The 132083-nt window shown below is 36.7% G+C and overlaps 6 protein-coding genes and 4 pseudogenes across 19 annotated transcripts; 4 read left to right on the top strand and 6 right to left on the bottom strand.

Annotated features, from left to right (window-relative positions):
• Positions 1 to 448: 448 nt before the first annotated feature.
• On the top strand, positions 449 to 6310 carry LOC113698764 (putative disease resistance protein RGA1; annotated as a pseudogene).
• Positions 6311 to 11142: 4832 nt separating this feature from the next.
• Positions 11143 to 16781, bottom strand: LOC113688351 (putative disease resistance protein RGA3). Its single transcript, XM_072049543.1, has 2 exons — positions 13044 to 16781; positions 11143 to 11507 (listed from the first exon to the last, which is right to left on the bottom strand). Exons 1-2 carry the CDS (start codon positions 16779 to 16781, stop codon positions 11433 to 11435), a joined length of 3813 nt encoding a protein of 1270 aa, XP_071905644.1. The 3' UTR covers positions 11143 to 11432.
• A 44369-nt stretch (positions 16782 to 61150) lies between these two features.
• LOC113688342 (probable caffeine synthase MTL2) lies at positions 61151 to 62993 on the top strand. Its single transcript, XM_072083840.1, has 5 exons — positions 61151 to 61237; positions 61426 to 61686; positions 61764 to 62022; positions 62747 to 62838; positions 62952 to 62993. The coding sequence occupies exons 1-5, from the start codon at positions 61151 to 61153 to the stop codon at positions 62991 to 62993; spliced, it is 741 nt and encodes a 246-aa protein (XP_071939941.1).
• A 5675-nt stretch (positions 62994 to 68668) lies between these two features.
• On the top strand, positions 68669 to 71306 carry LOC113688574 (probable caffeine synthase MTL2; annotated as a pseudogene).
• A 1089-nt stretch (positions 71307 to 72395) lies between these two features.
• LOC113698713 (putative disease resistance protein RGA3) lies at positions 72396 to 80763 on the bottom strand. 14 transcript variants are annotated; one of them, XM_027218645.2, is made up of 8 exons: positions 76065 to 80763; positions 75559 to 75725; positions 75188 to 75383; positions 74761 to 75064; positions 74003 to 74116; positions 73632 to 73746; positions 73292 to 73479; positions 72396 to 72865 (listed from the first exon to the last, which is right to left on the bottom strand). In XM_027218645.2, exons 1-2 carry the CDS (start codon positions 79720 to 79722, stop codon positions 75709 to 75711), a joined length of 3675 nt encoding a protein of 1224 aa, XP_027074446.2. In that variant the 5' UTR covers positions 79723 to 80763; the 3' UTR covers positions 72396 to 72865; positions 73292 to 73479; positions 73632 to 73746; positions 74003 to 74116; positions 74761 to 75064; positions 75188 to 75383; positions 75559 to 75708. The 14 variants fall into 14 exon arrangements, with proteins under 14 accessions (XP_027074446.2, XP_071905804.1, XP_027074430.2 ...); XM_072049703.1 differs by having other exon boundaries at positions 73292 to 73405; XM_027218629.2 differs by having other exon boundaries at positions 73643 to 73746.
• Positions 80764 to 88789: 8026 nt separating this feature from the next.
• On the top strand, positions 88790 to 90915 carry LOC113688333 (butanoate--CoA ligase AAE1-like; annotated as a pseudogene).
• Positions 90916 to 91128: 213 nt separating this feature from the next.
• Positions 91129 to 101688, bottom strand: LOC140007511 (uncharacterized). Its single transcript, XM_072050197.1, has 9 exons — positions 101618 to 101688; positions 97544 to 97591; positions 93420 to 93461; positions 93225 to 93273; positions 92982 to 93129; positions 92615 to 92881; positions 92469 to 92531; positions 92262 to 92363; positions 91129 to 91656 (listed from the first exon to the last, which is right to left on the bottom strand). The coding sequence occupies exons 2-6, from the start codon at positions 97585 to 97587 to the stop codon at positions 92664 to 92666; spliced, it is 501 nt and encodes a 166-aa protein (XP_071906298.1). The 5' UTR covers positions 97588 to 97591; positions 101618 to 101688; the 3' UTR covers positions 91129 to 91656; positions 92262 to 92363; positions 92469 to 92531; positions 92615 to 92663.
• On the bottom strand, positions 101415 to 106292 carry LOC113698625 (transcription initiation factor TFIID subunit 7). The gene is made up of 6 exons (XM_072050176.1): positions 106251 to 106292; positions 105952 to 106071; positions 102991 to 103124; positions 102778 to 102897; positions 102264 to 102333; positions 101415 to 101860 (listed from the first exon to the last, which is right to left on the bottom strand). Exons 2-6 carry the CDS (start codon positions 106067 to 106069, stop codon positions 101697 to 101699), a joined length of 606 nt encoding a protein of 201 aa, XP_071906277.1. The 5' UTR covers positions 106070 to 106071; positions 106251 to 106292; the 3' UTR covers positions 101415 to 101696.
• A 17612-nt stretch (positions 106293 to 123904) lies between these two features.
• Positions 123905 to 127672, bottom strand: LOC113736627 (G-type lectin S-receptor-like serine/threonine-protein kinase SD1-13; annotated as a pseudogene).
• Positions 127673 to 130677: 3005 nt separating this feature from the next.
• Positions 130678 to 131139, bottom strand: LOC140038470 (uncharacterized). Its single transcript, XM_072083835.1, has one exon. It carries the CDS (start codon positions 131137 to 131139, stop codon positions 130678 to 130680), a length of 462 nt encoding a protein of 153 aa, XP_071939936.1.
• Positions 131140 to 132083: the final 944 nt, after the last annotated feature.

Raw genomic sequence — 132083 nt, 5'->3', positions numbered from 1 at the left:
ACTCCTGCATTGGTTTAAATCAGCAGTGTGTGTGTTTATTTCGTTTCCGAAAAAAAAGTAAATTGAGATCACAAGTTTGGTAACTGAGACACAAACCTATGAACCATCCACTTTATGTCTCTATTCTTAACCAGCAAAGAAGCAAGGTAGCTGGTCCAAAAAGAAGATTCCCTGTTTGTTTGTAATAAAAATGACTCCCACCGTAGAATAAAGCAGGAGCACTCGAAGACTTATCTTAGAAGCACTTCAAATTCTTTTCTTCTCCTTAACATATTTGCTTTTAGGTGATGCCGCTGAAGAATTCCTTCTTATCTCATTGCAAAAGGCATCCTGATCATCACCTTAACTGATACCAGAATACTAAGCCTCATGAATGAGACACGAAGCTGATCATCCAAAAGAAGATCCAAAATAACTGTTAATTATAAAGTACTAATTGGGCAATGTAGAACCCTGGAAAAGCATTCAATCAGAAAAAGGTGAAAACCCTAGCGACAAGCTAAGCACCAATTCCTTTGGAAATTAAAGCATCCCACTTTGCCAATGAAACACTACTCCACACGGATTGAGGGCTCATTATTTGTCACATAATTATCGTCATTATCATTAAAGGTGAAGACTGTTAGCTTCCTTATAAAACCCCCGTCAATAAAAAAAAATTCATCTCACTCTTCCTTCTCTTGACCACTAACACTCTGGTGGAGCGAAAATAGAGAAACTATTTGTGCCGTCTTTTTACTTCAAGATCAGGTAACCTCCTCTTCTATTCATAGTTTCTTCATAGTATTATGGATACATTGACATGGGGTGTATGATGGAATTCTTTTTTGTCATATGAATTTCCAAAATTCCTTAATGAATTAAATTTATACTCTTTTTAGTTGTTTTCTGGATACTTGATTGTGCTTTTTCTTAAATACTTGATAGCTTATTCTTTGGTCTTCTACATGATTATATGAATAATTATACGGCTTCAATGATTTTTCAAAATTATCCCTATTTAACAATCCTGGACAAGTAGGATGAGAGATTATGATATATGTATTGCTAGGAAAGTTTGTTAATTTGCATTTAGATCAAAGTTTAAACAAGTTGGATAATTGATAATTTATTCCCGTTGAATCATCTTAGACATCAATTTATGCTGCACTTAGTACTGATCTTAATCACTTACAACTATGATCAGATTATCACCAATTAATGGCTTGGCATAATCCCTCACAACAACTTTTGCCGGTTCTTTTAGACGGAGCAATATACTCGTAAGGCAGCATACGACATGAAATAATTGATTTTTTTTCCAACTAGTATTGGGTGGCAAACTATGATCATATTTTAAGGACCTCGTATATATAGTAAGGTTGTCTGATTAGCAACAAATTTATTATTTTAGTTACCTACTGACTCATAAAAATAAATACACTAACATTAATACTTTCAGATGGATAAGAAATCACACGAAGATTCAAATCAGTTTCACATCCAACAAAAACAATGACAATTAGTTGGTGTTGACGTTATTTACCATGTAACAAAATTGATCATGCCTCTAAGGATTTGTTGCACAAATTATGTTGAATGACCCATTGGGTATCGATCTAAACAAAGTCAGAATGTGCGAAAGGAAATATTGATGCAACTTAGAACAAATCAAATATGTAGACTCGACAAACATTGACAAAAAATTCCTAATTTTGGCCAACTTGGATATATAAACTTAAATGGTGATGTGAGGTGAAAAATTAGGGGCAACATGGAGGAACACTGGTCTAGGGGAATTATATGATAATTGTAGTTTTGATGGAGTAAAATAATAAGCTCTTGACTTAGGTTCCGTTTGATAAAACTGAATCTGAATTTTGAAGTCTGAATTCTGAAATCTGAATACTGAAACAATTAATTTGCTGAATTTTAAGTATTGAAAAAAATATGTGAATGTCTGAATTTTAATGCTAAACCTATTTATACTATTTGATAAATATTTATAGCTGAATGCTTAATAAGTTTAATTTGACAATTTTGTCCTTATATCCTTTTATTCAAAAAAGAAATAGAATCTATGATTTAATTAGTTTGAAATTGTTAGGTATAAAAATGACAATATTTATTTTTAAATCAAATTAATATAAAAGATGAAATATATTATATAAGGAATATGGAGAAGATGTGAAAGTCATTAAAAAGGGAGAAAAGAGAAACTAAAAATCGTTAGATAGAGAATATTAGGTTGTTTAATTAGATAAGAATTTTGAATATAATTAACAAACAATGGTAGATTTGGTAAATAAAATAAGGTAGTTGAAGTAATTCTATTGATTCTTATCAGAATTAAGCATTCAGTTAGGATTCTTGCACTGAAAAAAATACACACAGGTTCAGCACTGCTTAATAAGTTTAGCAAATAGATTTTCATTTATCAAACACTCAAAACATCTGAATGTCTGAAAAAATTCAGATTCAGCACTTTTTTATGTTATCAAACAGACCCTTAAACCTGAAGGTGTTTAAATTTCCTTTGGCTTAAAGGCGTTTAAACTTGAAGCTGTCAGTTTTGTTGCAATTATTTACTTTAGAAGAACTTTTTAATATAAGGGCACGGTTGTAAAACTAACAAGGAAGACAATCTTTTCCTTTCACTCCCTCCCAAGTCTCAAACAAAACCAAAAAAATCATTTCATTTCTTTTCTTTTTTAAGTTCCCAAACAACATTGAAGGAAAGTTGTCTAACTTAATTAGTCAAACATTCTTTATGTTTATATATATATATATATATATATATATATATATATATATATATATATATGACTCAATCCAAGGTTATGCAAAATTTAAAAGATTTAATAGTCAACAGTTCTACAATTTGGACAAAGAATCTCAAGATTTCATTATTGACCAAAAGCAAGTAATTTGAGAACACAAGCCTCACTACCAAGACACTAAGGTAACCATCCGCTACACCTCTCACAATTTCTACTACACAGGAGGCAAATTAACTGGTTTAAAAAGAGGGTCTGATTTGTTTATTGATTTGCTATATAAACTTTTTGGTCCCATTAATTTTCGCTACCTTAATTCCCTAATTGAGGAACACTCCGATAAAAGTTTCACCACCTACTCAGATTGCTACAATTTATGAGTTCCAATTTTCTTTTCATCCGACCACAGTGGTTTAATTTCTTCCACAATTAAGGGCCCCACCAGTGATAAGTCAGATTGCGCTAAAATTATTTTGAGGTGACCCACACAATTTGATTAATCACAATTATACTAATTTAAATCTCATAGATCACCCACTAGAATCGTTTAACTCATCTCTCTCTTATTCTGGGCTTCTATTCTGATTTCTACCATTTGTTGCTGAAACATTCCTTCCATCTCTGATATCAGAAAACCTTTCGATCCAAGTTCCAATTCCAAGCAAGAAACAATGGTTGACTCTGCTATCAGTGCTACTGTTGAGGTTGTCTTGGGGACAGTTATTTCCATTGCTGCGGACCGCATTGGTATGGTTCGGGGAGTCAAAGCGGAGTTGGAGAGACTAAGCAAAATTGCTGCAATGATCCAAGGTTTCTTGGCTGATTGTGACGAGAACATGCATACCCAAGGGGTGCGAGAGTGGCTCAAACAGCTAGAAGATGAGGTTTTTAAAGCTGATAACGTGCTGGACGAGCTCAACTACGACAATCTCAGTCGGGAGGTGAAGTACCGAAATCAACCAATGAAGAAGAAGGTATGCTTCTTCTTCTCCTTCTTTAGTGCAATTGGTTTTAGTTCCAGCTTGGCTTCAAAGATCCGAGACATCAACACCAACCTAGAGAGGATCAACTGGCAGGCCAATGACTTGGGATTGGTCAGAAAGCACCAAAAAGAAGCTGATGCCACTGGTTCCATGACAAGCAGACCGTCCGACTCTATTGTTGTTCCAAACGTTGTAGGAAGAGCTGGCGATGAGTCAAAGATAGTGGAGATGCTATTGACCCCATCTGAAAGAGTTGTCTCAGTTATTCTCATAACAGGCATGGGGGGCCTGGGCAAAACGACTCTTGCTAAATCAGTCTACAACAATACAAAAATTGATGAGAATTTTGGCATAAAGAGTTGGGTTTGTGTGGTTAGAGAAATTAAAATAGTGGAGCTGTTCAAACTCATTTTAGAATCGTTGACAAGAACAAAGGTTGAAGTGGATGGTAGGGATGCCATAGTTCAAGAAATTCGAGGAAAACTTGGGGAAAAAAGATTTCTCCTTGTTCTTGATGATGTGTGGAATTGTGAACAAGAATTCTGGAGTGACTTTTTCACCACGTTGTTGGGACTCAGCACAACTAAAGGAAGCTGGTGTGCTCTCACTACGCGTCTAGAACCAGTGGCTAATGCTGTGCCTAGACATCTGCAAATGAATGATGGTCCTTATTTCCTAGGAAAGCTATCAGATGATGCATGCTGGTCTATCCTGGAAAACTGGTAGTTGCAGGGGAAGAAGTACCAAATGAATTGGAAGCATTGAAGAAGCAAATTTTAAAAAAATGTGATGGCCTCCCACTTGCAGCAAAGTTAATTGGAGGTTTGTTGCTTAACAGTGGGTTAGAGAAGTGGCAATCTATCGTGAAAGAGAGTCTTTTGAATGAATATCAAAGCCAAATTAATCAAGTACTTAAGGTGAGCTTTGATCATTTATCACCTCCATCAGTTAAGAAATGTTTTGCATATTGCTCAATTTTTCCCCAGGACACTGAATTAGGAGAAGATGAACTAATTCAGCATTGGATTGCAGAAGGTGTTGTTCTAAAGAATAATAGAGTGATGGAGGAAACAGGAGGCGAGTATTTGAGGATTTTCTTGCAAAATTCCTTACTGGAAAAAGTCCAAGGGTCGTGGAGAACATACTATAAAATGCACGATCTCGTGCATAATTTTGCAAAATCAATTCTCAATCCAGAAAGCAGCAATCAGGATCGCTACCTTGCATTGAACTCTTCTGAAGGTTTGGCAGAAAATACCACAAGGACAATACCAGCATCAATTCGCACGTTATTTCTCCATGTAGAGGGTGGAATATCTGTTGACATGCTTCTAAGATTCAAGTATTTGCATGTTCTCAGATTGTATGGTGAAGAGGTGATTTTCGGTTGGTAACTAGACCGACCTGGATCAGTCCTCTCTGAGATGAAGTGAGGTGAACTCCTGTGTCCGAAGTGAACCTCGGTGTCCGAAGTGAGTGGCGGGGCTTCTCCCCTGGGATCACTCCGACGATCAAGTTAGTATGAGAACGAGAATAATGAGAATGAGTTAATGAACAGTGTATGCTTACTTGTTGGGAGTGTGAGTGAGGTATTTATAGAAGAGAGGTGGTCAAGACGGAAGGCTCATGCTAGCGGGACCCACTCTCTGGCATTACGGCTCTGTCTCCTGTCAGGAGGTCTGACTCTGACACTGTAGCCGCCTGGGAGTGATGACGGAGGATATGGTGCAGGTGCCATTAAGTGCCTCCAGTGCTTTTCAGATAAAGTGCTGGTCCTGGATGATGTCAGGTGGGTTGACATCATCAGCGTGCAGCCGAGGTGGATGTGCCGAGGTCACCTACACGGTGAACTAGGGATGAAGCCGAGCTCTGGGGTTGTGCTCAAGACAGGGATGAGCTCCGATGAGGGACGAGACTTGTGTTCACCTCGGACACCCGCGTGTCCGAGGTGAGCATCCTCAATAAGCCCCCCAAGCCTCGGGAGCTTCGGGCCAGGGAGGTACCGAGGCTTCCTTCTGCCGAAGTCGTGAAGAGTCGGTGTCCCGAGCCTGCTCCGGAAGGTGCGGGGACGTGACACGTGGGCATGTCAGTTGAAGGGACCTGGAGAGTGAGTCGGCACGTAACCGTCACGTCGTGAAGTAGTGGAACGTTTCGTGCAGAGAGTGTCAGTTACAACGAGGACTCCAAGGAGTTGTGCGACCGGATGGCTGAGGGCCTCCAAGCTGGAAGGAACCTGGCCGAGGTCCTGGCCGAGTTCAACAAATGGCTGTCCGAACTCGACGAAGTGTTCGAGGAGGTTGAAGAGGAAGAAACTGGAAGAGAGGATGCCGAGGGAGACGAAGCCGGAGGGGACGTCGGCAAAGAGCCTGGAGATGAAGTTCACCCCGGCGGAAAGGAGACCGAAGAGAAAGATGCCCAGGAGGGAGCCAAGATCGGGATTGGAGCCGATACAGGGATGTAGGCTCGTAGGCTCTAAAGGGGTGGCCGAGGTGAAGAGTGTTTAGTAGCACTCTGACATCGGCCTTGTATTTTTTGTAACACTTCTGTTGAATGAAAGTCTATTTCTTCTCATCTCAGCTCTTTAATTTCTTGCTTTGTTTTGACTTCATCCCTTGCTTGTCCCCCTTATTTTTTGATAGCGTAATAACCCTATTGTTCTCAGGTCGTTAGCCGAGGTAGTAAAACGGGCAGATACCACCTTGATTTATAATGGGCCGAGGTGGCTCTTCGGGAGGTGCCACTGAGTAAGGCCGAGGTGGTAAAACGGGCAGATACCACCTTGATTTATAATGGGCCGAGGTGGCTCTTCAGGAGGTGCCACTGAGTAAGGCCGAGGTGGTAAAACGGGCAGATACCACCTTGATTTATAATGGGCCGAGGTGACCCTTCGGGAGGTGCCACTGAGTAAGGCCGAGGTGGCCCTGCGGGAGGTGCCGCTGATTAAGGTCGAGGTGGCCCTTCGGGAGGTGCCACTGAGAAAGGCCTGCCACTGAGTAAGGCCGAAGTGGCCCTTCGGGAGGTGCCGCTGAGTAAGGCCGAGGTGGCCCTGCGGGAGGTGCCGCTGAGGAAGGTCGAGGTGGCCCTTCGGGAGGTGCCACTGATTAAGGCACCTCTGAGGAAGATCGAGGTGGCCCTTCGGGAGGTGCCACTGAGTAAGGCCGAGGTGGCCCTGCGGGAGGTGCCGCTGAGTAAGGCCGAGGTGGCCCTACGGGAGGCGCCACTGAGTAAGGCCTAGGACTGTCCGGGCCAAAATGACCATCCTCACTACCCGTGCCAAGACCTCGGCACTAATGAGCTATCTCGGTAACTCAGCTTACAATACCCTTTAGGGTCAGATTCCACAACTCTGTAAGGGCCTTCCCATTTCGGGCATAATTTCCTCTGCGGCTCAGCTCGGCTGACTGACTTTTTCCTCAGAACCAAGTCTCCAGGCTGGAATTGAGCGGTGTCAGCTCAACGTCCGAGGTGGACGATCTTCCTTTCACTATTCGATCGAAAATACTCCGGCGGTCCCGGAGTTGGGTTGAAGTGCCACTTGGGCCGGGTTCACCTCGGCCGGTGTCTCTCCTCCGGGGATCTGGCCCCGTACGAGATGCTTGGGTTTCTCGCTTCATGCTGTTCACATCCTCACTTCGGATTCCCTGGTCCACTCTATCCCAGAGTTCCCGAAGTGTACGGGAGTACTCCCGATGGATTTCAGTGTTGAAGATTCCCGCCACCAATCCGTTGGTAAAGGCCGCGATAGTTACCTGCTCGTTCTGGTCAGGTATCTGCACATTCTCCTCGTTGAACCTTTGAGTATACGAGCGAAGGGACTCGCCCTGACCCTGTTGCAGGTTCAAGAGGTAAGCTGAAGTCTTGGTGATTGGTCGAGATGATACAAAGCGGTGGATGAACCGGTCTATCAGCTCGTCCAGGGAGGAAATGCTCCCTGGTTCCAGACTCCAGAACCACTTCCGGGCAGTCCCATGTAGGAAGATGGGGAAAGCTCGGCAGATCACAGCGTCGGGGACGCAGTAGAGTCGGAATGCGGAGATGAAGGCGCGGAGGTGATCCTCGGGGTCACCTCGGCCATCGTAGGTATGCAAGTTTGGGAGCTTGAAGTTCGGGGGAACCATCTCCCCGTTGATGTCATCAGTAAAGGGCGGAGCCCTCATGTAGTCAGAAGCTAGGCCCCCGGGGCGCCGAGGTGGGTCCTCAGCTCGTTTCCCTAGCAGTCCCCGGGAAAACGCCCGGGAGATGGAGGCAAGTTTAGACGTCGCCTTGGAAGAGGCGCGCCTGGAGGTACTCCGAGAGAGACGCCCCTCATCGGAGTCCTCACCCGAGGGCACTTCGGGAGACTTCGTCGGCCTCCTCTTGGAAGACTCGGCCTTTTCTTTTCCCTGCCTCTTGAGGTACCTTCCTAGCTCCTCAAAAATGGTAGGATTGTGTGATACGAACTCGGCCATCTTGGCGATGGCCTCCTCGTTGTTAGGCTGGGTCCTCGGGGACCCTTGCTCTTCAGAAATGCGATCTTGCTGGGCTCCCGAGGTCTGTCCAGCCCCAGTTGAGGGAACTCGACCACTTCTGGAGCGCGTGGATCTCATTTTAGTAATAGTAGTCTCGTTCCCACAGACGGCGCCAATTGAGGAGGTGATTTTCGGTTGGTAACTAGACCGACCTGGATCAGTCCTCTCTGAGATGAAGTGAGGTGAACTCCTGTGTCCGAAGTGAACCTCGGTGTCCGAAGTGAGTGGCGGGGCTTCTCCCCTGGGATCACTCCGACGATCAAGTTAGTATGAGAACGAGAATAATGAGAATGAGTTAATGAACAGTGTATGCTTACTTGTTGGGAGTGTGAGTGAGGTATTTATAGAAGAGAGGTGGTCAAGACGGAAGGCTCATGCTAGCGGGACCCACTCTCTGGCATTACGGCTCTGTCTCCTGTCAGGAGGTCTGACTCTGACACTGTAGCCGCCTGGGAGTGATGACGGAGGATATGGTGCAGGTGCCATTAAGTGCCTCCAGTGCTTTTCAGATAAAGTGCTGGTCCTGGATGATGTCAGGTGGGTTGACATCATCAGCGTGCAGCCGAGGTGGATGTGCCGAGGTCACCTACACGGTGGACTAGGGATGAAGCCGAGCTCTGGGGTTGTGCTCAAGACAGGGATGAGCTCCGATGAGGGACGAGACTTGTGTTCACCTCGGACACCCGCGTGTCCGAGGTGAGCATCCTCATATGGCAATGATGTCAAGTTTCTGCCGAGCTCCATTGGCAAACTACCAAGTTTGCGGTTGCTCGACATATCATCTTCTGGAATCAGAAGTTTGCCGGAATCTCTTTGCAAGTTATATAATTTGCAAACACTAACTATGAGAGATGATGTACTTGAAGGAGGTTTTCCAAAACGGATGAGCGATTTGATCAGCTTGGGACATCTAAACTACAACGATGATGATGCAGAATTTAAAATGCCGATGCAGATGGGACGATTGACTCGTCTTCAAACTCTGAAATTCTTTAATGTAAGTCAAGAGAAGGGTTGTGGCATCGAAGAGCTTGGGAGCTTGACATATCTGAAAAGATCGTTGAGTGTAAGAAATCTTGGACTAGTGAAGGGCAAAGAAGCAGTAAAGCAAGCAAAATTGGTCGAAAAGCCAGATCTGTCTGAGTTGGAGTTTGAATGGGAGAGTGGGGATCGGGAAAGTGATAACTGTGATGAGGATGTGTTGGAAGCCGGAAGGTCTCCAACCACACCCAAATTTGGAAAGGTTGAAAATTCGATATTTTATGGGTAATAAAATTTCACAATGGCTTATCAATTTGCCAAAATTGGTGGAGTTGTGGATAGAAGATTGCGAGAGATGCAGTGAACTCCCCTCATTAGGACAACTGCCATCTCTCAAATATCTCTATTTGATAGGATTGGACAACATTCGATCTGTTGGAGATGAATTCTACAATATTACTACTAATGAGGAGGAGAAGGAAGAGGGGAGGGCAGATCACGAGCATCAGGGAGCAGCACTAGAAGACGAAAATTCTTTCCTGCCCTTGAAAGCCTCTGGGTAATAGCTACGGGGAATTTGGTAGAGTAGAAAGGTGTAGACCAAGTGAGGTCAACAGTAGGTGAAGTAGAAGCAGATGTCTTTTCCCATGCTGATGGATTTTCACATTCGAGGTTGCCTACAACTGACCACTCTTCCATGCTCGTGTAAAAGTCTAGACGTGCAGAGGTGCCATAATCTAACAAGTATAAAAATGGGTTACGGCACTGCTTCTGTTGAGGAGTTGAGTATCCGCTTTTGCGACAATCTTAGGGAGCTGCCAGATCTGGATCTGTTTGGACCGAGTTTGCAGCGATTGACCATCTCATTTTGCCCAAGATTAATTAGTCTAGGAGTAAATGGACAGAAATGCCCCCTACCATGTCTTGAGGAATTGAGAATTGATCATTGCGAAGGGTTGACCACTATATCCGACAAAATGTTCTAGTCATGCCGGTCTCTGCGGTCCCTGTCGGTGAAGTGTTGTCCCAATCTGGTATCATTTTCGCTTAATTTGCAGGAGACGCCTTCTCTCGAGAAATTCGTCTTAGACGACTGTCCCAAATTGATCCCTCATAGTTTCAAAGGATTTGCTTTTGCCACCAGCTTAAGAGAATTGAGTCTCTCGAGAAATTCGTCTTAGACGACTGTCCCAAATTGATCCCTCATAGTTTCAAAGGATTTGCTTTTGCCACCAGCTTAAGAGAATTGAGCATAAACATTCCCTTCTCCTCAGATGACTCCTCAGTCGATGATTTTGATTGGTCTGGTTTAAGATCTGCATCAACACTCCGTGAGCTTCGCTTATGAGGGTTGCCTCACACGGAGTCCCTGCCACACCAGCTTCAATACTTGGCTACCCTCATTTCACTAAGGCTGGAGAACTTTGGAGGAATAGAAGTGCTACCGAATTAGATTGGAAACCTTGTGTCCCTTGAAACCCTATCGCTATGGTCTTGCCAAAAGCTTCAGTCTTTACCACCCGAGGCCGCCATGAGACGACTCACAAAGTTAACTTGTGTCGACGTCTTTGATTGTCCTCTATTAAGACAATGATACACTCCCCAAAGAGGCATCTACTTGGAGGAGGAGATTTCAAGTGATCCGGTGAGATTTTCCTATCTAAAGTTCACACTCATATATATGTGTATAAATTTTTTGTATCTGCATCTCATTGACATATATTTGCTCTTCAGTCTCTTGTACTCTTTTTCTCCATCTCTTTTCTGCAAAGTTATTCTCTGTAATTCTCTTCTTTTGGGCAGACCTTGGTTTCTTTTCAAAGATTAGTTTTAACAAAGCCTGGTTTTGAGCAAATTGGAAGAGACCAAAATTCTGGATTTTCTCTGCATCTCGCCATTGCAAGATTTTGAACATCTTAAAAACTCAACTTGTTACCTTCTATTTGGCCAAGCATGAAATTATTAGCAACGGTGCATACACAATTACATTTAGGCCCAATTACATGACTTAAACAAACTTGGACCAATTCCCCTGTACTTCTAGTAAGTTGGGTGGAGTCATTTCCAAACCACATACCTCCTCATCTTTCTTCAAAAATGATGGGAAACCACAGCCTGATGTTGCAGTTGGAGAATGTGAAAAGTGCAATAACATGCTCTAGAGGTTCCAGGCTGACTCTGCCTTGAGCACACTTTTGAGCCTTTCACAATGTTTCGGCACCATCACTGCTTGCTGCTTCATTGACACTTGTGGCCAACAAGGCCATAATACGCTCAATCTAATTCACAAAACAGAAAAGTAGCTAGTTATAGTATCTGAATTTTAAAAATTTTAAAAGATGATAAGAATTTATAGTTTTAACAGCAGCCTAGTTCCTCTGCAAACAATTTCAACTGAATCGACATTGAGCTAATTTAACGGCAATCATAATTCAGAGTCTTACAGAGAGATAACAGTGAATATTAAGGACATATCCACCCGTTAAATGCTAGCGGTAAAAACAAAAATTGTCACCTTCAAGTGCTGTTGGGTGTAGTGGGTTTTTAAAGATATCAATTCGACATCCAAATTCTATGGGCTTTCAACGAATCAATTCAACTTTTGAATGTGTTTCTTTCCGACACTACTTTGGTTCGGCCGAAACCTCAGAAGTACATATTGGCTATTTCAGAAAAGATTTGTTAATTTATTTGTATGAATTTCTTTATTTATTTGTAATTGCTAATGATTTTAGTTCTAATTTATGATTTTTTTCTAGATTTAGAATAGAGTATATTAGTCATGTGATTTGCAAATTTATTTTACATATTCTTAACAATATAAGTAGTTGTATCAGATTGATAATTATTTGTTGTATGTATAATGTTAGTAGTTTTTATCTAAGTTTTAATTTAGAAAAGTTATATGTTACAATTATTTGGATAAGTTAATGTTCCAAAATTGTCATTCATTTATTTCTGTTACTCAAGTTAAAATGAATTTTAGGAATATAATTGAAAATAAGCAAAAAGGAAAATTAACTGTTGAAATTTAGGTATAACAGCAAGACACTATCAATACTTCTTTCGTGTATTGGGATTCTTACTGTGTTATATAAGATATGATGGTTTTAATCTTATACTTAAGTTTTAATGTCAATATATAAAATAGGAATGGAAGGTATACTCGATGCTAAAATCATTTACTATCAATGATTATAGCAGCATTACTGTATTTAAATAATTAGTGACCATATATGATTACAGGTGTAGGTATTCAACGATACTAATTTAATTATTGTGCTTGTTATGGTGTTTTCCTATTTTTAGTAATTTTTTGGAAACTCTTATATGCATGTTATAATGTGTGTATCACCCCAAATTGCTATTTCATTGGTTTTAATGTTGTTTGGAAATATCACTGACAAAAAAAAAAAAAAAAAAGAACATACTTGCAATGTTTACGAATTTCATTGAAGCTGAATGTTTACGCTTGCAATGTTTGCGAATTTCATGGACAAATAGCCAGTACCAAGTTCACATGTAGTAGTGAAATCCAGAATTTCGTATAGCAGATACCAAGCTCATTAACCCTTTTGATGGTTCAGAAAAGCAGATGAAATCCAGAATTTTATTGTCTTTCAATTTGCTCGTAACTCTAATTTGTTAATGACATGAATCAGCTTAAAAATATATTGAAAGAGAGAGTAATCTTTTGCCAGAAGAAGTAGAGGAATAGATATTTATGGAGAAAAAGAGTGAGGGACAAATACGGGTAGAGTAAGATGATCCAATAATGAGAAGCAATTAATTAAAATTTTGAGACGAAATCTTACGAGATCAATTTCACGCTCTGGAATATTAGAGATCTTGGACCACTCGGAGCCGCTTTCAGGAGTGCATCTTGGTTTTAATAGAGGACAACTACGAATTACCAGACGTCTTAATTTGAGGCGTTCCATGGCATCTACGGAGGGTAAATATTCAAGCTTTGGGCATCTACGGAGGATTAGCTCTTCAAGAGACGCAAGGTTCCCAAGCCAATCTGGTAAGGCTTCGATTGCTCCGAAGTCATGTAGATACAGTGATGTGATGGTAGTCAAGCATTGAAGCTGATGTGGCAGAGATTTCGTGTCACGCATTCCCTGCAAAGACACGTGTTGCAGTGATGATGAAGATGCTAATCCAGCCCAATCAAATTCGATTGCAGAGTCATCTGAGAAGGGCCCAATCTTCACTTTCCTTAAGCTGGTAAGATAGCCAAATCCACTAGGCATCTCAGTAATCAAGTCGGAACACTCGAATAATTTGAAGCTCTCGAGAGAAGGGGTTCGTCGCAAATCAAGGGGAAAGGAGACCAGACTGCGGCAATAGGACAACTTCAGCTCTCGGAGAGACGTACACGACTCGAACATCTCCACTGGTAACCTTGTCAATGCATCGCACTCAACGACAGTAAATCGCTCAAGAGACTTAAGGAGGCCTTTCTGTCCAAATGAATTTTTAGGATTTGGATACCCAAATGAATTAATTCTCGGGCAACCCCATATCATCAAGTACTCTAAAGCTTGAAATTGATAAAAATGTTCTGGAAACTCCCATAAATTGTAACAACGAATGACTGTCAATCTCTCAAGACAAGCGGCGCAACTCATTCCTCTTAATGTTGTTACATTAGCGGCATCCATCAATTCTACATGCTGAAGAGTTGGAAAAAGACACAGTCGCTCAAGCATATCAGTGGGTAGACTGTCACAGCCATAAATACTCAAGCTGCTCTCTGATCGTTTCACTAATTTTAGAGACTCGAAGCGTTGACGAAAACTACCACTTAATGTAAGGGACGAGAGATTGGCTATATTGCTCAAAACCTTTTCTGCCAGCAAAACATGGCAATTCCTTTTGATTTCCGATACATCAAGACTCGGGAAGTGACTTGGAGTTGGAATGGTGGTCAGCTGGGGGCAATCACTGATAGACAACTTTTCCAGCACGGGAAACACATCCATCACATGTACTTCACCTGCGGTTGACATCATTTCGTGTGCGTCCTTCCACTCTTCCAAATTTTTCATGCTTTCAAGAGAGAGTTTTTTAAGGGCTGGAAAGAATGTTTGTCTGCTTGAACCTTCTGATCCGCCGTCCTCCTCAGCACTTATATTGTAGAATGAAAGCCCAATGCCTCTTATGTTTTCCAATCCAGTCAAATAGAGGCGCTGGAGGAATGGCAGCTGTCCTAGCGCAGGGAGTTCTCTGCATCTTGTGCAATCCGCCACACGCAACTCCACTAGTGATGTCAATGTCAAATTCATGAACCATTGTGGAAACCGATCACCCATGAACTTCAAAATTTGTAACTCTTTTAAATTTGGGTGAGGTTGGAGGCCTTCCAACACATCTTCATCACAATTATCACTTCCCCAATACCTATTGCGCCACTCATATACCAACCGATGCAGATTTGGCTTTTTAGATAGCTTCGCCAGTTCAGCATCATCTTTGCCATTTACTAATTCAAGATTTCTGATCTCCAAGGAGCCTTTAAGATCTTGCAAGGTTCCAAGTTCTTGGATACCACGACCTTCCTCTTGACGACCTATGTTAAAGAACTCTAGCGTTTGAAGACAAGTCAATTGTCCAATCCTGGATGGCATTTGGATTTCGAGTCCTTTATCATAATCAAAATAGTGAAGATGTCTCATGCTAATCAAATTGCTCATCTCCTTTGGAAAACCTTTTTCAAGCCTGTCAATTCTCAGTGTTTGCAAACTATAAAGTTTGCAAAGAGATTCTGGCAAAGTTCTGATCCTGGAACCTGAAATATCAAGTAAGTGTAAATGTATTAGTTTGCCAACGGATTTCGGCAGCTTTTTGGCATCTGCTCCAAACAATTTTAGGACGTGCAAGTATTTGAACTTTGATAACGTTTCATCAGCTATGCCACCCTCCAGAAATAATGTGCGAAGTGATGCTGATGATTTTTCGTTGATGTTTTCTACCATTCTTTCAGATGCCGCAAGGTAACGGTCCTGATTGCTGCTGCTACGATTCAAAATTGATTTTGCAAAATCATGCACAAGGTCATGCATTTTATACCATGTTCTCCTCTCCTCTTTTACTTCTTCCAATAAGGAAGTTTGCAGCAAAATTCTCAAATACTCGCATCCTATTTTCTCCATCGTTCTTTCATTTTGGGAATCCGGTTGAAGAAAGCCTTCAGCCATCCAAAGCTCAACTAGTGGATCTTGTTCCAATTCAGTATCTTGGTGAAAAATTGAGCAATATGCAAAGCATTTCTTAACCGGTGCAGGTGACAGATGATCAAAACTCACCTTAACTATTTGCTCGATCCCACCCTGACCTCGATTCAAGAGGCTCTCCTCCAAAATAGATAGCCACTCCTCTTTTCTCTTTTTAGATAACAATCCTCCAATTAACTTTGCTGCCAGAGGTAGACCATCACATCTTCTTAAAACTCGCTCCTTTTTGTCTTTTGGTACTTCTTCCCCTACATTTACCCATTTATTAATGATGGACCAGCAATCATTATCGCATAGCTTTCCCAGCTCATGGCGAGTAAAATTGATCTGCGGATGTCTAGACAGAACAATTGCCACTTCTTGCAGACGAGTGGTAACCAGACACCAGCTCCCTTTCTTCGGTTTGAGTGCCTTCAATGTGGTGAAAAAGTCATCCAACAATCCTTCTTGATCATTCCACAAATCGTCAAGAACAAGCAAATATCTTTTTTCCTTAAGTTCAGTTTCAATTCCGTCAACTATTACTTGCCTATTATCCACTTCAGCCTTTCTTCCTGTTGACGATTCTAGAATCATTTTGAAGACCACCTCGATTCTATCTACTTTTTCAGCCACACAAACCCAAATTTTTTTGTCAAAATGATTATCAAACTGTGGAGTGTTGAAAACGGCTTTAGCCAGAGTTGTTTTGCCTAAACCACCCATGCCAGTTATGGAAATAACTGAAATACTATCACTTTCAGATTCGCTCAACAAGTTCTTAACTATTTTTGATTCATCCTCGTCTCTTCCTAGGACATCACTTCGAACAATCTTAGAGTCGGTCTGTCTGCTTGTTGTGGATCCAGCAGCAATAGTAGGGAATGCTTCTTCAACTTGGTGCTTGTAGGCCAGTCCCAAACCTTCGGCATCCTGATGGATCCTTTGAAGGTTCGCGTTGATCTCCCTGATCATTGAACCCAACCTCCAACGAAAACCAATTTTATTAAAGAATGAAAAGCAGAAGAATACCTTCTTTTTCGTGAGTTGATTTTGATACTTCACCTTCCGACGAAGATTTTCATAGTTGAGCTCGTCCAGCACATTGTCAGCTTTGAAAACCTCTTCTTCCAGCTGCTTGAGCCAATTTTGCACCACTGGGCTATGCATTTGCTCGTCGGCACCAGCCAAGAAGCCTCGAATCATTTCAGCAGATTTGTTGAGTCTCTCCAGCTCCGTTAGGAATTCACGAACCAGATTAACATGATCACCGGCAAGGGAAACAACCGCCTGCAATGCAACCTGAATAGTAGCACTAACAGCAGCATCAGCCATTTTTTCTCGCTTGGGATTGGAATTAGGATGAAGGTGTTCTGCAATGGTGATGGGGGAATGCTTTCTGCGATGAGTCAAGGAAGGATATGGTTCAACTTTGGCAACTAAGGGCAGCAAAATCTGTGGAGGCTAAAACTTGCGGGACTGAAAATTTTTCCACACAACTTTTTGCACTTCCAAATGTTTCCACTTTTTGCAATTTGCCCCCCGGCTTCACTCTGCAAAGCTACACTCCAAAGACGCCACCAACGAACTTTTCTTTTACCGCTTTACCGTGACTTCCTGGAAGTTGCCGACAATTCGTAGCCACAGCTTCTTGCCGACAAATTGTCGCATCTGCAGCATATAGCCAACCTTCAACTTGCAGCTAAGACATAAAGAAGGCACTCTGATTCCTTCTTATCACGGTGCAATAAAGCAGGTCTAACTCGTCACTGTTTCTTACTGGCTTAATTAACGTCTAACTCATCATCTTCTAGTTTCTCTTTTATTCGTTTATTTTTTCCTCCTTCTCGATTTACTTTTTTATTTTAAAATGACTTAAAATATTTATTATTTTATTAAACTCAAATTTACTTTTAATCTCTTTTTTTTCCATCTTATTTTCACATTAATCAATATTTGACACTAAATTCAAGTTTCAAATTTTGTACAAAAGAACAATTCTTACTGGCCTAACGTCTAACTCATCACCCCGTAGATTAATCACTAGAGGGAATATTTTGTACAAAAGAACAATTGCTAACTGCTAATGATATAAATACACACCAATTAAACATAGTTAGTAAAATGGACTTGACTCAATTAAAATACTCCCTTCGTTCCAAAAGTTTTGCCCCATTTCAGGACCCTGCGTTTATTTTCAGGTGGGCATGCGTTTTTGAATGATAATCACAAGATTGTGACAAAATATGTGGGACCCAAAAGGATAAAATTTCCCCAAACTACTTTTGAGGTGCAGGTGACAGGTTGGCATTTTCACTTTAATTGCCTTTGTTGCGGGGCCTTCATGTTCTCTGGTTGAATGTCTGCGTGGGCACTGATATATCTCACACACGTCACAAATAATATATTAATTATATTATCAACATATTTTTTAATTATGTGTTGCTAATGAACTTCTTGCTAAAAAAATATATTTTTTAATTATCTTTTTATGTTATATATATTATATTTAGAAGAATATCATTGTGCTCTTTTTCAAAAAAGTATTTCAAATAATCTATTATCTCAATACGCTCATACTATCCACCCAAGAGCAATAAGAAATTGCTTTTGTCTCCTCGCAATCAAATTGAAATAAAGCAAAGGGTCAGTTAGCAATAATCTCCAATGTAATTAGGGATAAGTTGCACTTTGCCCACTTGAGTTTATTTTATCATCACTCAACAGAAACACACCTCTTCTTTTAAGATTAGCTATTTCGCTTCTTGATTCAAAATAGAGACGCACAATGATAATCTCCTTAGCGTCTCAATAATCAAGCTTGTGATCTCAAATTAATTGAACTTTTATCTTTTGAAATAGATAATAATCATTGAATTATTGAAACTTCTACTCCCTCTTTCAATTGCTCATGTTATGTTTTTATGGATAATTACACTTACCTCTCTTGGTATAGTAAAATACCTATAATGCCCTCTACTTGGTTGAAAATTTTAAATTTAAGGCAATAAATTTACAAAACTCAAAAAAATTTATTTTTCTGTCTCTTGTCTATTTTCACTCATCTCTTTTTTAGTTAATACAACTTCTTTTTATTATCTTCAATTTTGTGGATATTAGCAAATTAAAATTATAAAATCAACAGAAGGAGTAGATTATGTGTCAAATTAGAAGAAAATAAAGAGAGTCATAGTGATAGAGAAATAAATAATGAAATTGATAATTGAAATAGGAAAAAGAACTAAAGATGTTGAATTTAGCATATTTTATTTATTTTTTAAAAAAAATTTATAAAATGTCAATAATTACATAAGGATTTATTTCATTTGATTAGAAATCTTTTATTATGATTTTATTGTGGAGGTAGAATTTATTTTCTATATTTGAGGTATTAATATTTTTAAGACCATAGAAGGATTGTAATAGCAGTTTTAAGTGAGAATAATTTGTATTGAAAATGTATTTGAGCATTGATATTTAATTTTGGGATATAAAATTGGTTGTCAACGGGGTTTGTGTGTGTGTGTGTTTTTTTTAGGTAGCAACTATTGATACTATACATGTAATTTGGGATCCTTTGGACTGCTATTTAGTTTTAAAACTTATACTTGAATTATTGCTAAAAATTAGGTTTATTGATTTGTGCAAAGTGTTGAAGAAAATAATTGAGTATACTATATTTTTCTTAGTTTAAAGGGCAATTTAGGAATTTTGTGAGAAAAACTATATTGTTGGACCTATATTGTTACTAAAAAGTAAAAATAAGGGAGGTATATGTAATTTTTAAAACCTACAGGGAGCTCTCTATAATTTTTAAAAACCTTAGGGGAGATTTGTGAAATTATCCCTTTTTTAAAATGTCAAGAGTGTATAATATATTTGAAAGTTGATCAAAGTTTTTTGTAAGTTACAAAGATAATTGGGTCTGCCTGGGTGGTTTTATCTGAATAATTATGTAAAAAAAAAAAAAAAAAAACCTTACCCCACACGTTTTGATCCCACTCAAATTGATCAATTTATTTTGAGATCGTTCTAAAACTCATTTGGATTAACTAACAGAGCTGAGACTGGAAAAGTGTGAAGCATTTATCAATTAGTATCATGGACAAAGAGAAACAAGTAACGAAATTTTTTTAAGAAAATCGCAATCCAAATGCAAATGTTGACGTTTTCTCTACTTCAAATATATGTGTTTTGAGCTAATTTATAAATCATTTACACATTTTTTTATTTTTTTAATTTAGACGTCCAAATCGATGGTTTGACGACTAAAAAGATACAACATGCTAAAATTTATATATATAATTGTTTGTATTATTTTTAAGTTAATGCAAAAGGTATTCTCATGGTTATGAATTATTGCAAGTTATTTTTAAGAGTAGTGTAAATGATTCATAATTTTAAGTAATTTAACATTTTTTGTCCAAACAAATGACACAAAAATTATTAAAGAGTTTTTTTGATCTTGTTACCAACTCTTAGATTTTCATTAAAGAACTACATCAATCAATTTACAAAAAATAAGCAACAAATTTGGTGTGTTATGACAATTAAAAAATCGCAAGAAAGGACAAATTTGGAATGAAATTGTACTCTCTCTCTCTCTCAAAATGAGTTTTTTAATATTATATTTTGAAATGGATTTCAAATGTTACATAAAGTTTAAAACAAGAGAGCCAAATGAGATTTTTTAAAGTTTGAGGGCACTGAGTGAAATTGTCAGGTTTCTGAAATTATCCTTTTTAATTTGCTGATTGCCTGGTTATTGAAAAAAAAAAAAATTTGGTAAGTATTGCGAAACTAGTTGGAATGTCAAAAATGATTTCTACCTTCGTTTGGAACGATGTCGTCTGGGCATTTTCGTCTCAATGGATCATTCCACAAGATGTTGAATAGCGGGCCATGGATTGACATTTCAATGAGCCCACAAGGGACCAATTCAGTGACTTCTAGTAGTCCGAGGTATAATTATGCAATTTATTGCTGCTACTCAACTCTAAATTCGTATAACTCTTTTATTTTGTGAAACAAAAGGTCACATAGATATAGTGGGGGAAGCGGGATTTGGCACCTAATGCAACCACATTACTTGAAACCTATAAAAGACACACTGACCTATCTATCAAGAAGCTATTGAGCGTTTGGAGCATTATAGCATCTATAATAAGCAAAGAATCCAAGTATCTCCTTGTTACATTGCTAATAGTTGATATGCGTTGCATTGGGTGCATATCTTCCGGTCTGTATTGCTTAGTGGTCCGCTTCAATTTAAGATGTCACTATGAAATTGCAGGGTTTGGGGTAGCTATGGTTAGCAATAGGTGCGGTTAGTGCGGTTGTTTTACTTTTTTTAATGATTTGATGTACGTTCACACAACTTTGATGTATTTTATAACATCTATTTTTTACTATATTAAAAAGTCTTGGCATTGTAAGTTGCATGCACTTTTTGATCTTAGTTTTATTGTGCCCATATTATCTCTATCTTTCAATTAGAATTATTGCATTCTAATTGTAGTAGTAATTAAAAATATGAAACATTCCAAATAACTAAATCTCAATAATAATGGTAATTAAAATGAAAAAGTCTTGGCATTGTAAGTTGCATGCACTTTTTGATCTTAGTTTTATTGTGCCCATATTATCTCTATCTTTCAATTAGAATTATTGCATTCTAATTGTAGTAGTAATTAAAAATATGAAACATTCCAAATAACTAAATCTCAATAATAATGGTAATTAAAATGAAAAAATCCATATTAAAACTATTTAGTGACCCTTACACTTCATCTCCAATCCTTATGTGTGTCAAAGTTTCTTAGCCAAAATAATTTCTTATTCGAAATAGTGTGAATGATTGCATTAGCCGCAATTTTAAGATTGTAAAAAATATTTGTATAAAAAAAATATGCTCTTGGAGCAAAAAAGAAATATATAAGAAGAAAAGAGTCCATATTCATTTGGAGAATCTTGACATGAATATCACAAGACAGATGTATAATTATGGGTTTTTTTTATCAGTATGAAGAAATACTAAAAGAAAAGAACAAATTATTTCTATCAATTGAATGTCCATTGGCAATTAAATAGACAGTCTACGATAATTAAGCAGTATAAATCATTTACATTCTTTATTAACCTCAATGTAAACAATCCAAATTCAATAATGCACCTCACATTATTCAATTCAAATTCACAAAAGAAAAAATTGAAAAGTTCAGCTAAAAGATATAAAGTAGAATAATTAAATGTTCATGTGAAGTTGGGCATAAGCACAGCTCATATATTTTATTCTTAAATAATTAATTCATTCTAATTGTACAATTCCATTTTGTTTGTCTTACCAAGGAAAAAATAACATTCAAAATGTTATGGCAAATAGCATTCAAAATGTTGATACAATTTTTTTTCATTTTTTAAATTTGTTGATTTCATTAGAAACTTAACTATGGGTTTTATTTTTAAGTGAAAAAAAGGCGCATCTAGATTCTGGCTAGTAAATGAACTTTTCAAGAGGTAAAAGAAGGGATGAGTTTGGTGAAAATAATTATAATGACAAAATCTAACAAGCCAATTTATTTACTCTGATACACTTCCAGAAATTGATTTTACAGTTTTAATCTTTACTTTGCTAATAATTATGAATTTTATTTACTAGGCTCACACTTGACATGTATACATGCATTTCCTGTTTAACAACATCTTTTGTACAATATTAAAAAATGTTATTGTGATTTAATGGTAAAAATATTGTGAGTACACAACATAACCATATTAAGAATTGTTTATCAAAATTGAATCCATAAATTACCAAAAAGCTCAAAATAAATTAAAAAAATCAATGGATCAAAGAGTTCGTATTTAGATAGTCTTTGTAACAATAATTGATTAAAGAAATAGAAAATAGAAAATATTCTATTATCATGTAAACAATCAAATTTCACAAAAAAAAGATTATATATAAGAGATGTTATATTTAGTTTAATATAATTACATGCAAAGTACATGAACTATTACTAGCACAATAAAAAGTTAGATAAATGCACATCAAAATTATTTAAGTGTACACTAAATCATTAAAAAGGTAAAACAACCGCACCTATTGCTAATTGTAGCTGCCCCATTCCCGAAATTGCTAACCTTATGGAATTGTGCATTTGTGACCAATTTTGGTTTCTCGGTGACCATTTACGCCAGAGTTCGTGGAAACGTACGCTACAAATAGGTCTAATCTTGATATCTGGAATTTCAGGTGCTTTGTCAAGTTTGAAAGTATCTTGGAAGCATCTTGGGTGCTAATATCCGTGCGCTTTAACCATTGGAATATTTTGGCAAAGTTGTTTTAATCCTGCAATCTAGCTGATAGGTTGCAATTTTACTATTTAATTTATTATTAATTTCTCCTATTACCTGATCTGGTGTGGATTAATTGTTGGATGACAGGTGTCGAACCTGTACAATAATAAATATCTACTCGAGAAAATTACAAATTTTGTATATAGCGGTGAGTAGGGTCGAATCCACAGGGATTGGGAATAATTCGTTTCTTCTAGAGTTCAGAGTATGGGGGGTTTTTGATGGGAGGAAAATAAAAATAAAAATAAAAGAAACAAAATTCAAAACTAACTCACAAAGCACAATTTACTAAAAATAGCAATTAATAAAAGTTCTACCCAAAGGATCAACTGTTCAGACACGGTCCGAATAAATGCTCATCGATGCAAAGATATTTCATCCATTCATCACTAGATTGGTTATAGTTATCAATAAGCTCTGACAACCAATTCTTCCTTACCTTTTCGACAGTCAAGGTACGACCATTGACTGCTTCCCTAACCAGATAACAACCCTAGGTACGACCGTAGGAATTTAATTACCCAATTGCATTAAACCTAGAAGAACCCAACCCTAACCAATAAACACGCTAAGAGGGTTTATTTAAGCTAGATCTTGCGTTTCCCCATCATAAAACCAATTATGGTGGTTGCCACGAGGTGTTAACTAAATGAACAATTACGGATTCTATTTAATTAACGTGGCAGTAGACTATTAAATTAAATCAAATACCCGGCCGTTGATATTCAATTAATAAAATACCCATGATCAATTAATTCAGGAAACGCACGAATAGCAATAAATTGGAAGAAATAATGAAGATTCGATTAGATCTCACAGATATTATGGACCGCGCCCTCGCGTCAACCTTTGGGTAGAGGAGAAAATTAGCCGCTCCTCATCGTGTCAATCCCGCGTGATTTAATTGAATTCATTCAATTAATTGCCGAAGAATTGGAAAAGATGAATTAACGAAGGAACGGCTGAAAAACCTTTGCTTCCCTTTGTTGGGTTTCGTGTTCGTACCACTGGAGCGAAAGTAGAAGCAAAAGTCGAATAGAAAAAATTGTACAGAAGCCCGGAGCAAAAGCTACAGCAAAGGAGGAAGTCCCCCAATGTCTGACCCAGAGCCGCCGAAGAAAACAAAAGAAAAACAACAGCGTCTGACAAATCTTGCCCCCAAAAAGTCGAAAAAGAGAACCTAGGCTAAAAGTAGTTATCTTGAATCTTGCTTTCCTTTTCTTTATATAGCCGCCGCAGGAGCCTTTTCACGTCTGACCCCTTTCTTTGCTTTTTAATTGAAGCCTTTGGAGTCTTAATCCTGTGCTTCTCGCGGTTCACGTGGACCATGGTCCGTCTTTCGGTTTCGTCCACCTTCTAAGGCGTGGCCACGCCCTGAGACGAAAAGTCTTCTGGAAATTTATCTCGCGAGATCATTTTCCATGCCTACCACCTACAATTCACACAAATATCGAATATGAGTGAAATTCCAATTCTTAGCACCGTGAATAGCCAAAATTAGGACAAAATAACAGTGTAAAATACGCCAAATAACCGTTCTATCAAATCCCCCCACACCTAGACAATGCTTGCCCTCAAGCATTTCGGAGCTCAGAAGTACAACCAAGAGAGCAGAGGTCATGTAGTAGTCTAAACTAACACAAGCATCTAGGGTCCCTGACAATATCACCAAAGGTGGAACACACCGGACATGTTGTAATTCAAAGAATATATATGAATACTAGGAACGCTCAATTCAACATCACGGAATGCATTACCATAGGCTTGCACATTTATCACATCTCCACCACTCAAAAGTGAACTAAATACACAAATCAAAGGGACTTTAATAGGGTTGCAATGGGGTTTAGATAAAAGGCGGGATAAGAAGGTAAAAATAGGGTGTAATGTGTCAAGAGAATGTCCAATATCCACTACATAACCACAATGCTTTACCGGGGCAATTTCGCAAGTAGGGCGTTTTCATTTGTTGTTTTCATTGTGCAAGTGTCGAAAATCGTTCCTCATTTTTTTTTTTTTTGGAGAGGACGTCTAGCAAGGCGTGGGCACGTCCTGGAAGACAGAGTCTTCTGCTCACCAGCTTTTTGCCAATTTTTCCCCTTTTTTTCTTTATTTTTTTTCTTGGCTTTTCTTTCGATCTCAGATGTACAGAAACAGCACCATACAACATCTTTTTGACAACACTTGCGCCCATAGATTTATTTGCCTTGCACAAGTAATGAATTTCAGACATCCCTTAATGACACAAGATTGAACAAGAAAGTCTAAAAAGGTCATGGGTTATCAAACACGGCTAACAAGCAAAAGTAAAGGATAAAAGCTCAAGTTGGTTCACTATTGGGAAATAAGATGAAGGCATGGTTTATAGAAAGTTAAAGAAGGTCAAATCCTAAATGCCCTTATCATTTCAAATGCATCCAGTTCAACAAAATGTGGTCTCGACATGTATAAAATAGCAAGTTCTAGAATGCCGATACCATGTGTGATACCCACTCAATCAAACAAAAATAGAGCAAATAAGAATAATGTGCTCATATAAGGCTCAAAAACTCCCAAAAGTTTCAAAAATGGGTCAATTCCAACATATTCAACATTCAATGACATTGCCAAGGGAAGCAAGATGCACAGCTAGCATATCCGACCACATAACCACTCACTTTGATTGTGTCATTCATCACAGCAACATGCCCCAACACTAACAAGCATAGAAATAACCAAAAAGCCGACTAACTACAATGTTTTTCATTTTTTATTTTTTTTTTCAACCCATGTTTTTTTTTTCTCTTTTTTTCGAGTAACTAATGAAAAAGAACCAATGGAATCCACTCCCCCCACACCTAAGACCTACATTGTCCTCAATGTAGAAGAGACAAATAAAGTATCAGGAGGAAAGAGGAGAAACTTCCCTGACCACCGGGGAGTGAAAATGAGATACTAAGGCGGAGGGGGGTGAGACAGCTGCGTGCACAAGGTGGTGTGGTTGCGGCGGACGCAACACCAACAGGAAGGAGAAGACTGAAGTTTCTTTTTCGGAAGGGTTGGAAGGCGTGGGCACGCCTTGGAAGCTAGAGTCTTCTGACCATCAATTCCAAAGCTTCATTCCTTAGGCATGATCAACTAGAGTGGGCATGTCCAACTGCCAGCTTCCTGCCACAAAACAACAATCCACTAAATGACACTAACACTTAATAAAAATTTCAAAAATATAAGAAAACTAAAACAAAAAATTCCTTGGGTTGCCTCCCAAGCAGAGCCTTTCTTTAATGTCTTTGGCTAGACATTGTCCTGTTTATTCACGGAGGATAAAATCGTGTAGCTCGTTTCAGTGCTTCATCTTCTATGTAGTCCTGATAGCCCTCGTAAATAGAGTAATTCTTGAGTCCACGAGCTACGGTCTTCCATGGATTAGTAGATGGCACCAAACAAACAAGTGATGACCTTAAATCTTCAGTCACTCCTCCATCACGAGCGCTTATTGCTTCGAGATATTTTGTCATCGTGACTCTTAACTTATTCCTGGCATGAAATTCAAAATCGTCCGGTATAATAAAATCAATCTCACTAACAGGAATTAAAGAATAAGAGTCAGGAAAATATTGATTAAGGAATGGAAGAGATGTCACCGCATTTGGAGATTGTTCATTAGATTCATTCATTTGAACAATTTGATATTGGGGTCTCATGTCTTGCACTTCAACTTTCTTTTCAACTGCATCTTTAGATCCTTCTTCATGAGACTCTTGCAGTTCCATGTCATTTGTCAGGATAATTATACCCTCATCTTCTTCATGGTCGATAATAGTCGCTGAGGGCAATTCTTCACAAAATGGAGAAATCAATTTGCTCATTGTAGATGCCAATTCACGCCTTCCATCTTCCATCTCTTTAATCAATCTTTGTGTCTCCTGTTGAAATTGACGTGTCTCCCGTTGAATTTGATGTGTCTCCTGTTGAATTTGATGTGTCTCCTGTTGAATTTGATATGTGTTAGTCGCTATTAATTCAACTATTTCTTCAAGAGACATACCTGACATGGATGACGGTTCTTGAGGCTCTAGCTGTTGAAAATCTATTGGCCTTTGTTCATAATTAAAAGTAGAATCATCCCACCATCCTTGCTCATACCCGTTTGAATAAGGGTCATACCACGTTTGATATTGAGGTGAAAAATCCCCAAAAGTATCGATTGGAGTACTTCGACCATCTTGAAATGCAGGGCATATGTCGGGTGAAAAATTCGAAGCAAAATAAGCTCCACAATTTGCAACAGCCCATTGATCATTAGAAAAAGCATGAGTCTCATAACCCCTTGTAAAATTAAAATCCAGTCTATCACCAAAATACGGAATGTTAGCAGCCATAAAATATATACAAAAAAAAAATAAGAGAAAAAAAAATGAACTAAAAAAAAAATAAATTAATCAGGCACCAGTCCCCGGCAACGGCGCCAAAAATTGACAGGTGTCGAGCCTGTACAATAATAAATACCTACTCGAGAAAATTACAAATTTTGTATATAGCGGTGAGTAGGGTCGAATCCACAGGGATTGGGAATAATTCGTTTCTTCTAGAGTTCAGAGTATGGGGGGTTTTTTATGGGAGGAAAATAAAAATAAAAATAAAAGAAACAAAACTCAAAACTAACTCACAAAGCACAATTTACTAAAAATAGCAATTAATAAAAGTTCTACCCAAAGGATCAACTGTTCAGGCACGGTCCGAATAAATGCTCATCGATGCAAAGATATTTCATCCATTCATCACTAGATTGGTTATAGTTATCAATAAGCTCTGACAACCAATTCTTCCTTACCTTTTCGACAGTCAAGGTACGACCATTGACTGCTTCCCTAACCAGATAACAACCCTAGGTACGACCGTAGGAATTTAATTACTCAATTGCATTAAACCTAGAAGAACCCAACCCTAACCAATAAACACGCTAAGAGGGTTTATTTAAGCTAGATCTTGCGTTTCCCCATCATAAAACCAATTATGGTGGTTGCCACGAGGTGTTAACTAAATGAACAATTACGGATTCTATTTAATTAACGTGGCAGTAGACTATTAAATTAAATCAAATACCCGGCCGTTGATATTCAATTAATAAAATACCCATGATCAATTAATTCAGGAAACGCACGAATAGCAATAAATTGGAAGAAATAATGAAGATTCGATTAGATCTCATAGATATTATGGACCGCGCCCTCGCGTCAACCTTTGGGTAGAGGAGAAAATTAGCCGTTCCTCATCGTGTCAATCCCGCGTGATTTAATTGAATTCATTCAATTAATTGCCGAAGAATTGGAAAAGATGAATTAACGAAGGAACGGCTGAAAAACCTTTGCTTCCCTTTGTTGGGTTTCGTGTTCGTACCCCTGGAGCGAAAGTAGAAGCAAAAGTCGAATAGGAAAAATTGTACAGAAGCCCGGAGCAAAAGCTACAGCAAAGGAGGAAGTCCCCCAATGTCTGACCCAGAGCCGCCGAAGAAAACAAAAGAAAAACAACAGCGTCTGACAAATCTTGCCCCCAAAAAGTCGAAAAAGAGAACCTAGGCTAAAAGTAGTTATCTTGAATCTTGCTTTCCTTTTCTTTATATAGCCGCCGCAGGAGCCTTTTCACGTCTGACCCCTTTCTTTGCTTTTTAATTGAAGCCTTTGGAGTTTTAATCCTGTGCTTCTCGCGGTTCACGTGGACCATGGTCCGTCTTTCGATTTCGTCCACCTTCTAAGGCGTGGCCACGCCCTGAGACGAAAAGTCTTCTGGAAATTTACCTCGCGAGATCATTTTCCATGCCTACCACCTACAATTCACACAAATATCGAATATGAGTGAAATTCCAATTCTTAGCACCGTGAATAGCCAAAATTAGGACAAAATAACAGTGCAAAATACGCCAAATAACCGTTCTATCATTGGATTCTACTTATTTTTAGTATTTTACATTTATTTCAAGAAATAAAACAAAAATATGAAAACAAGTGCCAATTTGACAGGAAAAGGAGTCCAAGTCGCAAAGCTTACTCCAGGGGCATTGTTGGCAAAGGAAAACTTTGGCCCATTTTGGTAATTACTGAAGAGGAGAGGACGGCTGAATTTTTCTTTTCCCTAAGGGCCGCCGCACAGGAGCCAAGCATTAGAGTAGCTTTGATTTTTCCTTTCTTAGCTTTTTAGGAGGAGTTCTCTCGTTGGGGATGAGGAGGAAAAACAATAAACTCCCTTTAGCTTTCTTTGACTTTTCTCTTTCGTCTTTTATGGTTGCCCCCTGCGCATGAGGAATGAAGCATCAGCCTTTGACTTTTCCTTTTGTAGCTTTTGATTGTTTTTCTTCTTTCGCATGAGCAGACAACTCTTGTTTCAATTTTACGTGGGCTTTGTTCAGCAAGAATGAACTAATTTCCTTTGTCTAGTCAATGAGCAACGGAGATTTTGATTCGCCTAAAAATTATGAGATCGATTTAATTTTATCCTTTTTTTATTTATTGGTATTCGCATATTTCCTGGTTATAGTGCTTATGATTGTTTAATTAATTGATTGTCTTGGATCCGGATAATTAGTTAATTTGATAATCTATTGTCAATTAGGACGTTAAATCCGTAATTATTTAATTGTCTCAAAATAGTGATAACTGGCATGATTGGATTTGTGTCAGGGGAATACGCGGGCTAACTTAAAATAATCCTGGTAGTGTGTTATTTGATTAGAATAGGGCTCCTCTAATACATAAGGCAATTGGGGAATTAAATCTTACGGGCGTACCTAAGATTATTTTTCAATTAGAATAGTGATTAACGAGCGTACCTTAGTCACCGACACAATAAGGAGGGGTTGACTGTCATCGCTTGTTTGACAGTTATAACCTATTTATTAGTGAATAATTGGAATTGCCTTTGTTTCAATGATCAATTAGGTGAACCATTGCTGAAGTTATTCCTTGGCTAGATCCTTAATTATCGCTCATTTGATTTTAATAATTTGTTATTTAATTTCTAATTGACTATTTTATTTTTATTATTTTACTTTTAGTTGAATTGTTTAAATTGTTACCCCTGATATAAAAGCACCCCCTTGTCACTGTGAATTTGAAAAGGAACAATTACTCCCAGTCCCTGTGGATTCGACCCTACTTACCGCTATCTACAGAAATTACTTTTAGTTTGAACAGGTTTTATTATTGCACAGGCTGATAACCTGTCAATTTTTGGCGCCGTTGCCAGGGACTGGTGCCAAATTAATTTGTTTCTTTTTGAGTTCATCTTGTTTTCATATATTTTTTTATTTTATTTTTCTGTTTTTTTTATAGTTTATGGCTGCTAATATTCCGTATTTTGATGATAGACTGGACTTTATTCCTGAATGAGGTTATGAGACTCGCGTTTTTCCTAATGATCAATGGGCCGTTGCAAATTGTGGAACTTATTTTCCCTCAAGTTATTCAACCGACACATGCCCCGCATTTCAAGATAATCTAAGTGCTCCAATTGATACTTTTGGAGATTTTTCACCTGGATTTCAAACGTGGTATGACCCTTACCCAAACAGGTATGATCAAGGATGGTGGGATGATTCCAGTTTTAATTATGCGACCGGGCCAATGGGTTTTCAATAGCAAGAGTCTCAACAACCATCATTCATGTCAGGTATGTCTCTTCAGGAATTGATTGAATTATTTGCTACTAATACATATCGATTTCATCAGGAGACACAAGCGAGCATGCGTGACCTGGCAGATCAAATGCAACTATTGACATCCAGGATAGAGCGATTAGCGTCTCACCTTGAAGAATTGCCCTGATAGGGTGTTAATTGTTGGTTATTTTATTATTAATTTCCCCTTTGTCCCTGTCAAATATTGTTTTAATTGTTAATATCTACTTATATTTGGTTATATATGGTATCTGGACTTAATTTCAGGGAATGGAGCAGAAAACTACAAAAAAATGGGGACTTTCCACTATACAATTGAGACTTCAAACAGTTGGGCCCCATATGGTGCTACAAGGAAGCCTTTTTCAGTTGTTGGCCCACAAGGAGAAGAAGAAAACGATTTCCTTTTCTTTGTGCTGATGGGAGTCTTTGATTAGCAATAGGAAACAAAAGGAGAAAAATTCGATAGAGAGCTTGATCTGACGGATTGCACTATTTTCTCTAAATTTGGCGGGGACCACTAGACAAGTAGTCTTTGTTTTAGAATAGGAGAACTTCGTTTTGTTTTTGTCCTTGCTAGTTCCTTCGTATTCAGAAATATATATAGCTTTGCCGTTTTCTTCTATGAAAGAGGAGGAGGGAAACATAGCTTTTTTTTAGAGGATTACTTCTGCACTTTTGCATGGGATTTCTCCATGAAGATGAACTAATTCATTTTTTCTAGTCGAAGGTCAATTTGAGGATTTGGTTCTGAATATCTGTGAGATCTAATTATTTTACCTATTTCTTTTATTTATTGGTATTTGTGCGTTTCCTGATTTAATTGCTTATGCTTGTTATGTTATTTAAATGTCAAGGGCCCGATATTCGAATTAATTTAATGATCTAATGCCAAATTAATTGATTGAATCTGTAATTGTTCAATTGATTAACACCAGTGGCGACTAGCGTGATTGGTTTTATGTTAGAAAAACGTATGATCTAATTTAAACAAACCCTCGTAGCGTGTTTGTTAGTTAGGGTTGGGTTTTTCTAATTTTTAATGCAATCGAGTAATTAAATCCTACGGTTGTACTTAGGGTTATTTCTTGGTTAGAGAAATAGTTAACGGTCGTACCTTAGCTATCGAGAAATTAAGAAAAGGCTGGCTGTTCATCGCGTGTATGACAACTATAACCAATCTAGTAATGAGTAATTGAATTATCTTTGCATCGATGATCAGTTGAATGGACCATGTCTGAAAAGTTGTATCTTTGGCTAGAGTCGTATTGGTTATTGATTAATTTCTATTTATTTCTAGTAGTTGTTTTATTAGTTAGTTAATTAGTTATTTTCTATTCTCAAAAAAACCCCCAATACTTCGGACTCTAAAAGAAATAAGTTATCCTCAATCCCTGTGGATTCGACCCTACTCACCGCTATATACAAAATCTGTATTTTTCTCGAGTAGATAATTATTATTGCACAGGCCGACAACCTGTCAATTTTTGGCGCTGTTGGCGGGGACTGGTGCCAGATTAATTTGTTTCTTTTTTAGTTCATCTTGTTTTCATATTCTTTTTGTTTTATTTTTCTATTTTTTTTTATAGTTTATGGCTGCTAATATTCCATATTTTGATGATAGACTGGACTTTATTCCTGAATGGGGTTATGAGACTTATGATTTTCCTAATGATCAATGGGCTGTTGCAAATGGTGGAACTTATTTTGGCTTAGGTTATTCAACCGACACATGTCCCGCATTTCAAGATCATCTAAGTGCTCCAATTGATACTTTTGGAGATTTTTCACCTCGATTTCAAACGTGGTATGACCCTTACCCAAACAGGTATGATCAAGGATTGTGGGATAATTCCAATTTTAATTATGCGACTGGACCAATGAGTTTTCAACAGCAAGAGTCTCATCAACCATCATCCATGTCAGGTATGTCTCTTCAGGAATTGATTGAATTATTTGCTACTAATACATATCGATTTCATCAGGAGACACAAGCGAGCCTTAAAAACCTGGCGGATCAAGTGCATCAATTGACATCCAGGATAGAGCGATTAGCTTCTCACCTTGAAGAATTGCCCTCACAACCCAATATCAACCTTGAAGAAGATGGGAGTGCAATTATCTGGCCGAATGACATGGAACTGCAAGAGTTTCAAGGAAACGGATCTAAAGATGTAGTTGAAAAGGAAAGTGAAGTGCAAGAAATGAGACCCCAATATCAATCCGTCCAAGTGAATGAATCCAGTGTACAATCTCCAAATACGGTGACATCTTCTCCATTCCTTAATCAATATTTTTCTGACTCCTATTATTCAACTCCTGTTATTGTAATTGATTTTATTATACCAGAAAATTTAAAATTTCATGACAGGAATAAGTTAAGAGTGGAGATGATAAAATATCTTGAACCGATAAAGACGTGTGATGGAGGAGTGAGTGGAGAATGCAAATTATCGTTGACTTGTTTGGCGCCATTTACTAGTCCATGGAACCCCGTAACTCGTGTGCCCAATAATTACTCTATTTACGAGGGCTATCAGGACCATATAGAGGATGAAACATTAAAACGAGTTACAAGATTTTATCTTCCCTGAACAAATATGACAATGTCTAGCCAAAAACATAAAAGAAAGGCGCTTTTTGGGAGGCAACCCAAATATTGATTTTATTGTTTTTCGTTGTTCAATTCTTTCGTTTTGTTGTTTCTCATTTGGGTAGTAGTCGATCTTGATATTTTTCTTCACTGTGACCAGGAAGTGCAATCTTGGCCAGCTCATGCGGTGTTTGTGACTCCTGAGATCAGTGGACGTTTACCAATCTTGGCGTGCCCACGCGGTGTTTGTGTCTCCTGAGATCAGTGGACGTTTTATAATCTTGGCGTGCCCACACGGTGTTTGACGACCCAAAAATGAATTCAAAATTTTTTTTTTTAAATTCACATTGAAAAAAAATTCAAAAATTTTTAAAAAAAAACATTTTTTTCTTTTCTTTTTCTTCAAAAATTCAAATTTTGAAAAATTAAATTCGGAAAAAAATTTGGAAAAATCATTGAAAACAAAAAACCCAAAAACTATTTTTTTTCTTTCTTCCTTTCTTTTCTTTCTTTCCTTTCCTTTTCTTCTTCTTCTCCGCCGCTCCCCTGTTTCCCTTTTTTTCTTCTTTTTCTTTCACGCCGCTGCCTCTCTCCTCTACCTCGCACGTCACGGCTACCTCTTGCCCGCCAACCTCGCGCTCACCAGCTCCACCTCCGCTCCACCAGCAGCCCACGCCGTCCCCTTCTCGCTTTCTCCCTCTCTCCTGGTCGTTTCTCTCTCAGCCTCACGGTCCACCACCACGCGAGCACCGCCAGCTCTCAAGCGCGCCGTGGCCTCCTCTCTCCACCACCAGCTTGCACCCCTCTGCCTCAACCCGCCGCCACCCTCTTCGCCGCTGTCTCCACTCACCAGCTCACCACCACACGCACCAGCAGCTCCAAAGCTCGCCGATAGCTCTGCCCAGCCGTACCTAGCTCGCCGGCCGCCGCTGCCCCGCTGCTCACGCCACCCACTGTCACGCCATTCCCACCTGTCCAATTTGACAGGTGGAGGTATTGACTCTTCCACCTCGATTAGTATTTGTCTGGTTCTTCTATTGCTGGAATTTGAGCTTTTGTTTCATGGGTTTCTTGATAGCTGAAAGCAGGGGGTGATTTAGGCATTTTCTTGGGTTAATTTTGGTGGAACTAAGTTTATTTGCTGCTCCATTTGGGGGTATTCTCTAGTATTGATTCCATTGTTGAGCATTGATTTGGTTTTGCCTACTTGAGGCCTCTATTTTCATCTGTGAGGATCAAATTTGAGTTGGCTATTTGATTTAGTTTTTCCCTGTGCATTCACCAGTGGCACTGGCGATGGAAGTTGTTTTAACATTTGTCAATCCTGGGTTATTGGTTGCCTAATTGATCGAGTTGTGACTGCTGAGCATTTGTGATTGAGTTGTTTCTATCCAACTTTTGAACTACTTTTGTTGGTTTTGTCGGTTTCTTGGGTCATTTGCTAATTTTGGTAGGTTTAATTGGGTATTTGCCTGTCCAATTGGAGACAGTTGTTGAGATTTTGGGTGGCATTGTGTCCCGGTGCTGAAATTTGTTCTTTAGATTAGCTAGTGGCACCACTCTCATTTCGTTAGACTTGTTGTTTTGGTGCATTGTTGGGAGCTGTCCTCTGGTATTGTGGGGTACTTTCTGCGTCTGTTTGTTGAATTGGAAGGCTACTGTGCCCCTTCCTTTACTTATTGCTGATCGATTGTGCCTAATTGACTTGGTTGGGGTACTCTGTCTCTTAAATTCAAGTCCTACATCTTTGGAGCATTTGTTGCACTTTTGGACTGCATTGATTCTGAAATTGACAACATTGGGACCGCAAGTGCTTATTGATTGCCATTGCTATAAGTGTTGGAGTATTTGTATGTCCTCTGGGTGGTTGAATTGTGCATTTTATTCGTTGGGTTGGCTTTGAAATTGTTATTGCTTTGAATTTCCGGCTTCCATTATTTGTTGGCAATTGTAGTCTCTTGTTGCTTAAAGTGATGTCTAGAGTCCATGGTGAAGCCACGAATGGCACTAGCTCCAGATGCGAGTTGATCCACAATTTCCACCTGAACTGCCCCTATTTTGATGACTCCAGTGAAGTACCGTCGCCCTCTCCTTCCTTCTGCTTTTACATTATCATATTGAGGGCAATGTGTCATTTAGGTGTAGGGGGGAGATCAGTTTGGGTGCTAGTATTTTTAGTTTTTAGGTTCTAGGGGTTTTTCCTTTGTTTTAGTTTGATATTTATCTCCTTTTTCGTTTATTTTCTTTTCTTTTTTTTCTAGTGGTCGGTCTTCATATGATACCAAGTTTGATGCTGGATTGTTGTCTCTAATTCTGATATTGCCAAGTTTTAGTGATAAAAAGGTATCAAGTTAATGTGGTTGAGTTCAGGAACATCTCTTTGGTGAATATCAATAATTGCTTAACTTTTCGAATTTTTGGTTAACTTTTCTAGGCATAGGGAATGATTGTTGGCATTTTTCATGTGAATTGGTCCAGTTATTAATTTTAGTTCTCCATGGTTAGAAATTTGAGGTTGGCTGCTGTTATTTTTGTGTTATTTTTTTTAGTTATTGTGCTATATGATTGTAAATAAGAGGTGACTATACTCCACTAGTTGTTACTACTGAGTAATCAGGGATCTTCACCTAAAGTGTCGATTCTCGCGTCAAAAGGTAGTAGCTACTATGAGTGCGTGGTCCCGTAGCGATTGGAGCTGAGTAACCGGGCTCCTTCATTTGACAAATGTTGGAGTTCGAGTCAAAAGGTTCCAATGGCTAGAGATTAAGTCATTAGTTGCTATTGAAAAGAAAAAAAAATAGAAAATGTGATAAAAGTCAGCTTGCCATTTTATGGGTTTAATGTTGAGATTTTGGTTAATAGTTGGACCATTTGCTGATAAATATGAGCAACCATTCCTTTTTCTTAGATTAGTTTGTTTTAAATTGGAGAAGTTGGTGGTTGGGAAGCTAACCGGGGTGATTTTCTTTGATCTTGACCTGTGATGCTTGATATATGTTTTTCTGGGTATCTTGGCAATACGGTAGTTGGAGCAATAGCCATTGTCAAATTTTGATATTCAATTGCTGTTCTCATGCTTGAGGGCAAGCATGATTTAGGTGTGGGGGGAATTGATAGGGTATTAATTGTTGGTTATTTTATTATTAATTTCCCCTTTGTCCCTGTCAAATATTGTTTTAATTGTTAATATCTACTTATATTTGGTTATATATGGTATCTGGACTTAATTTCAGAGAATGGAGCAGAAAACTACAAAAAATGAGGGACTTTCCACTATACAATTGAGATTTCAAACAGTTGGGCCCCATATGGTGCTACAAGGAAGCCTTTTTCGGTTGCTGGCCCACAAGGAGAAGAAGAAAACGATTTCCTTTTCTTTGTGCTGATGGGAGTCTTTGATTAGCAATAGGAAACAAAAGGAGAAAAATTCGGTAGAGAGCTTGATCTGACGGATTGCACCCTTTTCTCTAAATTCGGCGGGGACCACTAGACAAGTAGTCTTTGTTTTAGAATAGGTGGTGTGGTTGCGGCGGACGCAACACCAACAGGAAGGAGAAGACTGAAGTTTCTTTTTCGGAAGGGTTGGAAGGCGTGGGCACGCCTTGGAAGCTAGAGTCTTCTGACCATCAATTCCAAAGCTTCATTCCTTAGGCATGATCAACTAGAGTGGGCATGTCCAACTGCCAGCTTCCTGCCACAAAACAACAATCCACTAAATGACACTAACACTTAATAAAAATTTCAAAAATATAAGAAAACTAAAACAAAAAATTCCTTGGGTTGCCTCCCAAGCAGAGCCTTTCTTTAATGTCTTTGGCTAGACATTGTCCTGTTTATTCACGGAGGATAAAATCGTGTAGCTCGTTTCAGTGCTTCATCTTCTATGTAGTCCTGATAGCCCTCGTAAATAGAGTAATTCTTGAGTCCACGAGCTACGGTCTTCCATGGATTAGTAGATGGCACCAAACAAACAAGTGATGACCTTAAATCTTCAGTCACTCCTCCATCACGAGCGCTTATTGCTTCGAGATATTTTGTCATCATGACTCTTAACTTATTCCTGGCATGAAATTCAAAATCGTCCGGTATAATAAAATCAATCTCACTAACAGGAATTAAAGAATAAGAGTCAGGAAAATATTGATTAAGGAATGGAAGAGATGTCACCGCATTTGGAGATTGTTCATTAGATTCATTCATTTGAACAATTTGATATTGGGGTCTCATGTCTTGCACTTCAACTTTCTTTTCAACTGCATCTTTAGATCCTTCTTCATGAGACTCTTGCAGTTCCATGTCATTTGTCAGGATAATTATACCCTCATCTTCTTCATGGTCGATAATAGTCGCTGAGGGCAATTCTTCACAAAATGGAGAAATCAATTTGCTCATTGTAGATGCCAATTCACGCCTTCCATCTTCCATCTCTTTAATCAATCTTTGTGTCTCCTGTTGAAATTGACGTGTCTCCCGTTGAATTTGATGTGTCTCCTGTTGAATTTGATGTGTCTCCTGTTGAATTTGATGTGTCTCCTGTTGAATTTGATATGTGTTAGTCGCTATTAATTCAACTATTTCTTCAAGAGACATACCTGACATGGATGACGGTTCTTGAGGCTCTAGCTGTTGAAAATTTATTGGCCTTTGTTTATAATTAAAAGTAGAATCATCCCACCATCCTTGCTCATACCCGTTTGAATAAGGGTCATACCACGTTTGATATTGAGGTGAAAAATCCCCAAAAGTATCGATTGGAGTACTTCGACCATCTTGAAATGCAGGGCATATGTCGGGTGAAAAATTCGAAGCAAAATAAGCTCCACAATTTGCAACAGCCCATTGATCATTAGAAAAAGCATGAGTCTCATAACCCTTTGTAAAATTAAAATCCAGTCTATCACCAAAATACGGAATGTTAGCAGCCATAAAATATATACAAAAAAAATAAGAGAAAAAAAAATGAACTAAAAAAAAAATAAATTAATCAGGCACCAGTCCCCGGCAACGGCGCCAAAAATTGACAGGTGTCGAGCCTGTACAATAATAAATATCTACTCGAGAAAATTACAAATTTTGTATATAGCGGTGAGTAGGGTCGAATCCACAGGGACTGGGAATAATTCGTTTCTTCTAGAGTTCAGAGTATGGGGGGTTTTTGATGGGAGGAAAATAAAAATAAAAATAAAAGAAACAAAATTCAAAACTAACTCACAAAGCACAATTTACTAAAAATAGCAATTAATAAAAGTTCTACCCAAAGGATCAACTGTTCAGGCACGGTCCGAATAAATGCTCATCGATGCAAAGATATTTCATCCATTCATCACTAGATTGGTTATAGTTATCAATAAGCTCTGACAACCAATTCTTCCTTACCTTTTCGACAGTCAAGGTACGACCATTGACTGCTTCCCTAACCAGATAACAACCCTAGGTACGACCGTAGAAATTTAATTATTCAATTGCATTAAACCTAGAAGAACCCAACCCTAACCAATAAACACGCTAAGAGGGTTTATTTAAGCTAGATCTTGCGTTTCCCCATCATAAAACCAATTATGGTGGTTGCCACGAGGTGTTAACTAAATGAACAATTACGGATTCTATTTAATTAACGTGGCAGTAGACTATTAAATTAAATCAAATACCCGGCCGTTGATATTCAATTAATAAAATACCCATGATCAATTAATTCAGGAAACGCACGAATAGCAATAAATTGGAAGAAATAATGAAGATTCGATTAGATCTCACAGATATTATGGACCGCGCCCTCGCGTCAACCTTTGGGTAGAGGAGAAAATTAGCCGCTCCTCATCGTGTCAATCCCGCGTGATTTAATTGAATTCATTCAATTAATTGTCGAAGAATTGGAAAAGATGAATTAACGAAGGAACGGCTGAAAAACCTTTGCTTCCCTTTGTTGGGTTTCGTGTTCGTACCCCTGGAGCGAAAGTAGAAGCAAAAGTCGAATAGAAAAAATTGTACAGAAGCCCGGAGCAAAAGCTACAGCAAAGGAGGAAGTCCCCCAATGTCTGACCCAGAGCCGCCGAAGAAAACAAAAGAAAAACAACAGCGTCTAACAAATCTTGCCCCCAAAAAGTCGAAAAAGAGAACCTAGGCTAAAAGTAGTTATCTTGAATCTTGCTTTCCTTTTCTTTATATAGCCGCCGCAGGAGCCTTTTCACGTCTGACCCCTTTCTTTGCTTTTTAATTGAAGCCTTTGGAGTCTTAATCCTGTGCTTCTCGCGGTTCACGTGGACCATGGTCCGTCTTTCGGTTTCGTCCACCTTCTAAGGCGTGGCCACGCCCTGAGACGAAAAGTCTTCTGGAAATTTATCTCGCGAGATCATTTTCCATGCCTACCACCTACAATTCACACAAATATCGAATATGAGTGAAATTCCAATTCTTAGCACCGTGAATAGCCAAAATTAGGACAAAATAACAGTGTAATATACGCGAAATAACCGTTCTATCAAATCCCCCCACACCTAGACAATGCTTGCCCTCAAGCATTTCGGAGCTCAGAAGTACAACCAAGAGAGCAGAGGTCATGTAGTAGTCTAAACTAACACAAGCATCTAGGGTCCCTGACAATATCACCAAAGGTGGAACACACCGGACATGTTGTAATTCAAAGAATATATATGAATACTAGGAACGCTCAATTCAACATCACGGAATGCATTACCATAGGCTTGCACATTTATCACATCTCCACCACTCAAAAGTGAACTAAATACACAAATCAAAGGGACTTTAATAGGGTTGCAATGGGGTTTAGATAAAAGGCGGGATAAGAAGGTAAAAATAGGGTGTAATGTGTCAAGAGAATGTCCAATATCCACTACATAACCACAATGCTTTACCGGGGCAATTTCGCAAGTAGGGCGTTTTCATTTGTTGTTTTCATTGTGCAAGTGTCGAAAATCGTTCCTCATTTTTTTTTTTTTTTGGAGAGGACGTCTAGCAAGGCGTGGGCACGTCCTGGAAGACAGAGTCTTCTGCTCACCAGCTTTTTGCCAATTTTTCCCCTTTTTTTCTTTATTTTTTTTCTTGGCTTTTCTTTCGATCTCAGATGTACAGAAACAGCACCATACAACATCTTTTTGACAACACTTGCGCCCATAGATTTATTTGCCTTGCACAAGTAATGAATTTCAGACATCCCTTAATGACACAAGATTGAACAAGAAAGTCTAAAAAGGTCATGGGTTATCAAACACGGCTAACAAGCAAAAGTAAAGGATAAAAGCTCAAGTTGGTTCACTATTGGGAAATAAGATGAAGGCATGGTTTATAGAAAGTTAAAGAAGGTCAAATCCTAAATGCCCTTATCATTTCAAATGCATCCAGTTCAACAAAATGTGGTCTCGACATGTATAAAATAGCAAGTTCTAGAATGCCGATACCATGTGTGATACCCACTCAATCAAACAAAAATAGAGCAAATAAGAATAATGTGCTCATATAAGGCTCAAAAACTCCCAAAAGTTTCAAAAATGGGTCAATTCCAACATATTCAACATTCAATGACATTGCCAAGGGAAGCAAGATGCACAGCTAGCATATCCGACCACATAACCACTCACTTTGATTGTGTCATTCATCACAGCAACATGCCCCAACACTAACAAGCATAGAAATAACCAAAAAGCCGACTAACTACAATGTTTTTCATTTTTTATTTTTTTTTTCAACCCATGTTTTTTTTTTCTCTTTTTTTCGAGTAACTAATGAAAAAGAACCAATGGAATCCACTCCCCCCACACCTAAGACCTACATTGTCCTCAATGTAGAAGAGACAAATAAAGTATCAGGAGGAAAGAGGAGAAACTTCCCTGACCACCGGGGAGTGAAAATGAGATACTAAGGCGGAGGGGGGTGAGACGGCTGCGTGCACAAGGTGGTGTGGTTGCGGCGGACGCAACACCAACAGGAAGGAGAAGACTGAAGTTTCTTTTTCGGAAGGGTTGGAAGGCGTGGGCACGCCTTGGAAGCTAAAGTCTTCTGACCATCAATTCCAAAGCTTCATTCCTTAGGCATGATCAACTAGAGTGGGCATGTCCAACTGCCAGCTTCCTGCCACAAAACAACAATCCACTAAATGACACTAACACTTAATAAAAATTTCAAAAATATAAGAAAACTAAAACAAAAAATTCCTTGGGTTGCCTCCCAAGCAGAGCCTTTCTTTAATGTCTTTGGCTAGACATTGTCCTGTTTATTCACGGAGGATAAAATCGTGTAGCTCGTTTCAGTGCTTCATCTTCTATGTAGTCCTGATAGCCCTCGTAAATAGAGTAATTCTTGAGTCCACGAGCTACGGTCTTCCATGGATTAGTAGATGGCACCAAACAAACAAGTGATGACCTTAAATCTTCAGTCACTCCTCCATCACGAGCGCTTATTGCTTCGAGATATTTTGTCATCATGACTCTTAACTTATTCCTGGCATGAAATTCAAAATCGTCCGGTATAATAAAATCAATCTCACTAACAGGAATTAAAGAATAAGAGTCAGGAAAATATTGATTAAGGAATGGAAGAGATGTCACCGCATTTGGAGATTGTTCATTAGATTCATTCATTTGAACAATTTGATATTGGGGTCTCATGTCTTGCACTTCAACTTTCTTTTCAACTGCATCTTTAGATCCTTCTTCATGAGACTCTTGCAGTTCCATGTCATTTGTCAGGATAATTATACCCTCATCTTCTTCATGGTCGATAATAGTCGCTGAGGGCAATTCTTCACAAAATGGAGAAATCAATTTGCTCATTGTAGATGCCAATTCACGCCTTCCATCTTCCATCTCTTTAATCAATCTTTGTGTCTCCTGTTGAAATTGACGTGTCTCCCGTTGAATTTGATGTGTCTCCTGTTGAATTTAATATGTGTTAGTCGCTATTAATTCAACTATTTCTTCAAGAGACATACCTGACATGGATGACGGTTCTTGAGGCTCTAGCTGTTGAAAATCTATTGGCCTTTGTTCATAATTAAAAGTAGAATCATCCCACCATCCTTGCTCATACCCGTTTGAATAAGGGTCGTACCACGTTTGATATTGAGGTGAAAAATCCCCAAAAGTATCGATTGGAGTACTTCGACCATCTTGAAATGCAGGGCATATGTCGGGTGAAAAATTCGAAGCAAAATAAGCTCCACAATTTGCAACAGCCCATTGATCATTAGAAAAAGCATGAGTCTCATAACCACTTGTAAAATTAAAATCCACTCTATCACCAAAATACGGAATGTTAGCAGCCATAAAATATATACAAAAAAAAAATAAGAGAAAAAAAAATGAACTCAAAAAAAAACAAATTAATCAGGCACCAGTCCCCGGCAACGGCGCCAAAAATTGACAGGTGTCGAACCTGTACAATAATAAATACCTACTCGAGAAAATTACAAATTTTGTATATAGCGGTGAGTAGGGTCGAATCCACAGGGATTGGGAATAATTCGTTTCTTCTAGAGTTCAGAGTATGGGGGGTTTTTTATGGGAGGAAAATAAAAATAAAAATAAAAGAAACAAAACTCAAAACTAACTCACAAAGCACAATTTACTAAAAATAGCAATTAATAAAAGTTCTACCCAAAGGATCAACTGTTCAGGCACGGTCCGAATAAATGCTCATCGATGCAAAGATATTTCATCCATTCATCACTAGATTGGTTATAGTTATCAATAAGCTCTGACAACCAATTCTTCCTTACCTTTTCGACAGTCAAGGTACGACCATTGACTGCTTCCCTAACCAGATAACAACCCTAGGTACGACCGTAGGAATTTAATTACTCAATTGCATTAAACCTAGAAGAACCCAACCCTAACCAATAAACACGCTAAGAGGGTTTATTTAAGCTAGATCTTGCGTTTCCCCATCATAAAACCAATTATGGTGGTTGCCACGAGGTGTTAACTAAATGAACAATTACGGATTCTATTTAATTAACGTGGCAGTAGACTATTAAATTAAATCAAATACCCGGCCGTTGATATTCAATTAATAAAATACCCATGATCAATTAATTCAGGAAACGCACGAATAGCAATAAATTGGAAGAAATAATGAAGATTCGATTAGATCTCATAGATATTATGGACCGCGCCCTCGCGTCAACCTTTGGGTAGAGGAGAAAATTAGCCGCTCCTCATCGTGTCAATCCCGCGTGATTTAATTGAATTCATTCAATTAATTGCCGAAGAATTGGAAAAGATGAATTAACGAAGGAACGGCTGAAAAACCTTTGCTTCCCTTTGTTGGGTTTCGTGTTCGTACCCCTGGAGCGAAAGTAGAAGCAAAAGTCGAATAGGAAAAATTGTACAGAAGCCCGGAGCAAAAGCTACAGCAAAGGAGGAAGTCCCCCAATGTCTGACCCAGAGCCGCCGAAGAAAACAAAAGAAAAACAACAGCGTCTGACAAATCTTGCCCCCAAAAAGTCGAAAAAGAGAACCTAGGCTAAAAGTAGTTATCTTGAATCTTGCTTTCCTTTTCTTTATATAGCCGCCGCAGGAGCCTTTTCACGTCTGACCCCTTTCTTTGCTTTTTAATTGAAGCCTTTGGAGTTTTAATCCTGTGCTTCTCGCGGTTCACGTGGACCATGGTCCGTCTTTCGATTTCGTCCACCTTCTAAGGCGTGGCCACGCCCTGAGACGAAAAGTCTTCTGGAAATTTACCTCGCGAGATCATTTTCCATGCCTACCACCTACAATTCACACAAATATCGAATATGAGTGAAATTCCAATTCTTAGCACCGTGAATAGCCAAAATTAGGACAAAATAACAGTGCAAAATACGCCAAATAACCGTTCTATCATTGGATTCTACTTATTTTTAGTATTTTACATTTATTTCAAGAAATAAAACAAAAATATGAAAACAAGTGCCAATTTGACAGGAAAAGGAGTCCAAGTCGCAAAGCTTACTCCAGGGGCATTGTTGGCAAAGGAAAACTTTGGCCCATTTTGGTAATTACTGAAGAGGAGAGGACGGCTGAATTTTTCTTTTCCCTAAGGGCCGCCGCACAGGAGCCAAGCATTAGAGTAGCTTTGATTTTTCCTTTCTTAGCTTTTTAGGAGGAGTTCCCTCGTTGGGGATGAGGAGGAAAAACAATAAACTCCCTTTAGCTTTCTTTGACTTTTCTCTTTCGTCTTTTATGGTTGCCCCCTGCGCATGAGGAATGAAGCATCAGCCTTTGACTTTTCCTTTTGTAGCTTTTGATTGTTTTTCTTCTTTCGCATGAGCAGACAACTCTTGTTTCAATTTTGCGTGGGCTTTGTTCAGCAAGAATGAACTAATTTCCTTTGTCTAGTCAATGAGCAACGGAGATTTTGATTCGCCTAAAAATTATGAGATCGATTTAATTTTATCCTTTTTTTATTTATTGGTATTCGCATATTTCCTGGTTATAGTGCTTATGATTGTTTAATTAATTGATTGTCTTGGATCCGGATAATTAGTTAATTTGATAATCTATTGTCAATTAGGACGTTAAATCCGTAATTATTTAATTGTCTCAAAATAGTGATAACTGGCATGATTGGATTTGTGTCAGGGGAATACGCGGGCTAACTTAAAATAATCCTGGTAGTGTGTTATTTGATTAGAATAGGGCTCCTCTAATACATAAGGCAATTGGGGAATTAAATCTTACGGACGTACCTAAGATTATTTTTCAATTAGAATAGTGATTAACGAGCGTACCTTAGTCACCGACACAATAAGGAGGGGTTGACTGTCATCGCTTGTTTGACAGTTATAACCTATTTATTAGTGAATAATTGGAATTGCCTTTGTTTCAATGATCAATTAGGTGAACCATTGCTGAAGTTATTCCTTGGCTAGATCCTTAATTATCGCTCATTTGATTTTAATAATTTGTTATTTAATTTCTAATTGACTATTTTATTTTTATTATTTTACTTTTAGTTGAATTGTTTAAATTGTTACCCCTGATATAAAAGCACCCCCTTGTCACTGTGAATTTGAAAAGGAACAATTACTCCCAGTCCCTGTGGATTCGACCCTACTTACCGCTATCTACAGAAATTACTTTTAGTTTGAACAGGTTTTATTATTGCACAGGCTGATAACCTGTCAATTTTTGGCGCCGTTGCCAGGGACTGGTGCCAGATTAATTTGTTTCTTTTTGAGTTCATCTTGTTTTCATATATTTTTTTATTTTATTTTTCTGTTTTTTTTATAGTTTATGGCTGCTAATATTCCGTATTTTGATGATAGACTGGACTTTATTCCTGAATGAGGTTATGAGACTCGCGTTTTTCCTAATGATCAATGGGCCGTTGCAAATTGTGGAACTTATTTTCCCTCAAGTTATTCAACCGACACATGCCCCGCATTTCAAGATAATCTAAGTGCTCCAATTGATACTTTTGGAGATTTTTCACCTGGATTTCAAACGTGGTATGACCCTTACCCAAACAGGTATGATCAAGGATGGTGGGATGATTCCAGTTTTAATTATGCGACCGGGCCAATGGGTTTTCAATAGCAAGAGTCTCAACAACCATCATTCATGTCAGGTATGTCTCTTCAGGAATTGATTGAATTATTTGCTACTAATACATATCGATTTCATCAGGAGACACAAGCGAGCATGCGTGACCTGGCAGATCAAATGCAACTATTGACATCCAGGATAGAGCGATTAGCGTCTCACCTTGAAGAATTGCCCTGATAGGGTGTTAATTGTTGGTTATTTTATTATTAATTTCCCCTTTGTCCCTGTCAAATATTGTTTTAATTGTTAATATCTACTTATATTTGGTTATATATGGTATCTGGACTTAATTTCAGGGAATGGAGCAGAAAACTACAAAAAAATGGGGACTTTCCACTATACAATTGAGACTTCAAACAGTTGGGCCCCATATGGTGCTACAAGGAAGCCTTTTTCAGTTGCTGGCCCACAAGGAGAAGAAGAAAACGATTTCCTTTTCTTTGTGCTGATGGGAGTCTTTGATTAGCAATAGGAAACAAAAGGAGAAAAATTCGATAGAGAGCTTGATCTGACGGATTGCACTATTTTCTCTAAATTTGGCGGGGACCACTAGACAAGTAGTCTTTGTTTTAGAATAGGAGAACTTCGTTTTGTTTTTGTCCTTGCTAGTTCCTTCGTATTCAGAAATATATATAGCTTTGCCGTTTTCTTCTATGAAAGAGGAGGAGGGAAACATAGCTTTTTTTTAGAGGATTACTTCTGCACTTTTGCATGGGATTTCTCCATGAAGATGAACTAATTCATTTTTTCTAGTCGAAGGTCAATTTGAGGATTTGGTTCTGAATATCTGTGAGATCTAATTATTTTACCTATTTCTTTTATTTATTGGTATTTGTGCGTTTCCTGATTTAATTGCTTATGCTTGTTATGTTATTTAAATGTCAAGGGCCCGATATTCGAATTAATTTAATGATCTAATGCCAAATTAATTGATTGAATCTGTAATTGTTCAATTGATTAACACCAGTGGCGACTAGCGTGATTGGTTTTATGTTAGAAAAACGTATGATCTAATTTAAACAAACCCTCGTAGCGTGTTTGTTAGTTAGGGTTGGGTTTTTCTAATTTTTAATGCAATCGAGTAATTAAATCCTACGGTTGTACTTAGGGTTATTTCTTGGTTAGAGAAATAGTTAACGGTCGTACCTTAGCTATCGAGAAATTAAGAAAAGGCTGGCTGTTCATCGCGTGTATGACAACTATAACCAATCTAGTAATGAGTAATTGAATTATCTTTGCATCGATGATCAGTTGAATGGACCATGTCTGAAAAGTTGTATCTTTGGCTAGAGTCGTATTGGTTATTGATTAATTTCTATTTATTTCTAGTAGTTGTTTTATTAGTTAGTTAATTAGTTATTTTCTATTCTCAAAAAAACCCCCAATACTTCGGACTCTAAAAGAAATAAGTTATCCTCAATCCCTGTGGATTCGACCCTACTCACCGCTATATACAAAATCTGTATTTTTCTCGAGTAGATAATTATTATTGCACAGGCCGACAACCTGTCAATTTTTGGCGCTGTTGGCGGGGACTGGTGCCAGATTAATTTGTTTCTTTTTTAGTTCATCTTGTTTTCATATTCTTTTTGTTTTATTTTTCTATTTTTTTATAGTTTATGGCTGCTAATATTCCATATTTTGATGATAGACTGGACTTTATTCCTGAATGGGGTTATGAGACTTATGATTTTCCTAATGATCAATGGGCTGTTGCAAATGGTGGAACTTATTTTGGCTTAGGTTATTCAACCGACACATGTCCCGCATTTCAAGATCATCTAAGTGCTCCAATTGATACTTTTGGAGATTTTTCACCTCGATTTCAAACGTGGTATGACCCTTACCCAAACAGGTATGATCAATGATTGTGGGATAATTCCAATTTTAATTATGCGACTGGACCAATGAGTTTTCAACAGCAAGAGTCTCATCAACCATCATCCATGTCAGGTATGTCTCTTCAGGAATTGATTGAATTATTTGCTACTAATACATATCGATTTCATCAGGAGACACAAGCGAGCCTTAAAAACCTGGCGGATCAAGTGCATCAATTGACATCCAGGATAGAGCGATTAGCTTCTCACCTTGAAGAATTGCCCTCACAACCCAATATCAACCTTGAAGAAGATGGGAGTGCAATTATCTGGCCGAATGACATGGAACTGCAAGAGTTTCAAGGAAACGGATCTAAAGATGTAGTTGAAAAGGAAAGTGAAGTGCAAGAAATGAGACCCCAATATCAATCCGTCCAAGTGAATGAATCCAGTGTACAATCTCCAAATACGGTGACATCTTCTCCATTCCTTAATCAATATTTTTCTGACTCCTATTCTTCAACTCCTGTTATTGTAATTGATTTTATTATACCAGAAAATTTAAAATTTCATGACAGGAATAAGTTAAGAGTGGAGATGATAAAATATCTTGAACCGATAAAGACGTGTGATGGAGGAGTGAGTGGAGAATGCAAATTATCGTTGACTTGTTTGGCGCCATTTACTAGTCCATGGAACCCCGTAACTCGTGTGCCCAATAATTACTCTATTTACGAGGGCTATCAGGACCATATAGAGGATGAAACATTAAAACGAGTTACAAGATTTTATCTTCCCTGAACAAATATGACAATGTCTAGCCAAAAACATAAAAGAAAGGCGCTTTTTGGGAGGCAACCCAAATATTGATTTTATTGTTTTTCGTTGTTCAATTCTTTCGTTTTGTTGTTTCTCATTTGGGTAGTAGTCGATCTTGATATTTTTCTTCACTGTGACCAGGAAGTGCAATCTTGGCCAGCTCATGCGGTGTTTGTGACTCCTGAGATCAGTGGACGTTTACCAATCTTGGCGTGCCCACGCGGTGTTTGTGTCTCCTGAGATCAGTGGACGTTTTATAATCTTGGCGTGCCCACACGGTGTTTGACGACCCAAAAATGAATTCAAAAATTTTTTTTTTAAATTCACATTGAAAAAAAATTCAAAAATTTTTAAAAAAAAACATTTTTTTCTTTTCTTTTTCTTCAAAAATTCAAATTTTGAAAAATTAAATTCGGAAAAAAATTTGGAAAAATCATTGAAAACAAAAAACCCAAAAACTATTTTTTTTCTTTCTTCCTTTCTTTTCTTTCTTTCCTTTCCTTTTCTTCTTCTTCTCCGCCGCTCCCCTGTTTCCCTTTTTTTCTTCTTTTTCTTTCACGCCGCTGCCTCTCTCCTCTACCTCGCACGTCACGGCTACCTCTTGCCCGCCAACCTCGCGCTCACCAGCTCCACCTCCGCTCCACCAGCAGCCCACGCCGTCCCCTTCTCGCTTTCTCCCTCTCTCCTGGTCGTTTCTCTCTCAGCCTCACGGTCCACCACCACGCGAGCACCGCCAGCTCTCAAGCGCGCCGTGGCCTCCTCTCTCCACCACCAGCTTGCACCCCTCTGCCTCAACCCGCCGCCACCCTCTTCGCCGCTGTCTTCACTCACCAGCTCACCACCACACGCACCAGCAGCTCCAAAGCTCGCCGATAGCTCTGCCCAGCCGTACCTAGCTCGCCGGCCGCCGCTGCCCCGCTGCTCACGCCACCCACTGTCACGCCATTCCCACCTGTCCAATTTGACAGGTGGAGGTATTGACTCTTCCACCTCGATTAGTATTTGTCTGGTTCTTCTATTGCTGGAATTTGAGCTTTTGTTTCATGGGTTTCTTGATAGCTGAAAGCAGGGGGTGATTTAGGCATTTTCTTGGGTTAATTTTGGTGGAACTAAGTTTATTTGCTGCTCCATTTGGGGGTATTCTCTAGTATTGATTCCATTGTTGAGCATTGATTTGGTTTTGCCTACTTGAGGCCTCTATTTTCATCTGTGAGGATCAAATTTGAGTTGGCTATTTGATTTAGTTTTTCCCTGTGCATTCACCAGTGGCACTGGCGATGGAAGTTGTTTTAACATTTGTCAATCCTGGGTTATTGGTTGCCTAATTGATCGAGTTGTGACTGCTGAGCATTTGTGATTGAGTTGTTTCTATCCAACTTTTGAACTACTTTTGTTGGTTTTGTCGGTTTCTTGGGTCATTTGCTAATTTTGGTAGGTTTAATTGGGTATTTGCCTGTCCAATTGGAGACAGTTGTTGAGATTTTGGGTGGCATTGTGTCCCGGTGCTGAAATTTGTTCTTTAGATTAGCTAGTGGCACCACTCTCATTTCGTTAGACTTGTTGTTTTGGTGCATTGTTGGGAGCTGTCCTCTGGTATTGTGGGGTACTTTCTGCGTCTGTTTGTTGAATTGGAAGGCTACTGTGCCCCTTCCTTTACTTATTGCTGATCGATTGTGCCTAATTGACTTGGTTGGGGTACTCTGTCTCTTAAATTCAAGTCCTACATCTTTGGAGCATTTGTTGCACTTTTGGACTGCATTGATTCTGAAATTGACAACATTGGGACCGCAAGTGCTTATTGATTGCCATTGCTATAAGTGTTGGAGTATTTGTATGTCCTCTGGGTGGTTGAATTGTGCATTTTATTCGTTGGGTTGGCTTTGAAATTGTTATTGCTTTGAATTTCCGGCTTCCATTATTTGTTGGCAATTGTAGTCTCTTGTTGCTTAAAGTGATGTCTAGAGTCCATGGTGAAGCCACGAATGGCACTAGCTCCAGATGCGAGTTGATCCACAATTTCCACCTGAACTGCCCCTATTTTGATGACTCCAGTGAAGTACCGTCGCCCTCTCCTTCCTTCTGCTTTTACATTATCATATTGAGGGCAATGTGTCATTTAGGTGTAGGGGGGAGATCAGTTTGGGTGCTAGTATTTTTAGTTTTTAGGTTCTAGGGGTTTTTCCTTTGTTTTAGTTTGATATTTATCTCCTTTTTCGTTTATTTTCTTTTCTTTTTTTTCTAGTGGTCGGTCTTCATATGATACCAAGTTTGATGCTGGATTGTTGTCTCTAATTCTGATATTGCCAAGTTTTAGTGATAAAAAGGTATCAAGTTAATGTGGTTGAGTTCAGGAACATCTCTTTGGTGAATATCAATAATTGCTTAACTTTTCGAATTTTTGGTTAACTTTTCTAGGCATAGGGAATGATTGTTGGCATTTTTCATGTGAATTGGTCCAGTTATTAATTTTAGTTCTCCATGGTTAGAAATTTGAGGTTGGCTGCTGTTATTTTTGTGTTATTTTTTTTAGTTATTGTGCTATATGATTGTAAATAAGAGGTGACTATACTCCACTAGTTGTTACTACTGAGTAACCAGGGATCTTCACCTAAAGTGTCGATTCTCGCGTCAAAAGGTAGTAGCTACTATGAGTGCGTGGTCCCGTAGCGATTGGAGCTGAGTAACCGGGCTCCTTCATTTGACAAATGTTGGAGTTCGAGTCAAAAGGTTCCAATGGCTAGAGATTAAGTCATTAGTTGCTATTGAAAAGAAAAAAAAAATAGAAAATGTGATAAAAGTCAGCTTGCCATTTTATGGGTTTAATGTTGAGATTTTGGTTAATAGTTGGACCATTTGCTGATAAATATGAGCAACCATTCCTTTTTCTTAGATTAGTTTGTTTTAAATTGGAGAAGTTGGTGGTTGGGAAGCTAACCGGGGTGATTTTCTTTGATCTTGACCTGTGATGCTTGATATATGTTTTTCTGGGTATCTTGGCAATACGGTAGTTGGAGCAATAGCCATTGTCAAATTTTGATATTCAATTGCTGTTCTCATGCTTGAGGGCAAGCATGATTTAGGTGTGGGGGGAATTGATAGGGTATTAATTGTTGGTTATTTTATTATTAATTTCCCCTTTGTCCCTGTCAAATATTGTTTTAATTGTTAATATCTACTTATATTTGGTTATATATGGTATCTGGACTTAATTTCAGAGAATGGAGCAGAAAACTACAAAAAATGAGGGACTTTCCACTATACAATTGAGATTTCAAACAGTTGGGCCCCATATGGTGCTACAAGGAAGCCTTTTTCGGTTGCTGGCCCACAAGGAGAAGAAGAAAACGATTTCCTTTTCTTTGTGCTGATGGGAGTCTTTGATTAGCAATAGGAAACAAAAGGAGAAAAATTCGGTAGAGAGCTTGATCTGACGGATTGCACCCTTTTCTCTAAATTCGGCGGGGACCACTAGACAAGTAGTCTTTGTTTTAGAATAGGAGAGCTTCGTTTTGTTTTTGTCCTTGCTAGTTCCTTCGTATTCAGAAATATATATAGCTTTGCCGTTTTCTTCTATGAAAGAAGAGGACGGAAACATAGCTTTTTTTTAGAGAATTACTTCTGCACTTTTGCATGGGATTTCCTCCATGAAGATGAACTAATTCATTTTTTCTAGTCGAAGGTCAATTTGAGGATTCGGTTCCGAACATCTGTGAGATCTAATTATTTTACCTATTTCTTTTATTTATTGGTATTTGTGCGTTTCCTGATTTAATGGCTTATGCTTGTTATGTTATTTGAATGTCAAGGGCCCGATATTCGAATTAACTTAATGATCTAATGCCAAATTAATTGATTGAATCCGTAATTGTTCAATTGATTAACACCAGTGGCGACTAGCGTGATTGGTTTCATGTTAGGGAAATGTATGATCTAACTTAAACAAACCCTCGTAGCGTGTTTGTTAGGTAGGCTTGGGCTTTTCTAATTTTTAATGCAATCGAGTAATTAAATCCTACGGTCGTACCTAGGGTTATTTCTTGGTTAGAGAAATAGTTAACGGTCGTACCTTAACTATCGAGAAATTAAGGAAAGGCTGGTTGTTCATCGCGTGTATGACAACTATAACCAATCTAGTAATGAGTAATTGAATTATCTTTGCATGATGATCAGTTGAATGGACCATGTCTGAAAAGTTGTATCTTTGGCTAGAGTCGTATTGGTTATTGATTAATTTCTATTTATTTCTAGTAGTTGTTTTATTAGTTAGTTAATTAGTTATTTTATATTCTCAAAAAAACCCCCCCATATTTCGGACTCTAAAAGAAATAAGTTATCCTCAGTCCCTGTGGATTCAACCATACTCACCGCTATATATAAAATCTGTATTTTTCTCGAGTAGGTAATTATTATTGCACAGGCCGACAACCTGTCATGCCCTCACAGACCAACATTGACCTTGAGGAAGATGAGAGTGCAATTATCCGGCCAAATGACATGGAACTGCAAGAGTTTCCAGGAGACGAATCTAAAGGTGTAGTTGAAAAGAAAGTTGATATGCAAAAAATGAGCCCCGAATATCAATCCGTCCAAGTGAATGAATCCAGTGTACAATCTCCAAATGCGATGACATCTTCTCCATTGCTTAATCAACATTTTCCTGACTCATATTCTTCAACTCCTGTTTCTGAAATTGATTTTATTATATCAGAAAATTTAAAATTTCATGACAGGAATAAGTCAAGCGTGGAGATGGCAAAATATATTGAACCGATAAATGCGTGTGATGGAGGAGTGAGTAGAGAATGCAAATTATCGTTGACTTGCTTAGCGCCATTTACTAGTCCATGGAAACCCATAACTCGTGCGCTCAAGGATTACTCTATTTACGAGGGTTATCAGGACTATACAGAGGATGAAACATTAAGACGAGTCACACAATTTTATCCTCCATGAACAAAACATGATAATGTCTAGCCAAAAACATTAAAGAAAGGCGCTCATTGGGAGGCAACCCAATTGTTTCTTTTAATTGTTTGTTTTGATTTCATGTGATAGTTTAAATATGTTTTCCTTAAATTTGAATGATTTCGGATTTCAATTTTCGTTTTGATGATTTGTAGGTGTTTTTCTCTTATGACGCGCCCGCGTCATGATGAACAGAGAGCTCATGGTCAGAATCGTCAGAAGGGGTTCTTGCCCTCATGACGTGCCCGCGTCATGACATATGGAGAGCTCGTGGTCAGAATCATCAGAAGGAGTTCTTGCCCTCTTGACGTGCCCGCGTCACGTTCGCGGGAAAGGTAAATATTCAAAAAAAGCTCAAGAATGATTATTGATTTTTTGTTAATCTCTACTTTTGTATTTCAAAAATAAATTTTGTCAATAAAAAAAAGAGAGAAGTTATATATATAAAAAAAATCTTCAAAAATATTTTTTTTCAAAATAAAAAACCCTTTTTTTTAGTAATTAACTAAAAACAAAAGGGAGAGTCTTCCCGTAAAAAAAAATCTAAAAAGAGAAAAAAATAAAATGAAAAAAAAACTATTTCCTTTTTCTTTTTCTTTTTCTTTCTTCCCTCTTATTTCTTTTGTTTCCTTTTCTTTCTTTCTTTCTTTCTCTTTTCTTTCTTTCTTCTCCCCTGTTTCTTCTTCTCTTTTGACCGAGCACACCTCATGCCCGCCTCCATCTCCACCATCGCAACTCGCCGTCTCTCTCTCTCTGCGACTGTTGCCGCCATCCGTCCCTGTCAAGCGCGCCGTCGTTGCGTGCCTCGCGGCCATCTTCCTCACAGTGCCAACAGCTTCACCAATTCTCCGCTGCAGCAGGTGAGCTCGTCGCAGCACCCTCTCCTCCGCCAGCGCGGGCCAACTCGCGCGCGTTTTCCGTGTCCTCGCTCCCCCAAGACCGTGCGCCGCCGCCTTTGGCTTGACGCTGTCGCCGCTCTCGCGGCCGTCTCATTTTCCTTCGCAATCGACCACAGGTCACTGCCGCATCTCTCCTCACTCGCTCTCTCCTACCGACTATTTCAGCATGCCGTCTACTTGCAAGCACCGCCACCCACAATCTCTCTACCCTCCAGCCACGCAGATCACACTTCACCTCTCGCACGCCTCCACCAGCAGCCTCGCTCCTGTCACCACCTGTCCATCTTTGACAGGTGGAGGTATTCAAATTTCTCCCTCGTTAATCTTTTTTTTTTTGTCTCAGATTGCTAGATTTTGTTACCGTTTTCTTGGGTTCCTTGGTGCATAATAGCAGAAGGTGACTAGTTTGTTTTTCACTTGTGCTTTGTTTAGGGCTCCTACAACATTTTTGGGCTGGTCGTTGCCGTTGCATTTGGCAGTTTATTTGTTTGGGAGTATTGGGGGTGATTTGAGAGTTGATTGCCAATTGATTCTCATTTTGATTTCTTCTAATTTTCGATACTGATTGGTGTGTTTGGATTTATCAAGTTATTTGGGTTGACTGTTTGAATAGTTTCCTACTTGTGCGTGCACCAGTGGTACTGGTTGGGGTATTTTGCCTAGCATTTGGTATTTCTAATTGGTTGGTTGCCTGATTGAAAAGAGAAAACTTGTGATTGTGTGGTTATTCTCCAATTTCTATACTGCTATTACTGGAATTGCTGCTTTTGAGTTGAGAAATTAACTGTCCACTTGGAGGCTTTGTTGAGATTTTGGGTGGACAGAGTTTTGCATTTGCTGGTTGAATTGAGTTGAGATGTCTCAGACCTTGGCCGCGTACTTTTATCACATCGGTTTCCGTGCACCGTTCTTGCCTCCCCTTTTGCCACTCGTGAGGGAAGTTTCGTTGCCCTCTTCGCTTTAATTGATTTAATCCCTCCATTGAGGACAATGTAGGATCTAGGTGTGGGGGGGGGACAGCTATACTAGTTTTTCTGTCTTTTTTTTTAGTTTTTAGATTTTTTTCTTTATTTTTAGTTTGTTATTTGTCCACCTCTCGTTCATTTTCTTTCTTTCTAGTGATTGGCTCATAAGTGCATGCCAAGATTTGATGTTGGATTGTTGCCTCTATTTCTACTTTTGCCAAGTTTTAATAATAAAAGGGTATCAAGTTAATGTGGTTGAATCCAAAAACATCTCTTTGGTAAATATCGATGATTGTTTTACTCTTATAATTTTTGGTTAACTTTCCTAGGTATAGGGAATGATTGTTGGCATTTTCATGTGAATTGGTCCGGTTATTAATTTTAGTTCTCTATGTTTGAAAATGAGGCTAGCTGATGCAAGTTTTCTTTTGGTTCTTGTGTTATATTGAGTTTTTGTGATTTGTAGCTATGAATAAACTTGACTGTACTCTGCTATTAGTTACTACTGAGTAACCGGGGATCTGCACCTAAAAGTGTTGATTCTCATGTCAAAAGGTAGTAATTCCTATGAGTACGTGGTCGTATAGCGATAGGAGCTGAGTAACCGGGCTCTTTCATCTAACAAATGTCAGAGTTCGCGTCAAAAGGCTCCAATGGCTAGCGACTAAGTCTTTTGTTACTATTGAGAAATGCAAAAAAAAAAAAAGAGAGAAAAAAAGAAAGAAAAAAGAGAAAAGTAGAAAAATGTGATAAAAAAGTGAAGGTTGTGTTAGTGTATAATAATAGTCAGCTTGCCGATTTATGGATTTAATGTTGAAATTTTGGTTAATAGTTGGACCATTTGCTGATAAATGTTGTGCGTCATTCCTTTTTCTTAGATTAGTTAACCTGAAATTGGAGGAGTTTGTGGTTTAGAAGTTAACCGGAGTGATGTTTCTTGGATCTTGATCACTGAGACTCGATCTATGTTTTTCTTGGTGTCTTGGCAATATGGTAGATAGGGCAATAGTCTTTGTCAAACATTGGGTTTGTTTGCTGTTATCATGCTTGAGAACAGGCATGGTTTAGGTGTGGGGGGAATTGATAGGTTGCAATTTTACCATTTAATTTATTATTAATTTCTCCTATTACCTGATCTGGTGTGGATTAATTGTTGGATTGTACTCACTTTTAGTATTTTGCATTTATTTCAGGGAGTAGAACAAAAATATGAAAATAAGTGCCAATTTGACAGGAAAAGGAGTCCAAGTCGCAAAGCTTACCCCAGGGGCATTGTTGGCAAAGGAAAACTTTGGCCCAATTTTGGTAATTACTGAAGAGGAGAGGACGGCTGAATTTTTCTTTTCCCTAAGGGCCGCGGCACAGGAGCCAAGCATTAGAGTAGCTTTGATTTTTCCTTTCTTAGCTTTTTAGGAGGAGTTCTCTCGTTGCGGATAAGGAGGAAAAACAATAGACTCCCTTTAGCTTTCTTTGACTTTTCTCTTTCGTCTTTTGTGGTTGCCCCCTGCGCATGAGGAATGAAGCATCAACCTTTGACTTTTCCTTTTGTAGCTTTTGATTGTTTTTCTTCTTTCGCATGAGCAAACAACTCTTGTTTCAATTTTACGTGGGCTTTGCTCACCAAGAATGAACTAATTTCCTTTGTCTGGTCAAGGAGCAACGGAGGCTTTGATTTGCCTAAAAATTGTGAGATCGATTTAATTTTATCTTTTCTTTTTATTTATTGGTATTCGCATATTCCCTGGTTACAGTGCTTATGATTGTTTAATTAATTGATTGTCTTGGATCCGGATAATTAGTTAATTTGATAATCTATTGTCAATTGGGACGTTAAATCCGTAATTGTTTAATTGTCTCAAAATAGTGATAACTGGCATGATTGGATTTGTGTCAGGGGAATACGCGGGCTAACCTAAAATAACCCTGGTAGTGTGTTATTTGGTTAGAATAGGGCTCCTCTAATACGTAAGGCAATTGGAGAATTAAATCTTACGGGCGTACCTAAGATTATTTCTCAATTAGAGTAGTGATTAACGGGCGTACCTTAGTCACCGACACAATAAGGAGGGGTTAACTGTCATCGCTTGTTTGGAAGTTATAACCTATTTATTGATAAATAATTAGAATTGCCTTGTTTCGATGATCAACTGGGTGAACCATTGCTGAAGTTATTCCTTGACTAGATTCTTAATTATTACTCATTTGATTTTAGTAATTTGTTATTTAATTTGTAGTAGTTTCTTAGGTTTTATTTGAATTTCTTTAATTGTCACTTCTGATATAAAAATACCCCCCTTGTCACTGTGAATTTGAAAAGAAACAATTACTCCCACTCCCTGTGGATTCGACCCTGCTTACCACTATCTACAGAAATTAATTTTAGTTGAGCAGGTTTTTATTATTGCACAGGCCGACAACTTGTCACTAGCTGTTTCTTGCTGTTCAGTTATGGTACAATGATGAGGTTCCTTTCTTGATAAGTATACCAGAAATTCCATCTGCTGTTTAATAATACTTCTGATAGAGGTTATTAATGATGAGTCTGGAAGCAAGCGTTTTGATATAGAACATTCAGTGCCTAGAAGATCTTCTAGGAACTTGAGAGCTGTTTATGAACCCCTCATTCAAGCTCATTTTAGGGATGGTATTATCAACAATTTGTTCAGCAAATTAGCCGCCAAAATCTCACAATATCATGGAAAGATCAAGGACTCCTCCATCAACAATTTGGTTGTTTCCCTTTCTAAAATATGAAAGAGGAAGAACATGTATACTATCTAATGTTAGATTCAAATTAAGGAATGTTCCTTGTCTTATATCGCCTTATATTCACTTATTTTGTAATCTTTGCACACGGGAAATCTAATGCTTGAAGAATAATGTTCTTGAATTCATACGAGCACTCTACTAAATTTCATTAATAATCTATGGTTCAAATAATATTTACCTATGAATTGTCCTACAAGGCCTTTGGAAGCTGAATTTTCTTCTTGTGGGGGATATCAATTAATTGGGTAGTCATGTTACACCTTTTTTTCATTTCAATCGCTAATATCTAACTCTATTCCTACTCTTATCGTTAAGCTATTTTATATTAAGAGAAGACTCAAGTGGACTATAGGAGGTAGGGAAAGAAATTAACTTCTAAATTAAAAGGACGCAGTACTATTTTGAAAGGGTTTGAATTCTTAACCTATTGTCAGAATTACATATTAGGTTACTGCTTTGTGGCCAAATCACCTAAGAGGATTTGGTTTGCACACGATTTTTTTCGATGGGCATTTATTGTTAAAACTAACAGTTAGTATTATGTAAGTGCAGTTGTTCTCGTGTAGGGAATAAAATCACACACAAAATACAATTACATCTCAGCTTTAGTATACAAAATTTATTGGACGCGTTGACCATATAGTTTTGCGCAAAGGGGCATTAGGAATTCTAACTAAAGATAAGCAGCAAGATGCCTAAATTAGTTGTGATTCCTGACCAAGGGAGCTCACCTTCCAGGGTTAGTGACATGTATTTCAATAAAGACAATTTAGAGTACGAATCTTTCTTGGCATCAGGAAGACCAGACTTTGAGGTTATAAGGCCACGTGATGAGTGGGATCCTTTTTCAGTCTTATTGGTAGGGTATCAGGCCAACTATTTAAAAAAAAAAAAGACCAACAATTTAATAGAAAATAATATCTAGCACAAACGATGAGCAATGCACAAGAATTAACGTGGTTCGGTTTAATCAGCAAGTCTACGTCCACGAAGAGAAAAACTTGAAAAACTTGTTCTTACTATGAGAGGAAAAACACCACAAAACTACAACTTGATTCCCGAGTCCAACTCTTGTATAACCCTCTCACCCACTAAAAACTCTCTCACTTCTTTCTTGTGTCTTTGTAGTATACCAATCTACCTATTTATAGAGAGCATTACTTGGCCAAAAAACCAAATAACAATTGGAAACCAATACTAATTCCTAAACTCATATAGAGTAGCAAAAAACATCTAATTTTAAACCAAATAGGACTTTACTTGACTACTACTTCAAGTAACTAAAATCTAGTTACTTTCCACACCAAATAAGGATCTTGACTAAAAGAAATTAAGCCAATTTCCTAACACTTATCAGCATTGTTTACCATAGCATTTGGTTGGGTTGAACAATTAGTAGCAATTTTTTTTTTCTTGAAGAAGTTTGTTTTCCAGTTTCGTGGACAATATTCAATGAGATTGATACATAGTCATATTGCGGCTTTGACTTGGGGTGGCTCCCATGAATATTAACTGATGTGTGTGATGCCTAAGCTTTTGGCTTAGTATGTCAGCACTATTGTACAAGTTATCTTTGTACCAGTTTTGGCTTTCTTTCTGCCTTATATCTACTGGTGGATATTTTTTGTTATCTAAAAGGATTTTTTCCTTATATTTCATTTTGTGATTATATGTATTATATTTGCATTAGGGCAGTGGGGATTTCTTTTCTTTTTTTTATGGAATATTATGATGTTAAAGTTGGAGATGAAAGCTGTCTTTAGAGTGTTTGACTTCATGGAGAAAGTTCACCTGTTCATACTTTCCATTTAGCCAGTAATTCTAACTTGATTTGATATTACTAGAAAACGAATTTCTTGTTTTCTTGGTCTCAGGCTTGTCACATTCATGTACTTTGTTCAAGAAGTCAAAATTTGTTAATTGGCTAAAAGGCTAGATCACTTCTCTGAACACTGAATGAAGAAATATATATTGAATTTTGTTGCTGATGCAAACGATTAATATGTACAGTTTTTGTAGAAACACCCTATCAACAACTAACTAAACAGAGCATATATATGTGTGTGCCTCTCGGGGTGTCATTGCGGCAAAACGGAGGCAACATGAACAAAACTAGTAAGGAATTTTAGATTAGCCCAAAGAAAATCATCGAACTCCTAAGTTAGTCAAGAATGTGGTGTCTTCTATCATAATAGTGACAGAAGCAAGCAAATCTAGTGGTATTTTCAATTTCGTTCTGGTAAAATAGTGACTGCTGATTCATTTGACTTTCTGAATAGGTTTGTTCCAATTATTCTCATCTTACGAGATTTTCATTTGGTGAAGTTATCTTGATATATTAGGCTTTAGAGTTTGCCATCAATTAAGGTTGGATAGAAGGAGCAAAACCAGTTAAGTTGGAGCATCATGCTCCCACACATTTTGATCGGTTGACGAAACATATATACTTAGTCATATGTTGAATGATAATGATGCTTGGCAAATGCTTATTTCAGAGAGTAAAGCAGGTTAAAACAGAAGATATTTGACATCCCACAAGTATTTCCAGTGACTTTCATATGTAGTTCAGCTCAAAATCATTTCACTGGTCAAGCATAGTACTAATGTAGCTTAATATCTTATTCACACATTGAGTTTGATTGTAGTTTAAACCTTTCAATATTCCCTTAACTACTGATGAATATTGTTTCTGATCAATTCTCATTTTATTTCCTGCCAACTTCCAAGTACCCTTGTCCTTGACATGCATAGCAATAGCTAGATTGTTACTACTGCTACCCTTACCCTCCCCACCTTTAACATAACTCCAAATTGCAGAGTAGCAGCAAGGTACTGGAAATGGAACAAATTCTTCACACGAAAGAAGGGGAAGATGAGGAAAGCTATGCCAAAAATTCAACATTTCAAGTGATACATATCAGATGAAGTCCGAATGATTTCTCTCTGGCCCTCTATATATATAATTCTGTGACTGATCTCTAAATCAGTTTCTACCCTTCAGAGATTAGTGTTTATGAATTTCAACCATGCACTCAATCGGAGCATTCGGGGGTTTTGTCAAGCCAACCTAGCGGAGGCAGAGTGCATAAGAGTAGCAGATCTGGGATGTGCATCGGGACCGAATACGTTGTTAGCAGTTGAAAGCATTATAGACAGCATAAATAGAGAATGCCATAACTTGAACATTCTTAAGCTACCTAATATTCAAGTTTTCTTGAATGATCTCATGTCCAATGATTTCAACTCCATTTTCAAATTATTGCCCAGTTTTTATCAAAAACTTGAGGAATCATGTGGACGTGGTTCAATGTCATGCTTCATTGCAGCTATGCCCGGCTCTTTTTATGGAAGACCTTTTCCTGACAACTCCATGCATTTTATACACTCTTCCTACAGCCTTCATTGGCTTTCTCAGGTTTGCTAATCTCCTGCTTTATTGTTATTAACACGCACTGCTATTTTGGTATTTGCACACCCTCACTATCTTAATTTGCATTACTATCTATCTACGCCCCAGACTGCCAGATATAATTTTTACATTACTACTATTTGTAATAGTTTTTCTGGTTTTTTTTTCCTGTTCTATCTACCTATCTCCTGCAGGTCCCGAGTGGGTTGGTGACTGAGGAAGGGTTGCCACTGAACAAAGGCAATATTTACATAGGTAAAACAAGTCCAAAGAATGTCCATGATGCATATTTGGATCAATTTGACAGAGATTTTACAAACTTCTTGAGTGCCCGTGCTGATGAATTGGTGTTTGGGGAACACTTATTTGTGACCTTGGCGCCAAAAATCGATGATCCCGTAGCATATAACGTTCAGGACTTACTTGGGATGACAATGATTGACATGGTTTCAGAGGTAATGATTCATAGACACTCAATCTCGATACAATCTGGGGTGAATATATGATCCCATCTGTGTGTAAAACTGTACAGGGACGGATTGAGGAAAAAGCACTCGATACTTTCAACCTTCCACATTACCGGCCTTCTTTGGAGGAAGTAAAGGCCATCATTGAGAAAAATCGTGCTCTTAAGATAAGGTATCTGGATACCATTCAACTGCGAGTGATTGGTGCGGGGGCGGCAGATTGCGGGAAGGGCTACGTATTCAATACAAACACCAATGCCAAGTACAGGGCTAGGAGCTTGAGAGCTACTTATGAACCCATCTTTCAAGCTCACTTTGGAGAAGGTATAACGAACGATTTCTTTACGAAGTTGGCCGCCAATATCTCACCACATCAGGGAAAGATGAAGAGCCCTATCAACAGTCTGGTTCTTTCCCTCTCCAGAACATGAAAGCGGAAGATGTATACTTTGTCTGGATTAGATTCATGAGCAGACTTAATGTGTTGTATTGGTTTGAAAGGGGTAGAAATAGTGCTTAACACATAGATCTAAATAGTGCTTAATGCATAAACCTGTGGACCTTTTAGATTAGGGATAATTTCAGAAACCTTTTGAAGTCATTTGAGGTACGTCTCATGAAATTCATACTTGTTTAGCTCTATTTTTATGAACTTGTGATTGGTTGAAACCTAAATCAAAACCCTCAAAGCATGGTCAATTAAGTACTTCCAAAGCTGAAAGCTCTGGATCACATTAAAACCTCAAATCTTATCTCTTTGTAGGCCAAGTTAGAGTAATATATGCATTCTAGCCAGCTATATGTGTGACAATTTTAGTATAGTTAAACTTAAGGCCTTTTACATGCCTACAATCCAACAGCTAGCTACTGGTATTCTTGCCTTCTCATCTTCATACTTTCAATGCTTCCATTGATATGAGATCCATATTCATGAGATTGACAAAAAGCAATCCAGACAGCTTAAACTCGAACCAAGATCAACCAAATTGGCTATAGGTCTTAGCCATGCCAGCTAAATGGTTCCTTCATATGCTTTCCTTTGTCTCAGGCAAATCAAATCAGAAGAAACCTGCAAAATACATGAAGGGTCGAGCACTTCCATATGTGTGTGAAAGACATGCCAACTTTGAGAGAAACAAAGTAAACCTTTAATCCATCGAGACAGCATTCATACACTTTAGCTCGAAAGCTGCTGCTTCCTACATGTTCCAACAAAGCCTATTAGACACTGATTGTCTTCAATATTGATACAGATATTGGATAAAGAGTTGACAATGAACAAAGAACACTGTTAGCAACTAGTAATGGAAAGATGAGCATTCCAAATAATTACTAGATGAACCAAAAATGGAATTCAAAAATTAGCGAGGGCAATAAAATTTGCACAGTTTCAATGTTAATAGAACATGAGAATGAAAGCTGTATGTCTATGTAAAACTCGGAAGAACAGTGAGATGATAATCCTTCCTATGCTTACAAAGTGAGGTTCTAATCTTAGCTAGTTTGGCATAATAACCCAAGGAAAAGAGTCATGATTGATATTCATATATTATAATTCAAAACAAATAAGAAAGAAGAGGCAAAAGAATGTCGCAATTCTATAAATGTCGGCAAGTAGTTTCCTTCTTCCTTGAATTTGTTAGAGTTGATTGTCAACTTCATTTCAATGGCTACGCTGAAAAAATGCTGATCTAACCTTAGCAGAATAGACTTGTGACACAGTATCTCTATCAAGTGGAATGAAGCACCTTGAAAAACTTCCTTGAGTAATATTTACTATTGATTTACCACCTTCATTGTTCTTCACAAATGTCAGATATTTTAAAGAGTTTCTTGGTAAAAATTCTTCGATCTACTTATCATTCTTAGCTAAAGCACAAAAAAAAAAAATGCTACTTGAAAAGCACCTGTTTATTGCTTATTTAAGTTAAAATTTTCTAATTTTCTACTATTCAAATAAAAAAATAAGTTAAAACCCAACAAGGTATTATGGTAAATATATGTTAGTTTACCTTGACAAATTCAACACCTAGTTAGGTTAGACACCCGGAATAATCAACTGTTAGCACAAGTGCATCATGAATCTCTCTTGTTTTTGGGTTGGAAAGGTATGGTCCATTGTCCAATTGAGAAAGGCATTGCATGATCTAGCCGCAGTGCTTCCTTGAACCTTTGAACGAGGACTTAGAAACCCTTGCATGTGAATACATATTCTTGCAGCACGTAATCTTTGAATTTCTCCCATCCCACTACAAGCTTTGCTTTTGCTTTCCGAATGACTATTACTGCCATCTTCAACATCTAGCTTCCATCATCAAATCTTCTCTTCTTCTGAACCAAATTACATTTCCAGAAGATAGATAAAGAAAAAAAATCGAAACAGGCTAACAAAAAGTTTAGCCAAATCATTACCTTCATTTTTGCATTCCGAGCAGTGAGCACTACAGAACATAACACTTTCAGTTTTTCTACGTGGTGTTTGAGAAGCCTCCATCAATGCTAGTGCAAATTAATGAGCAAAATAACTATAATTGATGACCATCTTCATCTGCGAAACCTACTTGCTCAGTGACAGTAATTTCTTCCTTTTGACATTCTCACAAAAACGACAGGGAACAATAATGTTGTTCTTTTTCCAACAAGATGATATCTGCTTCCTAAATAGATTCAGGAAAAAAAAATCACCATGTTACATTGCAGTAATATTAAGTGTAAAATTAGCCACGTTGAACCATCAAAACTTATGAAGAATGTATTACAAAAATTTCTAAAGAGCAAAAATTAAGCAGAATTACATCATCAGTGACAAATTGAGATGATGCAAACATATGTATGTGTCCGGGATGTCGTTGTTGCAGAACGGAGGTGCATTATAAAAACTACTAAAGAAGCGTGATATTAGTCTAAAGAAAATAATCAAACTCCTAAACTAGTTAAGAATTTTGTGTGACTTCTATCATAATGGAGACACAAAAGTATGGGAATCTATTAGATTTTTCAATTTCTTTCTGGTTAAATAGCAAGTTCTGAGTATTTTGACTTCCGGAATAAGTTTATTCTAATTGTTCTCATTTTATAACATATTCATTTGGAAAGCTAGTCTCCATCTATTTGTTTCAGATTTTGACTATGAATTAAGGTTGGATAGGGAGCAAGACCAGTTTAGTTGGTTTTTCTTTTAAAGAATCTGATCCCCTTTCCAAGGTAGATGGAGCAAAGCAGAGGCCCAAGACCAAGAGAAAGATGACAAGAGAGAAAAGATTGATAGGAACTTAACTCATCTTCTATTAAGTGGATTAAGCTATTAATTTTCTTATAGATTAGTTGTACTAATCAATTACTATAGCACATTTGTTGGTTTTTTTGGGGCATAAACTAAGAAGCAACACCTTAGTGTTACAAAAAAAAAAAAGTTTATAAGAAACTTGTATTGAAACTGAAAATGAGCTTATGCTATTAATTCATCAACTCATTATTTATAGTAATTACGTGAAACAAACTAACAAAATATCGAATTAACAATTATCCTAAAAAATTTCAACAAAACACTTGATAACATAATCTCCTACTCAACAAATCTTATCTAAAATATTGGTTAACAAAGCACGTGATTTTTAGTTAACAAATATCCTAACAACAAGATTTATTTATCTACTGACTAAATTATTCTAATATCAAACATAATATAATAAAATCTGTCAAAAAAGTTGGCATATCTTAACACTTCTTCTTGTCACTTTTGCTGCAGATTTTGAATTGCTTTCTCAAAATTTTGGACCTTGTTTTGGAGAAAACTTTTATAAGAATCTCTGCAACTTATGATTAGCCTTGCAATGAACTTCTTCTTTTGGATTTTTATGCAAGCTAAAGATTAGTCTTGCAACAATCCACTCCTTTTGTCTTCTCATGCCAAACTCCAAATAAAAGATTTTTTTTTTATGTTTCCAAATAACCTTCTCATAGGTTCAAAGTGGAACACCATTCGATAATGTTTGAACTTGTACTATAACTATGAACTTCTACATAGTTCTTCATTTTGTCATCACCATCAAAACTTGTAGACTCAAAAACAAACAATATTATAATTTTGATGATAAATATCAGGAATCAATTTGATACCTCTTAACTTATCAATGATCTCCTGTTAAATTTTTTCAGAATCTGAATTCTTGATTTCATCATGCTTTACTTCAGAATTGTCAATTCATAGTGAAACTTTTTTTTTTCATTTTAATTGAGAATAAGTTATTCTCAATCAAATCATAAGCCATTATCCTTGTGAAAACGGCATCAAATGATATGTGAATGTTGGTATTGGATCTCTGTCTAACTGCAACTCTATGGTCTTTAATCTATGTATCCATCGATTTTTCAAATACTGGCGATACAAAATTTATGTCCACCATATCCCATAGATTATTGACTACCAAATAAGTCCAAAATTTAATAGTCTAAATTTGGTAAGTTTCACCACTAAAAATTGAAACATTTGACAAAAAGTTCTTTCCTATCATGACTTTGAACTTACAAAGCACTCACTCTCATAAAACAACACAAGCATTAAGACATAGGCTCTTATACCACTTTGTTGTTTTTTTCGAGCATAAATTAATAAACAACACCTTAGTGTTGCAAAAAAAAAAATTGATAACATGACTTACTATTTATAGTAATTACATGAAACAAACTTACAAAATATCTAACTAACAATTATCCTAAAAAATCTCAACAAAACACTTGATAACATAATCTCTTACTCAACAAATCTTAGCTAAAATATTTGTTAACAACCCATATGATTTTTAGTTAACAAATATTCCAACAACAAGATTTATTTAACTACTAACTAAATTATTCTAATATTAAACATAATCTAATAAAATCTGCAGAAAAAGTTGGCATATCTCAACAACATTGATTTGATTTTACTTGAAATTACAGGCATCATTAGTACCATACTACCATGTGACACTTTTGTTTGTACATTTTTTGTTTGTATCGAAATCGGACTTCTGCTAACCGTTTCTATTAAAAAGTGAAGCAGGTTTAAAGACCAGAATTGGTGTGAAATAATGTGGGAATGCAAATAAATTAATTCACGGGTTATGATAGAGAACATAAAAGCTAATTGGCAGTATATATGCTAAACTAAATTGCAGGAAAGGTAAAAGCCAATACCAAAGAGTCGAGCGGCAAAAAAAAAAAGGACTCCTACTGCTTTTGGTCAAAATTTGCTTAACGATCAAGGAAGTATGGGACGGTAAAGAAGAAAACAAAATAGCTTTGGATTGAAAATTCTAGCGTTTAATACTAATGGCACTGGCTTGTATCTACTTTTATGCTTACCCTAAAGACTTCTACTTTCATGGCCGGATTTCATAACTTGTGTCTAGTTACTCCATAAATGTACTATGCAAGTGATTAATATGATACAACACATATGCAAAATTAAAAAAATTACATTACTAACCATGAAATTAAAACTAAACTAAGGAATATTATAAGTGGCTTTTAGGATGGAACATATATGCTCATGAATTTTAAGCTGCTGCTCGGACATGCCTGTGGTATCCTTCAATAGGATTTCATAATCACTTCAAAAATTATAATTGTCTAACTTATTTGCTAAGTTTTTCATAGCTTACAGTTTTTCTTCGTTGTGTTGAATACGGTGGAAATTGAGAGTCCAACATTGATTCTGTTGATGCAGTATTTTCTTGTTGGTCGACGAAATCAAAATCCTTCCTTATCTCCGACGGAGTTTTTGAGCATCCACAACCCATACCAATGTTATAGTACCCCGATGTGTAGTGATTTCCCATATTTGGATTAAAATAAGTAGGTGGAGGATACATGGGAATTGGGTATGAAAAATTTGGTAGATTGTGGAAATATGATGGATAGTTGGAATTGGATAAATTTAGGGGATATACATAATTTTGCACATTTGTAGGAATACCAGAAAATGGGTAATTTGGGTAATTTGAAAAATTTTGGTGGTTTTGATTTTGCGAGGAGGATTAATTTTCTATATTTGGAGCATTTAACATATTTGTAAAACTACTAAAATTCTCATCCATAATCACAAACTATTGAAATTTTTTTTAAAAATTGTGCAAAGAGGTTGAGGAAAATGAGTGAGAGAGTAAAAGGAATAATAGAGTAGGATAATAAGATATGAAAAAAAAGGAATGTGTTGTGTTTATGCAGAGAATTAAAACATAACCATTGGAAAAAAAAAAAGAATGTTGCTAACTTTTCCTTGCCGGTATAAATTTTGTCCATTGTGACTTCAAAAAAATTAGACTTTTAAAAAAATTGGTCTAAAAGCACTAGCCCACCTATTATACGTATCATCAGAATGCTGCGTGGCACAATGGGTGACCGTGTAATGGACCCATGTCATGGCAGGTATTACACGCATCATTACATTCCATTGTGGATGCCCTTGTACTAACAAAACTGAACCCTCAAAGGCAGCTTTTTGATGACAAGCACATGAGGGTAGATTTCCTTGAGCAGCCTCTGGATTGTGCTTGTGGTGGTGCTGGTGCTTTTGACATTCTGGGCTACAATGGTGATGGACTAGGCAATGTGGAAGAACATATTATACTGGAAAGAAATTCACAAAATATGGGTGCAGAACTCCTCAAGGGTGTAAATATTATATTTATATCACCCCTGCTTTTACAATATAATTTCTTCTTCCCTACGCTTTCATACATTGACTACTTAACAAATGTAGATGTATTTGCTTATAAAACTTCGATCAGTAGTTTACTTCACGCACATTCATCAATGTCTTATGATCACCAGCCTCAAATGGTTATGTGAGTTAAACTTTTTAAAATATTTAACACCAGCACAACTGTGCATTGAAATGATAAAATATTCAAGAGTCTTGGAAGGTGCAACCTAGCCCAATTATTACTACTGATCAGCAAGCTCAACAGTCAAGACTTCTTCCATTCTTTTTGTTCCTAATTTTTACCTAATTTCCTTCAATGACCTCTCACACCAATCATTCCTCTCTTCATCATCGCACCATTAATCTCTCAAATTCCTCCAGTAAAGTTCAGTTTTGTGCCTAAACCATATGCGCAGGTTTGATTTCTTAATCTACAATAGTTTTTGTTTTTATTATTTCTGCAATTTACTAATGTTCTAGGTTGATATTTAAATCTAACATTGTATTTGCTTTGATTTGCAGTTCTTATACTTTCAAAGTCAACTACTTATCTTTCTTCATCTTTTTCTTTTGTTTTCTTAGCATTTTAACCGTAGCTTGAGTCAAGTTTGTCATCTTTTCTTCATCTCTCTCTCTCTCTCTCTCTCTCTCTCTCTCTCTCTCTCTCTCTCTCTCTCTCTCTCTCTCTCTCTCTCTCTCTCTCTCTTTTAACAGAGCATATATGTGTGCCTCTTGGGGTGTCATTGCTGCAAAACGGAGGCAACATGAACAAAACTAGTAAGGAATTTTAGATTAACCCAAAGGAAATCATCGAAGTCCTAAGTTAGTCAAGAATGTGGTGTCTTCTATCATAATAAAGAGACAGAAGCAAGCAAATCTAGTGGTATTTTCAATTTCTTTCTGGTAAAATGGTGTCTGCTGATTAATTTGACTTTCTGAATAGGTTTGTTCCAATTATTCTCATCTTACAAGATTTTCTTTTGGTGAAGTTATCTTGATATAGTTTTAGAGTTTGCCATCAATTAAGTCTTGATCGTATGTAGTTCAGCTCAAAATCATTTCATTGGTCAAGCATAGTACTGATGTAGCTTAATATCTTATTCACACATTGAGTTTGATTGTAGTTTAAGCCTTTCAATATTCCCTTAACTACTGATGAATATTGTTTCTGATCAATTCTCATTGTATTTCCTGCCAACTTCCAAGTACCCTTGTCCTTGACATGTATAGCAATATCTAGATTGTTACTACTGCTACCCTTACCCTCCTCGCCTTTAACATAAGTCCAAATTGCAGAATTGCAGTAAGGTACTCGAAATGGAACAAATTCTTCACACGAAAGGAGGGGGAGATGAGGAAAGCTATGCCAAAAATTCAACATTTCAAGTAAGTGATACATATCAGATGACGTTCGAATGATTTCTCTCTGGCCCTCTATATATAATTCTGTGACTGATCTCTAAATCTGTTTCTACCCTTCAGAGATTAGTGTTTATGAATGTCAACCATGCACTCAATCGGAGCATTCAGGGGTTTTGTCAAGCCAACCTAGCAGAGACAGAGTGCATAAGAGTAGCAGATCTGGGATGTGCATCGGGACCGAATACGTTGTTAGCAGTTGAAAGCATTATAGATAGCATTAATAGAGAACGCCATAACTTGAACATTCTTAAGCTACCTAATATTCAAGTTTTCTTGAATGATCTCATGTCCAATGATTTCAACTCCATTTTCAAATTACTGCCCAGTTTTTATCAAAAACTTAAGGAATCGTATGGTTGTGGTTCAAGGTCATGCTTCATTGCAGCTATGCCCGGCTCTTTTTATGGAAGACTTTTTCCTGACAACTCCATGCATTTTATACTCTTCTTACAGACTTCATTGGCTTTCTCAGGTTCGCCAATCTCCGGCTTTATTGTTATTAACACGCACTGCTATTTTGGTATTAACACCGCTGACTGCTTTATATAATTTTTACATTATTACTATTTGTAATAGTTTTTCTTTTTTTTTCCCGTTCTATCTACCTATCTCCTGCAGGTCCCGAGTGGGTTGGTGACTGAGGAAGGGTTGCCACTGAACAAAGGCAATATTTACATAGGTAAAACAAGTCCTAAGAGTGTGCATGATGCATATTTGGATCAATTTGACAGAGATTTTACAAACTTCTTGAGTATCCGTGCTGATGAATTGGTGTCTGGGGGACACTTATTTGTGACCTTGACGCCTAAAATCGATGATCCTGTAGCATATAACGTACAGGACTTACTTGGAATGACAATGAATGACATGGTTTCAGAGGTAATGATTCATAGACACTCAATCTCGATACAATCTGGGGTGAATATATGATACCATCTGTGTGTAAAATTGTACAGGGACTGATTGAGGAAAAAGCACTCGATACTTTCAACCTTCCACATTACCGGCCTTCTTTGGAAGAAGTAAAGGCAATCATTGAGAAAAATCGTGCTCTTAAGATAAGGTATCTGGATAACATTCAACTGCGAGTGATTGGTGTGGAGGCGGCACATTGCGGGAAGGGCTACGTATTCAATACAAACACCAATGCCAAGTACATGGCTAGGAGCTTGAGAGCTATTTATGAACCCATCTTTCAAGCTCACTTTGGGGATGGTATAATGAACGATTTCTTTACAAAGTTGGCCGCCAATATCTCACAACATCAGAGAAAGATGAAGAGCCCTATCAACAGTCTGGTTCTTCCCTCTCCAGAACATGAAAGTAGGACATGTATACTTTGTCTGGATTAGATTCATGAGCAGGCTTAATGTGTTGTATTGGTTTGAAGGGTAGAAATAGTTCTTAACAAATAGATCTAAATAGTGGTGAATGCATAAACCTGTGAACCTTTTACATTAGGGATAATTTCAGAAACCCCCCCTGAGATTTCTAACAATTTCACTATCCTCCCTTGAAGTTTGCAAAATTATACAAACCTCCCTTGAGGTTAAGGTTTTGGTAACAAAATTAGTCCAATTAAAAAAAGTAACATTAAAAAGTACTTTAAGGAGAGATTAAACTTTTATTTCATAAATACCCCTTATGCATGTATATAAATTATATTAGTAGAAGAACTAAAATAATTAAAAATTAAAAGCAATTAATATACATATTTTATCACTCAAAAAACTCGCATTTAATAAATTAGACAAACAAATAAGTAACAAAACTATAGAATGATCAAAAGATATGATAAAATAGATTATTCATCTCTTTTGGCATGATGTTTGCTATGATTTTTCTGATTTTGAACAAAAAAAAAATTCAAATTTTGCCTTTCTTTTCCTTCCATTCTATTTCCCTCCATATCAAACATAGGGAGGGAAAAGAAAGGTAAAATTTGAAAATTTTTCTACTCAAAATCACAAATCATCGCAAATATCATACTAAAAGAGATGACTAGTTGTTTTGTTAAATCTCGTGATCATTAGTGTAATTTTGTTGCTTATTTATGTTGCCGAATTCATTAAATATGAACTTTTTAAGTTGTGAAAATATGTATACTAATTGTATCTAACTTTTAATTATTTTTATTCTTTTACTAATACAACTTATATACATGTATAAGGAATATTTATGGAATCAAAGTTTTATCTCTCTCCTTAAAGTATTTTTTTAATGTCACTTTTTTTAAGTAGACTAATTTTGTTATTAAAACCTTAATCTCAAGAGAGGTTTGTGTAATTTGGAAATTTTAGAAGAGGCTAGTGAAATTATTAGAAACCTCAGAGGAGGTTTTTGAAATTATCCCTAAAGAAAAACCAAATGCCTTGGACAGCCAGAAAAGGGACCGGTCACAACTTGGTTTGACAAATTGAGAAGCGAGAAATTTTCAGCAAGCTTTTGAAGTCATTTGAGGTAAGTATCATAAAATTCATACTTGTTTAGCTCTATTTTTATGAACTTGCAATTGGTTTAAACCTAAATCAAACTCCTCAAAGCATGGTCAATTAGGTATTTCAAAATCTTAAAGCTCTGGATCACATTAAAACCTCAAATCATATCTCTTTATAGAACAAGCTAGAGTAATATATGCATTCTAGCCAGCTATCTGGGTGACAATTTTAGTATAGTTAAGACTTTTTACATGCCTACAATCCAACAGCTAGCTACCAGTATTCTTGCTTTCTCATCTTCATACTTTCAATGCTTCCATTGATATGAGATCCACATTCACGAGATTGACAAAGAGCAATCCAGACAGCTTAAACTGGAACCAAGATCAACCAAATTGGCTACAGGTCTCAGCCATGCCAGCTTAAACTGGAACCAAGATCTCCTTCATATGCTTCCCTTTGTCTCAAGCAAATCAAATCAGAAGAAACCTCCAAAATATATGAAAGGTCGGGCACTTCCATATGTGTGTGAAAGAAATGCCAACTTTGAGAGAAACAAAGTAAACCTGTAATTCATCGAGACAACATTCATACACTTTAACTCGAAAGCTGCTGCTTCCTACATGTTCCATCAAAACCCATTAGACACTGATTGTCTTCAATATTGATACAGATATTGGATAAAGAGTTGACAATGAACAAAGAACACTGTTAGCAACTAGTAATGGAAAGATGATCATTCTAAATAATTACGAGATGAACCAAAAATGGAATTCAAAAATTTGCATATTGTTAATAAAACATGAGAATGTAAAACTCGGAAGAACAGTGAGATGATAATCCTTCCTATGCTTGCAAAGTGAGGTTCTAATCTTAGCTAGTTTGGCATAATAACCCAAGGAAAAAAGTCATGATTGGTATTCATGTATTATAATTCAAAACAAATAATCAACGGATTTAGCCTCGAAGGACTTTCTTTTGAGCAGACTGATTTCTCCTAGTACACTAAGATATTTAGGACAAAAATGGACTAGTAAAAGATAACCTTTTTCAGAAAGAAGCAGCAAAAGAATGCCGCAATTCTATAAATGTCGGCAAGTAGTATCCTTCTTCCTTGAATTTGTTAGAGTTGATTGCCAACTTCATTTCAATGGCTACGCTGAAAAAATGCTCATCTAACCTTAGCAGAATAGACTTGTGGCACAGTATCTCTATCAAGTGGAATGAAGCACCCTGAAAAACTTCCTTGAGTAACATTTACTATTGATTTACCATCTTCATCGGTCTTCACAAATGTCAGATATTTTAAAAGAGTTTCTTGGTAAAAATTCTTAGGTCTACTTATCTTTTTTAGCTAAAGCACCAAAAAAAAAAAAAAAACCTACTTGAAAAGCACCTGTTTATTGCCTGCACAGTGACAGTAATTTCTTCCTTTTGACATTCTCACAAAAACGACAGGGAACAATGCTGTTCCTTTTCCAACAAGATGATATCTGCTTCCTAAATAGATTCAGGGAAAAAACATCACCATGTTACATTACAGTAATATTAAGTGTAAAATTAGCCACGTTGAACCATCAAAACTTATGAAGAATGTATTACAAAAATTTTTAAAGACCAAAAATTAAGCAGAAGTACATCAATTAAGCCATCAAAAACGCATACTACATTCAGAGCATAGCTTTTGTATGTGGTTGATTTGAAGTTATGGCAACAGCAACAGAAACATAGTATCATGAGCTCTGAGACTACATACCTCTTCATTTACTCTGTCACATAGTGCTTTCTAGAAGACTGATCTTCACTCCTTAAGAGAACAATTGTCTACCACATCACCATCCATACATTTTTGCTTGAAAATCACTGCTTTCTACATGTTCCAACTTAGCCCGTGAGACATTTGTCTAAAATGCTAAAATAGATATTTCTATAAATATTTTATCATGAGCAAGCAAGTCCTTACGCAAGTAGGATGGAAAAATCACCAATCTACTAGATAACCAAAAATGAAAGGCTAAAAAACAGAGCATTAACAAGCCCAGAAGGAAGTAATGGTAGCAAAAGTCAATCGAATTTGCATAAATTGTCCTTGTGATTCTTTTTGAAAATAAAGTGATTATCAAAGCTAAATGTTTAATTAAACGTTAAAGGAAGAGTAAGATGATAATCTTTCGTCTCTTTCTAAAATGATGTTCTAAACTAGAGTTTGGCAAACTAATCTGAAGAAAAAATGCAAAATTTATATTCATGTACTAGCATTCATAAATTCTTTTATTAACATCTTTTAGCTGACTAATTTCTCCTGACAAACTAAAATCTTTGGACCAAACAAAAATCAAAAAAGGATAACCGTTTTCAGAGAGAAATAGGTAATGGATGTCAATATCTTTTCAGTGTTGGCAAGTTGTTTCCTTCTTCCTTCAATTCTTAAGAGTAATTTATCAACTTCCATTGAATTGGCATGCTGAAACATGCTCATTTAACCTGACAAGCAGATTTGTTGTGGTAGAGTACCTCTAATTGGGTGAAACCATGTTTGAGAACTTCATGTGAAACATTTATCATTGATCTCCCACCTTCATTAGTCTTCTGAAATGTTACATATTCCCAGTGGTTTCTGAAATGCTGTCTACAACGTCTAACTTCTTTCCATCAAATGTTGTCACCTCTGGAATTAAAGTATCAGCACGCCCAGTGTTTTTCAAGTAAGTCTTGTACCTTGATAGCTCTCCAGTACAGCTACCATGCTCCCCTCTAATTCTTCTCCATCCATACTACTTTCTACAAGTCTGGCACAAGCCACTCTGTTTTCAGCATGCTACAAGGAGAAAAGGTTCAATATTTGATTTATTTTGTTAAATACTTCCATAAAATAGATTAAAAGAAAAAAAGAAAAGCCATTGAAACAGGCCAATAGACATGCAGTCAACATTTTTTTTACCTTCATTTCCACATTCTGAGCAATATATGGCATTCTGGTGGGAAAAATCACAGATAACTACCTTCCATCTTCAAAACCTGATTGATAACTGAAAATAACTCCTCCCTCTTGACATTCTCATAAGAACAACACGGGAACCAAAACCTGACTGGTGTTCTTTGTCCAAAGAGCATAATCTCTGCTTCCTGAACAAATTCTGGAAAAAAAAATAACAATATTACATCACAGTTCTGTTTCAGTTATGACATTGTGTAGAAACATGAGCCACAGAAAGGTTTGGTCTGGTAACTCGTGCAACAATTTATCACTCAAAATCCTAAAGAGCAAAAATCAATTTATATTCCATTGATTAATCCATAAAGAACACTTACTAGTGCAAATACCTCCTCATCTTTCTTCAAAAATGATTGGAAACCACAGCCTAATGTTGCAGTTGGAGAATGTGAAAAGTGCAATAAGATGCTTTAGAGGTTCCAGGCTGACTTTGCCTTGAGCACATAATATTATCACTGCTTGCTGCTTCACTGACACTTGTGGCCTACAACGCCATAATATTATCAATCCAATTCATAAAACAGAAAAGTAGCTAGTTATAGTATCTGAATTTTAGAAATTTTAAAAGATGATCAGAATTTATAGTTTTAGCAGCGGCCTAGTTCCTCTGCAAACAATTTCAACTTGATCGACATTGAGCTAATTTTATGGCAATCATAATGCAGAGTCTTACAGAGAGATAATAGTGAAGATTAAGAACATATCCATCCATTAAATGCCAGCGGTAAAAACAAAAATTGTAACAAAAATTCTCCCCAAATTGCTATTTCATTGGTTTTAATGTTGTTTGGAAATATCAGTGACAAAAAAAATAAGAACATACCCAATATTGGTGAATTTTGCTTACGGACAATTCTACGCTCTGGAATATTAGAGATCTTGGGCCACTCGGAGCCGCTTTGAGGAGTGCATCTGTCGGTTAATAGAGGACAATCACGAATTCGCAGACGTCTGAATGTGAGGCGTTCCATGGCATCCACGGAGGGTGATGTGATGGTAGTCAAGCATTGAAGCTGGTGTGGCAGAGATTTCATGTCAGGCATTCCACATAAAGACACGTGTCGGAGTGATGATGAAGATGCTAATCCAGCCCAATCAAATTTGATTGCAGAGTCATCTGAGAAGGGACCAATCGACACACGCCTTAAGCTGGTAAGATAGCCAAATCCACTTGGCATCTCAGCAATCAAGTTGGGACACCCCCCTAAAATGAAGCTCTCGAGAGAAGGGGTTCGTCGCAAATCAAGGGGAAAGGAGACCAGACTGGGGCAACCGAACAAATTCAGCTCTCGGAGAGACGTACACGACTCGAACATCTCCGCTGGTAATCTTGTTAATGCATCGCACCCTTCGATAGTAAATTCCTCAAGAGACTTAAGGAGGCCTTTCTGTCCAAATGAATTAGGATTTGGATATCCAAATGAATTAATTCTCGGGCACCCTTGTATCAGCAAGTACTCTAAAGCTTGAAATTGATAAAGATCTTCTGGCAACTCCCGTAAATTGTCACAGCAAAAGACTACCAATCTCTTAAGACAAGCGGCGCAACTCATTCCTCTTAATGTTGTTATATTAGCGGCAAGCCTCAATTCTACACGCTGAAGAGTTGGAAAAAGACAGAGTCGCTCAAGCATGTCAGTGGGTAGACTGTTACAGCCTTCAATACTCAAGCTGCTCTCTGGTCGTTTCACTAATTTTAGAGACTCGATGCGTTGACCACCAAGATCCCATAATTCAAGGGATGAGAGATTGGCCATATTGCTCAAAACCTTTTCTGCCAGCAAAACATGGCAATTCTTTTTTATTTTCAATACATCAAGACTTGGGAAACGACTTGGAGTTGGAATGGTGGTCAGCTTGGGGCAATGGCTAATATACAACTCTTCAAGCATGGGAAACACATCCATCACATGTACTTCACCTGCGGTTGACCTTATTTCGTGTGCGTCCTTCCACTCTTCCAAATTTTCCATGCTTTCAAGAGAGAGAATTTTAAGGGCTGGAAAGAATGTTTGTCTGCTAACAGTGCCTGAACCTCCTGATCCGCCGTCCTCCTCAGCACTTGTACTGTAGAATGAAAGCCCAATGCTTCTTATGTTTTCCAATCCAGTCAGATATAGATGTTGGAGGGATGACAGCTGTCCTAGGGTGGGGAGTTCTCTGCATCTTGTGCAATTCGCCACACGCAACTCCACCAGTGATGTCAAATTCATGAACCATTGTGGGAACTGATCACCCATGAACTTCAAAATTTGTAACTCTTTTAAATTTGGGTGAGGTTGGAGGCCTTCCAACACATCTTCATCACAATTATCACTTTCTCGATCCCTATTGCCCCACTCAAATACCAACCGATACATATGTGGCTTTTTAGATAGGTTCGCTAGTTCTGCATCATCTTTGCCATTTACTGATTCAAGATTTCTGATCTCCAAGGTGCCTTTAAGATCTTGCAAGGTCCCAAGTTCTTGGATACCACGACCTTCCTCCTGACGACCTATGTTAAAGAACTCTAATGTTTGAAGACAAGTCAATCGTCCAATACTGGATGGCATCTGGATTTTGCATCCTTTATCATAACGATAATGAAAATAGTGAAGATGTCTCATGCTAATCAAATTGCTCATCTTCTTTGGAAAACCTTTTTCAAGCGCGTAAATTCTTAGTGTTTGCAAACTATAAAGTTCGCAAAGAGATTCTGGCAAAGTTGTAATCATCGAATCTGAAATGTCAAGTAAGTGTAAGTGGATTAGTTTGCCAATGGAGGTCGGCAACTCTTTGACATCTTCTCCAGACAATTTTAGGACATGCAAGTGTTTGAACTTTGATAATATTTCATCAGCTATGCCACCCTTCAGAAATAATGTGCGAAGTGATGCTGATTTTTTTTCGTTCATGTTTTCTAACATTCTTTCGGATGAGTATAATGAAAGGTAGCGGTCCTCATTGCTGCTGCTACGATTCAAAATTGATTTTGCAAACTCATGCACAAGGTCATGCATTTTATACCATGTTCTCCTCTCCTCTTTTACTTCTTCCAATAAGGAAGTTTGCAGCAAAATTCTCAAATACTCACATCCTATTTTCTCCATCATTCTTTCATTTTGGGGATCCGGTTGAAGAAAGCCTTCAGCCATCCAAAGCTCAACTAGTCGATCTTGTTCCAATTCAGTATCTTGATCAAAAATTGAGCAATATGCAAAGCATTTCTTAACCGGTGCAGGTGACAGATGATCAAAACTCACCTTAAGTATTTGCTTGATCCCACCTTGATTGCCATTCAAGAGACTCTCCTCCAAAATAGATAGCCAATCCTCTTTTCTCTTTTTAGATAACAAACCTCCAATTAACGTTGCTGCCAGAGGTAGACCGTCACATCTTCTTAAAACTTGCTCCCTCATGTCTTCCAATTCTTTTGGTAATTCTTCCCCTACATTTGCCCATTTTTTCATGATAGACCAGCAATCATTATCGCATAGCTTTCCCAGCTCATGGCGAGTAAAATTGATCTGCGGATGTCTAGACAGAATAGTTGCCACTTCTTGCAGACGAGTGGTAACAAGACACCAGCTCCCTTTCTTCGCATTGAGTCCCGCCAAAGTGCTGAAAAAGTCATTCAACAATACTTCTTGATCATTCCACAAATCATCAAGAACAAGGAAATATCTTTTTTCCTTGAGTTCATGCTGAATTTTTTGAACTATTACCTCCCTACGATCCCCTTCAACCTTTCCTCCTGTTAACGATTCAAGAATCATTTTGAAGACCTTCTCGATTTTATCTACTTCTTCAGCCACACAAACCCACATTTTTTTGTCAAATTGTCCAACAATTTGTTCATTTTTGTAAACGGCTTTTGCTAGAGTTGTTTTTCCTAAACCACCCATGCCAGTTATGGGAATAACTGAAATAACACTTTCAGATTCGGTCAACAACTTCTTAACTATTTCTGATTCATCCTCGTCTCTTCCTAGAACATCTCTTCGAACAATAGTAGAGTCGGTCTGTCGGCTTGTTGTGGCTCCAGCAGCAATAGTAGGGAATGCTTCTTCAACTTGGTGCTTGTAGGCCAGTCCCAAACCTTCTGCATCCCGACGGATCCTTTGAAGGTTCGTGTTGATCTCCCTGATCATTGAACCCAACCTCCAACGAAAACCAATTTTATTAAAGAATGAAAAGCAGAAGAATACCTTCTTTTTCGTGAGTTGATTTTGATACTTCACCTTCCGACGAAGATTGTCATAGTTGAGCTCGTCCAGCACATTGTCAGCTTTGAAAACCTCTTCTTCCAGCTGCTTGAGCCAATTTTTCACGTCTGAGCTATGCTTGTCCTCGTCGGCACCAGCCAAGAAGCCTCGAATCATTGCAGCAGATTTGTCGAGTCTCTCCAGCTCCTCTGGGAATTCACGATGATCAGCGGCAAGAGAAACAACCGCCTGCAATGCAACCTTAATAGTAGCACTAACAGCAGCATCAGCCATTTTTTCTCGCTTGGGATTGGGATTAGGATGAAAGTGTTGTGATATCGATGATGGTGTTGGGGGGATGCTTTCTGCGATCAGACAAGGAAGGATATGGTTCAACTTTGGCAACTAAGGGCAGCAAAATGTGTGGAGGCTAAAACTTGCGGGGGCCGTGAGTTTTTTTTTTAAAGTTTGTCTAATATTTTATTATAATGCACTGCTGTAAAAGTTTTTGAAAAAATTTTTAAAACGAAAAACTTTTTTTTTCTTTTTCTCCTTCTTTTTCTTTCCCTCGGACTTTACGTAGCCGGCTGCTGCATCCCCTTCCGCCGTTCACCACTACCAATGAAGCAGAAAACATGGCCTTCCAAATCAGACACTCCCCACTTTACCGCGCTGCCCTTTACCAGAAAAGAATCCGATCACCCGCCACAACCACCACCACTCTTCCTCCAAATCCAGTACCTCAGGGCCCACGAGGAATTCTACCTCTTCCTCGTCGAAAACCCATGTCCCCAACAACCTTAAGCATCAGCAGTATGATTACTCTTTGGCCCCTTTTGAATTAGTGCAGAAAATCGCCGCGTCTTTCTCGCTGTCCAATTTACGGGGTGCGTCGCTGGTTTGCCACGCTTGGGGGGACGCCTTCCAGCCCTTGAGGGAAGCTATGGTGTTTCTGAGGTGGGGTAAGCGGAATAAGCATAGGCGAGGTGGGTTGAGGCCGAACGTTGGTAAGAAAGATGGGAGAAAGAAAGATGCAGAAACCGGAATCCTATCTCTTGAAGAGAGGTGCAGAAGTTGCAGATCGGTCAAAGGGGGAGGGGGAGAGGGAGAGGGAGAAAGGGAGAAAAAAAAAAGGAAGGCTGGTGCCGGAATAGGTGATTGGCGCCGGAACCGATGGGGAGGTGATGGCCAGCGATGAAGGTGCGGTGGATCGGAATGGGGGAGAAAGAAAAGAAAAAATGATGTTTTTTGTGTATTAGACATTTTGAAATACGTAGGATAAAAAAATTGATAAATATTTTTGAATTCTTGTAATTAAGATGTTAAAAAATTAATAGTTAAAAAACTTGGATAAAAAACTCCTTTCCAGACATTTTTCCGCACAACTTTTTGCGCTTCCAAATTTTTCCACTTTTTGCAAAGCTACACTCTAAAGACTTCCTGGAAGTTGCCGACAATTCGTAGCCACACCTTGTTGACCGGTCCGACCGGACAGGCCGATCGTAGCCACACCTTGTTGACCGGTCCGACCGGTCAAATCGGCCTGTCCGGTCCAGTATTAAACCCGAAAGTTAATGAAAAATCGCTAGAAATCGGTCGAATCGTATGAACCGTTAAAAATCGCACGAACCGTAACTCGGCGGTTTTCTAATTTTCTTGACATTTTCAAACAAAATGTCAAGAATGTAGAGAACCTCGGTCTCTTTGTTCCCATAAGGCACTCTTCACCACTAGACCACAGCTTATTTTGTTGAGAATTCTACTTAACTTGACTAAAATAGGGAATAAAAAAAATCAAATCCTAACATTAAAAAAAGAAACAGCCGGCGCACTTTTCTTTCAAGTTTCAATCTATCACTTTCTCGGCTTCAGGCGGCCAATGGCTCCAGTTCTCCTCTTGAATTTTTTTCCAATTTTTTCTTCTTAATCCTTTCAAACCCAAATATCCACAACAAAATTTTCTCAAGCCTTCACCTTTATCACTATCATCTTTTGCAGATTGTAGACAAGTTGGAAATTTCAACTTTCACAAGATATTTGAGACTCAAGAGTTTTTCTTGTTTTCCATCATCTTGGTAAGTTTAATTTTTCCTTTTTCAAGGTTTTTGTTTTCTATATTATTATCTTTAGCCGATTTTTTTTGCATTTTCTTCTTTTTTTCCCCAATTTTCATCTGTTTTCCCTTATTTTTGTTTTATTTTTATTTGATTAATTAAGGATGAAATTATGAATCATTAATTAATTTGCAATCATATTTGGAGAAGCTATTTTTTTGGATGAAGTATCAAATTAAAGAAATTAGACATGGATGAAATATCAAATTAATAAATTTTGTATCAATGATTGTTCTGTTTTTTCTATGCTATTTATTGTGTTTTTATTGCTTTTTCTATGCTAAAGTAATTAGTCTACTGAATGCTCATTCATCTTGAATTTTATAGGTTTCACTAAAGCAACAAAATCAAAGACATGTTAAAGTTGATTTGTGAAAGTTGTCAAACAAAAGCTTTAAAAAAAAAAAGTGCCAAATTGGACCACATGTTTGTATGTCTTGGTAAATTCCTAAATGGTAACCTCAGGACCACATGTTTAGTAGCAATTAATTTTTTATGTGTTTAGTTGTATCTTTGTTTTTTAAAAATTTTTATTTTTTTTTAGTTTGAGCAATTAGATTTATATTTTTATAATAAAATTTTAATTTTTTCAGGTTAAGTTGATGAAATTGTGAAGGTTGTGTTGCTGCTTATCATGCCATTGATGGAAGTTTGTTATTCAAATGGTTTGTCTTGAATATGAGTTAGACTTTTTTATAGACTTTTTTAAGAATTGTAAAAGAATTTCAATATTTATTTTATTTTTTTTGTGTTTTTATTTGTGATAATTGGTGAACATTTGGATTATATCTATTCATGTTTGTAATGAATTTATAAAAACTTGTGGTGAATTATGATATTTTAATTATGTTTATCATTCCAGGTTTTATGTATAACTTTTAGGAAATTTGTTATTATCTCAACTTAAATTTAGTTATGTTGGTGAATGCATTTTAAAAACTTAAGTTATCACTAACCATGTTAAATTGTACATTAGGTGTCAAGTTCAAGTGTAGAATGAAAACCTGTGAAATACTTAACACTCAAATTGTAAAAAAAAAATAATAATAATAATAAACCAGAAAATCGGTGAACCGGCCGGTCGGACCGGTCAGACCGCGAACCGGACCCTCTCCGATTCGCTGACCGGTCCGAGTTTAAAAACATTGCTTGCAGCTAAAACTCATCATCCCTTTCTTATTGGCTTAACGTCTAACTAACTCATCATCTTGTAGTTTCTCTTTTATTCATTTTATTTTTGTTTACTCCTTCCCGATTTACTTTTTAAATGTCTTAAAATATTTATTATTTTATTAAACTCAAATTTACTTTTAATCTCTTTCTTTCAATAATTTTCACATTAATCAATATTTGGCACTAAATCCAAATTTAAAATTTTGAATTTTCGAGAATAATTTTAGAAACAAATCCACTAACATCATCGTCAAGTTACTTATTATTCTTTAAAAAATTTGAATCCTGAAATGAGACAAATAATTTGAAGTGGAGGGAGTATTATTTTAATTCCCATCAATTTTGCATGTATACTCAAATATAATGATGATTTCTCAATGAAATTTTGGTAATTTGTATTGCATTTTGTTACCCCCCTCCCCCCACACAAAACCCCAGAAACTCAGGGAGAATTCTTAGTTTATGATGAAAAAAAAAAAAGAATTCTACAACGAGGACGGTTCTTGGAGTGTGTTCTGCAAATAGGGTTCTTCGCATTCCGGAAATGCGAGCTCGTGAGCGCGCATTCGCGGAATGCGAGCTCACTGAGAGTTGGGTGAGCGCCAAGACAAGGCTACGTTACAGTCTTCGTCGGCTTGGCGTGGCATAGGTACAGGTGCTGGTGGATGTAGTCGCATTGTCTCTTTGACCTGTAGGTAGACTAAATTCTTGATATCAGATTCTTCTACCCATCTCTCTTTACCAACAAAAAAATCAATCTCTTCCTGGGCTTTTTGCAAAACGTGCCTATGGTTCAGTAGCAGGGAGATAACCCAGCTCAACGCCCTTGATGTGGTACTAGTTCCTGCTACAATAAGCACCTGCAAGCAAAATAATAATAATAATAATAATAAAAAGTAACAAATAGAACTATGCATGTGTACTTTTTCCCCCATTTAAATGTATTATAATAAAATAATGTATTTTCAATCGTACAATTACCAATTTTTTTTATTATAAAAGAATTATGCATGTATAGTAAATTATATTAAGTTTGAATTTCATTTGAAATTTCGTAAATTTCATTTTAAATTTTTTTCCTAACAAGTTTGAATTTAATTTTCTGAAAGTCATACTTATAAATGCGAAATCTAACAAAAAAGTTAAATACAATTTTTGGAGGACAAATTTATCAAATGCGAGCTATTTGCAAAATTTAAAAAAAAAAACATTTAGGAGCTCGCATTTAGCTCTTACTATTTTCTGGAAAAAATTCTCTAGCTCGGACATCCATTCATGAGAGTCAGCTTCGTTTCTTTGCTTTGCCTGCCCGCTATTTCTGAAAGAAATAGAGTCAAGTGTAATTTTTTTTCTTTTTGGAAGATTTGCAGTTCAAGAAAACTAACATTGAAGTCTCTGATGCCTCCAGTGCGGGCCCCCTAACGCTTTTGGTGCTAACAGGGGCCTAGCCATCTTCTGAGCTAGCCTTTCCAGTTCATGACGATTGGTGCTAATCAGGGAAGTGGAATTCATTCTCTGACCCAGGAGCTCCTTTCTTTTTTTACGAATATAGAGGCTGCTAGAGAGCTCTGGGGGAGCTAGTAAAAAAAATTAAATTAGAGCTCGCATTTGCGGAATGCGAGCTCAATAAGTAGAGCTCGCATTTCGAGAATACGAGCTCTATTCTAACCTCGCATTCGTGAAATGCGAGTTCTACTGAACTCGCATTTTACGAATGCAAAGACCCCCGGACGGAATTCATTACCAAAATTACCTCTTTTGTAGAATTTTTTTAAAATTCATCACAAAATTAGAAATTTCTCCAGAAACTCAATAGTGCGAAATCGTCCTATTGAATTTATATATATATATATAAAAGATAATGAACAAAAAGGATTAATCACTAGAGGGAAAATTTTGCACAATTGCTAACTGCTAATGATATAAATACACACCAATTAAACATAGTTAGTAATATGAACTTGACTCAATTAAAATCACCAATTAGGAGGTCATGCGTTTCTGAATGATAATCACAAGATTGTGACAAAATATGTGGGACCCAAAAGCATGAAATTTCTCCAAACCACTTTTGAGGGCTGTGGCTTGTCGGCATTTTCACTTGAATTGCTTTTGTTGCGGGCACCTTCATGTTCTCTGATTGAATGTTTGCGTGGGCACGAATATATCTCACACTCGTCACAAATAATTTATTAATTATATTATCAACATATTTTTTAATTATTTTTTTATGTTATATATATATTATATTTAAAAGAATATCATCGTGCTCTTTTTCAAAAAATTATTCCAAATAATCTACTATCTAAACACGTTCATAATATCCATCCAAGAGCGATAAGAAATTGCTTTTGACTCCTCGCAATCAAATTGAAATAAAGTAAAGTGTCAGTTAGCACTAATCTCCAATGTAATTAGGGATAAGTTGCACTTTGCCCACTTGAATTTATTTTATCATCACTAAACAGTAGGCCTGTCAACGGTCCAGATCTAGACCCAGACCCGGATCGGATCTGTCAAATTATTGCGAGTACGGGTAGGGATTTAATTCTGTTATCCGGACCTGGATCCGGATCCGTTTTGTAAAACAAAAAAAAAGGGTCGGATACGGAATATAGTATTATGACTCGTATTAGACCCGGATCCGGATATAAATGAATTAATAATTTAAAAAATATATATTTATCAATATAATTTGATTAGGATGATGTATTTAAGTAAAGTCCATTTAATTTCTTTTCTTATTTGATTTTTTTTTTTTTGCGTTAGTTAGAAATTAGTTTACAAATATATTTTTTTCTTATTTTTATTAGAAATTGTAAGTTTTGATAGATTTTTTCGGGTAGACCCGACCCAGATCCGAGATCCGTCGGATCCAGATTCGGATCCGGAATATAGAGTAGAAGACCCGTCGAGTAAACGGGTCAGATCCGGATCCGGATCCGGTATGGTATGCTGGGTTCGAGTTTGGAATAATGAATTCCGGCCCGTTGATAGGCCTACTAAACAGAAACATATCTCTTTTTTTAAGATTAGCTATTTTGCTTCTTGGTTCAAAATAGAGACGCACAATAATGGTCTCCTTAGCGTCTCAATAATCAAGCTTGTGATCTCAAATTAATTGAACTTTTATCTTTTGAAATAGATAATAATCATTGAATTATTGAAACTTCTACTCCCTCTTTCCATTGCTCATGTTATGTTTTTATGAATAATTTCAAATTCACTCGACTCCCTCAGGTTTAAAAAATTACACGTACCTCTCTTGGTATAGTAAAATACCTATAATGCCCTCCACTTGGTTGAAAATTTTAAATTTAAGGCGATAAATTTACAAAATCCAAAAAAAATTATTTTTCTATCTCTTGTCTATTTTCACTCATCTCTTTTTTAGTTAATATAACCTCTTTTTATTATCTTCAATTTTGTGGATATTAGCAAATTGAAAATATAAAATCAACAGAAGGAGTAGATTATGTGTCAAATTAGAAGGAAATGAAGAGAGTCATAGTGATAGAGAAATAAATAATGAAATTGATGATTGAAATAGGAAAAAGAACTAAAGATGTTGAATTTATCATATTTTGTTTATTGTTAAAATTTTTTTATAAAATGTCAATAATTACATAAGGATTTCTGGTGGTTGAGGTTGCTGAAAATGGAACCTCAGGTCCCTAATTCGAACCTTGCTACCAGCAAGTTGCTGAGGGTGGTAAATAGTCTGCGGGATCCACTCCCTGCGGGACATACCTAAAAAAAAATACATAAGGATTTCTTTCATTTGATTACAAGGGACCAATTCAGTGACTTCTAGTAGTTCGATGTATAATTATGCAATTTATTGCTGCTACTCAACTCTAAATTCGTATAACTCTTTTATTTTGTGAAACAAAAGGTCACATAGATATAGTGGAGGAAGGGGAATTTGGCACCTAATGCAACCACATTACTTGAAACCTGTAAAAGACACACTGACCTATCTATCAAGAAGCTTTTGAGTGTTTGGAGCATTATAGCATCTATAGTAAGCAAAGAATCCAAGTATCTCCTTGTTACATTGCTAATAGTTGATATGCGTTGCATTAGGTGCATACCTTCCGGTCTGTATTGCTTAGTGGTCCGCTTCAATTTAAGATGTCACTATGAAATTGCAGGGTTTGGGGTAGCTATGGTTAGCAATAGGTGCAATTTGTGCGGTTGTTTTACTTTTTTTTAATGATTTGATGTGCATTCACGCAATTTTGATGTAGTTTATAACATCTATTTTTTACTATATTAAAAAGTCTTGGCATTGTAAGTTGCATGCACTTTTTTGATCTTAGTTTTATTGTGCCCATATTGTCTCTATCTTTCAATTAGAATTATTGCATTCTAATTGTAGTAGTAATTTAAAATATGAAACATTCCAAATAACTAAATCTCAATAATAATGGTAATTAAAATGAAAAACTCCTTATTAAAACTATTTAGTGACCCTTACACTTCATCTCCAATTCTTATGTGTGTCAAAGTTTCTTAGCCAAAATAATTTCTTATTCGAAATAGTGTGAATGAATGCATTAGCCACAATTTTAAGTTTGTAAAAAATATTTGTATAAAAAAAATGCTCTTGGAGCAAAAGAGAAATATATAAGAAGAAAAGAGTCTATATTCATTTGGAGAATCTTGATATGAATACCACAAGACAGATGTATAATTATGGGCTTTTTATCAGTATGAAGAAATACTAAAAGAAAAGAAAAAATAAAAGAATCCAATTATTTCTATCAATTCAATGTCCATTGGCAATTAAATAGACAGTTTAAGATAAGTAAGCAATATAAATCATTTACATTCTTTACTAAACTCAATAATGCTTTAAAAAAATGTAAACAATCCAAATTCAATAATGCACCTCACATTATTCAATTCAAATTCACAAAAGAAAAAATTGAAAAGTTCAGCTAAAAGATATAAAGTAGAATAATTAAATGTTCATGCAAAGTTGGGCATAAGCACAGCTCATATATTTTATTTTTAAATAATTAATTCATTCTAATTGTACAATTGCATTTTGTTTGTCTTACCAAGGAAAAAATAACATTCAAAATGTTATGGCAAATAGCATTCAAAATGTTGATACAAATTTTTTTCATTTTTAAAATTTGTTGATTTCATTAGAAACTTAACTATGGGTTTTATTTTTTAGTGAAAAAAGGCGCATCTAGATTCTGGCTAGTAATTAAATGAACTTTCCAAGAGGTAAAAGAAGGGATGAGTTTGGTGAAAATAATTAGATTGACAAAATCTAACATGCCAATTTATTTACTCTGATACACTTCCAGAAATTGATTTTACGGTTTTAATCTTTACTTTGCTAATAATTGTGAATTTTATTTACTAGGCTCACACTTGATATGTATACATGCATTTCTTGTTATCTTTTGTACAATATTAAAAAATATTATTATGATTTAATGGTAAAAATATTGTGAGTACACAACATAACCATATTAAGAATTGTTTATCAAAATTGATCCATAATTACCAAAAGGCTCAAAATAAATTCAAAAATCAACGGATCAAAGAGTTCATATTTAGATAGTCTTTGTAAAAATAATTAATTAAAGAAATAGAAAATATTCTATTATCATTTAAACAATCAAATTTCACAACAAAAGATTATATATAAGAGATGTTATATTTAGGTTAATATAACTACATGCAAAGTGTGTGAACTATTACTAGCACAATAAAAAGTTACATAAATGTGCATCAAATCATGAAATACATCAAAATTATGTAAGTGTACACTAAATCATTAAAAATGTAAAACAACCGCACCTAGTGCTAATTGCAGCTGCCCCATTCCCGAAATTGCTAACCTTATGGAATTGTACATTTGTGGTCAATTTTGGTTTCTCGGTGACAGAGTTTGTGGAAACGTAAGCTACAAATAGGTCTAATCTTGATATCGGAATTTCAGGTGCTTTTTCAAGTTTGAAAGCATCTTGGAAGCATCTCGGGTGCTAATATCTGTGTGCTTTAACCATTGGAATATTTTGGCAAAGTTGTTTTAATCCTGCAGTCTTGCTATGTCTTGCTGTTCAGTTATGGTATAATGATGAGGTTCCTTTCTTGACAAGTATATCAGAAATTCCATCTGCTGGTTAATGATATTTCTGATAGAGGACTTGATGAGCTGGAAATAATATTTCTTCTGGTTAATGATGAGTCTAGAAGCAAGCGTTTTGATATAGAACATTCAGTGCCTAGAAGATCTTCTAAATCAAGTCTTGTCACATGCTGCAGTATTAAATTTGAAATAAGGTTGAGTTTTCTAAGATATAGGTACACTGAATTAGCTTGAGCTTTATGAAAAGTTTGAAACTTTGAATCCAACTTGTCCATGGCCTATTGAATGGACTCCTCCACATTTTCTCCCTAAAATATTGTCAAGTTATACACAGAGCACACTAGAACTCGTCAAGTATAGCTGAAAACATGAACTACCCCAGAACATTAAAACTTTTCTTTCCTTTCATCGATTTCCGTGGATTCCATGGATTACAAGTCAAACAGTTTGTGTGCATATGCAACAGAAGGCTGTGTTCTCTTGTCTAAACCACTAAGTTGTCTCTTTCAGATTTACCTTGCATTTAAGCTTCTGATTACATGTGTAGGTCGCTGTCCTGGCCCCAAATACTCCTGCAATCTACGAGCTGCACTTTGGAGTTCCAATGGCAGGAGCAGTTCTCTGTACTCTCAATATACGTCATGATTCAGCAATGGTGTTGACATTGCTAAAACACTCGGGTGCAAAAGTCATTTTTGTTGATTATCATATTGCAAAAGGGGCATTAGGAATTCTACTAAAGACAAGCAGCAAGATGCCTAAATTAGTTGTGATTCCTGACCAAGGGAACTCATCTTCCAGGGTTAGTGACATGTATTTCAATAAAGACAATTTAGAGTACGAATCTTTCTTGGCATCAGGAAGACCAGACTTTGAGGTTATAAGGCCACATGATGAGTAGGATCCTATTTCTCTGAATTACACTTCAGGCACAACATCAAGCCCCAAAGGTGTTGTCTACAATCACAGAGGAGCCTACCTCAATTCTCTGGCTGCTGTTCTTTTAAACGAAATGCCATCCATGCCTGTTTATTTGTCGACTGCTCCGATGTTCCTTACTTGGGCCGTTGTAGCACAGGGCGGCACAAATGTTTGTCTAAGAAATGTAACTGCAAAAGGGATTTTTGAGTGCATAGCTAAGCACCAAGTGAGACATATGGGTGGTGCACCTACAGTTTTAAATATGATAATAAATGCACCGTCTGTTGATCGGAGACTGCTTCCAGGAAAAGTGATAGTGATGGCAAGCGCTGCCTCCCCTCCTCCTCATGTTCTTTTTAAGATGGAGGAGCTGGAACAGTTTGCACTTGGAAACCAGAGTGGAATTCACTACCACGTGATGCACAGGCCAAGATCAAGGCTCGTCAAGGGTTGCACCACCTTGGCATGGAAGAACTCGATATCAAAGATCCGGAAACAATGCAAAGCATACCACCGGACACAAAAACAAGGGGTGCCGTGATGTTCAGAGGCAACACCGTCATGAATGGATACTTTAAGGATAGTGAAGCAACAGCTGATGCCTTTAAAGGTGGATGGTTTCGAAGTGGGGACGTGGGGGTGAAACACCCTGATGGATACGTAGAATTAAAAGATTGATCCAAAGACATTATCATCTCAGGAGGGGAGAATATTAGCTCGATTGAGGTGGAATCAGTGATTTATAGCCATCTAGCAGTTCTGGAAGCTGCAGTTGTTGGAAGACCAGATGATTATTGGGGTGAAACACCTTGTGCATTTGTCCATTTGAAGGATGGTTGTAATGCAAGTGCAGACGAAATTATCAAGTATTGCCGTGATCGTTTGTCACATTACATGGCTCCACGAACTGTTGTTTTTGAGGAATTGCCAAAAACTTCGACAGGAAAAATACAGAAAATTGTTCTCCGCCAGAAGGCCAAGGATATGGGAAGTCTTTCAAGGGCCAGAAGATTATAGCATTTCCGTCGTCTTCAAACTAGCAATAATGTAAACTTCCACCACCTTGTTCTGGCAATTGGACATCAAATGTGAAGAAGAAAATTGCAGCTGCTTGTTGGCTATTCACTAGTACTAGGAGGCATAAACCGCGCTATGCGCGGTGGAAAAAAGAGATGAACATGCCCAATTTAATAAAATGATTTATACTTAATCAAAAATGGATATGCTCTCAAAATAGTGAAAATATTTATATTAATATAATTTTGAGCTTTTAATGCAGAAAATAGACCATATTTCAAATCTTCCTGATTCATATAAGAACTCAAATACTGATTCATATAACTCAAATATAGCGAAAGTACGAAAATCACAAAGGGATGGATACAAATATTAGCTAACAATATAAAAATCAATAATCATCCTGCGGTGGGACACTTTCTTAGCTTACATAAACTAACTAAAGCTAAATTCTGAAGCTATAACAAAGCTAATATTTGTCCTTTTTATAATATCTATCCTTATACCACTTAATATTTGTCCTTTTTATAAAGTACAATTGTATACAAGCTAAGCTTCAGTTTTGGCGATCCCATTGTAATAAAGAACCAGTAAACCAGAAGCCACCGTTAGACACACATAATAGTGCTCTACAATGGTAGTGAAAAAGGAGAAAAGTAGAAAAAAGTTCTGGGTACAAAAATCTGCCAAAAGTAGTCTCATTATCTACTCTTGTTCCTTGCTAACTTTAGCTGTGCTTTGCTCCGGGAAAGGTTGCATTCTCACATATGGGTTTCTAATCAACGTTTCCCCTCTCAGAGCAGCAACATAGCTGTCATTTGTGTCCTCTTTCCTCTGCAACTCCTCAAGGAATTCTCCCAGCCTCTCTTTATTCACTTCCCACATTATCTAATTTGACAAGTACAAGCAAACAAAAGTTTGATTAGTAATCCTCACCCTAAGAATAAGTGATTTGAAAACAGTCATGCAAATAGACGCATAATCCAACAAGAAATCCAAGGAAAATACCCAGTAGCAATTCAGCAAGTTTAAATACCTTAAGAACCATAAAATCCTAAAAACACAGCATTTTCCTTTCTTCGGTAATTGAAATCAGCCAACAAAAAGTATCAGCAAACACTCTCATAGTTTTATGCTTAGAATAACTAACATTGTTAGGATGATCTTCACTTCACAGCTAAACCATTGATTAATCTTTTAAATATTGAAATTAAATCAGATGCAAAATAGAAGATTCACAACAGCGAAGAAAGTTAGACTGATATTGATGCCAACAAGCAACCATAGAGCAATGGACCTCAAGTTCCACTTTCTCAAGATTTTAGTGATGGAAATCAAATAAAACATATCCAGTTTGCAAGGATGAAAAGAAAAATGTAAGCACTTTTTCAAAAATATGAACACGGACTCAGAGGTGCCATTAAATGTAGTTCAATGAACCAGAGAGATAGAGATAGAAGCAAGAACCAGAACAAACGAGGAGAAGCACTTACAACTTGTCCAAGAGAACGCATCCTAAGGCCTCTTGTATGCATAAAATCAGTCAACATTCGACCATCCACTGGTGAGAGTTCCAAAGAACCAAAATCAGCAACCTGTATTGCATAATGAAATGCCAGGGAAACTTAATTTGGTTGTTATGTTAAAAAAAAAATTAAAACAGAACCAGAGAGAGGGAGAAGAAGATATTCTATTATTACCAGTTTAGGAAGAGCAACTTCATTGTAATACTTCTATGATAAGCCAATCAGCTCTTGCATTGACTACCAATCGCAAGTAGCAGGTTAGTGCAAATCATGCAGTTTAGGGAAACTTTATATCAACTGCCAAAAATAAAATCTTGTACCTTGCGATGAAACCCAGTCTCTGACTCTTTTAATTGAGTAAAAGCAGAATCAGACAAGAATGTCTTCAGTGGCATCAGTCTCAACATGAGATTCTGTAGATAGTGACACTGATTTTTCAACTTCCACACTCATGTTATCTGCAACAGGCTTCAGGTTTCCATATTGACTTTTCATACTACCGGTGATCTCCAGGGGTTGACCTTGAATTCCAGAAATCGACATGGACGCTATTATAGCAGTGGCACGTCCTTGGGCGGTAACAAGCCCGTGGATGAGAAAAAAAGCAGAAAACTGCACGTCAGCGGACAAGAGACAAAAGAAATACGAACTTTAGCCAAAAAAAAAGGGGGCAGAGCAGAGGCAACCTGAAGAGAAGATCCGACCTCACCGGAGAGGAAGAAGAAAGCTTAATACAACAAAGGAGGAGGAGACCGAAGTTTTTTCCAAACGAACGGCACAAGATCTGCAACCAACAGTGAAGATGGGACCTCCTTGGGCGGTAAGAAGGCTGTGGCTAAGCAAAAAAAGCAGAAAGTTGCACGTCAGTGGAGAAGGGACAAAAAAACACGAATTTTACAAAAAAAAAAAAAAAAAAAGAACAGAGGCAACCTGAAGAGAAGACCCGACCTCACTGGAGAGGAAGAAGAAAGCACAAGATCTGCAACCAACAGTGAAGATGGCACGTCCTTGGGCGGTAACAAGCCCGTGGATGAGAAAAAAGCAGAAAACTGCACGTCAGTGGACAAGGGACAAAAGAAATACGAACTTTAGCAAAAAAAAAAAGAGGGGCAGAGCAGAGGCAACCTGAAGAGAAGATCTGACCTCACCGGAGATGAAGAAGAAAGCCTATTACAACAAAGGAGGAGGTCAACAAAATTTTGTACCAGGTTCCAGAGGATGCGGATAAGTGATAGAGCAACATTATCCCAAAAAAAAAAACCAAAAAAAGAAAGAAAGAGAATGTAGTGGGAGAGAGAATGCAACGGGAAGAGAGCAAATGCAGCAGAAGAACAGAAAGACGGAAGCACGGGCACATGGGACACTGGCAGGCGAGGGCAGATGGGAAAACTAACGCGCGATGCGCGAACAACATGATGATTCCAATCCACATGCCGGGCACGTGAGAGGACGACGAAAATTCTGGCTGAATGGAGTTGCCATGTTATCTACTTATGTTGATAAATCGGGAGCTCATTTGCCATTTTTGGCATCTCATTCTCAGACAAAAATAAGAAGAGCTCAATTAGAGTTGAAACTCTTAAGAGTGTTTTAGTGTTTAGAATGTAGTTTAGTGAGTGTTTGAGCAGATATCTCTAGAATAAGGCTCTAATAAAATTAGAGCAAATATTTTCAAGAGTGAGACTTAATTTAATTAGTAGTGTCTAGTGCAAGTTTATTTTGTAAGTTTTGTTATTGTATACACTTTGGATGTAACTAGTAATAGGTCACGTGCTTTGCACGTGATTATAATATCATAAAATATATGTTTCTTATGCATTAAAATTTATTCATGAAAGTTATTTTAACAAATTTAATATTTGCATAGTTTATTTTTTATTTAATTTTTTATCTTCTTTAATTAATTATCCTTAAAACCATTATTTTAAAAACAAAAAAAAAAAAAGTTAACAACATGTTATATCTACAAATTCATATAAAATCTCTAGAGAATTTTTAACAAATGAAGATATATTCAATCTCTTTCAATTTAAAATAATGGCTTTAAAGACTGAAAGATGATGAAAAATTAACATTTAAAAAATAAAGATTTGACCAAATATGAAATGATTTGACAAAAGTATCAATATTTTGAATGGTATGTATAATATAGATACTTCTAATTACTTCGTTTGTTTTCTCCATGACACACAGATTATGATAATACCACTAAAATTGTATGATCTTTAATTAGATATATGAATAATTTTTTTTATTTTTCTTTTAAAGTTGGATGATCTGAATTTGCACGCTAAACAAAAGTTAATTGTTTGTCAATCACTAGGGTTGGCTTAGTGGTTAAGGTAGGGGTCTTAGAATTCTTTCTAGTTCAGAATTCGAATGTCGTGCGTGATAGTTGAGGATGAAAAGGGTGTTGGGAGAGATAGGAGGGTAAAAAATAAAATAAAATAAAATAAAAATGATTGTTTGCATAAATATTAGTTGCATGCTTTTCCAGTATTAGTTTTCATGTTACGTCAGTTAAATTTGCAATTCTTCAATATGAAGTTATATACACCGTTTTTTAAAAAGAGAAGAGATGAATATTCTTTGAAATTGAACTCTTTGTATTATTTTTTATGTTAATTCTATTAACAATGGAGTGTAAATGATTATTCACCACACATAAATTTTTCCATCTAACTATTCCATTTTTTGAAAATTGAAATTTCATTGGTAGAGATAATTGGGTTTTTCTTTTTTTTTTTCGTTTGTCATCTTTTATTTTTTATTTTTTGGACAAAATCTAACTTAAAGCAGAAATAACAAAGATTCTATTGTCGTAAGAGTGCCTTGTTTTTGTATCAATAGTAATATTTTTGAAGACTTAAAAATGTATTTAAGCTATGACTAATTAATAATTTTTAATTGAATAAAAAACTGAAAATAGAATGCAAAAAGACACATTGGTTTGGAATGTTATAGTTTGTTTATTGTCTTCATAATTCAAATTTAATTAAGGTTACAATAATTTCCTAACTACTATTATTGCTATTATTAAAATGCAATAAATCTAATTATTAGGATTATTAGGGAGAATGGTATTTTGGATAAAATTAAAAACTAAGATCAAATCCTGCTCAGTCTCTAATGCTTATCATCAACTATTATTTTCTTTTAAATCAATAGATATGATATAATGAATTTTTAATTATCATAATAAATCAAGAAGAGCATAATGTTAAACTCCAATCATTAATTAATAAGGGTATAATTGGAATAACAAAACTAAGATCATCAGAATACTTACACTCACACTCCAGAGTAACAACATTCATGGTACTTTTTATATAGTAATGATAAAATTGTTCATTTGCCTCCATTATTAGTGGATTTAATCCATTAATTTATTATTAGAACCCAGCACAATCCAACAATTTGGTATTAGAGCAAGTCTATTATGGACTGGCTCTTGATAAAATCTTTATTTTGCAGGTACACGCACAGGGCCAATATGAGAAGAGATTCTCCAGAAGCACAGTGAAACACTGAAATTTTTTGATATCACACAATTACTAAAGTGTAAGTCATAAAAATTAGCTATGACAGAGGTTGCTGTCTCAGTTGGAAATGTTGATAAATTAAATATCAATTCCAACAACTATGGTTCCTAGAGGACTCGTATGAAGTTCTACCTATTTGGACAAGATTTGTGGCTCGTTGTTGGTGGAGATGACACATCACTACTAACGAAGGCAGAGCTACTTTAAAAGTGGAAAGTTAAAGTTAGCAAATCTGTGTGCTTTAACAATGGCTGTGGAAGATGATTTATTACACCGGATCAAAGATGCTAGGACTCCAAAAGAGGCATGGGATACACTCAGGGCACTCTCTGCAAAGAATGACGCGGAGTTTCAAAAGCTCGAAAATGAATTATTGTCTATTTCTCAACAAAATATGACAGTAATTCATTATTTCTCCAAAGTAAAATCAATTTGTGATGAAATATCCAAATTCGATTCCTAAAATGCAATCACAGAAACCAAAATGCAGAGAATTGCTATCCATGCCTTAAGACTGGAATACAGGTAGGGCTGTCAACGGGCCGGGTCCGGGCCGGAATTCATTATTCCGGACCCGGACCCGAATTACTACGCCGACCCGGACCCGACCCGTTTACCCGACGGGTCTTTTATTCTATGTTCCGGATCCGGATCCGGGTCTACCCGAACAAATTTAGCAAAATTTATAATTTCTAATAAAAATGAAAAAAAAATATATTTGTAAACTAATTTTTAACTAATGCAAAGAAAAAACCAAATAAGAAAAGAAATCAAATTAACTTTATTAAAATACATCACTCTAATCAAATTATATTGATAAATATATATATTTAAAATTATTAATTCATTTATATCCGGATCCGGGTCTAATATGGGCCGGAATACTATATTCCGTATCCGACCCGTTTTTTTGTTTGACAAAACGGATCCGGATCCGAATCCGGAAAACGGAATTAAATCCCTACCCATACCCGCAATAATTTCACGGATCCGGTCCGGATCCGGGTCTAGACCCGACCCGTTGACAGGCCTAAATACAGGGGTCTTATCATTACTGCCTATGGTTGGGTCAAGAAGCCAACCTTAAATGAGTTGAAAGGTTTACTTGCCAATGAGGAAGCTCTATGTCTAAAGTATCTATCAAAGAAGAAGAAAAAGCTCTCTTTACCAAAAAGAGAGGATCTCAAGCCGAAAATAGGAGACCAGCGAATAAATAAAATAACTCAAATGGTAAGTGGAGCCCATGGTAGCAGAATAAGTGGAAGAGCAACAATTGAGAGGGAGTTGGCCAGAGTCAAGGAGCAAATGGCCAAAACAAATGATGTCAATGGTCTCCAGTCAACTAGAAATGGTGAAACGATGAATGCTACAATTGCGGTAAGAAAGGGCACCACACAAAATTTTGTAGATCCCTACCAGCAGAAGATAATGCTGCTACATCCTCCAAAAAAAATGAATGAGACTGATAAAGATTGGGATGTCTAGGTACCATTTGCAGTGCAAGAGCTCACATTTTGCTACATGCGATAAGTACTAAACCTGTCATCTATATTGATAATTGGATTATTGACTCTAGTTGTTCTAACCGTATGACTGGAGACAAAGAAAAGCTAATAAATTTGACAGAGTACAAAGGCATCCAATTGGTAGTGACAGCTGATAATTTCATATTACCAATTACTCACATTGATAATATGGTGATACTACCTCAATACAACACTTAACATGTGGAGTTGCACCTTGTGTACCATATACCTGAAATGAAGAAGAATTTACTATCAGTTTCTCAATTGACAGCTTTCGATAACTACGCATTGCTCGAACTAGATAATGTCAACGTATATCAACATCTAAAAGTTATAGGTACACCAACCATGCAAGGGAAACAATTAGAATCAGTGTATATGATGTCAACTCAAGAAGCCTATGTTGATAAGATGAGAAAGAACGAGACAGTTGATCTACGGCATGCTAGATTGGGGCATGTTAGTTACCACAAGTTGAAGATCATGATGATGAAGTCGATGCTTAGAGGACTTCATCAATTAGGTGTCCGAGAAGACATTGTTTGTGTAGGTTGCTAACATGGAAAAGCTCATTAACTTACATACAAGGAGTCAAAGTTCAGAACCAAGGTGCTTTTGGAGCTAATTCAGTTAGATGTGTTTGGTAGAGTGAAAGAACCACAAATCAGTGGTATAAGGTACATGATTACCTTTATTGATGATTATTCTAGATGTGTTTGGGTTGACTTTATGAAAGAAAAGTTATAAGCCTTAAACAGGTTCAAAGAATTCAAGAAGAAGGTCAAGAAAGAAATAGGCCAAAGGATAAGGTACCTGCGCCGTAGACAACAGAGGTGAATAAACATCAGATGAGTTCAATAGATTCTTCCAGGACTCCAAGATTAGGTGGCAGCTGACTTGTCCTGGTATGTTTTAGCAAAATGGAGTAGCTAAATGGAAGAATAGACATCTTACAGAGATCTACAGGAGCATGCTACATGCCAAAAGTGTATGTCTACATTTTTGGCCTGGGTGCATGAAAATGTTTGTCCATGTAACCAACAGGCTACCTCAGCCTAAGTTAAGCTTTATTTCTCCAGTTGACAAACTGTGGAATGCTAAACCTAATATTACTCACTTAAGAGTATAGCATTTGTGCTAGATCATCTACGACCCAAGTTCAATAAGATGGCCATTCGTTGTATATTCATGGGCTATGATAATCAACAGAAAGGCTGGAAGTGTTATGATTCCACAACTGGAAAATGTTATGTCTCACAAAATATGGTACTTGATGAGGCATCATCCTAGTGGTCACCATAGGCAACATTATTGCTAGACTCGCGGGAGTTAAAAGAGAAGCTACAAGAGAGATGTAATGATCAACCTGAAACCAATAAGCTAGACGCATATCAAGAGGGAGCTGACGACATAACCAATGTTTGTTCACTTGAGAAAAGTGAAAGTTCTTCGTGAATAGGAGTACAAGCTCTAACCCCAAAAGATGAAAGGCGAAGCCAATACTAGGAGATTGAATGTGATGGTACTTCATCTATACAACTACAGATATCAACTAGACAAAAGAAGCCAAATATCAGATACACTAATGTAGCTTTGACAAAAGATGATGGAGTAGTTGAACCATCTACTTACTAGGAGGCAGTTCAAAGTACTGAGTGGAAGACAGCCATGGAGAAAGAGATTCAAGCACTTAGACAAAATGAGACTTGGGATCTTTTTTCAAACAAAGGGATGTCAAACCTATCTCTTGCAAATGGGTCTACCAAGTTAAGACTCATTCAGATCGCTCAGTTGAGAGGTACAAGGCACACCTCATTGCTCATGGATTTTCTTAGAAATATGGGCTAGATTATGATGAAATATTTAGCCCAGTAGCAAAGTTGACCACATTTCGAGTCCCGTCATTACTTGCAACCAGCAAGTCATCGAAGCTTTGGTAGGTGAATGTCAAAAATGCTTTCCTTCATAGAGAACTAGATCGGAAAATCTATATGGATCAACCACAGACGTTTGAAGACACAATCCGATCAAGTTACAAGTGCAAATTGAAGAAGAGTTTGTATGGATTACAGTAAACACAAAGAGTATGGTATGGCAAGATAGCTGTGTTCTTACTTCAAAGTAGATATTCTGTAGCACCTACAAATTCTAATATGTTCATGAAGCTAGCAGTGGTTGTCAGCTATTGCCCTTGTATATGTTGATGATTTAATCATTATAGGTGTTTGTACGTTTCCAAATGAAAGAGATCGGGGAGGTAAAGCACTTTCTTTGTCTTGAAATTGATAAGACCAATGAAGAATTGTTCTGTGTCTGGCGGGATTTAGATATATGTGTAAGTTTAATTCCAAAATATGCCCATTTTACTGCAAGTATGTAGACCAACTTAATAGTTTAGAATAATTCGGGTCGATCCCACGAGGAGCTAATATACAAGTACTAGATTCTTAACTTACCTTATTATTTAGACTAATATCAAATAAAGAGCAAGAAAAAGCAACCAAATCACTTACTAACTTTTAACCAACAAACTCATAGAGAGAAACTCTTGGAAAAAATTCACTAAATATCCAAGTTCTAGGGTGTAGAATCTACTAATGGTCCAAAAATACAAGTGCATGAATTTTACCTCTTATTACTATTCTTATTTAATTAGAGATTCATTTCCAATATTGCCAAATCTCATTCTCATGATGTAGTGGATTAAACTAGCTTAGTCTTTTCTATTCTCATGGTAAAGAACTAAATCTAGTCATTCAGCTACATGAAATGGTGAGAAAAATCCACTTAAGTGTACCTCTACTCTCGTGAGCCTACTCCTTAAGTTCCATTTATCTTGTTCCATCATTATTACCTATTTTTCATTGAGCAACAATAACTAAAAACTTGCTATTGATGATTAATACCAACAAATAATAAGAATGTATAAATAGACAAGTTAATACAAGACGTAACAAATATAAATTACATTCAACTCATATTATAGTACCAAAAGTTTCATCTACTCCCTAGATCTAAAAATTTATTTCAAAATAAGAAATAAGACAATAAAGCTCATAGATTCATTGCATGAACTCATATTGAATCACAAGTAAAGAAAAATGAGAAAAGCTTAGATGAACAAGCTCCCAAGATGTTCTATTTCTTCACCAAAATGAGTTGTACAATGAAGTATTTCTCCAAGTTCCTCTTTACAAGACTTTCTCCCCTAATGAGAGAAAAAAAAGGACTAAGTTCTTTGTTCCAAGGCTACTTAAATCTCTTATATGATTCTTACAATATAGAGATGTTAAGAGAGTCAAAAGGTCTTGTTTGAAGTGACATAAAGTTTCATTCACCATCTTCTAGGATTTCTTAAGCAATTACAGCCGAAATTCTTAGCTAGAAATAAGCCAATATTTAGGTAGATTCCCAAAATGCAGATGGAGAAACCAAGGTAAAGAAATAAAAATGGCATTATCACACAAGCCAATATAAAGAAAAGACAAAGATGACATCAGCCCACAGGCTACAGCATCCTTATGCTTCCTGACTAATTGTTTGTAACAGATACTATTGATGAACAATTCATGCCAGCCACTACAGATTTAATTCTTGGGAATTCATGGAAGAAAGATGGCACAAAAAGGACCAAAAGACAGGCACATCTGGAGGAGGCATATCCATAAACTCGAACATTAAGATCCTCAGTCATCATATCATCATATTCATATGTTCTCCACAATCATATTTCACACTAAACAGCAAGTTTATTATAATAATCCTGCAGACAAACCAATAACAAATCCCTAGTTAAGATCATTTCCAGATTGAACAAAGTTTAGTACTGTGACCTTTGGTGGAAGTATTTTGTTCAAACCACAATCATATATATCAACTCGCTTCTCTTCCACTAATCTCAGATTGTAGATTACCTTTCAATAAATACATCTAGAACTCTGGTAAGATAGTTTGAAATGAATTTATGAATGGTGCATGCATATACACTATGGGGTCTGAAGTTTGGAGTCCCTAATCTGTATATTGTGCACTCCCAGAAACCAAACTATCAATTACTACAAAGATTGCCCGCTCATTAGATCTAATTAGTGTATTGATATATACAACCTATCCAATGTTTGAAAAACCACAGAAATGTCGAATCTCAAATAGGCTATCAATACCAACAAGATCCAAACAGGGCACACACATAAAACTACTAAACTTCCTTTAACTATAAACCCTTAGACATAAAGTTTTGTTGACGAACCATGACCTTACAAAGTTAAATTTGCAAATAGTAGGTCTAACCACCCAGCAGAACCAGATACTCAAGTTTAAATAAAGGACCTCCATCATATTGAATAATCAGACTCATCAGAATCGCTTCTGTCTGGCTCTCCACCAGCTGTCCCAGCCTCAGGTATGTCAGGCTTCTCTGGAGGCTTAGGTTCCACCTTCTTACTTACATTACGAGCATTTTCCTCACCATCTTCCTCATGCTCAATGGCTTCAACATGTAAGTTTGTCAAGGAATAACAACAATAAAATTATACACTATGAAGAAAATCTATCTTAGGAATGCACAGCTTCACAGTATCCATTAAAATTCCACAATCATCTCAAGTCACAACTGTAAATATCAAAAGAAGGTGGAATTCTGAATTCCTTCTTCAATTGATGCGCATGACCTCCCTGCTACATCTAACAGTGAAACGAACAAAACAAAGTATGAGATTGGACCAACAGCCAGAAGAATGAAAAGTCATCTTGACAAGTTAAGATTCTAATATGCAAGTACAACAACACGATCATCTGTGCCAGTATGAACTAAAGAAAATTTAATACGTAGCTAAAGTCTCAATAAATCCATAAAAGCTGACTACTTCAAGTTCTGAAAGCCAGAATAACTGGAAGGATATCAATATTCTCAGCTGTTCCACCAGCCATAATATTCTGCAAATCTTTCTCAGCACGCCGGACCAGCTCAGGCTGCAAAATGACACACGTCTCATAACTCACTCAAATAAATACCAATTTAATAGTAGCACACAATGTTTAACTTGTATACCTACCCATGCAGACATGTCTACAGTTGCAAAATATGTAATAGACACTTCATGCCTATGAACAACACTACCTAGGGGCATGGGAAAAGCCATTACGTAGCACTATCTCACAAATTGTTTTTTCCCATTGTAGGCTTTAATCAACTGTTATTGCTTACTCTTGGAGAAATTTGAAAGGTAAGGTGATGGCATCTGATGGAAAATTCATGCGATAGTCTCATCTACTTCTGTCCCTTTCTTACACCCACTGCAGCCATAATGTATCATTGTTTGTGTCTATGTCTTAGTTTTGCGCATTTTTTTGTGTGTGTAACAGAGAGAGAGAGAGAGGATACTGGAAGAAGAGACAGTTCACAAGGCCACATACATTTAGATCTGGTTCTCTGCGGAACCTTCGCCTTCGAGCATCCCTCATCGGAGGGGTAAGGCCATGTCTGTACTCCACCTCACCTGGAACACTGTCACCTTCCTCCTTCACCATAATCATCTGCAAGACATCACAAATTTTACAAAATTGAACTAGGAACTCTTCAGATGCCATGTATGTTACAAAGCAATAATTGGCAAGCTGACAGCATACTTGACCAATATCTGCACTTTTAATCAGCACGCTATCATCATAGGTTTTGTATGACTCCACAATGCCAGGTAAATCCAAAAGAAATGCAGGGAAGTGATCGTTTCCTATTGAAAATGTGCCACTTCTCCCATCCTCTACAAAATATCAATCAAGCCCTCAAGAAGTAGAATGATGAAGAAAATAAAATTCATGTCAACCAACTACGGATTCAGGAGGACTTTTAAATGCTGGCAGTGTAACAAACAATAACATGTACAACCATAGTAACTCATGAAATTTCACAGAAATTCGTTAACTTTAGTCCACCAAGTCTAAAGTGGTCCAATTCTAATTTTTCATGCTGGGACAGTCGACAGAAAGTGTTCATTCAGATGCAATTTCATCTGTTACATTCAGAATCTTGAATTTGTGTGATTACTTGGACTGACATATAAATAATGTTTCAACCTCATTGTTCATGATTAGACAAAGTTGTGGATTCACTTGAACGCATTTTAAACGTGTATAACCCTCAGTGAAGTTGAAAGACAATGATTCATCTCATGATATCAATCAACTCTGAATTAACCTTAGGGGTTGATTTGTTTCCATTTGGGAGTCAAAATTGGATGGGAGTGATATGCTAGAGAATCAGCATTGGTGTTATCAAAGCCAACAAAGCATTTGATTGAAAATTTAGGAATTGGTTTGAAGTCTTTTTCCCCCCCTGAAAAGTTTCCTTTATGACTCCTATTTCTTAATTCTTTTACCATTTTTCTTCCTTCTCCCCTTTCCCAGTAGCAATGACCAGTCTGCCTTCCCCTACTCCCCACAAGTAGTGCGAGACTACCACCAGCAACCACCACAGCTATCTGAAGAGGCCAATTTTACACAATTCAACTCCTTTTTGTGAAAAACAATCAAAGAGAAGTCATTGAAAATCATATAAAAGAGACTAACAATAATGCCAAGGATGAACCACGCCTCTTCAACCTCCATACTACACAAAAAATAAACACCACTCAGCTCCCTAGACCTCCTACATCCATTCAATTTCCAAAAGACTACAAAAAACTACAAACAAAATAATCCAAGTCCCAAGATTGAATCACAACCCATGTTAGATCCACCGACATCCAAAATAACAAATTTATTTGTAGATATCAAAATGCTTCTTCCGTTACATAAATTGAGAATCTACTGAACTGTTGCATCTTTTCAAGCAAAATATCAATGGTCACTACAGCAATGTCACAACTAGTGAAGAGCTATGACAAGCAAAAGACAAAGAGCTAGAGCTAGCAGAAGAGGGGGAGGGAGAGATAGAGATTACAGGGGCTGTGGGCATAAAGTGAGGAGTACAGATGGAAAAGGATTTGTCTCACAGCCACAAGGATGATGGAAATTGGAAAATGCTGTTTTTCTGACTGCCTTTTGTATTTTATCCATGTATTTTCTTTGTAAAATTAGTCTTTCGACATCAAGTATGGGATAAATTTCGAAATTGCCCCATTTACATATGTCCAGGAAATGAAAGCAACATACCAATTCAGATAAAATCCTTCCAAGCACCAACAATATGCATCATTTAAATATATACCCATTCCTTGGCTCATACTCCTTTACCAAATGAACCTCATATTGGTAATCTGATTACATTACTATTCCATCCTCCCAACATTGTCCCGTAAAAACTGGTTGGGGGTTAAAGATTTGCATATTTGTAACCAGATTCTCATTTTAACATCTCTAACACAGATGAGATCTTCACTGAAAAGACATGAATCCTATTTCAGTTGAACTGAGACTGTTTATGGCAGTTTAAGTTGCACATCATGTGTATTCGCTTTCCTGCTTCCCACTTTCCAAAAAGGTTTAGAAAAAATGGTCAAGGGCACACTTCAATATAAGAACAAGATCCTAGAAGAACAACCACCGCTCCAGATCAGGTTACTAGTTAAATAATTTAGTGTGGACCATATACGTCTCTGTGTGTGTAGAGAGAGAGAGAGAGAGAGAAAGAGCAAAACGGAAAAGATATCATGCATCGTTCAAGAGAATCAGTGAGGCTAGGGATAGAAGAAAAAGAAGCCTAGTTGAGCCTCAATTTCTGAAGAGAAAGCGATATAACAGAGAACAGAGCCAAGAGTCAGAAGCAATTGGTGGCCGGATGAATGTACAGAACAAGTTCCTTAATCTCCTAACTAGCAAATTTTTTCCAAAGACTTATAACTTGAGACCAATAGGAACAGCAGCAATTAAAAGAAGGTCCAAAAATATCCTAACATACATTGCATCTGCCATTCTCTGATTTTCTGTAACCTTATCTACTAGGATGCTCAAGGACACTGATGAAAAAAAAAGAAATCACCAAAAGCTCAAGCAACTAAATGGGATTATACAACCATAAGCTGGAAGCCAATAGGAAAGAATCATTATACACATTGTATAAAGGACGACTAAACCAAGTTTGAGGTAGATAAACAATCCCTTTTGAAGATACAAGTGGCAAATAAGTGACCATCTTTTAGATTAAAAAGACTACTCAAATCATTGTTCAGCGAACCAATCAACCACGCTGTGAGATTCAAAAACATGAAAAAAACCAAATGAAATATACATGCAGGTGTGAGTAAATTAAACAGTGCCAACACTGACATTGGTGAACATCAGGGAACAATAGATCGAAATAAAGTATAAACACTACAAAAACGAAGGAACAAGCAGCTCAGCTGCACCAGCAGAAGCAACATCAGCAGCGAGCAGAAACTATAAAAGCTCCAAAACCATGATTGACATGCCTTAATCCGAACAAAGAAGAAGCATAACAATGTTCAGTAGAGGTTCTATACAAACTAGTCAAACCAAATAATTAAATTGCACTTATTCCTAATCAAAATCCTTTCTTGACGCTTCTTATATAAACTCTCAATTGATGAACACAAATTTAAGAATAGAGATGGTAAAAAAAAAGTCGCTCACCGGAAAAGGTTAAATCCAAGGACTTGTCATCAGAAGACGAAGATGCGTTTTCGCTCAAGAGCCGGTCTATCCGTTCAGCTACCGAAGGTGGAAGCCGAAGTATAAATTGCTCTTCCATGCCTGCATACCCAACAAAAAAAAACAGGAAAAAATCAGCTATCGCAATTATTCGAATAGCTTATATTTGTGGCTCATTGTTCTTGATTTCTACCACGGCAAAGAAAGGAAAAAAAAAAAAAGGAAGAAGAATTAGTGTAAAAGAACTGGTATCTGGATTCAGGCACCCGTTGGTCAGTTACCTGCAGAGAAGGGCAGAGAGATATGGAGGAGAGTAATGAGAATTTAGAGGAGCAAGTGAAATTAATGGTTTGTATTTCTAATTTGAAATAATATCAGAAACCTCCCCCGAGGTTTATCTTAATATCACTTAGTGCCTCTAAATGTTTAAAAATATCACTTATCTCCCTTACTTTTAGAATTGTAAACAAATCGAGTCGAACGAGTATTTTATATGTTGAGCCATGTTCATTAATCTACTCAAACAAGTTGTGTTCATTCGATACTGTCCGAGCTCTAAATATATGTTCGTAGTGGGCTTGTTAAGCAAAATTCTAGTATAAATTCGAATTCGAGCTCAACTTGTTTACCATAAACGAACCATTCGCAAACAATTAGGCCCATGTCTGCGAATGATTAAGCCTGGAATTAGGAATTAGGAGTACAATATGCACTATAAATTTTGTGAAATGACAATTAGACCCATATTCGTAACAATCATTTAAATTCGTGAAAGAGTTCCTGTCGTTTGATAACTTATCGAGCCAAAATATTTGTTTGAACTTGACTCATATAAAATTTCGAATGAACTGTTAACGAACGAACAAGTCTAAATGAATTGAGAACGAGTCGAATATCTTAAGGGAAAAATCAGCTATCGCAATTATTCGATAGCTTTTTTTTTTTCTTTTTGGCTCATCGCTCTTGATTTCTACCACAGTAAGAGAAAAAGAAAAAAAAGAGCAAGAAGAATTAGATGTAAAAGAACTGGTATCTGAATTCAGGTACCCGTTGGTCAGTTACCTGCAGAGGAGGACGGAGAAGAAATATGGAGGCGGGGAATCAGAATTTAGAGGCTGCCAAATTAGTAGTTTGTCTTTTTAATTCTTTAATTACATTTTTTTTTTTTGTCAACACAAAGGTGTCCGGGTCAATCCTTACGGGACCCGACTAATCCCCTGCGGCCCGGAAGAGGAGGCCCCACTCCACACCGAGCACATTAACAATGGGACTCGAATCCTGAATAAATCAGGAAGGTCGCCATACCCTAAGGAGGGGGAGCGGATCGTTCAAGTTATTCCGTGGGGGCAGAAGACCGGCCACGTAAGGTGGCAAGTTTGTAGGAGGTAGGGGTTGAACCCCTGACCTCCAGCATCACTCAATAGAGTGATGACCACTGGACCAAATGGCCAGTGGCTTTTAATTCTTTAATTACCTGAAATAATCAAACCAAAACTCGGCTAGGGAGAGGGGCATTGTGGTCCGTGCTCCTGTTCTTGAATGATGGGTCATTTTACTATGTGGTTTACCATGCTGTAGAAATAACAGAAAAAGAAAAAGAAAAAGTCCATGAGATACTACGGCCTTGTTTGTTTGACAGATAAGCATTTGGATTGGTTATTTTTTTTCAAAAAAATAAGTTTTTCAAATACAATGTTACAGTAATATATAATAACTCAAAAAACATCCCATCCATATTAGTATATCAAATATTTCAAAAAAAGTTTTATAGCAGAAATTTTTCATATACACTGCTACAATAAAATATTTCAAAAACACCCCCCAAAAACAGCTAATCCAAACGGAGCCAAGTTTTTTGCCAAGTTTGTCTGTTACAAGTTTTTTAAAAACTTTAACTACAATAACTTTAAAAAACTTTTCAAAGTTTTTAAACTATACACTTCAAAATATTCAAAAAAAAAAACACACATCAAAAATTTTTTTAAAAACTTTTACAGTGAACTACACTAAAATTTTAGACAAACACCCAAAACACTCACTTGCCAAACGGGGTGATGTTGTGATGTAGCACATTGTAGGTTATCTCCTTCAATACATTATATAATTCACAGCAAACAGAATCTCCTTCAATACTTTTAGAGGTGCAGGTTTTGTTTTTCTTTTTTTTTTTTTAAGCGAGAGGACTTGCAACCTGCATGTGCTGGTACGGCTGTTCAGTGTAGTCTTCTTTTGCCTTTCTCACTTCTTCCCTATGCAAATGTCCAAATGACCGAAAGGATAGTTCCTTGATTCATGAATTCCTCAAGACTTCTAGCTTACAACATTTTCCATCTTACCGCTCAATTCAACTCTCCCCCATATTTGGGTACCGTTGTTTGTGTGGGTTCTTACATATTTGTTGTGCCCAAATTATGTGACGCTATCTCTTCTATACAATTTGAATTTAACATTATTGGCTTATTTTAGGTCATACATTGTGTGGGACGGATGTTTCTGACAAATGTCCCTACTCTTTGTCGTTAAATAAATAACTACATTTAGTTCCTAAGACTGTAAAATTTTCATTTTTTTTTGGAACTTGTTGATTGAATTCATCTACAAAAAGTGACTATAAATGATAACATTACTAAACGATAAACACAAACATAAGAATTCCTAAAATCAAGAAGATGGGTTATCCTTTAATTTGTTTGTTTTTATTGTCGCTTAGTTGTAATGTAATGTAATGTCACTCGCTCAGTATAGAATTTTCCTAGTTGATTATAAGGTATAACTAGAATTTATGACTAATCAAGATAACTTACCACCTTTTTTACACTTGCTAAATCCACTGTTAACTCTACTCTATAAATATAATAAGGGGAAGGCCATGACATGGAGACAAACGTAATGCAATTCTTGATAGAAACTCTGCTCCATATTGGCTTTGATAAATCATAAAACCGATGCTGATTCTCTAGTATGTCGCTCCCATCCAATTTATACCTTTATCAGCCTTTTGGCAAAGATCAAGTGTAGTATCTGTTCCCATCCAACTTTGACTCCTAAATGGAAACAAATGCGCACCCAAAGTAATTTAGAGTTGATCGATATCATGAGAGGAATTATTGTCTTCAAACTTCATTGAGGATTGTACACGTTTAAAATGCGTTCAAAATGAATCCACAATTTTGTCTAACACTTACTGAAAATTTAGAAATTTAGAAACACTTAAGCTCACACATGAATGATAGAAAAGAAAGCACACAAGTTGCAATTGATAGAACGAGAGGGCACAAGTTGTACAACCTTGAGCCGGTGTCAAAGCCTTTGTAAATTTCAATTTTGTCAAACAGCAACTTAAAAGCATTGACACTTTAAATATTATATCCTCATAAAAAAAACTATTATACATTACAAAAGAAATTACTGTCATCGAAATGGCTTAAAAGTAATAGGAAAATTTGCCAAATTGGTCCTTCACATTAATAGAAAAAACTTTTTAGCCCCTCATATTTAAAATTAGACACAATAATCTGTAAGATATATAAAAGTCTACCCAATTGCTCTCAAAGCTCGTTTTTGCTCACTTTACCATTCAAAAAACACATGCCTCTCTCACATGTCCATAATTTCAAGGGCAAAAATGGAAACACATTTTGTTTCCTTTTAAAAAACACAACAACCACCAAAACCCTAAATATAAATCGCAATTAAAGAAGAGAAATTTTAACTTCTTTATTCTTCAATATCACGCCGACAACAGTGTCAGTGACAAAGGTGCAAAGATGATATTGTTTTCATCTTATATGCTTCGTTTCCTTTTTAGACTGTAGTTGAACTCTTGTTCAACACAACTAGCAAAATGCATATCCAAGAAACATGTAAAGCAACCCAAAGCAATTTTTCTTTTCAAATTCTTCTTTCTTGCTTAGCTTCCAATCAATCGATACCCTTTTTATGCTTGTGATAGAAGATCAATTTTACTCGTTAAGAATATACTTATTTTGCTGTCGATATAATTTCCTATGCTTAAAATTGTGCAAGAATGATCTACTTAGATAAAGACATGGATTGCTCCTGTTAGCTACTTATAATTGTGCAGTTCTTAAAGGGCAAACTTTTTTAACTTTTCCTTTCTATTTCCTTCTATTTTCGCTACATTAACTGACTTAGGACTTAGGAGGGGTAGCTCCCATGGTATCTCTCATTATCAAGTCTGATGAGTCCAATGTGCATATTCAAGCTTGTTGTGGCAAGGTGGTCAATGTAATTTGTTTCAGGACGTCTTTGAATTTCTTTTTGTATAAGTGCCGGTACTCTCTTAGCATAAATATATAACTGGATATTGTCTTTATATACCGATGATCATGTACTGGATATTGTCTCTCCCTAATTTGGAAATGAATTTTATTGAATGTAGATCTATAGGGAATTCAGGAATGGTTATGACCATATTTTTGTGTTATTTCAGGATTTTGAAATATGAAGATGTTTTTAAGAGATGTATGATGAAGTGTTGTACTTTTGAAGACAAGCACATTTTGGAATATATGAAACATCTTGTAATTGGAGCGAACAATATTAAATGATAAAGTTTGTAGAATTTGACTAAAACAATGTATGATACTTTATTCTACTGTATTGTGGAACTATATTTTGTTATAATATTCGATTTTAGGATATTTGAGCATGATAATTATTGTACCATGAAAAAATTGATTTCTGGCCTTCATATTGGTGACTTTTTGCGACGTGAGTTTTTGTCGCATGACATTGTGGACATTTTGTGGCGCATTTTTTGTGCCGCAAGTAGAGTGGTGACATTCAAATTGGCATCGCAAAGAGCGATGCAAATACATGAGACGTATTGAAAAATTGTGTTGTTCTCTTTTGTAACGGCTACTTTTGTGACACAATTTAATTCCGTCACATTTGTGCCGCAAAAAGGTTTTCGCGGCGATTTTTTGACTTTTTGCAGCACAATTCTGGCATCGCGAAAAGTCAGTTTTCTTGTAGTGCCCATCCAGTTTATGTTATTTAATAATAATGGTGTTAACTTTAAATGGGGTCTTTTGCTCCCCTTTTCCCTCTTAACATTTCAAATTCACTTCTGATTTTGAGTTGCAATTGTGGGTGTTCCTGGTATTTGATCATAATTTAAGGCTTTTTTTTGGGTTTATTTGCTTATTTATGCTGCATGCCTATACGATTAGTTTATATCTAGTTTGGTATTATGCTTGAAGTATATTGGTTTCAGAACATGCCATGGAACCCAGGGAAATCCGGATTTAAGGCTGCCAAAAGGTTCGGTCCTAAGGTAACTAAAGGGATGGGTGTTAAAGCTGTTCAGGCAGCATGTGTGAAGATGGCAACAAATCAAAGTTTGATCAATAAAATCAGACCTTTGGAGGTGAAGTTGGTTTGCAATGATGATCCGCCTGATAATGAGGCTAGAATTAGGTTTAGTTGGGAACAGAAAAGACTATTCAAGGCGGACTTGAAACTAGGAGGAGAGAAATATCTGAAAGATTTGGCAAAGTTGGAAAGATCTGATAAATTGGATTCCTTGTTGGATCCTGCATTGGAGTTATTTTCCATCTCTTGGACCAGGTGTCCAAGGGATGCGCAGTTTACAATATGACCAAAGCAGTGGGGATAGAAGAAACAAAGAGAGATTTTTTGGGCTCTTTCTGTGGGACTACTGAAGATGACAATGTGAGGATTTTGATTAGGACAATCGGGCTCTTAGAGCTTATTGAAGAAGCCTTGCATGAGTTGGAGGCAAAACTTGGTATGGTCGACCCTAATGGAAAGAAGGGTGTGAAAGTTGTTGGGAAGGCAACAATTGAAAAATCTTCAAATTCTGGCGATGGCAATGGTGATAAGGAAGGAGGTTCTGGGGTTCCAAGGAGAGTGATGGTCCCAGCGCTGAGGAGGTTAATGGTGATAATGAAGGAGGTGCTGATGGCATATCTGGCTTGATAGATGTTGTACTTGATATTTTGTAGATTAGGCTAGAACCTAAGTGATGGGATTTTATCATCAGTTTTTTTGGTCAAATGTTAATGTAACTTTTGAAGTTTCTCTATCTATGGTAGAAAATATTTTGAAGTCAATTTGGGTCAACCCTTTCGTTGGTTGAAACTTGAAAGACAAATGCTTTAAATTAGCAATTCTATGGTTCTAGTAGTAATATTTTGTTGTTTTGGTCGATTTTTTTTTTTCATTTTGTTTCTTTTTCATCTCTTTCCTTTTATCTTTTCCAATTATTTGCCACTGCTCAGATTGATCATATATTTTATAGATGTTTCTAATTGATGCAGTTATTACTAATTAAAATACTATTCTTGACCCCAAAGGGCTCTCAAGATTAGACAACTTGATAGCCCCCGCGTGAATGGTCCAGCGGTAGCGCCTCTCACAGGTGATCCTTAAGGTCTCAAGTTCGAGTTTCCGCTCCACTGGATTCCTCCGCGCATTTATCGTGTTCAAGTCGGGTTGGGGCGCCGGGTCCGGGCCACAGGGGATTAGTCGGGCCCTGTAAGAATTGACCCGGACACCCCTGTATCGACCAAAAAAAAAAAAGACAACTTGATGGATTTATTGGTAGTCGGGTTACATATATAATAATCATAAGACCCCCTTTATGTATGTAAATTCCTCTACTTGGGGGTGACTACGAAAATAATTTCAAGAATTCAGAATCTTACATAAGAGACTTTTGCCCTCAGGGAAATGTAAACAACCTGAGGGGGATGCTTCTTTAAGCCCGCCCGGGCCCCCCGGGGGGTTCCTTAAATCGTAGTTATCTGCACATTATGAAAATTTTGGTAAATATATCAGCTGAGATATAAATCTGCAATATTCAAGCATTAAATCTGTATGGGGATGGCGATTTGAGCTTGATGGGTCAATAATGCCAATTTTTGTCGGTCAACGTAATTTGACAAACATAGAGGAGAATGCTTCTTATTCTGGGCCAAAAAACAGTAAGATGCACAATTCCTTATCTCATCCAATTTTTCTTATGGGAAAATTGGTAAAAACTTGGTTCATATTTTACTAAATGAATTTTTTCATCCTTTACTTTCAAATTGTTAATTTTACGTCCCTTACAAATTTACGTTAGCAAAATTTGGTCCGAATCTAAATTTTCGACCACTTTTTAGCCGGAAATCACTATGTTATCTACATGTAATCATTTTTTATATACAAAAAGGTCAGATCTTACTTTTTTAACAATAACAAGTTGTCAAATCTGTACAATAATAAATATCTGCTCAAATTAAATACAAATTTTGTATCTAGTGGTAAGCAGGGTCGAATCCACAGGGACTGAGAGAAATTAACTTCTTCTAGAGTTCAAGATACGGTGGATTTTATGAAAATAAACTAAACTACTTGAATATAATAAATAGCTAAAAGTAAATGGCAACTTATTAAGACTCAAATAATATTGAACAAGCTCTAACCAAGAAGCAACTTCGGAAATGGTTCTCCTAATTGATCATCGATGCAAGAATAATTCCACTTACAAACTGATAAACAAACTATAACCACCAAACAAGCGATAACGGTCAATTTTTCCTTAAATTATCGACAGCCAAAGTATGACCGTTAGCTATTACCCTAATTGCGAAATAACTCTAGGTATGACCGTAGAGTTCAATTTCCCAATTACCTTATGAATTAGAGAAACCCTGTTCTAACCAAACAACACACTATAAGGGTTGTTTCAAATTAGCCCGTATATTTCTCTGATACAAACCCAATCATTCCAGTTACCACTAATTTAGAATAACTAAACAATTACAGATATAATTATTCTAATTGATTTTAGGTTATTGAATTAATCTAAAATTTGAGCCCAGAATAATTGAATAATACAACAACCATAACATAAAACAGGAAATATACGAATACCAAAAAATAATAGGAAAGAGTAAAATTAATTTGATCTCACAATTTAAGTTGAACCAAGTCCTCCGTTATTCATTGATTAGAAAAAGAGATTTAGTTGATCTCCGTTGGAACTATCTCACGCGAAATTGCAAATTCAATTGTTGAATGCATTTTCTCCCAATTGAGATGATGAAGGCCGATGGAATAAGAAAAAACACAAGATAAAAGCAAGTCTGTCCTCTTGCTTGTGGCGGCTGACCTCTCAAAAGCTAAGTTAAGTCACCTAGTCTCGATTGACTTCTATCTATACTATTCAGCTGCAACCAACAAGAAAGGAAATCTACTAATTGTTAAGTTTTCTATTCTTGCTAAACTACTATTGTCAATTCAAACCAAACAATCAACTAATGGAATATTTGGGACCCCACGTTGCACTTCCAATTGTCAGTAGGATATCACGCGTCATTCTCGAGTTTCCTGGACATGCTAAACCCTGAGTTGATGCGGCCGCGCCAAATAGCAAATGTAGTGAGGAATTTGTACCTTTTTATCACTTTTTGTTCCAACTTCCTTTGATAATGTTAGAATCCACCAATTAATGCACATTTGATGATAGATTGCAATTTTATCATTTATTTTATAATTAATTTCCTCTATTACCTTACCCAATGTGGATTAATTGTCAGATTTTACTCACTTTTGAAAATTTGTATTTATTACAGATATCATAAAAATATGCCAATTTGACGGTTATCAGGAGAAGAGTATTAGCAACAGTCAACAAGGGGAGAATACTTCAACTCTGCTTCCTTATCCCATGGGCAAATACCGCATCCAGGGACACTTTTGAAAAATTGGAACTTTTCTTCTTTTGATAGTTTCCGAAGAGAGAGGAGATCGAGAAGGATGGGGAGTCTTCCTTTTTCCTCTGGAGAGCCGCATAGTAGAAGTAGTAGGAATTAGATAGGAGAAGGATAGCAGACAATTTGGACTACTGTAATTTTTCTCTTGACTTTTTCTCTTTTTCGTCTTTAGGTAGCTTTGCTCCCTCGTATGTTAGAGGGAAGTAGGGAAACAATTGGGCATTCTTGGATTTAGCAAACTCTTTGCTTATTCTTGATTAAATCGATTTACTTCATTGACTTTTGGAGGAATGTCTTCGACAATTACTTCTGAATTTTCACGTGGGTTTCTCTCAGGATGAACTAAATCTCTTTTTCTAATCAAGGAATTACGGAGGCTTTGTTTCGTCTAAAAATTGTGAGATCGAATTAATTTTATCTATTTCTCTTATTTATTGGTATTTGCATATTCTCTGATTGCAGTGCTTATGGCTGTTTAATTAATTGATTATCTTGGATCCGGATAGTGAATTGATTTAGTAACCTATTGCCAATCGGAGTATTAAATCTGTAATTGTTTAATTGCTCTGAAATAGTGACAACTGGCATGATTAGATTTGTGTCAGGGGAATATGCGAGCTAATCTAAAATAACCCTGGTAGTGCGTTATTTGATTAGAATAGGTCTCCTCTAATACGTAAGGCAATTAGGGAATTAAATCTTACGGGCGTACCTGGGATTAGTTCTCGGTTAGAGTAGTGATTAATGGACGTACCTTAATCACCGACACATTAAGTCGGGATTGACTGTCATCGCTTGTTTGGCAGTTATAACCTATTTATTAGTAAATAATTGGAATTGCCTTTGCATCGATGAACCATTGCTGAAGATATTTCTTGGCTAGATCTTTAGTGTCACTAATCTGATTTCAATAAATTGTCATTTAAGTTTTAGTTAACTATTTGATTTTATTTGAACTGCTTTAATTGTCATATTTTATACAAAAACACCCCCTTGTTACTTTGAATTTCGAAAGAGACAATGATAGGTCATAATTTGTTGCTAAATTTATAATTATTTTTTCCTTGATTTTAGCCAAATATTATTTTAATTGATTGATTCTAATTATATGTGGTTTATAGTGCTAAATTGTAGGAAAATAAGCAAAACATGATTAAAAGGGGCAGTTTCCAGCTAATTTGGTGGTGGTACGTTCGGGGCCTATATTCAAGTCCAAAAGACTCGGAAATTTGTCACGCATGGAGATTTCCTAGTTCTAGTCAAATATGGACATCTTTGGTGAATTTGGAAGACTTTAATTATCTTTGTTAGTTGTAAAGTTGAATTAGGAAACAATTAAGTATTATTTTTTTAGAATGTTTCCTTTTTCAATTGGGAGTTTGTTTCCCTTAGAAAACGAGAAAATAGGAAGACCAAGCCGGATCCCGCGTGATTAAAAGTTCGGCCAGCAATAATTCGGGAGGAGTTTTGTTTTCCTTGAGAAGCTGCAAAATAGGAATTGAGAGGACGGCCGTAAATTGTCTCTTTTCTTTGTCTACTTTTGTTAGTTTTTTGAGAAGGAACCAGTGGTTATCAAGGGAGTCCTGCGGATTTCCCTTGAGAATGTGTAGCTAAATCTCCGTATTCTAGTCAAGGGCACAATTGAAGATTTGGTTCGGCAATTACTGTGAGATCTAAATTATTTTAACTGTTTCTTTCATTTATTGGTATTTATATGTTTTCTACTTTTAATTGTTATAACTTTTGTGTATGATTGAATAGTGCGCAATATTTAGTTCATTAGCATTTAATCCTAAAACCCTTCATTTATCTTGACTCAAAAGGAAACAAATTTCTCCCCAATCCCTGAGAAGACAACCCTGCTTGCCACTGTCTACTAGTTAGTAAATTTAGTCAGATAATTAATTCTGATATATCGAATTAAGCAAACTTTTCGGAATAAGGTGAATCAAGTAACGCATTGCATACCTAGAGTCCCTGCTCCAGTACTTAGAATTGATTATTGACTGCTTTTGGTGGTAGTTAGGTTTTATTATTATTATTGCACAGATTCGACACCTATCAATTTTTGGCGCTGTTGCAGGGGACTGGTGCCTGATTAATTTGTTTCTTTTGAGTTCATCTTGTTTTTATTTTTTATTATTTTTTTTAATGACCACTAACAATCCGTGTTTTGGTGATGGATTGGATTTTATTCCTATGAAAGGAAATGAGGCTTGTGCTTTTTCTGCTGATCAATATTCAAATTCACTCAGTTTTCTTACAGAAAAAATGGCTGCTGCAACCTATGGAATATGTTATGCCACGGATCATTCAACTGGTATGTGCTTTGAATATCAAGATTACCTAAATGCCTATATGAATAAGTTTGGAGGTTTTTCACTCCAATCTTAAACGTAATATAACTCTTATTCAAACGGGTATAATCAAGGATGGTGGGATAATTTCAATCTTGATTATGAACAAAGACCAATAAGTTTTTAACAGCAAGAGTCTCAACAACTATCATCCATGTCAGGTATGTCTCTTGAAGAAATGGTTGAATTAATAGCTACTAACACATATCAATTTCAACAGGAGACACAAAGGATGATTAAAGAGATGGAAGATGGAACGCGTGAATTGGCATCTACAATGAGTAAATTGATTTTTTTCAATTTATGAAGAATTACCCTCACAGACCAACATTGACCTTAAAGAAGATGAGAGTACAATTATCCTGATAAATGACATGGAACTGCAAGAGTCTCAAGAAGAAGAATCTAAAGATGCAGTTGTAAAGGGAATTAAAGTACAAGAAATGGAACCCCAATATCAAATTGTTCAAGTGAATAAATCTAGTGACCAATCTCCAAATGCGGTGACATCTCCTCCATTCCTTAATCAATATTTTCCTAACTCTTATTCTTTAATTTCTGTTAGTGAAATTGATTTTATTATACCAGAAGATTTTGAATTTCATGACAGGAATAAGTTAAGAGTCACGATGACAAAATATCTCGAATCAATAAGTGCTCGTGATGGAGGAGTGAGGAAAGAAGGTCGTTACTTGTTTGTTTGGCGCCATCTACTAATCCATGGAAGACCATACCTCGTGTGCTCAAAAATTACTCTATTTACGAGGGTTATCAGGGATACATAGAAGATGAAGCACTGAAATGAGCTGCATGCTTTTATCCTCCGTGAATAAATATGGCAATGTCTAGCCAAAGATATTAAAAAAAGGCGCTGCTTGGGAGGCAACCCAAGGCTCTCTATTTTGGTTCTCTTATGTTTCTGGAGTTTTTGTTAAGTGTTAGTTGCATTTAGTGATTTGTTGCTTTTGAGGTAGGAAGCTGGTAGTTAGACGTGCCCACGCCAAGTGATCACGCTTAAGGAAGGCAATTCTCGTCCACGGGCAGAAGACTTTCGATAAGTTAGGCATGCCCACGCCAGGTGGTCACACTTAAGGAACTCAATTTCTGAATATTGGTCAGAAGACTCTCTGGTAGTTAGGCGTGCCCAAACCAGGTGGTCACGTTTAAGGATCTTAATTTCCATGGGTTGATCAGAAGACTTGAGGGTAGTTAGATGACAGGTGTCGAGCCTGTACAATAATAAATACCTGCTTAAGAAAAATAAATTTTCTATGTATTACTGTAAGCAGGGTCGAATCCACAGGGATTGGAAAAAATTCGATTCTTTTTAAATTCGAGACAACGGGGATTTTATCAAAATGAAATTAAAATAAAAAATTAAACAATTTAACTAAAAATAATTAAATAATTTAACCAAAAATAAATAAATAATTAATACAATTGTAAATAGCAATCAAATAAATGATAAATAAATTCTAGTCAAGGATACAACTACGTAGACACAGTCCATTCATCCAATCATTGATGCACAGGGGTTCACTTAATTTAATTAATAGGCTAGTTATAGTCGCCGAAAATTTCTAACGACCAACTTTTCCTTAATTTATTGATAACCAAGGTACGACCGTTGATTACCCCTAACCAGGAAATACTCCTAAGTACGACCATAGGAATTAATTTCCTAATTGCTTTAAAAACTAAAAAAGCCTAACCCAAATTAATAACACACTACGAGGGTTATTTAAATCAGATTGCATGTTCCCCTAGTATGTGAAAATACTAGTTGCCACTTATATTAACCAATTAAATAATTACGAATTTAATTGATTAATTTGACAAGAGATTAATAAGTCAAATTGCACATCGGACCCTTGATATCCAATTAACAAAATAATTCCATGAAAATTAAAATAGAAAACATGCAAATATTAACAAATTAAGGAACACGTAAAATTAATTAAATCTCACAGATATTTGGGACTGCATCGTCGCGTTGATTCTTGACTAGATGAGAAGATTAGCCACGCCTCACGATAAAATTCTCACACAATTTAATTGAATTCAAAAACATAAATAACTCTTTCTAGTAATTTAAAATGAAAATTGATTCTCCATAGTCTAATGAAATAGAACTAGTTTCATGAAAGAAACTAGTCTAAAGGAAGAGACGGAAGAAAAATACAAAACAAACCAACTGAAGAAATCTTCACACCACATAACAAGAGAAAGAAAAATCGAAGCTCCTATCTACTCCTTCGTAGAGAGAAAACTGGTCTGATGCCAGAAGCTCCCGCTATCTATCAACCAGCCCCCTTTTCTAGTAGTAGTATCCTCTTATTTTATTGGAGCACTAGTTAGTGTCGTAGGAGCAATTGGAAAAGTAATCTCCTGATCAAATGCCAGCCATAGCTAATCAATTGCATCTCCCAAAAGAGGAACCAAATGTCTAAAGCAATTCCTCAACTTTCTACGTGGTCCCCGCTTTGATTTCTTATTGCTAGTGAATTTCATCATATCAATTCAATTCTTCATCAGCAATTCCGTTGGTTTGCACAATTTGGGCTGATTGTGGAAAGCTTTTAGAAGCTTTCACGTGCGGAGAAATCTTCTCAAGAAGGTCCCTTTTTAAGCACTTTTCTGCTCCACTTTCTGAAATTATATCCAAATACCAAATATAAATATATATTGACAATTAAAACAATATTTGGCAAGGATAAAGAGGAGAATTAACGATAAAATTACTAACAATTAATACCCTATCATTAGACATGACCACCTGGAGGGTAGTTAGGCATGCCCACGCCAGATGGTCACGCTTAAGGATCTTAATTTTCATGGGTTAGTCAGAAGACTCAAGGGCAGTTAGGCATGCTCACGTCTAACGCAGTGGTTCTAAATTTTTTTTTTCTTTTCTCTTCCTTTTCCTTTTCTTTTCCATTTTCTTGCTCTCTTTTTTTTCTTTCTTCTTTCTTTCTTCCATCCGAACTCCACCGCTGCTAACCATCAACTTACGTCGAGCTCCACAATCATTTACCCCTCACTCGTAACTGTACACGGCCCCTACAGTTATTAGGGAAGTTTCGTTGTCCCTTTTATTTTGTATTCTATTCTTTATCTTTTATATTGGGGATAATGTAAGATTTAGGTGTCGGGGAGTAGTATATTGATAATATATTGGAAAAGTGCAAGCGTAGGCATTTTTGTTGGAATTTTTTGTTTGACTTTGTCAAATTTTATCCAATTTTTGCCTATGTTTATGCATTCTTGTGTTTGTTCCTGATTAACGTTAGTTAGATGTCTCAAATTTTTCTATTGCTATGATTTTACACTCTAAGGTGTTAAGTATAATATGGTTAAATCTACTAGTATCTTTTTGGTGAATATTTGAGATTTTGTAACTTTTGCACTTTGTGGTTAACTTTGCTAAGTATGATAAATATTTGTCTAATATTTTTTATGCAAATTGGTTCAATTATTAATCTTAGTTCTCCATATTTAAGAAATGAAGTGGGTTTATGTGATTTTTAATTTTAATTTGGTGCTTATTTATGAATAGTATTCGGCTATACTCCACTAGTATCGTTGCCTAGTAACCGAAGGTCTTTACCATAAGTGTTGATTTTCAGCTATGAGTATGTGGTTTTTAAGCGATGAGAGCTGAGTAACCGGGTTCCTTCATTTGGCCAATATCGGAATTCGAGTCAAAACGCTTAAATGGCTAAAAACTAAGCATTCCCCCTAAAAAAAAAAAAATCAATCAAGTGTGGGGATATTTTAGAAAAAAAATGTATTAATAGTGAAAAATGTGGAAGTGTTTGAATGAATTGTTAGTCCGCTGATTCATGAATTTTAATGTTGAGATTTTGCTTAATAATCGAACCATTTTAATGTTAGTTGAATATTTTATATTCTTAGATTAGTTAGTTATAAATTGAAAGAGTCCTTGATCTTGAAAGTTAACTGAAGAGATATTTCTTGAAAATTGCCACTAATACTTGACATATGTTTTAATTGTATCTTGGCAATAGAAAATTTGAGCAATAGCCATTGTTTGAATTTGATTGCTTGATTTGTTGTTCTCATGCTTGAGAATAAGCATGGTTTAGGTATGGGGGAAATTGATATGTCATAATTTGTTGTTAAATTTATAATTATTTTCCTCTTGATTTTAGCCAAATATTCTTTTAATTAATTGATTCTAATTATATTTGGTTAATGGTGCTAAATTGTAGGAAAATAACCAAAACATGATTAAAAGAGGCAGTTTCCAGCTAATTTGGTGGTGGTACGTTTGAGACCTACATTCAAGTCCAAAAGACTCGGAAATTTGTCGCGCATGGAGATTTCCTAGTTCGAGTCAAATATGGACATCTTTGGTGAATTTGAAAGACTTTAATTATCTTTGTTAGTTATAGAGTTGAATTAGGAAACAATTAAGTATTATCTCTTTAGAATGTTTCCTTTTTCAATTGGGAGTTTGTTTCCCTTAGAAAACGAGAAAATAGAAAGAGCAAGCCGAATCCCGCGTGATTAAGAGTTCGGCCAGCAACAATTCGGGAGGAGTTTTGTTTTCCTCAAAAAGCTACAAAATAGGAATTGAGAGGACGGCCGTGACTTGTCTCTTTTCTTTGTCTACTTTCGTTAGTTTTTGGAGAAGGAACCAGGGGTTATCAAGGGAGTCCTGCGAATTTCCCTTGAGAATGTGTAGCTAAATCTCCGTATTCTAGTTAAGGGTACAACTGAAGATTTGATTCGGCAATTGCTGTGAGATCTAAATTATTTTAACTGTTTCTTTCATTTATTGGTATTTATATGTTTTGTGCTTTTAATTGTTATAACTTTTGTGTATGATTGAATAGTGCATAATATTTAATTATTCACATAAACTATTTTGCTAATTGGGAGTAGTTGAATCCGTAATTGTTCGATTACCTCCATCCCGGTAGCACCTGGTGTAATTGGGTTTATATCAAAAAAACATACGATCTAATTTAAACAAACTCTCGTAGCGTGTTTGTTAGTTAGGATTGAGTTTTTCTAATTCTTAATGTAATCTAGAAATTAAATCCTACGGTCGTACTTAAGGTTGTTTCCTGGTTAGAGAAATAGTTAACAGTCGTACCTTGACTATCGAAAAAGTAAGGAAAAACTGGTTGTTTATCGCGTGTATGACAGCTATAACCAATCTATTAATAAATGTTGAAATTATATTTGAATCGATGATCAGTTGCATGAACCATTACTGAAGTGTATCTTTGGCTAAAGTTTCCCCAATTATTTTTGTCAATTAATTAATTTTTCACATTTGATTTATTTAGTTCATTAGCATTTAATCCTAAAACCCCCCATTTATCTTGACGCAAAAGGAAACAAATTTCTCCTCAATCCCTGACGAGACGACCTTGCTTGCCACTCTCTACTAGTTAGTGAATTTAGTCAGATAATTAATTCTGATATATCACATTAAGCAAACTCTTCGAGAATAGGGTGAATCAAATAACGCATTGCACACCTAGAGTCCCTGCTTCAGTACTTAGTATTTGATTATTGACTGCTTTTGGCGGTAGTTAGGTTTTATTATTATTATTGTATAGGCTCGACACCTGTCAAACAAATATCTCCAGTCCCTGAAGAGACGACCTTACTTGCCGTTTATACAATTCAATAATTCCTTGTGAATAAGCAATCTCATTCCGGTATATCGGATTAAGCAAATTTTTTGGAAACAGGGTGAATCAAGTAACCCATTGTATATCTAGAGTCCCTGCTCCAGTACTTAAAATTGGATTGTGATTACTTTAATTGGCAACTAGGTTTATTTTTATTATTGCACAGGCATTGACAACCTGTCATTTGGTAAGATAATAAGAGGGAATTAATTTTAAAATAAATAACAAAATTGTGACCTATCAATTATGTTAGATCCTACTTTTCTACAAAAAAAAATTATTATGGTCCAGATCAGATTCTACTATTTTTGGGGCAAAAATGAATATAGATCAGAATATTTGTTTGGAATCTAATGTTTTTATTTTTAAAAAATGATCATATATGAATCACGTGATAGATTCAGCGATTCAGCATAAAAAGTGATTGAAAATCCAAGTTGGAACCAAATTTTACCCACTTAATTTTGTCAAGAACGTAAAGTTACCATTTTAAAAATGAAGGATTAGAAATTCGTTTGGCTAAATGTCAAAGGCATTTTCAACAATTTTTTCTTTTGTTATCTTAGGTCGAATATCATGACCAATTCTCAGTGCCATGGTGCTTTCCCTATTAGCTGACTTGCTATTGTAAAATTTGAACCACATTTGAAGATATTGAAGTTCAGCAAAGAACACTTTGCAACAATGATGAATAAGAGGAGCCTTGGTGCTACTACAATGCACACTATAGAGAAGGGTAAGGAATCTATAGATGGGATTAGCATGACACTTCAGAGATATATCAAAGGATGCAAATGGGAGGCTTCGGATCAAAGATGAAAGAAGTCAAGAACTTAGGGAACTGTGTAAAACCATGTAAATCAACGACTTAGTGAACTGACCGTCTAAATAAGTTCAATTGGATTATTCCATACAGCTTAAGACGGATTTTCAGTAAAAGTGAAGACTTACAAATATGCACCACAAGAAAAGGATACAAAGCGGTACATATCTATATTAGATCTAAAGAAAATTTGCGCACACTAGATGCATTTGAGCAAATCACCTGTACTCTATAACTACGCATGACAAAAGGCAAAAAAGGATTTATTATTTCAAACATTATTCATGTCCTGGGTTTACAGCTTTTGTACTTTCGAAAAACAATATGCACTGGATTGGCCTATCGGCCTTCAACAGTTGTTAAGGTTATGTTGTTATTGCAATAAACTCTGTTGGTACAAGACTTTTCTGAGGAACATAATCTTCCTGTATAACCAGGGAATTTGAGACGAGGGAGATTTGAAATTTCACTAGTAAGCATCAGAAGAACAGCAGAGACATCTGGCCTATCTTTTGCAAATTGCTGCACGCATAATAATCCTACATGGATGTGTCTCAGAATTTCTGTTTGGATGCCTGAATTGACTATTGCTGCATCTATCAGTTTTGTCGCTTCATTTGCATTCCATAATTTCCAGGCCTGTGATATCGCAATCAAGAATGGAGTTTAAATAACAAAGAATAGGATGAGGAACTTTGCTTGAGTCATGATACTATATCAGTTGAATAAATCAATACACTTACATGTCCAAGCAGGCTCACTTCATTCTCATCATTATAGAAGCTAGTATTTCTTCTTCCACTAACAATCTCTAATAATAGCACTCCAAAGCTGTAGACATCTGACTTCTCTGAAAACCTTCCTTCCATTGCATATTCTGGAGCCATATAGCCACTGTCATAGCATCATTCATGCAAAAAAGAGTTAAAACTTACTGGGGAAAGAAAGCAGTCTGAATTATCCATGACGTAGAAATGACAGCAAGAAACCAAATATGTGCTTACTATGTTCCTGCGACCCTGTTAGTATTGGCTTGATCATCATTGCCTCCAAAAATTCTGGCTAAACCAAAATCTGATAGTTTTGGCTTGAGCTCTTCATCTAAGAGGATGTTGCTTGCTTTCAGATCTCTATGGATAATTTTCAGTCTTGAATCTCTGTGAAGGTAAAGGAGGGCTCTACCAATACTCTCAACAATGATCACACGTCTTCTCCAATCAAGTAAGCTTGGTTTATTAGCATCTGTAACATTAATATTGTAAAATTAACACACCCGAGTTTTTGTGTTACTTTTCTGTAGGGACCTACAATATACTATATTTTTCTGTTTTACTAATTCTCTGGACTCTAGACATGACAAATATCCTTATGTTCTCGGTTTAGATGGTATGCAAGCAAGTTATATAATGCAAACAGCTCTTGATTTTCTAACCAAATATATAGGCATCTAGACTTTTGTTCGGCATATATTCATAGACTAGCATTTTTTCTTCTCTGTCAATGCAGCAGCCCAGAAGTCTAACGAGATTCCGGTGTTGGAGTTTTGAAATAAGCACGACTTCATTCATAAACTCCTCAATCCCTTGAGTTGAAGAGTTTGAAAGCCTCTTTACTGCAATTTCCCGGCCATCAAACAGCATTCCCTGCTAATTGATCTCATTAAATGCTACCCAAGCACATATCTAGCAACCTAAAATACCTATGCCAAGCCAAATTTAGTTTACCTTATAGACTGGACCAAAGCCACCTTTCCCTATTCTTTTGTTTGATTGGAAATTATCTGTTGCGTTAGCCAATTCTTCATAAGTATAAAGGGGTAGCTCTTCATACTTTGCTTGGTTCATGGTTACAGTAACCATATCTTCCACATTATTTACTTCTTCCATCCGTGATACCTTAGCTTGTTGCTCATTCCCTGTTTATGAACAAGTGAATTTATGATGACCAATCTCAAAAACTTAAGCAGCATTTAAGCACTGTTGAATTACCTTTGTGCTTGGCTATCCACTTCCAACGAAGGCACACAGAGAGTGCAAGGAGTACAGCTGCTACAGTCAGTGTGCTTGCAATGACAACTTTAAAACCCCTTTTGGTATCTGTATTTGTATGTCAAAGGATTTAAAGCACCTACGCAAAATTTTCAACTACCAAGTATAGAGGTATAAGCCTTCCTTGTGATCATTGTGATTTCTTTCTTACAGAAACACAAAATCCAATATTCTTATACTTTAGAAGCAGAAAAGGGAATTTCAAATTTAATAGTTTCAAGTGCTTAATCAAGAAATATAGCTGGAATCAAACCATAATATACGTAATTTGAACCAACATGACAATAAAGAGTAAGGTAATAAAGAAACAAGAAGAAAAAGAGCAGGAAATTGTTTTACTGTGTTCAGAATACGCCACCCAAATATATAAGTTTGTCCCATCGAAGGGAAGATGCCCCGAATCGATTAAGATGCCACTCCATTGCATGCATCCTATGCCGATGTAAAATGCATAGGCTGTGTAGGAGCAATTGTCTAAGCAGTGTTCACGACATTCTTCTTCTGTATTAATTGCTATTGGCTCAGCAAAATCTGGAATTTTCATGTATGTAAGTTTCGCAAATCCATATTGATTGTCCTCTCTACTGGCAGATTCATTTCTCTGACATTGCAGCAATTCTTTTCTTATGCAACCACCTGTCCAGTTTCCTTGATTCCATTCCTCCTGATCTCTTGGCTTAAAACCTGGCAGGCATGTACAAATTGCGTAATCCCGATGATTACAGCTCCCATAAGGTCCACATTTTCCATAAACATCACATTGGTTCTCTTGACTTGACCAGATTACGGTCCAGTCTCCTTTTTCACCCGATGAAAACGTTGCCTGTAAATGCCCTGATGAACTCAACATATAGTAAAAAAAAAGGATAATTAACATAGTTGTAAGTAAGATATGGAGATCCGGAATTGTCTTTCAACACATCAACTCCTTGATCATTTGCAGAAGGCTGCCGGCTATCCCAATAAATGCAGTACCACTCCATGGACCACTCCGCCAGTAAGGTCTACCATTATTCCAGATAAAGAGTTGAGGAAGTTGGTTAGGACTGAGACCTGCAGAGAAAGTTCCAACAGATGGATCTGAGAGGCTTCTCCATGAGGTTAATTGGATCGACCCTGTTGTACTCATGGTTTGCTATCGCGGGTCGCGGTCGCATCGCGGTCTAAGTTGTTCCTTATCCGTCACGGTATATCGGTTGAATATCGAGTGATATGAACATTATAATACATTAAAGTTTCCAAAAATTTTGAAAAAATTAAAATTAGAAAATACTGAAAAAGATACAATTTAAAAAAATATCGGAGTCGACTCCGAGTTGACTCGGATATATCGACCGATTTTATGTATCACGGATTCGAATTGGTCAATATCGGCCAAGTCAGAGCGAGTCGTCGTGGATATGGTGATATCTGCAATTTGGGGATCGGTATCGTACCGATCCCTTCCGTTCCAGATACGACTCAGCCGATACGTATCGGTATCGGCCGATATGGCGAACCATGGTTGTACTAGCACCTAATTTCGAGTTTTGCAAAAAACAGTCTGTAGGATCCTCAAAACTTTCCCATTTGACTCTTCTGTCAAGACCAGGTTCCCAGTATCCAGGAGTTGTGCACAATAATTCGCCGAAGAACTTGAAATATTAGTAGACCATAGTATGTCTTTCGCTCCATTTAAGACAGCAAGATTTCCATCTTCCAGGATTGCCACAGTTCCCGTCGCATCATCCAGAGGTCTTTCTCTATTAGCCACCCAGATAACGGCTGCTGTTCCGGGTAGATTATACATTATTCCGGAATAGCGATCACTACTTTTTTCAGGACTAAAAAAGCCTAATTTAAATTTTTGGCCAGAGGAAACTATAGCTTCAGAGTCTTGGATAGGCTGAGTGATTGTAATGGTATCTAATGCAATACAAACCCCAAAGCAGCAAGCAAGTAGGAGAACAAAGGATTCCCTCATTGAGGGTGGAGGCATGTTTTCAATTGGTTTATGATAAGATAGTATGGAAATTATGCAAGAGCCTCTCTTCATTCCATTTTCAAGATACTGATCCATTGCACAGAATTGGTGGAAATTCTTGGCGGTCACTTTAGACCAATTCAGCACATAATTTCGTGTACCTCCTTTCGATCTGAAAGGTCATTATCGCAGTTAAAATTAGAAAGGCCATTATTGCACCATTCAGAGTTTTACTTAGGAAGGTCATTATCGCAGTCAAGTCAATTATGACTGATAAGCAATCAAGTCAACTATTAAGTCAACTACGTGCAAACGTCAATTATGAGCAATGCCAACTATTAAGTCAATTATGAGCACACTTCTGCAACTTTCAGACTGTATTAGATTTCAAAGAAATTTCCTCGGCAGGAAAAAGACAAGTCAATTAAAAAAAGCAAGAAAATCTCAACGATCAGAAAATCATTCTAATGCATTATAAGTTTTTGTCTTCACCTTTAATTTTAAAAAGAATAAACACAATAGCATTTGGAATTAAAACTAATTTTCAGTGATGGTGTTCGGATTACAATCTTCTAACAAAAGATTATTATGTTTTTTGTGAATATATTTTTAATTATATTTTATCTCACATATATCAAATTACTACAGTATACTTTTTATAAATTAAAAACTCTAAAAAGCACCAATCCAGACGGGAACTTATCTCTTGGCTCAAAACCTCGCAACCATATACAAATTAGGGAAAGGTCCACATGTTCCACAGAGGATTACATTGACTTTCTAGACTTGACCATTAGTATGTTTTAGTTGTAAGACTTGCTTCATTTTATAGGTAATTATAACCCAAATGATTGATATCCTAACTAATTGATTGACATTTCATTAATGATTGATTAGTATCTCCTATTGATGATGATTTATTGATATTTTATATTCATTAATATTTCAATTATTCAAATCAATTAATTAGTTAGATATATTATTACAAATTATGATTCATAGTAATATTTCTTTAATGGAAGGAAACCCTTGAGATTTGATATTTGTCAATAAGGTCCTTAATCTAACCTATAAATAGCCTGTAATACTCCATCTACAATACAATCTTTTTGGTTAGGCATAAGTTAGAATCTCCCTTACTCTAATTTACCTATGCAGTTCATTCGGATTTGTTTCAATAATCTGATATGACTAGCAAGTAATGTGAATGTTTAAGTTAGTTGGATATCTATATCATAGATACTACTTCTCTCATTTTACATGTCAAGTCATGTTTTGGTTGTATTGATATACTACATTGCTACATATGCCTATTAGATTTGTGGCACAATATCAAGACTTTGACATATTGCAGTAATCAAACAATCATACATTTAACAAATTTATAAATCATTGAAGTCACTCAACAATCAAAAGATTAACATTATATTAATCTGTGGAAGGTGGTCAGTTGACTTTATATGAATGGATCTACATACTTACAAAATCTCTTCTGCCTTGTTTGTATCATGAATATGATATATATATATATATATATATATATATCTAGAAGCATAATTTTACATTAGTTATTGATTAATCTCAATATCAATTTTTATACATCTATGTTCCTATTATTATTTAAAATTATGTAGTATATTAGTGTATTACAATTATGTTCAATTATCTCATATTATGATTATAGTGTCAACATTAATGTGGTTGGCTAGATTTGAATTTCATAAATTTCCTTTATCGAGTATTTTCCTTGCATCTTATGGAAACAAAAAAAAAAAAAGAATATATGAAATAATGTGGCCACGCAAGAATAGTATAAATGATTTGAAATGTATGATTTTGATCAACTTCTTGGTGTAGATAACTATTGGTAGCACTAGTTCAACAGCAGCCAACCGAGTTATAGTTGGCAATATCTAGTAGACCGCGATAGCCAGGAGTAGTTAGCAACCATTTGAAAACTGCGCTAAACGAGAGTAGTTAGCAACCATTTGGGAACCGCACTAACCGGAGTAGCTAGCAACTATCTGGGAAGCTTGTTAACTGATTAACATTGGATATTCAAGTCGATGGGGAATCTTGTGTCTTGAGCTTAATGATGCATATGTCTTTGAAATTTGATGTGATTGATATGTATTTAAATGGCCATTTATTGAATTCCATGTATATAAATATGTTATGAACGATCAGTTTTGCTATGTATTATTATGTATTAACATGCTCAGGCCAACAGAGAAGTATATTGAGCAAGTTGTCTCTTACCTAATGTATTAATACTTTGCAAATTTTTTAGCTTTTGAAGAGGCTAACTAACAGTCGTAAGATAAGGATTGAGGTGACTAGAACTTGATCTCAATGGAGAAGTGGGTGCAATCATAGAAATAAATGTTTATGATTGAGTATTGACTTTCCTTTAGCCTTTTAAGCATTTGACAGTAGTTATGTGTACATTTATAATGAGGTTCAATCCTTGGATTGGAATTTGTTAATGTCTGTTTACTTTGGTTGCAAAGAAGAAAATGTTGGCTATGATTTGTGCACTGTGTTGAAGTTCTGATGGATTTGAAATTAGTTTAACCTTATTGCCTTGTGCCTTGTGCCTTGTGCCTTGTGAGTTAGCCATGGGGTACAGCAGCGTTATGTCTTGGGTATAGGACGTGATATATGGAGTTGAACCAATCAGCCCGTAAAGGTTTACCACGATTCTAAACGAAGACTTTTGGAATTTGGAAAGGCGCAGACCTCCAGAGAAGAATCTGTTAAGAACTGAAGTGATCAATCATGCAATGGCAGTGATTAATCATTCAATTGGAAAGGATTAAGAAATAAGGAGAAGTAAGAAATAGAGAGAGAGAGAGAGAAAGAATACGAGAGAGGGAAATTGGAGAGAGGAAGAAACAGATTTCTGTTATTACTCTGATGAATTGCAAAGTAGTGGGCCCCGCATTTATTACAGTTTGTGTGACTCAGCCACTAACCGACTAAACTGACTTTTAAATCCTAATTAATCAAAACGACATCGTTTGGCCTTTCCCAATTTACAAATCCCTGATTCAATTACCCGCCATCCTAACAATTCCTCTCCTATGAAATCAGACTTGTCCTCAAGTCTGGAATTCAGGAAACTGATTCTCAATGAAAGTCTTGTCCTCCCAAGAAGCTTCATCATAGCTCAGATGATTCCATTTGATCAGGAACTGAATGACAGGCCTCCCTTCATGCATGATTGCCCTCCTTTTCAATATGGTTTCTGGTTTCAAAGGACATTGATCATATTCATCCAGTTCCAGTAGGTTAGAGGAGCTGCTGTGTAGTGGTCCCAATTTCTTCTTTAATAGAGAGACATGGAACACAAGATGTAGTCGTGCCTCTGATGGTAGTTTAAGCCTATAAGCTACCGCCCCAATCTTCTCTTCCACCTGAAATGGTCCATAATATTTTGCTGACAATTTGAGCCACTTCCTCAGAGCTATAGTCTGTTGCCTATATGGTTGCAGCTTTAAGAACACCCAGTCACCCACAGAAAAGCTCCTCTCAGTCCGGTGTTGATCTGCATAATGTTTCATCCTTTGTTGAGCTTTTGCTAAATGTTCCTTAATGCAACTTGAGATTCTGCTTCTCTCTTAAACCATATTGGACACAGCAGGTACCAATGATTCTATATAGGGTCCTAAGGGCAGTGGTATAGGTTTGTAACCAAACAGAGCTTCAAAAGGAGTCATGTCCAGACTAGAATGATAAGTGGAATTATACCGCCACTCTGCCAGTGATAGCTATTTACTCCACTGTGAGGTAAGTTCCCCTGTCATGCATCTCAAGTAACTCTCAACACACTGATTTAGCCTTTCACTCTGCCCATCAGTTTGTGGGTGATAAGATGATGAATAGTTCAGTTCCACTCCCACTACTTTGAAGAGTTCCCTCCATAACACACTAGTGAATACTTTATCTCTATCAGTGATGATAGACTCTGGTAAGCCATGTAACCTGTAAACATGGTCTAGGAAGACCTGAACAACACTCTTGGCTGTAAAGGGATGAGTAAGCCTGATGAAGTGTCCAAACTTAGTAAATCTGTCAATCACTACCAGAATAGTATCATTGACAGGTGCCGAACCTGTGCAATAATAATAAATTAATCCTAACTACCACCTGAAACAGCTAGTAATCAATTCGAGTACTGGAGCAGGGACTCTAGGTGTGCAATGGGTTACTTGATTCACCCTGTTCCCGAAGAGTTTGCTTAATCCGATATACCTGAATAAATTATTTAACTGAACTCCCTAACTAGTAGACAGTGGTAAGCAGGGTCGTCTCCTCAGGGACTGGAGAGATATTTGTTCCTTTTCAAATCAAGATTAATGGGGGGGGTTTTGGTATCAAGAGCCAACTGAACAAATTAAATGCAGAAAATAATTAATTAAAAGAAATAACTAAGAGAAACTCTAGCCAAGGGTATACTTCAGAAATGGTTCATGCACTGATCATTGATGCAAAAATAATTCCAACC

The sequence above is a fragment of the Coffea arabica genome, chromosome 1c, assembly GCF_036785885.1.
Source record: "Coffea arabica cultivar ET-39 chromosome 1c, Coffea Arabica ET-39 HiFi, whole genome shotgun sequence".
Lineage (NCBI taxonomy): Eukaryota > Viridiplantae > Streptophyta > Magnoliopsida > Gentianales > Rubiaceae > Coffea > Coffea arabica.
This window is presented reverse-complemented; position numbering and strand designations above follow the sequence as displayed.

Coding starts and splice junctions, on each gene's coding strand:
- LOC113688351 (XM_072049543.1), bottom strand. CDS start 16,781: ATGGCTGATGCTGCTGTTAGTGCTACTATTCAGGTTGCATTGCAGGCG. Junction 11,508..13,043: donor CAGAGCGTGAAATTGATCTC/GTAAGATTTCGT, acceptor TTTGTGAATTAG/ATTGAGCGTATTATGGCCTT.
- LOC113688342 (XM_072083840.1), top strand. CDS start 61,151: ATGCCCGGCTCTTTTTATGGAAGACCTTTTCCTGACAACTCCATGCAT. Junction 61,687..61,763: donor TGATTGACATGGTTTCAGAG/GTAATGATTCAT, acceptor AAAACTGTACAG/GGACGGATTGAGGAAAAAGC. Junction 62,839..62,951: donor CCAACTTTGAGAGAAACAAA/GTAAACCTTTAA, acceptor ATATTGATACAG/ATATTGGATAAAGAGTTGAC.
- LOC113698713 (XM_072049580.1), bottom strand. CDS start 79,722: ATGGCTGATGCTGCTGTTAGTGCTACTATTAAGGTTGCATTGCAGGCG.
- LOC140007511 (XM_072050197.1), bottom strand. CDS start 97,587: ATGGTACACAAGGTGCAACTCCACATGTTAAGTGTTGTATTGAG. Junction 93,462..97,543: donor ATGTTAAGTGTTGTATTGAG/GTAGTATCACCA, acceptor TTGTTGTAATAG/GCTTTCTTCTTCATCTCCGG. Junction 93,130..93,224: donor AGGTCGGGTCTTCTCTTCAG/GTTGCCTCTGTT, acceptor TTTTTTGCTTAG/CCACAGCCTTCTTACCGCCC.
- LOC113698625 (XM_072050176.1), bottom strand. CDS start 106,069: ATGGAAGAGCAATTTATACTTCGGCTTCCACCTTCGGTAGCTGAACGG. Junction 103,125..105,951: donor CTTGGATTTAACCTTTTCCG/GTGAGCGACTTT, acceptor GATATTTTGTAG/AGGATGGGAGAAGTGGCACA. Junction 101,861..102,263: donor TGGAACAGCTGAGAATATTG/ATATCCTTCCAG, acceptor TGACAAACTTAC/ATGTTGAAGCCATTGAGCAT.
- LOC140038470 (XM_072083835.1), bottom strand. CDS start 131,139: ATGAAACATTATGCAGATCAACACCGGACTGAGAGGAGCTTTTCTGTG.